The sequence below is a fragment of the Tasmannia lanceolata genome, unplaced genomic scaffold (genome assembly GCF_043159265.1).
Source record: "Tasmannia lanceolata isolate RefF3 unplaced genomic scaffold, GAP_Taslan_0.1 ptg000007l, whole genome shotgun sequence".
Taxonomy (NCBI): domain Eukaryota; kingdom Viridiplantae; phylum Streptophyta; class Magnoliopsida; order Canellales; family Winteraceae; genus Tasmannia; species Tasmannia lanceolata.
The window spans coordinates 18,055,855-18,178,376 of NW_027518684.1; the positions used below are offsets into that span (position 1 = coordinate 18,055,855).

The 122,522-nt window shown below is 39.8% G+C and overlaps 11 protein-coding genes across 13 annotated transcripts; 7 read left to right on the forward strand and 4 right to left on the reverse strand.

The window, feature by feature from the left end:
- Window positions 1-331: 331 nt before the first annotated feature.
- Window positions 332-3,527, reverse strand: LOC143882159 (Major facilitator superfamily protein). Its single transcript, XM_077385604.1, has 2 exons — window positions 3,101-3,527; window positions 332-2,414 (listed from the first exon to the last, which is right to left on the reverse strand). Exons 1-2 carry the CDS (start codon window positions 3,303-3,305, stop codon window positions 1,036-1,038), a joined length of 1,584 nt encoding a protein of 527 aa, XP_077241719.1. The 5' UTR covers window positions 3,306-3,527; the 3' UTR covers window positions 332-1,035.
- A 4,950-nt stretch (window positions 3,528-8,477) lies between these two features.
- Window positions 8,478-12,215, forward strand: LOC143882158 (protein STABILIZED1-like). The gene has a single exon (XM_077385601.1). The coding sequence runs from the start codon at window positions 8,780-8,782 to the stop codon at window positions 11,870-11,872; it is 3,093 nt and encodes a 1,030-aa protein (XP_077241716.1). The 5' UTR covers window positions 8,478-8,779; the 3' UTR covers window positions 11,873-12,215.
- A 6,082-nt stretch (window positions 12,216-18,297) lies between these two features.
- LOC143882160 (epoxide hydrolase 2-like) lies at window positions 18,298-21,284 on the forward strand. Its single transcript, XM_077385605.1, has 5 exons — window positions 18,298-18,477; window positions 18,553-18,767; window positions 19,409-19,579; window positions 20,353-20,588; window positions 20,728-21,284. The coding sequence occupies exons 1-5, from the start codon at window positions 18,408-18,410 to the stop codon at window positions 20,972-20,974; spliced, it is 939 nt and encodes a 312-aa protein (XP_077241720.1). The 5' UTR covers window positions 18,298-18,407; the 3' UTR covers window positions 20,975-21,284.
- Window positions 21,285-26,929: 5,645 nt separating this feature from the next.
- On the forward strand, window positions 26,930-32,452 carry LOC143882161 (epoxide hydrolase 2-like). Of its 2 annotated transcripts, XM_077385606.1 has the most exons (5): window positions 26,930-27,087; window positions 27,193-27,407; window positions 29,346-29,516; window positions 31,012-31,247; window positions 31,813-32,452. In XM_077385606.1, exons 1-5 carry the CDS (start codon window positions 27,018-27,020, stop codon window positions 32,057-32,059), a joined length of 939 nt encoding a protein of 312 aa, XP_077241721.1. In that variant the 5' UTR covers window positions 26,930-27,017; the 3' UTR covers window positions 32,060-32,452. The 2 variants fall into 2 exon arrangements, with proteins under 2 accessions (XP_077241721.1, XP_077241722.1); XM_077385607.1 differs by lacking the exon at window positions 29,346-29,516.
- A 6,115-nt stretch (window positions 32,453-38,567) lies between these two features.
- Window positions 38,568-41,798, forward strand: LOC143881104 (epoxide hydrolase 2-like). The gene is made up of 5 exons (XM_077384100.1): window positions 38,568-38,720; window positions 38,805-39,019; window positions 39,504-39,674; window positions 40,496-40,731; window positions 41,249-41,798. Exons 1-5 carry the CDS (start codon window positions 38,651-38,653, stop codon window positions 41,493-41,495), a joined length of 939 nt encoding a protein of 312 aa, XP_077240215.1. The 5' UTR covers window positions 38,568-38,650; the 3' UTR covers window positions 41,496-41,798.
- A 7,739-nt stretch (window positions 41,799-49,537) lies between these two features.
- Window positions 49,538-58,636, forward strand: LOC143881106 (epoxide hydrolase 2-like). The gene is made up of 5 exons (XM_077384102.1): window positions 49,538-49,748; window positions 49,830-50,044; window positions 56,747-56,917; window positions 57,697-57,932; window positions 58,151-58,636. Exons 1-5 carry the CDS (start codon window positions 49,679-49,681, stop codon window positions 58,395-58,397), a joined length of 939 nt encoding a protein of 312 aa, XP_077240217.1. The 5' UTR covers window positions 49,538-49,678; the 3' UTR covers window positions 58,398-58,636.
- On the forward strand, window positions 50,069-53,288 carry LOC143881105 (uncharacterized). Its single transcript, XM_077384101.1, has 2 exons — window positions 50,069-50,402; window positions 50,532-53,288. The coding sequence occupies exon 2, from the start codon at window positions 50,879-50,881 to the stop codon at window positions 52,349-52,351; it is 1,473 nt and encodes a 490-aa protein (XP_077240216.1). The 5' UTR covers window positions 50,069-50,402; window positions 50,532-50,878; the 3' UTR covers window positions 52,352-53,288.
- A 4,087-nt stretch (window positions 58,637-62,723) lies between the features above and the next one.
- LOC143881107 (uncharacterized) lies at window positions 62,724-64,344 on the reverse strand. The gene has a single exon (XM_077384103.1). It carries the CDS (start codon window positions 64,177-64,179, stop codon window positions 62,881-62,883), a length of 1,299 nt encoding a protein of 432 aa, XP_077240218.1. The 5' UTR covers window positions 64,180-64,344; the 3' UTR covers window positions 62,724-62,880.
- A 2,910-nt stretch (window positions 64,345-67,254) lies between these two features.
- Window positions 67,255-72,542, reverse strand: ABCI7 (non-intrinsic ABC protein 6). Its single transcript, XM_077385608.1, has 3 exons — window positions 71,636-72,542; window positions 70,726-70,985; window positions 67,255-67,819 (listed from the first exon to the last, which is right to left on the reverse strand). The coding sequence occupies exons 1-3, from the start codon at window positions 72,482-72,484 to the stop codon at window positions 67,501-67,503; spliced, it is 1,428 nt and encodes a 475-aa protein (XP_077241723.1). The 5' UTR covers window positions 72,485-72,542; the 3' UTR covers window positions 67,255-67,500.
- Window positions 72,543-74,960: 2,418 nt separating this feature from the next.
- Window positions 74,961-88,993, reverse strand: LOC143882163 (wings apart-like protein 2). The gene is made up of 13 exons (XM_077385609.1): window positions 88,282-88,993; window positions 82,669-82,768; window positions 81,134-81,473; window positions 80,580-80,692; window positions 80,120-80,248; window positions 79,913-80,006; window positions 79,747-79,797; window positions 78,789-79,402; window positions 77,413-77,693; window positions 76,755-76,908; window positions 75,989-76,086; window positions 75,818-75,899; window positions 74,961-75,428 (listed from the first exon to the last, which is right to left on the reverse strand). The coding sequence occupies exons 1-13, from the start codon at window positions 88,764-88,766 to the stop codon at window positions 75,345-75,347; spliced, it is 2,625 nt and encodes an 874-aa protein (XP_077241724.1). The 5' UTR covers window positions 88,767-88,993; the 3' UTR covers window positions 74,961-75,344.
- Window positions 88,994-99,524: 10,531 nt separating this feature from the next.
- Window positions 99,525-120,600, forward strand: CPL1 (C-terminal domain phosphatase-like 1). Of its 2 annotated transcripts, none has more exons than XM_077385610.1 (17): window positions 99,525-100,462; window positions 102,073-102,549; window positions 102,911-103,121; window positions 103,371-103,528; window positions 103,612-103,682; window positions 103,843-103,948; window positions 104,034-104,117; window positions 104,324-104,911; window positions 104,993-105,056; window positions 107,288-107,421; window positions 107,518-107,571; window positions 112,114-112,210; window positions 114,423-114,646; window positions 114,754-114,840; window positions 115,821-115,886; window positions 119,323-119,396; window positions 119,747-120,600. In XM_077385610.1, the coding sequence occupies exons 1-17, from the start codon at window positions 100,208-100,210 to the stop codon at window positions 119,853-119,855; spliced, it is 2,859 nt and encodes a 952-aa protein (XP_077241725.1). In that variant the 5' UTR covers window positions 99,525-100,207; the 3' UTR covers window positions 119,856-120,600. The 2 variants fall into 2 exon arrangements, with proteins under 2 accessions (XP_077241725.1, XP_077241726.1); XM_077385611.1 differs by having other exon boundaries at window positions 107,294-107,421.
- The last annotated feature ends 1,922 nt before the right edge of the window (window positions 120,601-122,522 follow it).

Consider the following 122,522-nt stretch of genomic DNA (forward strand, 5'->3'; position numbering starts at 1 on the left):
ATTAGGAAGGCCCCATCATGGATGGGGTGCCTACCAAAAATCAGCTCCATTGGTTCACCATAGGGTGTCCATTTGTGGGGCCAAAAATAAACAGATACTGTTTGTCCACTATCTGCCCATTTTTTGGGCCCACAAATGGACACCCTAAGGTGATCCAATGGAGCTGATTTTTGGTGGACACCCTATCCATGAAAGAGCCCATCCAATGAATGCTTTGGATCCCACCAAAAAATGCCCCAACCCCCCCCCCCCCCCCCCCCCCCCGTTTCGGTGCTCGAGCGCTGAAACCCTTTTCTCTTGCTGCTATAGTCTGTTGTCTTAATTCCTACAATTAACACAGTAACATGTGCTTTCTCAATAGTATAATTTAAGATACAGATTCAAAACGAGAAAAAAAATGCATAACACTTTTTGCATGACTGAAAACTAGGGTGGTGATTTAAAGATTAAACACTACAGGTGAACAAAAACCTAAGAAGACACACAAATGAAGTTGAAGTGCATTGAAAGCTTGCTGGCGATAGTTGCAGTTTGTCGACTTCATCATGCGCCAATCTAAATTCACATTTTGTTATGCTTAGGAGCAAGGGAATTCTCAAATGGATGTTTCTTCTTCCAATAAGTCTGTGAGGCATCACACGAAAACTAGTTCAGCTTGCTCATTTCTATTTGCCTGTAGAAAGTGTATTATAAATTCAGATCTTTTAAATTTCTCAACTTCATAGATATTAGGCTCTGAATAAGGTCAGTTACACTGCTGAAGAGTAACTTATAGATTATCCCCCTTCATGAGTTGCAGGGGTATAAAATGCAATCAATTCTATTGTTTTTTCTGTCCTATAACCCATACACATGGCAGCATTCTCCTACACAGCTGAAACTAGGTGGCACTTTCATTGGAGAGGTGAGGACTTCAAACACATGGAAAGGTGCATTCCCTTGACCAGGTCTTGCACTAACACAATGAAAAACCAGGAGATGACAGAGCTACAAAACCTTTGACTGAAATTTGGAGTCGTCAAACCAGCAAAAAGTTTATTCTCTTTGCACTAGATGCTCCACGTCCCCGAGTTCCAATTCTTCTTTTAGCCATCCTCTTTCATTTTGGAATAGCAACTCTATCTGCTCCAGCGACTTTCCTTTCGTTTCTGGAACAAAAAAGTACACAAAAAACACAGAGAGGGCTGAAAGAACAGCAAAGATGAAGAAGGTTCCTGCCACGGAAATGGCACGACATAAGGAAAGGAAGGACATGGCAACCAAGCCACTGCAAACTCGATTTCCCACTGCTCCAAGAGATGATGCCTGAGCACGCAGCCTCAGAGGGAAGATCTCAGCCGTCAAGACCCAGCAAACAGGGCCAATGCCCACCGAAAAGAATGCAACATTCCCACACACTGTCAAAATTGCAAGTCCAATCCCAACTTCTCTTGATCCCACTCCATGTCCGATGAAAAATAGAGCAAGGGCCAATCCAAATAAACAAGTAGTCATCCCAATTGTGCTCACGTACAGCAGTGGCTTTCTCCCCACTTTGTCAATCAGTAAAATCGCAACTAGGATAAAAATAGTCTTCGTAAAGCCAACAGCAACGGTCGCGCCAAGACGTGCGTTCTTACCCTGGATCCCTGCGTCTTTGAAGATCATTGGGCTGTAATACACAGTAGCATCAATTCCGGTGATCTGTTGGAAGCATTGGATCCCAAACCCTGTTATCAGCATTCGGCGTAGCATTGGAGAAGGCCTTAATAATTCAAACCATACAGCTTTCTCTTCATGTTTCTTCTCTGGATTTGCAGTCCCCGCAGCTTCCTGTATCTCAGCTAGTCTCGCTTCCACCTCTGACTCATTCTCGTTTATTTTTAACAGCACAGATCTTGCTTCTTCAACTCGATTTTGCACCACTAACCACCTTGGGGACTCTGGGATGATGAATAGAGCAATCCCAATGAAGACTGATGGAAGAATTCCCACAGCAAGCATTACCCTCCAGCTTATATGTACTGAAAGTCCCGAGAACATGTAGTTTGAGATATAACCAAGAAGGATCCCTATATTTATGAAAATCTCTGGAAAGGAGGTGAGTGCTCCTCTGGAAACTGATGGTGATATCTCAGCAATGTATACTGGCGCAATCATAACTCCGAAGCCAATCCCTACCCCGGCCAAAAGTCTGCCAACCATCAATACCGTGAACGATGGTGCAAAAGCCATTATACCGGCACCAATTTGAAAAACTATGGCAGCAAAACCCATGGTCCATTTCCTACCAATGGCATCTGAGGTTCTTCCACCTGCTAAACTACCCAAAAGTGAAACAATGCTCAAACATCCAACGAGAACTTCTACTTGTACCTCTGTTATCTGGAGATCCTCCTGAATAAAAAGGATCGCTCCGCTCATAACACCTACATCTGCAGATTAAATGTCAAGCTTCAGATTGGAGATTCAGATTCTAAGGACCGATTAACTCACAAATTATTCAGTATAACAAGAGAGTATGGAGACTGACTAGAATTACAAAGCTGTTGTTCCCAATTTTCCCCAATTGGGTATTCCTCATTAACTAATACCATTGGCAGCTTATTCAGATCTCACATCTATAGCCATATTTGATGTAAAAAAGCATGAAAGATAACATTTGATGTAACCCCATTGACAAATCACTAAAGATCTTGCATTTCTAGAGAACGGGGAAAGCGTTGATGTTGTAATGGAAGATGAGTTGTGTTGAACATCAAGCAGAAACAGATTACAAACAGAGTTACTTGGCATTTCCCCAAATGAGTAATTCCCATTAGCGAAATACCACCGAGATAATGCATCAGGATGCCCATTTCAACACTCGATCGACAAAAATCCAACCATATACAAAAATATAAGTAACAAATATGGTCTTGAGAAAGGATAAGAAAAAGGGAAAAGCTGTTCAAGTGTAATACTGAATCTAGAAGAAGAATAACATGATGGGTTTTTAAACAGAAGATCTTTTATTTTGTGTATTTAGAGATATTTTGATTTAACAGGGGTTTTTCAAAGGTGTGGTTTACAAAAGTAACAGATGAGAGACTAGAAAAGATAAAAAGGAAAGAGAGAATACCATAGCCAAGAAGGACAGAATTAAGAGAAGCAAATATGGCACAGGCAAACACATATTTGTTGCTACTATTCTGTTGATGTTGTTGGGTTTCTTCTCCTTGTGTGAGTTCCATATCCATTTTCTGGTATTTCCCTTTGCCTCCCAAAGGAAATTTAGGAAACCCATTTCCATTCCCATCCTCATTCCCTTGATCAGCCAATCCCATCTCACAAAGACAATAAGAAAGGAATTTTTCTGGGCCTTCTCAGCTTTAGAATTCAGAGAAGAAAAGAGGGTGTTTTTCCAGATCTGAAGGAAGAACATAAGAGGGGCATAAGACTTTGTGTAATATGTTATATGACTCGGTATCAAGTAGGCCTTTTCTGGGAAGCAACGGAGGTACAATGATTTTTATTTTTTATTTTTTTTTATGGGTTATGGTACTATGATTTTGACCTCCCTCTTTCCTTTTTATGCTAAACAAGCGTTTTCAGGGAATTTTAATGGAGAAGTTAAATTGGTTTTGTTTTGTCTGACCAATTTCCAGATTTGGAGAGGGGATTTTGAGATTAGAAATGGGTTTTTCTCTTGCTTATTTTTTGAGTGGTTCAATCCTCCTTTTGCTTAGGAAAGCATTTTATTGGCCGTTGGGTTAGTCAATTTCTATTTATTAGCTGTCGGCTGAGGAAATTCAGGGAAAAGGAAGCCTTGAATCACATGCTAATTTCTAAACTTGCTATTTTATTACAGAGATTTTATAGGGTGCCTGAGCGTGATTTTCTCTTTTATTACATGGAAACAAAATTGGGGTTTTTGCAAAAGAAGTCTTTTACTTTGCTTTATTTGCAAAAAGAGTCATCCAGTTTGACAATTTGTAAGCTACTTTACATTTGAGGGAATTTTGCAAATCAGGTCATCCCATCAATCTGTGACCAAAATACCCACATTATATTTGTTTTACTGACTGAAAAAGACCAAAATGTCCTTATACAATACACGTGAAAAAAGACAAAAAATTACCTTGTAAAAAAGATGAAAGACCCATGGAATATCATTTCTATACTGCTATGTTTCTTATACATGGGTGTAAAAAAAATGGCCCCACCCCATCAAAACATGAGGCAAAATTATGTGCTCCACCCGATGCATGTCATTGAATTGAGTTGGTTGGAACCATGGTATTAAATTTCGACCGAAATTTCGGATTTCGGTGGAGACCGACACCGAAATGGCCTTTCCCTGGAACGGTCATTTATTTCGGCCGAAATTTTGTTTTTGCCCGAAATTTAAACCAAAAAACCTTTTTTTTATTATTTTAATATTTTACAGAAATTTAATATTAAATGAAATACCCTTTTCTTTGTGGTACCGGATTTCAGCCGAAATTTTGAAATTCCAGGGGTCCGAAACCTGACATTTTAAACCATGGTTGGAACCACCCTATTAAAACATCACTAGGCATTATGGGCATTTTAGTCTTTTATAAGGTAATTTTCATCTTTTCACACATAAGGACATTTTGGTCTTTTGTCAGTCAAGAAAAAATCTACCATGGGTAATTTGGTCACAAATTGATGGTGTGACCTGATTTGCAAAATTCTCTCGAAAGTGATTCTACTTGCAAATTTTCAAACTATAAGACTGTTTTTACAAATAGAGCAAAGCAGAGGACTTCTTTCGCAAAAAATCTAATAAAATATTAGCAAGATCTTAAGATGGACTTGCCACTAGGAGTGATGAATTTGATTGAATCTTTGTCTTCATCTGATTCAACATGATCTCTGCCTTTGGCCTCCCATGTAGTTGCTTTATGTCCTAGAAATCAGTTTTGTCAGACATTCCTTGCCATTTGATCTCTGGCCAACATATGGATGATTAAAGCAACAATCCAGATTAAATGGGGAAAAAATTTAGATGCTCAGGATTGTTTGATTGGAGTAAGTTCTCAGGTTCTAACACCTCTCATTGTGTGTTTCTTTGGAGGAGTGATGCTAATGCGATTGTTTGATTGGAGTAAGTTCTCAGGTTCTAACACCTCTCATTGTGTGTTTCTTTGGAGGAGTGATGCTAATGCTCTGTGGACGTGGACTCCATTGTGTGTTTCTTTGGAGTGATGCTAACGCTATGTGGACGTGGATTCAATCTCAAACAATCGAGATACAAGGATTTTATAATCAAGCTGGATTTTATAATCCTGAATATAGATTTTTTATATGGTGCCCGACCGTCAAGTCCCTTGTGGGCGCTACCACCCTCGATCAGCAGACCACTTTTTTAAGAGGCTGGTGTTGGATCAAACATCAAGGGTGGTACCGCCCACAAGGGACTTCACAGTTGGGCACCATATAATTTCTCCTTGAAAATATACAATCCATGTTTTAGCTTATAAAATCTAGGTTTGACATTAGTTGATTATAAAATCATTGTAACCAAACCTACCATAATCCTCTTAAGAACCAAGGTTTAAAATTTCGGTTTCGGTACCAGTTTCGGACCGTGAAATTTTGAAATTTCGGTCGAAATCTGGTACTTGACCCGAAACTAATATTTTATTAAATATTAAATTTCGGCCAAAATTTCGGTAATTTCGGTCTAAATTTCGGTAATTTCGGTCGAAATTTCGGTGAAATATTAAATTAATATTAAAAAACATATTTTTTGGGTCAAATTTTGGAAAAACTGAAATTTTGGAAAATTTCGGCTGAAATAAATGACCGTTTCGGTTTTGATGCATTTCGGTGTCGGTCTCCACCGAAATCGAATTTCGGATTTCGGTCGAAATTTAAAACCATGTTTAGAACTACCTCTTATAATACTCACAAAACCCAAAGTCCAATAACAAGCTCAAACTATTACAATATTTCTTATAACTCCCACCCCTACCTTTCTTATTTCTTATAGGAGTGCAACTTGAGTTGGGTTTTACCTAACCCGCATCGACGCGGCCTGAAAATAACATGGATCGGGTTTAGAAATTTTGGGTCTTGGGTAGGGTCGGGTTTTAGATTGAAAAACTCGACTCAATCTTGGATAGGGCTAGGGGTGAGTATTCGGTTTAAACCAAACCGAATTAACCGAATTGAGCAAACCGAAATTTTTTCGGTTACTTAAATTTCCAAACTGAAACCGAATCGATTTGGTGATGAACCGAATCGAACAGCACCGATTTGGTGATTTCGGTTGTTCGGTTTTTGCGGTTCAAACCGAACAGTGAGTTCTACGCGAGTCCAAACTTTTCAAAAAAAAAAAAGAGGGCATGAATTAATGGCTTGCAACTGTCTTGGACAAAAATTGTGGTGAGAATAAATTAATGAGGTTGTAGTGATGAAATAAGTGGGTACTTCCGACAAGTAAAGAGAGTGATGTGATGTGAGAGGGTAAAAAAAATCAAATAAAGCGTGATTGATGATAAAGTAACATATAGCCCTTTTTGTCTTTCACCTATCGAGAAGCCTCTCTATTGCTTCTCTTGCTGAAATTTGGTAAAACAATAAAAAAAAACCTTGAAGGAGACAACAGCCATCCTCCCCATTCGGTTTTTCGGTCCTAACCGAATTATTATAACAAAAACTGACACCGAAACCGAAAACCGAAATTTATTACAAATAGAAACCAAACCGAAATACCATTTAACCGAACCGAAATAACCGACTGAATTCGGTTCAGTCGGATATTTTGGTTTTAACCGATTAATGCACACCCCTAGGTAGGGCCAGGTTTAAATAAAGGGATTTGCTAGCATCCGTCACAAAAGGCATTTCGCAGATGGTCTAATGCATGTCAGAGCAGCCACAGAGGCTTACTTTTCAGCAGATTTTGTCTTCATTCACGAGGTGGCTGCTGTCAGATGCAACAGACCATCCGCGAAATCCCTTCTGTGACGGACGCTAGCAAATCCCTTAAAGAAAAAAAAAACTCAAAACCTAAAACCCGACCCGACTCATATGGGTGTACTTTAACTTTCTTGAATATCTCTTGAATAACATAGCAAATTATCTCTTGAATAACATAGGGAAACAATCCACAGGGTCTTCCTTGGCATGTTTGTTTACAAATGAAAAACTAATGGAAAAGATTGATGAAATGAACATCAGCATGAAGGCAATCATGTTGGCAATACCAGAGGCAGAACAAATCTACCTTCTAGAGAAAGAGACGACCAAGAAATAAGATGGATTAGAGCAAAGAACTAGCAATGTTCATGTGTAAAAATTGTAAACAACTTTTTGTGGAAAAAAAATGCTCTTATATTTGATGTTTGTCTTAAAAAAAACCATATCAAATTATTTTTCCAATATATTGATATAATTGTTTTCATTAAGGTGGTCATATTTATGATGTGAAAATATAGTTTCCTTAAATTTACACGCTTGATGACATAAATTTAGAGAATTTTGGTGTCAAAATTTGTTTTCTTGTTACGATCTTTAAAAGTAGTCACTATCCAACACTATAAAATAGAAAGCCGACCCACCCCGAGAAACTATCTTGGGTGGAGTCAGGTATATGAATCTTGGGTTTTCACAAAAAATAAAAAATAAAAAATAAAAATAAAATTAGACCCAACCTGACACAATATTATATATCAGCGAGGGTAGGGTTTTGGAAAGCCCGCCCCGCCCCACCCGAGTTGCAGCCCTACTTCTTATATATCACATTCTATGAGTTTTTATATGGTGGCCGGCCGTCAACCACCAAGGGCAGAGAGAGAAAAAACTCTCCCCCTTATTTTTGATCCACGTCAAACCAACTTTTTTTACTTTCCCCTTGATATTTTCTCTCTCCACCCTTTATATGTAAAGGGCGGCCACCATATAATTTCTCCACATTCTATCTGCGCAGCTCCTCAAAAAGCTCAAAAAGTGAGCTGCTGTTGGATCAAATATGAAGGGCGGTACCCATACAGTATTGTTGGAAGCCCTTGCACCATATAAAATCTCATCTAAACTATGACTTAATAGCATATCTAAACTACTTTAATGACTTATCGATAAATAGTTATAAAAATAGCCATTGCAGGATCTAACGTCCAATGAGGCATCGTAAGAGCGTAGGAGTGCATGAATGCTTGTGATTTGGATAGTTAATTTAGTGGGGCCATGTCCAAATAATCAGAGAGGCCTATGGGCATTATTGTAGTCCAATATTTTTCAAATAGTACTGTGGACCCACTTCATAGGATGATCCAAACTGTTCATGTGTCGGGCCATCAAATGAACGGTTTGGATCATCCTAGAAAGTGGGGATCAATTACTATGGAAGCGATTTGTGGTCTCCCACCGGATCAACGGATCCGATCACATATTCACACGTGGGCCCCGGGAAAATTTATTTTCCGTGAAACCCACGCAAACCCACCGCTTCTCTCTCTCTCTCTCTCTCTCTCTCTCTCTCTCTCTCTCTATATCTCTTCCTCTTCCTGGACATGAGATTTTCACCCCCTCTGCAATACTCATTCGCCCCCCTTATGTCTCCTCCTCCTCCTACAACTTTTCTTTATGGACGAGAGAAGCTTAGCCATTGAAGGCCGTAGACAATTGCTTTTTCATTATACAGGAATGAATTCCACGTGAAGGTGTTCATTTGAATCTCGTTTTTTTCTGAGAAATGAGGTAAGAGGGATTCCCAAAACTCTTTCATCTCCCTTGCTTTATACAATTAGGCATACAAAGAGCTCCATCATCATCATCATCAATCATCATGGTTTTTGTAAAATTGTTTGACAACGAAACCCTAGTTCTAAACCTAAACCCTAATTCTACTTCTCTCCAAACCCTAAAACTCGCCATTCAAGAGAAATCAGGTGTCCCCGTCACGATCCAACGCCTATTCCTGTCATCAAGACGCTTGATCGATGACTATGATTCCATTTCAATCTCCAATTTTGGAATCGGCTCTTATTCAACCCTAACTCTCCATTTCCCCCTATTAGGCGGAATGCAAGCCCCAGTCCCTCCAAAACCCCGACTTGAATTCCTCAACACCAAACCCCCTCCCAACTATGTCGCGGGTCTCGGCCGAGGTGCCACCGGTTTCACCACCCGGTCCGATATCGGGCCCGCGAGAGCAGCCCCTGATCTCCCCGACCGCTCTTCCACCACTATTGGCGGTGGTGGTGCGGGCCCCACCAGCATTGGTCGGGGCAGGGGCAAAGGTTCTGGTGGTCGTGAAGACGAGGAGGAAGAAGAAGCGGAAGATAAGGGGTATGATGAGAACCAGAAGTTTGATGAGTTTGAAGGGAATGATGTTGGTCTCTTTGCTTCTGCGGAGTATGATGAGGATGATAGGGAAGCTGATGCTGTCTGGGAGAGCATTGATAAGCGGATGGATTTGAGGAGGAAGGACCGGAGAGAGGCGAGATTGAAGCAAGAGATTGAGAAGTACCGGGCATCGAATCCGAAGATTACAGAACAGTTTGCGGATCTGAAGCGTAAGCTTTATACTCTTTCGGCACAGGAATGGGATAGTATTCCAGAGATAGGGGACTATTCGTTGAGGAACAAGAAGAAGCGGTTTGAGAGCTTTGTGCCAGTGCCGGATACGTTGTTGGAGAAGGCTCGGCAAGAGCAGGAGCATGTGACTGCACTGGATCCGAAGAGTCGGGCTGCTGGCGGGACTGAGACACCATGGGCTCAGACGCCGGTTACGGATTTGACTGCGGTTGGGGAAGGGAGAGGAACTGTTCTATCTTTGAAGTTGGATAGATTATCAGACTCTGTATCAGGGTTGACGGTGGTCGATCCTAAGGGGTATCTCACCGACCTTAAGAGCATGAAGATCACGAGTGATGCGGAGATTTCAGATATCAAGAAGGCGAGACTGTTGCTCAAATCGGTCACCCAGACTAACCCAAAACACCCACCAGGTTGGCTTGCAGCTGCGAGGCTGGAGGAAGTCGCGGGGAAGATCCAAGCATCGAGGCAGTTGATACAGAAAGGGTGTGAGGAGTGCCCAAAGAACGAGGATGTGTGGTTGGAGGCGTGTCGGCTTGCTAGCCCTGATGAAGCTAAGGGTGTGATAGCCAAGGGGGTGAAGGCGATCCCGAATTCAGTGAAGCTGTGGATGCAAGCTGCGAAGCTGGAGCATGATGACGGGAACAAGAGCCGTGTATTGAGGAAAGGACTCGAGCACATCCCTGATTCTGTTAGACTATGGAAGGCTGTCGTGGAACTCGCCAATGAGGAGGATGCAAGGCTTTTGCTTCAGAGGGCTGTGGAATGTTGCCCTTTGCATGTTGAGCTGTGGCTCGCGCTTGCGAGGTTAGAAACATATGATCAAGCGAAGAAGGTTTTGAACAAGGCGAGGGAGAAGCTTCAGAAGGAGCCAGCTATTTGGATTACAGCTGCGAAGCTTGAAGAGGCTAATGGTAATACAGCTACTGTTGCAAAGATTATTGATAGGGCTATTCGATCTCTGCAGAGAGAAGGGTTAGAGATTGATAGAGAAGCTTGGATGAAGGAGGCAGAGGCTGCCGAACGAGCTGGATCAGTCGTGACATGTCAAGCTATAATACATCACACAATTGGCATTGGTGTGGAGGACGAAGATCGAAAGAGGACGTGGGTTGCAGATGCAGAGGAATGCAAGAAGAGAGGGTCCATTGATACCGCTCGAGCCATTTATGCTCACGCACTAACTGTATTCCTCACCAAGAAGAGTATATGGCTCAAGGCAGCTCAGCTTGAGAAGAGCCATGGCACGAGGGAGTCTCTCGATGCTCTGCTCCGGAAAGCTGTTACTTACCGTCCAGAAGCCGAGGTGTTGTGGTTGATGGGTGCCAAAGAAAAGTGGCTTGCTGGAGATGTCCCTGCTGCTCGAGCAATTCTACAGGAAGCATATGCTGCAATTCCTAATTCTGAGGAAATTTGGCTTGCTGCATTCAAACTTGAATTCGAGAACCATGAGCCCAAGAGAGCAAGGATGCTTCTCGCGAAAGCCAGAGAAAGAGGAGGCACAGAGAGGGTGTGGATGAAATCTGTCATTGTCGAGAGAGAGCTAGGGGATGTTTCAGAAGAGAGAAGACTCCTTGAGGAGGGACTAAAACTATTCCCCTCATTTTTCAAATTGTGGCTGATGCTTGGCCAGCTAGAGGACCGCCTGGGACACTTGGAGCAAGCTAAAGAAGCTTATGAATCAGGTCTGAAGCATTGCCCTGGTTGCATTCCCCTATGGCTATCACTTGCGAATCTAGAGGAGAAGACAAGTGGGCTGAGTAAAGCTCGAGCAGTTCTCACCATCGCCAGGAAGAGAAATGCTCGGAACCCGGAACTCTGGCTTGCCGCGGTTCGAGCCGAATCCAGGCATGGAAACAAGAAGGAAGCTGATATCTTGATGGCAAAGGCATTGCAGGAGTGCCCGACGAGTGGGATTCTGTGGGCAGCGTCAATTGAGATGGTTCCACGTTCTGAACGTAAAATCAAGAGCAGGGATGCGCTCAAGCGATGCGGCCACGACGCTCATGTCATTGCGGCTGTGGCAAAGCTTTTCTGGCACGACCGGAAGGTGGATAAGGCAAGGATTTGGTTTAACAGGGCTGTGACTCTTGCTCCAGACGTTGGAGATTTCTGGGCTCTGTATTACAAATTTGAACTCCAGCATGGGAGTGAGGATCAGCAGAAGGATGTCCTGAAGAGATGTGTTGCTGCTGAGCCAAAGCATGGTGAGAGGTGGACAGCAATTTCTAAGGCAGTAGAGAATTCTCACCAGCCAGTAGAAGCCATTTTAAAGAAAGCTGTTGTTGCTTTGGGGAAGGAAGAGAGTGCTGCTATTGTTGCTCAGAGCAACAAACCATAAAACTTTCCTTTTTGAATGCATGTTCGGCTCTCATAGGCTCTACCCTCCAATGGAGGATCAATTATACTATTTTGCAATTAAAGAAACTGGAGTTACTGAAACTCTTCCCTCATAATACATGTTTCTGACATGTTTATCAACAGTTTTTTCATCTCTTTCCTGTCATTGCATATCCCTTCCTGTAATTTTGTATCATCAACAGTTGGATTTGAGTGTGTTAATCCCATTCATATACAGAATGTGATTAAAATAATCCGCAGTTGATGTCAAAAAGATTGATATATGGCTTGCAGAAGTTTGTTCTGTAATCATTCCAAAAAAAAAGAAAAGAAGTTTGTTCTGATGTTGCTTTCTCTTCTAGCTAGAAGTCAACTTGAACCCTCAACTGTTTTTCATGGTATGCCTCCTTTTGTAATGTGCCTTTTTTTTCGTTTGAGAAGTAACAAATTTTCATTAATCAAAACAGAAGTACATAGCAGGGGACCAATAGTCCGACGTACACTGTTTTGGAGGTTAGAGGAAAATAATCCGATAACCCTAGAAGCAAAATCTTCGTAAGCTTTGTCTTGAATTTCATCAACCTAATCCATTACAACCCAATCTTTTTCAAAGCTCCCAAACTTAGGATATATCCGGACCCCCAAAAGACCCAACAGTATCTACAGTTACTTACTACCATTCCTTCTTCTATGAACATTTTCTTGGATCTCTCATAAGAAAGCCAACCTTGTTAGAATATGTGAGAACTCACCAATAAGTTAGATTAGGCAACTATGGTTTGATTAGGTAGAATAAAATCACATCTTCCAAGATTTGATTTGGATTAATTGGAAAAGATTATGTAGGCAGGCTAGATTAGGTATTGAGATTATCTTCTCATATCTTGTCAAATCTCTTTCCATAAATCTTGTGATACTAGTTTCTATGTTTATCCTCTTAAGTGTTCTATATAAACACTCATTAAGCTTGATTGTAAGATAAGCAAAGATTAGTGGAAATCTTTAATATTTTTACATGGTATCAAAGCCTACGATCTTAGAGTGACCACAAGACAAATAGCTGCTCTTTCCGGCGGACGGCCAATCTAGCCGTCCACCCGGCTACATTCTCTTTCTCAAATTAACACCACTAGTAGTACCTTCCTTACCAACTTCATTAGTTTCAATCTCCTTGCATCCTTAGCATAATTCCTTAGCATTCTTGTTCAATCTCCTTGCATTCTTTTCCCATCTAATTTTCAAAACTTTCTTGGTTGCCTTCAATAACCCCTCATCTGCTTGTCGCTTTCTCTTGTGCCAGTTACACGGTCTCCTTATTTTGCTGTCAACACCTTCACAAAAAAAAAAAAAAAAGGGATTTGCATTTTCAAAACACATATTTGATATTTGCACACTTTTTTCCAATGTCTAATTTTTCGTCGATAATTGTTGCCACCATTCCTAGCCGCTATTTGTCGCTTTCTCTTCTATTTCTTTCCTCTCGTTCTTTATATTTTTGTCTTTCACCTATTTCGGTTGAGGTACATCTTTATGGTGCGTGCCTGAAATAGGAGCTCTACTCAGTTGAGGGGCCTCTCTCCTTGAGGTTCGTGCTTGAGAGAGCAATTTCTCTCTTTCATAAGGATCGGTATCTCAAGCTGACCAGTGAAGTCTGCCCACTGAGGCTTTCTTTTGCCCATAGAGGCCATTTCTTACCCATTCCGACATTCGTCCATTGTGACGCATTTCTTGCCCATTTCGGCATTGGTCCATTGTGACTCATTTTCAGAAGGTTCGATATTCTAATCGGCCTAATGACTCACCCATTCAGGCTTGAGTCCAATCGAGTTCATTGACGCTCTTCGCGGCTCACCTTTTAATGCTACACATTCTTCAACAACAGGCGGCCATCATCTTCAACACTATTGGCAACATACATCAAGCAGACATCAAACGTGACAACATGCAACAAAATTGGCAAATTTTTACTTTTTTTTTTGGATATTCATTGTAATCAAACGTATATCGATTTTCAATCCATATACGTTTGAGGGGGGGCATGTTAGAATATGTGAGATCTCACCAATAAGTTAGATTAGGCAACTATGGTTTGATTAGGTAGAATAAAATCACATCTTCCAAGATTTGATTTGGATTAATTGGGAAAGATTATGTAGGTAGGCTAGATTAGGTATTGAGATTATCTTCTCATATCTTGTCAAATCTCTTTCCATAAATCTTGTGATACTAGTTTCTATGTTTATCCTCCTGAGTGTTCTATATAACACTCATTAGGCTTGATTGTAAGATAAGCAAAGATTAGTGGAAATCCTCAATATTTTACAAACCTCAACTTCTAATTCCTCCTCTTTAGAAAAGAAAACAATGGCAAAATCAGGGAGAGGTACCTCTTCCATCAGGTTCGATTTGACAGCAATAAGCTCCTCTAACGTCCTAATATACAAAAGTTGATCAGCCTCCCAACTGAAACGATGCAACCTTTTCTCTTCCTCCAATCGGTTATTAAAGAAGGATAGTTTGTAAACTGGTATATAAATCTCCTTAACGTTATGAGTGCCAGTTAAGGGGAATAGCTCCTCAACATTTTGCATGAAGTCCTCCTTGAACGATCCCATTGTCTTTTGATGATGTGTTTGACAATCTCTCCAGGGGAAGGTGATTCAATAGATGCTTTGATTTCATCATACCTCAAGACTTTAACTACTTGTAGGTAATCTATCCAAATTGAACAATCTATTGTCTCCGTTCTTCTTCGTTTAAAGGTCCGAACTTCCGGGGGGGATAAATGCACTTGGATTCATTTTACTAATCTCTACAGGTGTGGCTTCCTTTCCTCTTCTTGAAGATGACCAAAAGACTACTCTTGATGGGAATGGAACCGCCCATAACTTCCAATAGGGTCCCACACTTTATATATGAACGTGTGGAGCCAGTATGTTATCATAGTAACCTTTTGTCTTTCTCTCAAAGATAATTATGAGGAGTCTCACTATCGAGAATACCGCCGCCTTCCTTTTATTGCATGTGGACGACGAGGAGCCAGATGGCACTTTGTCAAGAAGGTACTTAATTCCGCTCAAAGAATACGCTTCCCCTAACAAGATCTAGAAACTGCTAATTCTTTCTAATGTCTTCCCCAGAACGCTCCAATTTCAAAAATCTCCTCAGACCCACAAGCTTAAAACAAAGTAGAATTGAGACCTCTCCTCCAGATTTATGTCCCAAAACTTGCTGCAAAATTTTGCACTTCTTGATCATTTCACGATTCGTATTTGTAGTCTGGGTTTATGTTCTAAGGTGTTCCTCATGAGGGATCCAGTCGCTTTTTTGTGCTTTCACTCAACAAATTAGCCAAAATTCGACGACGCACTTTTTTCCTGCAGGGCTGGCCCACATGGCCAACGGAACCATCAATATGGGGTGGTATAGGTATCTTCGGTATAGATACATCTTTCGCCAACAGAGGTGACAATGAAGATTTTGAAAATGACAGGTCTACTCCAACAGAGGATTTGCTTTTTCTGTAACTTTGGGAAACCCGATCTGATTAGACCGATGAGTTTGAAATTTGAATTCTAAGTTTGCCCTGAGATAGCCCCCCGAGGCAATCACACTAGGGCGATCCAGATGGATTCAGGACGACCCACAACCACCGGACTGACCTGAGATCCCACCTCCGGTTCGTGAATCATTAGACTGCTCAGAAGAAGAATGGCTCTTCCTCCGCTGACCTAAGGTGTGGGCCCGAAGGGAGTTGGAAGTTGCCAACGACTATTTGAAAAGGACCGGGAACGGTTCCATAGGAGGAACCACTGGTAGAGAAGAGATCATGGGGGGATCCTTGAGACTAGATTTCGAAGGTGGTCTTTGATTGAGAGGCGAAGAAGCCTGAATTTCTACACCTATTTTGAAACAAGAATTATGGACAAAAGGTTTAATCAAATGCCAATCCGATGATAGGACAAGTGCCAAAGCATAGGTCATACACTGACCATGATTTCCTTCCATCCTTACATCTAGGACCTTTCCAAAAAACCTTCCCAAGGCCTCTACCGTTGAAGTTGCCCAAGCGTGGAGGGGGATCCCGATGTAATTAACCCAGAACGTTCTTTCCTCTTGAATATAGTCTGGGCTCCACGCAGACAGAGATAGAAGGAAGGTGCTGTGAGCCTTTTCTTCCATCTTCAAGATTCTGGACGCCATATCCTTACCGTCAAACATAAAGAGAATCTCATTTGGACCAAGAATGCCCCGATTCCATATATCAACAAGATTCAAATTCTTCCATCTAATTCTGCTGACCAGACAAGATTTTAAACATTGCCTACAAACTTCCACTTCCTTTCCAGATATACGTGAAGTTGGGATTTCGTCGTCCAAACCGGCTAAGATATCCCCAGAATCTGGCCAAAACCCCTCAAACCCCTCATATGATTTGGGACTATGATCTACTGACGATGGAGACCACCTTGATCTACCTTGTGCTTTCCGTAACTACAGTGCCGACAATTTCCTCTTCATTTTAAATTATGGTAGCCGTACTTAGAGCAGAACCAATATCCCCCTCTGACCTCGACCATTTTTTGGCCCAACCTATGAATGTCTAGTTTCAAATGAGCAAATCTCACCCAGAACTTCTAGCCAGAGGAACGTAGGCCCCACCCCAAGAACAAATCTTGACACTCTCCATGTAAGAAGAATTAGAAGTCAGAAGTTAAGATTCAATGAGCTTTTCTATAGTTAATATTGAGGTAATTATTGACTATTTAGGTTTAGAGAAATGTCCATTTTAATCATATCGGCTAGTTTTGTCATCATTATCACAAAAAAACTAAAGGTGATCAGCCAATGAAGAGACTGACAAATTAGCTAAAGAGGGGGCCGAAAGATAAAGAGATTGTGCTAATCCCAGTGGATCAAGCAGTGGCGATGAGGGAAATTTAAGGGGCTGGCCACACTTCTAGAGGGGGCGGAAGGATAAAGAGATGGTGCTAATCCCAGTGGATCAAGCAGTGGCGATGAGGGAAATTTAAGGGGCTGGCCACACTTCTAGCTGCCCATCTAAGTAGCATTGACTATCGACTGGCGGGCTGGGTTTTTTTATTCTCAGGGAGCTTGTAGTTACTGCTATTTCAATGGGACTCCTTGTACCCATTATCTAGCCCTCCTCGCAACGGTGGGAGCCTCATGCACTGAGCCACCCTTTTTTTTTCCTATGTATTGTGATTTTTAACAATTAAATAAAGGGATTTTATTAGGGACCATCGCTGTTGCACGTAGGAGCAGCTACCTAAGATGAATTAAATGAATAGGACCAAATCTGCTGAAAAGTGAGAATGTGTGGCTGCTCTCACATGCAACAGCCAGCTGTGAAATGCCTTTATGCGACGGTGGTCCCTAGTAAATACCTTAAATAAAACTGTTTCCTTTCAAAAAAAAAAAATCTAAGGCAAAGAAAAACATTAAAGGAGGTGAATTTTTCATCAAGCAGTGAACCATTCTTACAGAAACCGTTATCCATTTCGTAGGAAGGGGGGATATCATTTCTAAAGGTGATCAGATCACCCAACTAAGAATGCCATTCCAAAAAAGGAAAAAAAATCACAAAAACTAAGGGTCCGTTTGGATACGCGAATTTTAGAATCCAGGTTTTTAGTTTGAAAACAGTGTAAAATAGGGTCCATGATCAAGCTGCCGCCACTGTCCTGCCGGCATTTCTTGGATTTTAAGTAAGAAAACCAGGTTTTAGAAATCTCTCTTGCATCCTGAGATTTCTAAAACCTGGAAAAATGGGAGGTTCTGCTACTCTCTTGTTGTTAGAAACAAGGGCAAGAAGTCAAAAACGATGGCTGGTCCGCTTCTTCTAAAATCCCTGCTGTTTGGATACGCGGATTTTAGAATCCATGTTTTTAGTTTGAAAACGGTGTAAAAGAGGGTTCATGATCAAACTGTTGCTTCAGTCTTGGCAGCGTTTCTTGGATTTTAAGTAAGAAAACCAAATTTTAGAAATCTAATCTCTCCAACATCCTGAGATATCTAAAACCTGAAAATATGGGAAGATCTGCTACTCTCATCCTGAAGGAAAGAAGGGTGAGAAGTAAAAGATGAGTCAAAACCCGCTTCTTCTCTTGTCTCTTACCCACAATTTTGAAGAAACCAGGGATTTTAAAATCCACGTATCCAAACGGCCAAAGGTTTTGCAAGTCCTTTTATTCTTAAGACAGATACTTCAAAAGAGCTGTCATTAGACTTGCTATACCCTCTGTTCACGCCATCCTCTGTCATTTGGATAAAGTTGCCAGAACAAAATTGGGGAACAGTAAATTTCCGAGTGAAACAAAACACATGAAGACAAAAGAGCACCTTTCCATCTGTTCATCGCACACCCACCCAAATTAAAAGTTCATTGCATTTACCTACCTGTCTCTCACACACTTACCGACACTTACCGAAAGCAAAACCACCTCTGGAATTTATTTTCTCCCTCACAGAAGAGTACCCTCATCTCCTCTCGATTGACATACAGAGGGACGAAAATGGAAGAGATACAACACACCCATCTAGATATAAGAGGACTTAAGCTTCATGTAGCTGAGATTGGAAAGGGTACTCATTTTAATCTTATTCTTCTTCTCTCTCTACCAATCTGTTCTAGCTTTACTGATTTCCTCTTTTGAGCAGGTCCAGTTGTGGTGGTTTTCTTGCATGGATTTCCTGAGATATGGTATTCTTGGCGATACCAGATGATAGCAGTAGCCAATGCTGGATTCCGAGCTATCGCCCCCGATTTTAGAGGCTATGGACTCTCCCAAGAGCCCCCTGAACCAGAGAAAGCATCCTTGATGGACCTTGTCCATGATCTTCTCTCCATTCTTGATTCCTTAGCCATTCCAAAGGTAATCACAACACCCCCTCTTTACCTCTTTCCTTATTATTCAAGGAACTATGATGAATTACCTGTTTACAAGGTTTAGTTAATTTAAAGAATAAAAGGACAACATCTTCACTTCCTGTCATTTTCTATTTTCTTTCTCTTACTAATAGTTGATACTAGATAAGTAGAGAAAAATATGATTGGGTTATAACAGAGAAATTAAAATGAGGGGTTTATGCTTTGTAGACAATTTGGTTGAGGTGTCTTGTGAAACAACCAATTACTCCAGAAGCTTAAGCTGTTGGAGATGGCGTTATTTAATCTTTTATACTTTAATTCTCCCCATTACATGTGGAGTTTTTAATTTCAAGGAGTTTTGCTCCAATACCATGTGAAACAACCAATTACTCCAAAAGGTTAAGCTGTTGGAGATGGCGTTATTTGATCTTTTTATACTTTAAAACGTCTCTAATTTTCTTTAACATATTTCTTCCTTAATCGTCAACTCCAAAATTAAAACTGCAGAGTGTTGGCTTGATTGAATCAAATGACTTAATGTTCTTTTGGTTATGCTAAATTAATTGCAACTAACATTTGAATTCTTTTGACACATGATGATGATGATGATGATGATGATGATGATGATGATGATGGGCAAGGAAGGCTTTTCTTATAGGGAAGGATTTTGGGGTTTTCCCCGCTTACCAGTTCGCCCTCCACCATCCAGAAAGGGTCTCGGGAGTCATAACATTAGGCGTGCCCTTCATGGTTCCAGGCCCTGATACATTCCCTCATCATCTTTACCCTGAAGGCTTTTACATTTTGAGGTGGCGGGTAATCTAGTTTTTCTTTCTTTTACCACTTAGATGCATCATATAATGTACAAATACTGTACAAGAATAGCAGGTGTATCTGTTATAGCTAACCCAACTCATTTCGTTCTCTTCCAATTATTTCACAAGCATCAAGTGATTCTACTGGAGCAACCAATCCAAAAAAAAAAAAGTTATACTGGAGCACTTGGCAATTCCTATGTTTTTGTTAACAATAAATTGAAGCTAGATGAGGCCTTGTTGGTGTTACCAAGTGGTAGTCCCCCAGTTAGAAGTGAGTTATTGAACCCTTTCAGGACATCCTTACCCAGTGGTTCTATGGTATATTTTACGATAATGCTATGAAGTAAACCTTTCCCATGAGTTCAAGCTTAAAAAGTTGAACCCAGGGGTTGTGTAATCTTCAACATACTTATCAAAAGTTCAAAAACAAAGGATAGAAGTTGATTCTACAAAATTCAAGGGATAGTTTCTAGACACCCACTTATAATCAAGCATTTAAAAAGAAATGGAAGAGATGAAGACTTGCCAAGAGTCTTCGCTGTCCTTACTACATTGATACTTTCGTAATTTAATTTAATCTCATACATGTAAGAGATTTGCACCATAATTAATTAAAATAAGGCATTTTGGGTGAAGCTGGTGTTGAAGCCGACATCGAAGACAATAAAATACATTTAAGAGTTCCAACAGCGAAGACAATAAAATAATTATTTAAGCTCTTGCCTCTTTTGTTCCCATATAAATCAGATGTTGGTATGTCTATGTTTTCAGGAGCCCGGAAGAGCTGAAGCCGATTTCGGACGCTTCGATGTCAAGACAGTAGTGCGGAACATCTACATTCTCTTTTCTGGAAGTGAAGTTCCAGTAGCTGGGAAGGATCAGGAGATCATGGACTTGGTAGACCCATCCACTCCTTTACCCAACTGGTTCACTGATGAAGATCTAACAGCCTATGCTACTTTATATGAGAATTCTGGATTCCGCTTACCGTTGCAGGTTCCATATAGGTAAGTTTGCCCATACCATATCTGAGATGCCACTCCCTTAGTGAACTGCTTTTGGAACTGCACAGTCAATTTTATATATTCTGCTCGAGAGAGAGCTCTATTACACAATGTAGTAACATAGCTTGTGGGCTTGTCATAGGTCTCTGAGGGAAGCATCAAGTATAACTGATCCAAAGGTCCAAGTTCCTGCATTGCTGGTCATGGGCGAGAAGGATTATGTCTTCAAATTCGTAGGCATGGAAGAGTACATAAAGAGCGGAAAGGTTAAAGAATATGTCCCAGAGTTGGAGATCGTATACCTGCCTGAAGGATCTCATTTTGTTCAGGAACAGTTCCCAGACCAGGTGAACCAGCTCATCATCACCTTTCTCAATAAAAATATATGATCTTGTCCTCTACTAAGTGACCCAAGCATCCCATCCTTATGTATGTTTGAGATGATGGGATGCATGAGGTTGTCATCCAATGGCAGTTCTCTATGCATCTCTAAACAGGTCCTATGCTACGCAGACACTAATCTCATACTAGTAGACATCTTTTGATTGCATATATATAATCAATGGACAAGAATAATTTCCATCCATGTTATCGTCATCTAGTGCTTTGAAGTTAAATTTCCACTGCTGAATGGAGATGAAATGGAATTGCAGGTGACATAATTACATAATCAGACTTCCTTTCTTTCCCATTGTCTAATTCGTCTGTAGTGGATGCTCTTACATAGCTCATTACAGTACAAAAATGCTATTGAATATTATAATTACAGGAATGTATCCAGCAAAAGTTTGCTGTGAATAGGTCTCATCACCATCCGAACGAAACCAATCAGTGATGAAATATTGGACCCATCACCTTCTAAAAAGCAAATGGGCCCTCCATTAAATATGTTTTGTACTCAATCTATGTGAGTGCTCTTTCCATGGCCCTTGAGATGAGGAGTGATGGGATAATCTGGAATCGCCATCCTACATGTGGAAGTGGTGAAATCCATTTGGGATTTGTGTCTAAAGAACCATACAGACTTCCTCACAATAATAGTTTGTTGTTTATACAGCTCAAATCCAAAGGTTTCCAAATAGTGATGATTACACATAAATGACCGAAAAAATAGATCACATATAGCTAAGATTTTTCTTTACATTTATCTTTTTTAAAGATAACAAGTTTTATTAAATGGCATAACCAGATTACATCAACGGGGGCAAGGTGGCCCCATATGTAAACAGGGCTCACATCCATTCTCTGTGGATGTTGAATTACAAACTCAGCCCTAACCCAGAGACGATCACATTGTAAACCTGTTACGTAGTGTTTTTCTTCATCTTTCCAGGGCCAGAAGTCCGCGGATCATACATACAGCAACAACTTTGTGGCTCACCTTTGGGAATTCTTCTACATCCTGCACAGTCCTTTAATTTCGCACCTCTCTTGCAGACCGGAATGTTATTCGGGTCTGACCCACCTGATTTAAAGCCTTGCAGTCTCCCTATTTTTTTTTATCAAAACTAACAGCTCCTGGATCTCTTGGGTAGCAAACAGTGAGGTTTCTCTCCCAGTTGTTCTTCCTTCACCTGTCCCTCTTCGTCTTGGAATGAGTTAATGATCTCTACGCCTTGCTTTTCCACCCCTTATCTAGTCAATTTATGTGCTTGTTCATTTGCAGATCTTCTCTTATGATGGAGTTGTGGTCCAATTTTGCAAACAAGATCTCTGATTTCTGCAATTTTAATGGCTATCCTCCAAGGACCATTTGCTTTGTTTATTGCACATGCCAATACATTAGGTAAATCTCTCTACAATTAAAGGCCCGACACCCACATTTGCTTACCATATTAAAACCCTAAGGAATGCTTATGCGTCTGTCTCGTTTGAATAACACACTCCTGCTGCACCTCACTCTACCATTTGAGTCCCGTAGGATACCACCAATTCCGGCACAACCTGGATTGCCTTGGCGCACCCATCAAAGTTTACTTTCAGCCATCCGATAGGAGAGGGTTGAACTTTGATCTTTATTTTCTTTTCACCCATTACTACTTGCCACTGTTAACACGGTGTCCACCCAAGCTAGGATTTGTCATCGCAGCAACCTATCATTAGTCCTGACTTGACAAAATGGGGTGTCTACTGCCACATTCTAAGCAGTTGTAGTTTGGTGTACTCTTCTCATTTTTTCTCCACGTGAGAAGACCAATCTTCTCATTTCCTCTCCACATGAGAAGACCAATCTTGATATCTACCAAGGTTTTACCCCAACTCTTTCAGCCTAAAGTCTTTTAGTTTGATTGCCCCTTCCTCCTTCGGTGTAGGAGTAATAAATGTGGTGTTTGATTCCTTGCTCAGCTGGCCCCTCATATGGAATTCTTCTATGAAAGCAAATATCTCCTCCAATATGACCCAATACGTATCGGTAGAAAGCCATTCAGAATCCATCTGCGCCTAACGCTTTGTCTATTTTCATAGAGAACACCGCCTCACGTATTTCCTCCTCAATAAAAGCCCTCTCCGACGATATCCCTTGCTTTGAAGACATCTCCTTAAACACCAACATGTCATGTTTTGGCTGCTGATCATATTCCTTAGAATAAAGATTGGCAAAATATTGAATAATCATGTTTTTTATGCTATCTTTGTCCTCAATTAGTTCCTCTTCTTTTTTTTTTAAAAAAAAATAACGGGATTTTATACTCTGTGTTTTGCCAAAATGTTTGTTGTTTCGTTAGGCGATCTTCTCGTGTGTTGGATTAGCAATCCGAATGAGTTCCCTAATTTCAGCAGCACAACGACCTTTTGTTTACTTGGATGCCCATTCTATTATGTTGGTTGAGTCACCCTCATCAGGAGAGGATGAATCCGAGCTTCAACATACCATTTGATGCCCCATAGTAAGGCCTTTGCTTCAGCTTCATTTGATTCACATAACCTAGCTGGTCCAGGGTATGACATTATTGTTCTTCTATTTGAGTCGTGAATGATTCCACCAATCCCTGCTAGCCTCGGCTTGCCTCTGCCACTTCCATCAAAATTCATTTTGAACCACTGGTTTAGAGGCAGCTGCCATTTTGGAGAGACCTTTGATTTTGGTCTATTTTCTTGTGCTATCGCTTGTCATTCCCTCAAAATGTCTCCCACTTGATAGCTTGGTCCTTCCCTATCCTTTTATCCCCAAGAGATTATATCAATTTTAACATGTAGAAGGATCCTTCCCAACTCTTTTTCTTGTCCTTGAATATGCAGTTGTTCCTTTCCTCCAAATATGCCATGTGAGGGCATAAGGGATTACCTTCCAAAGAGATTGCCCGTTTTCTCCAAACGGGCCTGCACACCAATTTGAAAAGATCTTACTAACCGACCTTTGAAGCACCCATGATAGGCTGAAGGAATTTATCAAAGCCTGCCACAAACGATAGGAAAAGGGGCATTCCACCATGATGTGATCCAGTATCTTTTCATGCTTTCTGCATAAAACACACTCGCTTACAGTGTAAAATATTCTTCTTTTGGGCCGGTTATAGGTGTTGATCTTCCACATAACCATAGTCCAAGTGAAAGCTATAATTCTTGGAGATGCTAAGGATTACCAAATCTTTTCATGCCGACTAGCTGTCCCATTGCTTGCATTCAACCTGTAAAAGAAGGAACACACGGAAATAGTCCTTGAGAGTGAGAGGTCCTGACTCTCTCATAAAAAAAGGTAGGGGGACCAGTAGAAGGACTGAATGGACTCTAGAAGGGATGCGAAGCTACTGATTTCCTCATCTTTTAGGTTGCGTCTAAGTCAGGCATCCCAAATCCAAAATGCCCTACCATCTCCTCTCCTATATAAGGAATCAGACACTTGCTTCTCTATTGATCGCTAGGATGAATAGGTTTGGGAAAGCATGACACAGACATGACTCTCCTAACCAAGGGTCTACCCAAAATCTCATACCCACCTTTTCCCATCCTATATCTAACAAGGGTGGTGGATGGTGTGGGAGGGTGCTTGTTAAGAAAGGAGCAACAAAACGTCTCCACCCCGAAAAAATGAGAACTAAACTTTCTTGGAAAATAAAGTAACTGGTCTCCCCAAGTTTTTTATTTTCCTTATTTTTTTGGTGAAAAATCTATTCCAGGATTCCAAAATCCACGAAACCTTGGATTTCTCATTGCTTAGGAAAAGTATTTTTCAAGAAAAGAAAATACTTAGCTCCAAACATGCCCCCATAAGGAATGCAGGTAGAGGAATGAAATTGCTGCCTACTCAAATATTATTACCATCTAATTTGTCTTCCTCACAATGGGCTCCCACAAAACAGCCAATCAAACCTTGTAAATCACTAAATCAGTAATGTCAATATAAGTTGGTTATCAATTCCTCAGGGTGATCAACCTATTTACCAGCTAGAGCCATGAGAGTGGGAGTTGAGGGTCTCACGATAGCTATCTAAAATTGAGTTCGAAGTCTCCAGCCCCTACATAAGAAACAAGTCATTTAGGAAGCTCAAACGATCATTTAAGACTGCTGTATTGTGTTGCATGAAATTAACAATTTTCTTATATCAGTGTTCAAGATCTCAGCAAGAAGACATGAAGCCGTTCATGATAAAACTGAGTCAATTTAGGTAGGTAAGGGTGCCTTTGGCAATAAAAGGGCGGCCCAGTGCACGAGGCTCCCGCCATTGCGGAGTCTGGGGAGGGCTAGATGTACGCAGCCTTACCCCTGCTCTGCAGAGAGGCTGTTTCCGTGACTCAAACCCGTGACCAAGTCAAAAAGGGCGGCCCAGTGCATGAGTCTCCCGCCATTAAGGGTGCCTTTGGCAATGATTCTTAATAAATGATAATTGAATAACTAAGCAGCTAATACAAACCATCTAGTTTAATGTAAGACATTAAAGGCCCGTGATAAAAAATAGCATAACCTCTATGAATTGCAAGTATGCAATTTAATATGCAAGTCTCACTCCATGGTAGTGCAATGCATCTAGGGTCTGTAGGATCATGTAGTGACCCGAGTAGAACTCACCCTTAAAAGCTAGCCGTTAAGGGGAGGATGCCCATTCCCTTATAACTCATCCACATCCTTTTCATTTTACCGATGTGGGATCCTTTGCTTTTGCGTGGAACCCCCAACTGGTCCATTTGGATTGGATGCATGCACAGTAGAAGTAGAAGTAGAATGAGAAGGAAAGTAAAATGACATCATTTTTAGTAGAAACAAGCTGCGAAGATAAATTTGCACCCGGTGTAGGATAATTTACACCCCTCTTAAAGGAGGGTATGTGGCAGACTTTAACACTTTTTAACGCCAATACAAGTTAAACGGGTGCAAATTTATCACTGCCTAAAAACATAGTAGAAGAAAGATAGAGACGAAAGTGAAAATGGGGGACGATTTGGTCACTTTCACAATGTTTTTGTGTTTCATGGGTATTCAAGTCCTCTTCCTTGTCTTTTTGTGGACGTGTCATGTCCCTTATTTTTTGCTAGAAATCCCCAATATTATTTACTTGAGCTTTGCTCTTCTTTTGGGAGGAAACTCAGTAGGCTATTATTTGGAAAATTCCTCACGGACAAATAAAGTTCAAATGAACATAGCATGACCACGGGGTGTAAACGAGCCGAGCCGAGCCGAGCTTGGCCAGGCTCGGCTCGGCTCGGCTCGTTAAGCTCAAAAGCTCGGCTCGGTCAGGCTCGTGAGCCTTACCGAGCTCAGGTTATATTACGTTCACACCCCTCATCTTCCCTGGACAGTCCTACTAGTGTAATTTGACTACTTTTTTTACACTATGGGGGGTGGTCCTAGTAACAAATGAGGTTCCAAAAATGAAGTGACATATTTTGCCCCCTCCCCTTTCACTCCCTAGACAACCCTTTTAATGTATAAATTAATATATAATATATATATTTAAATATATTAAATTCTTAACGAGCCGAGCCGAGCTGAGTCTGGCCTAAATTAGGCTCGGCTCGTTAAGCTTAACGGGCCTAAAGATTCGAGCCAAGCTTTTTTCGAGCCGAGCTCGACGAGCCTCCGAGCCGGCCAAAATTGACACCCTTACTCTAGCACAATGGTCAAGGTTGGTGGCTCGATCCATTCTTACCTACCAAAAAAAAAAGAAAAAAGTATATGGTCCCTTTGTGTGTGTGTGTGGTGGGGTGGCATGCATTCATTTGTTTTTATACGTCGAGATCGCCAAAAAGTCTTTTCCATATGATTATCTTAACCCTCCAAATGATCTAAAGATTTGAAACCGTTGATCTACAGGTCTTTAACCCACAGATAAACCAATCGCTATTAGTCAACCAAAACACACGAAGACAAAAGAGCATCTATCTCGTACACAAACGAAAAACAAGAGAGCATTTAACTATGTGTCTCACTCCCACACATAAACCAAAATCAATACCACCTGTGAAATTTCTTCCCTCCCTCTCAGAAGACGGAAAATGGAAGAGATACAACACACCCATCTAGATATAAGAGGGCTTAAGCTTCATGTAGCTGAGATCGGAAAGGGTGCTCATTTTTTATCTTATTCTTCTCTCTCTCTCTCTCTCTCTCTCTCTCTCTCTCTCTCTCTACAAATCCTATTTAGCTTTACTTATTTTCTCTTTTGAGCAGGTCCCATTGTGGTGGTATTCTTGCATGGATTTCCTGAGATATGGTATTCTTGGAGATACCAAATGATGGCAGTAGCCAATGCTGGATTCCGAGCTATTGCCTTCGATTTCAGAGGCTATGGTCTCTCCCAAGAGCCCCCTGAACCTGAGAAAGCATCCTTCATGGACCTTGTCCATGACCTTCTTGCCATTCTTGATTCCTTAGCCATTCCAAAGGTAATCACTACACCTCTTTCCTTATTCTTCAAGGAACTATGATGAATTACCTGTTTAGAAAGTTTAATAAAACAACAATGTTCAGTATCTAATTATGGAAGATTTAAAGAAAAAAACTGTCATTTCCCATTTGGCTACTGATATTTGCAATGCCATGTTTTGATAATTGCACTAACTCATGTTTTAGAGATTTTGGATATTCAAAATCTTTGGTTTTCTAGTCAAAATTAGTATTTTGGAAAATGTTTTCTGAGTGTTTTGGAAAAAGTTACTTTTGTAAGGGATGTAGAAGTATAGTGGGAAAAATAGTCCCAGATCGGATGTGACAAGAGAAGGAGATGGGTTTCTATAGCATTACCGACTGCTTCTCTTGTTTGCTTTATATAGGGTTAGCCATGGGGTTGCAACGCACCGCATCGTGCACATGCGACGTAGGCAGTAGGGCTTTAATGATGCATCGTCGCAAGGAGCAATTGGAGCACTTAAATTTTCCCAGATTAGATCTTGACCGTTGGATCTAGATCGATATTGATCGGTCAAGTAGATAGACAAATGCTTAGCCGTGGGTTGCACCGTGAGCACACGCGCGGCGTGGGCAATAGGACGCTTTATTGACGCATCGTCGTAAGGAGCAATTGGAGCACTTAATTTTTTTCAGATTAGATCTGGACCGTTGGATCTAGATCGAGATTGATCAGTCGAGTGGATAGACCGAATGGTTCGATTGGGTTTTGCTTTGTGTTCGGGCCGAACGGTCGGCCCAGCTGGCCCAGTGCGTTCCAACGGCTAGTGTGGCGCCGGGTGCAATCTGGTTCGTCAGATTGCGTGGTGATCGAGTGTGATGAGGACCGTTGGATTGCTTCCCATCATCCCAACAATCAAGAGCCCAAAGGGTGCAACCAGCATCGTAGATGATTAATCTAGCGGTTGCGAGGTTGGAGAGAGGTTTTACTCAAGCCAACAGTCACTCTAGGATCAATCCAAACCGTTGAATAGCAAATGGGCGCAATCTAATGGGTAAAAGTCGAACCATTTAGGAAAGGTCCCTTGTAGAGGTGGTTTTCACTGTGAAAAGTCACAAGAGGCTCTATAAATAGAGCAGATTCCTGTCACTCAAAGATAGAAACAAATTTGCAACTTTGTAGTCCATTTCTGACAGATTCAATACACACTTCTACTTTCCTTCAAATCCCCAAGTCTTTTTACATATTGTTTTATTCTTTTTAGTGTTCTAGATATTGTTAATCTGCAGAAACAGTATCCGAAAATTTCTCTAAGGTTTGACATTTCTGAAGGGCATTTCGGGTTTGACTCCACTTGTGCGACGCATCGTCAAACATTAGTAGGATTTTCCTATTAGGCTTCATTGTATCTTGGAGGCATTTCGTGGATCCCCTTTTCACACTTTTGGTGGAGGCGAAATTTGTCTAAAGGAAAGTGATATCACGCCTTGAAGCAACTCTATTTCTGTTTACTCATTATCATCAGAACCCTCATTTTTTTAACAACTAATCTTGTCCTTTATTATTTAAACAGCTGTCAAAAGCACTCAGACGCCAATTTAGAAAGAAAAGACAGGCTGAGTTTGTGAAGTTGTTAAAACATGGTAGTGCCAATATCAGTAGCCTTCCATTTTCTTTCTCTTGATACTAGTTATGTATAAGTAGCAAGACAAGAAGAGAAAAATCCGGGTGAATTTATAGCAGAGAAATGAAAATGAGGGGTTTATGCTTTGGAGGCAATTTCTTCCTAACTAATTTTCCTTAACTAATTTATTCCACTCCAAAATTAAAACTGCAGTGTTGGCTTGATTGAATCCAATGACTCAATGTTCTTTTGGTTCTGCTAAATTAATTGCAACTAACATTTAATTCTTTTGACACGTGATGATGATTACGACGATGACGATGACGATTTTGATGATGATGGGGAAGGAAGGCTTTTCTTGTAGGGAAGGATTTTGGGGTTGTACCCGCATACCATTTCGCCCTCCTCCATCCAGAAAGGGTCTCTGGAGTCATAACATTAGGCCTGCCCTTCATGCTTCTAGGCCCCGATTCATTCCCTCCTGATCTTTACCCTGAAGGCTTTTACATTTTGAGGTGGAAGGTAATCTAATTTTTCTTTCTTTTACCCCTTCTTTTTAAAGTGGACTCTGTAAATAAACTCTACTCTATGACCATGGTAGAAATGTACGCGATCTGCAAGAAGAAATTAAACCACATAGCTGCACATAACGTCAGTTCAATTCAAAAATACTACACAAAAATAACGAGTGAATTTGTTATAGCTAACTCAGCTCAGTTCATTCATCCAATTATATTTTACAGGCATCAACTGTTACGAACCTGCTTCGGTTTGTAATGGATTTGATCTTCTCAGAGGGAAGATAAGCATCTTGACCCACTTCAGGGAAGGGTTGTTCCTCCTTTCTGTGCAAAAACACAAATTTGGGAATAAATTTCTTCATTCCTCAAGAAATGGTCGTTTTGGAATGATTCAAACGTTGACCCACGGATGGCTCGAAGTGAAGATCTTTTCTATGGTGTTTGATAGTGCGAGATGAACGGCGTCTAGGCTTTTTTGCCGTTTCTTCTAGCTGAATTTTTTCTCTCTTCTTCTTTTGTCCTCTTTTTCTGTTTCGTCGTGCACGCCTTTTCAATCGTTGTCCCAATTTTGTTCAAGCCTTCCACAAACCGTTGATGTCCTTCCATCATTTCCAAAATGAGTGCTTTGATCTTCCCAAGATCTCAAAGTATGGATTCCCAAACTCTGAAGGTGTAGCCATGGCGCAAGATCGACGGCTCTGATACCACTTGTTACGAACCTGATTCGGTTCGTAACGGATTTGATCTTCTCAGAGGGAAGATCAGCCTCTTCTCCCACTTCGAGGGAAGGGTCGTTCCTCCTTTCTGTGCAAAAACACAAATTTGAGGATAAATTTCTTCATTCCTCAAGAAAGGCTACGTACAAGTTATTTGTAGAAAATCCATAATCTAGATAATCCTTATCTTTAAGACTCCTACACATCACAAACAACTACAAAGAAAATCCTACCAACTAATGAATCTAAACTAATTTATTCCCGCCCAAGTGGGACCCATAGAGTCATGTAACAGTGACTCTATTGGAGAAACAATTAAAAAATTTAAAAAAAAAAATAATTCTAGTGGAGCTCTTGGCAATTTCTCTGTCTTTGTTAACAATGAATGAGGATAGATAAGGCCTTGTTGGCTTTACAAGTGGGTCATTGATCCCTTTCAGAGAAGCCTTACCTAGTGATTCTATGGTATACTTTACCATAATGCTATGAAGTTAAACCTTTCCCATGAGTTCAAGTTTACAAACTTGAACCCAGCTGTTGTGTAATCTTCACACATCAAAAGTTGAAAACCAAAGTAAAGAAGCAGATATTACAAAATTCATGGGTTGTAGTCTACGCACCCACATATAATCAAGCATTTAAAAAGGAAATGCAAGAGATGAAAACTTAACCAGAGTTTTCATTGCCTTTGCTGCGTTGATATTTTAGTCATTTAATCTCTTAGACATTTAAGAGATTTGTTCCCATTTAAATCAGATGCTGCTATGCTTATTTTTCCAGGAGCCCAGAAGAGCTGAAGCCGATTTCGAACGCTTTGATGTCAGGACAGTAGTGCGAAACGTCTACATTCTCTTTTCTAGAAGTGAAATTCCAGTAGCGGGGAAAGATCAGGAGATCATGGACTTGGTAGACCCATCCATTCCATTACCCCACTGGTTCACTGATGAAGATCTAACAGCCTATGCTACTTTATATGAGAAGTCTGGTTTCCGCTTTCCGTTGCAGGTGCCATATAGGTAAGTATGCCTACAGAGCCTTAAACCTGTATCTGAGATTTTTTTTTTTTTTTTTTGAAAGATAACAGAAATTTTACTAGCCCTATTATCGTATTACATCACAGGGACAAGGTGTCCCATTGGTGTAACCGTGTAACTACCATTACATCATCCCTTGAATACATCTCCTTCCCATCCCAAGAGACCCAAGGTGATAATTTATCCTATCCCAGATAGACAGCCAGCACTGAAGATGTAACCACCTGCTGCGGTGCTGCCCCTTCGATCTCCCCTCAACTCCATTTCCGGATCCTCCTGAAGAATGACCCTCTCTTCTCTTTCCACACCTTCCTTTGCTAATTTATCAGCTTCTTCATTCGCGGATGGGCGCTTATGTTGAAATATTGGGGAAATAGATGTAACTAGATCCTTAAACCTATATCTGAGATGCCACACCCTGTTTTAGTGAACTTTTTTGGATACTTGGACCGTACAGATTATCTCAAGGAAGTGTGATTTTCTATATTCTGATTGAGAGAGCTCTATTATACAATGTAGTAACACATCTTTTGTGGTTTTCTCACAGGGCGTGGATGGGGGCACCAAGTATAACAGATCCAAAGGTCCAAGTTCCTGCATTGCTGGTCATGGGCGAGAAAGATTATGTCCTTAAATTCCTAGGCATGGAAGACTACATAAGGAGCGGAAAGGTTAAAGACTATGTCCCAGATTTGGAAATCGTGTTCCTGCCTGAAGGATCTCATTTTGTTCAGGAACAGTTACCAGACCAGGTGAACCAGCTCATCATTACCTTTCTCAATAAGCATACATGATCATGGCCTCCACTTAAGATAGTGAGCCCAGCATCCCATCCTTATGTATGTTTGGGATGCATAGGGTTGTCATCCAATGGCAGATCTCTTTGCAGCTCCGAAGATGTTTATGGAATTTCAGGTACTATGCGATACAGACACTAACATCATGCTATTACACATGTTTTTAGACAGATTTTGATGGCATAAAAGACCAAACGGACAAGAATAATTGCCAACTATGTTATCTTCATTTAGTGTTCTGAAGTTAAATTTAGACTACTGCAGGGTGATGAAATGGAATTGTGGGTAACATATTAACATAATCAAACCTGTTCGTTTCCCATTGTCTAATTGCCTGGAGTGGGTGCTCTTAAGTAGATTATTACAATACAAAGATGCTATTGAATATTATTAGTACAGAAATGTATACAGCCAAAGGTCGCTGTGCATGGGTCTCGTCACCATCCGACCGAAGCCAGTCAGTGAACAGCAAATGGGCCCTCCATTTCATATTTTGTACTCAATCTATGTGAGTGCTCTTTCCATTGGCCTTGAGATAAGAATTTATGGGATAATCCAAAATCGCAATCCCCATTTGGGATTTGTGTGGAAAGGACCATACAGACTTCCTTGCAAGAACAATAGTTTGTTGTTTATACGGCTCAAATCCAAAGGTTTCCAAATAGTGACGATTACACCTACATGGCAGAAAAAATAGATCAGATTACATCAACGATAACAACTTTTATAGCTATAGCTAAAAAAATTCTTTACATTTTTTTTAAAGATAACAACTTTTATTAAATGCCATAATCAGATTACATCAACGAGGACAAGGTCCTCAATTGTTAATGGGGCTCACATCCATTCCCTGTGTATGCACCAACTACAAACTCTCCCCAACCAAGAGAAGATCCCATTGTAAACCTGTTAAGTAGTGTTTTTCTTCATCTTTCCAGGGCAGAAGTTCACCGATCATATATAAAGCGGTAACTTTCTTGCTGACCTTTGGGCTTTCTTCTATTCCTGTGAGAAATAATAAAATATTCAATAATGTAGCCGTTCTAAGCCAAAAGAGACATGAGAAATAATAAAATATTCAATAACTTAGTCGTTCTAAGCCAAAAGAGACATGAGAAATAATAAAATATTCAATAACGTCACCGTTCTCAACCAAAAGAGATGTGTAAATAATAAAATACTCAATAACATAGCCATTCTCAGCCAAAAGAGAAGTGAGAAATAATAAAGTATTACTTTAAAGATAATGATTGATATTGGGTTTTGAATTTGTGAGGAAAGGCAACATACGAGGTCTCTGATCATGTCAGAAGGTATTGGGGTCTTTTTTCTACCCATTTTTGAAGAATCACCCGTGTTTGATGATTGTTTTAAAAAGTATATAAAATCCGTAATTTCTCGAAACTACAACCCACATTCCGTACTTTTCTCCCTTTTTTTCCTATCAAAATTAACAGCTCTTGCAGCTCTTGGGCAAACAGTGAGGTCTATCTCGCAGTTGTTCTTCCTACTCCTATCCCTCTTCATCTTGGAATGAGTTATTGATATCTACTATTGTGGGTCCAACCCATGGGTGGGATGTGAGTGGCCCCACATCCCACCCACTTATTTGTATCCTATTAGAATAGGAAACATAGTCTCCTAATTCAAACAAAAAAGGGAAGTGGGGGAGAGAAAGTCATGGGTGGCGATGACGTTTTAGTTAAAAATGTTAAAAAGTGAAAAACATTAGAAAGAAAAAAAAAGGGAAAGAAAGAGGGAGAGGAGAAGAAGAAGTAGAAAACTAGGGTTTTATTGGTGGCTCTTTTAGAGGGTTTTGTGTGGGATCAAAGCCAAGGATTTGGAACGTTTCTTCTTAGAGATTTTCACCACGTCATTAGATCCTCTCATCGCATGGAGACTTCGCGAGGATTTGGGTTTCTTCGACTTGAAGATCGAAGTGGGTAATTTTTTGTGAGAAAGTGGGTTTTGTTATTCGCAACGAGGTAACTCTTGAATCTCTCTTATTTCTTGTAGTTACTCAAGTTTTGGATGAAAACTTCAGAGAAAGACGTTGTATTACTTATTCTAATTAGTGGATATTTCGTCGGATTCGCCCCATGGTTTTTCCCTCTTTGTTGGAGGGTTTTCCACGTAAATCTTTATGTTCTTTTGTGTGATTGCTCTCTTGATTGTTTGGTTCTTTAAATCCATATATTTATTTGCTTGTTAATTAAAGTGGGTTTTCTTTGGCGAAAAACCCAACAAGTCGTATCAAAGTTGTGGTTGTTTGGAAGCATAGGTGTTTGTATGGATTGAGATGGAGAGTTCTATGGGAACCATGGTCAAGCTTACAGGATCAAATTGGGATGATTTGGAAACCAAAGATGGAGGATATCCTTTAATGCAAGTATTTTTATGAACCCATTGAAGGTGAAAAAGCCAAGCTGACTAGCATGTCTGATAGAGATTGACAAAATTTGAATACAAAGGCTATCAGACATATTAGGCAATGGTTGGATGATAGTGTTTTCCACCATGTGTCTAATGAAACATCTGCACATTCTCTTTGGAAGAAGTTAGAGTCTTTATGAGAGAAAGACTACTGGGAACAAAGCTTTCCTGATTAGAAAGCTTGTGAACCTGAAGTTCAAAGAAGGTGGTTTGATTACAGAGCATCTGAATGAAGTTCAGAGCATAGTGAACCAGTTGTCTTCGATGAAGATGGTGCTAGATGATGAGTTGCAGGCATTGTTACTTTTGAGTTCGTTACCTGACAGTTGGGAAACTTTTGTGGTTTCACTTAGTAATTATGCTCCAGATGGTGTACTTAGTATGGGCCAAGTTACTAGTAGCTTGCTTAATGAAGAGACTAGAAGGAAATCAACAAGTACAGACCATGCACAAGCTCTTGTCACAGAGAACATGGGTAGAAGTAAAAGCAGAGGGCCACAAAATCATAACAAATCCAAAGAAATGTTGAATTCAAGAGAGAAGAAAAAGTGTTTCCACTGTGGCAAAGAGGGCCATATAAGGAAGTATTATTGGGTTTACAAAACAGAACAAAAAGAAGGTAAAAATCAAAGAAAGGATAATGATAAAGACACTACGGCTACAGTGTCTGATGAAGAAGTGATAACACTCTCTTTTGGAGAATAAGAGTGTTTACATGTTGCAGATCAGGGTATATAGTGAGTTGTTGATACAGGTTCTTCTTACCACGCTACTGCCAACAGGGAGTTCTTCACTTCATATAAAGCAGGAGACTTTGGTATGGTGAAGATGAGCAATACTAGTCTCTCAAAGATTGTGAGAATCGGTGATGTGTGCATAGAAACCAGTGTTTGGTGCACATTGACTTTGAGGGAAGTGCGACATGTTCCTGATATGCTCTTTAATCTGATTTCTGGGATAGCCATGGTTAGGCAAGGTTATGAAAGCTACTTTGGTAAGGGAACATGGAAGCTTACCAAAGGTTCACTCCTTGTTGCAGAGGGGAGGACTTGTCGCACACTATACAAGACTTATGCAAAGATGTGCAAGGATATGATAAATGTTACTAAAGACAGTTCTTCTAGCTTGTAACATAAGAGGCTTGCTCACATGAGTGAGAAAGAGTTGCAGATTTTGGCAAAGAAGGCACTTATTCCATTCGTCAAAGGTACGCATCTTGACCCATGTGATCATTATTTATTTGGTAAATAACATAGGGTCTCTTTTGTTACGTCATCAGAAAGAAATTTTGATATTTTAGACATGGTCTTTTCTTATATGTGTGGTCCCTTTGAGATGGAATCCCTTGGTGGCAATCGGTATTTTGTTACTTTTATTGATGATGCATCGAGGAAAGTGTGGGTTTATTTTTTGAAAACAAAAGACGATGTGTTCCAATGTCTTTAGAGATTTCATGTCATGATAGAAAGATAGACAGGAAAACCTTTGAAGTGCCTCTGTACTGTAACGGGAGAGAGTATATATCAAACGAGTTTAAAGGTTATTGTTCTAAACATGGTATAAGACACGAAAAGACAGGTCTTGGTAATGGAGTGGCAGAGAAGATGAACCGCACTATTAGTGAGACAGTCAAATGCATGGTGAAGATGGCTAAGTTGCCAAAGTCATTTTGGGGTGATCCAGTATCTTTTCCTGCTTTCTGCATAAAACACACTTGCTTACAATGTAAAATATTCTTCTTTTGGGCCGGTTATAGGTGTTGATCATCCACATAACCGTAGTCCAAGTGAAAGCTATAATACTTGGAGATGCTAAGGGTTACCAAATCTTTTCATGCCGACTAGCCGTCTCATTGCTTGCATTCAAACTGTAAAAGAAGGAACTGACATAAATAGTCCTTGAGGGTGAGGGGCCCAGACTCTCTCATCAGAAAAGTAGGGGGACCAATAGAAGACTGAATGGACTCTAGAAGGGATGAGAAGCTACTGATTTCCTCATCTTTTAGGTTGCGCCTAAATCTGGCATCCCAAATCCAAAATACCCTACCATCTGCTATCCTTGATTCCCACCCTACCATCTGCTATCCTAGATAGGGAATCAGACACTCTCACTTCTCTATTGATCGCTAGGATGAATAGAGCTAGGATGAGTAGGTTTTGGAAAGCATGACACAAACATGACTCTCCTAACCAAGGGTCATCCCAAATCCAAAATACCCTACCATCTCAAATCCTCAGGGTGATCAACCGATTTACCAGGTAGAGCCATGAGACTCCTGGGGGAGAGGAGGGTCTCAAGATAGCTATCTAAAATTGAGTTCGAAGTCTCAAGCCCCTACGTAAGAAACAAGTCATTTAGGAAGCTCAAACGATCATTCAAGACTGCTGTATTGTGTTGCATGTGATTGACAATTTTCTCATATCAGTGTTCAAGATCCCAGCAAGAACATACGAAGCCGTTCATGATAAATTAGAGTCAATTTAGGTAGATAAGGGTGCCTTTGGCTATGATTCTTAATAAATGATAATAGAATAACTAAGCAACTAATACAAACTATCTAGCTTAATGTAACACCTTAATGACCCATGAGAAAAAAGAGCATAACCTATATGAGTTGCAAGTATGCTATTTAATACGTGCGTCTCACTCCATGGGAGTGCAATGCATCTAAGGGGGGTCTCTAGGGTCCTGTAGGGACCCAAGTAGAACTCACCCTAAAAGCAAGCCGTTAAGGGGAGGGTGCCCATTCCATTATAACCAAGGTTTTAAATTTTGGTTTCGGCTATAATTTCGGTCCTCACCGAAACCGAAATTTCAGCCGAAATCCTGAAATTTCGGTCAAAACATATCGAAATCCCATATTTTTCTCCCAAAATTTCGGTAATTTTGGCAAGGAATAAAAAATTAATAATTTATCAAATATTTCGCCGAAATTTTCTAAATTTTGCCCAATTTCGGTTTCAAAACGTTTCCATTTAATTTCGTTCCAAAATTTCAGATTTCGGCCGAAATTTAAAACCTTGATTATAACCCATCCACATCCTTTTCATTTTACCGATGTGGGATCCTTTGCTTCCTTTGCTTTTGTGTGGAACCCCCAACAGGTCCATTTGGATTGGATGCATGCACAGTTGAAGTAGAATGAGAAGGAAGGTAAAATGACATCATTTTTAGTAAAAACTCGCACCCCTAATAAAAGAGGGTATGTGGCAGACTTTATGCTTGATACACGATAAAGGGGTGCGAATTATCCTAGAGGGGGGGGCGAATTTATTATTGCCCGAAAACAAAGTATAAGAAAGATAAAGAAGAAAGTGAAAATGAGGACGATTTGGTCACTTTCACAATGTTTTTGTGTTTCATGGGTATTCAAGTCCTCTTCCTTGTCTTTTTGTGGACGTATCATGTCCCTGATTTTTTGCTAGAAATCCCCAATCCCATTTACTTGAGCTTTGCTCTTCTTGTGGGAGGAAACTCAGTAGGCTATTATTTGGAAAATTCCTCGCTGACAATTAAAGTCCAAGTGAACACAGCATGACCACCAAATTTCTGTAAGAAGGGCGAGGAAAAACTCGCACCCCCTCTAGGATAATTCGCAACCCTTGAGGGTATGCAGCATACTTTTAATGTTTTTTACCGTTTAATGTGGTGCGAGTTATCCTATAGGGTGTGCGAATTTATCACTGCCCTGTAAGAAAGGGAAAATGATGTGACCGGTATTGAGCCTCTAGCACAATGGTCAAGGTTGGTGGTTCAATCCATTCTTACCTACCAAAAAAACAAGGGATGTGGTCTCTTTGGGGGGGGGGGGGGGGGGGGGGGCCACATCCATTTGTTTTCATACGTCGAGATCGAATTTGGGTGATCAAAACCATTCATTTGATGGGCCATGCCCAAAAGTCTTTTCCATAGGATGATCCTGACCCTCCAAATGATCTAAAGATTTGAAACCGTTGATTTACTGGTCTTTAACCCTGGATAATAGTAAGTTAGTAACAGATAAGCCAATCGCTTCAAGTCAAACAAAACACATGAAGACAAAAAAGCACCTATCTCGTAAACATACAAAAAAGCAAGAGAGCATTTATTATCTATGTGTCTCTCTACCACACATAACAAAATCAACACCACCTCTCAGAACTCAGTAGACGGAAAATGGAAGAGATACAACACACCCATCTAGATATAAGAGGGCTTAAGCTTCATGTAGCTGAGATCGGAAAGGGTGCTCATTTTTAATCTTATCTTATTCTTCTCTCTCTCTCTCTACAAATCCTCTTTAGCTTTACTTATTTTCTCTTTTGAGCAGGTCCCATTGTGGTGGTATTCTTGCATGGATTTCCTGAGATATGGTATTCTTGGAGATACCAGATGATGGCAGTAGCCAATGCTGGATTCCGAGCTATTGCCTTCGATTTCAGAGGCTATGGTCTCTCCCAAGAGCCCCCTGAACCTGAGAAAGCATCCTTCATGGACCTTGTCCATGACCTTCTTGCCATTCTTGATTCCTTAGCCATTCCAAAGGTAATCACTACACCTCTTTCCTTATTCTTCAAGGAAACTATGATGAGTTACCTGTTTAGAAAGTTTAATTAAACAACAATATTCAGTATCTAATTATGGAAGATTTAAAGAAAAAAAAAACTGTCATTTTCCATTTGGCTACTGATATTTGCAATGCCATGTTTTGATAATTGTAGTAACTCATCTTGTCTTTTATTATTTAAACAGCTGTCAAAAGCACTCAGATGCCAATTTAGAAAAAAAAAAGACAAGCTGAATTTGTGAAATTGTTAAAAGATGGTAGTGCCAATATCAGTAGCCTTCCATTTTCTTTCTCTTTTCCACTCCAAAACTAAAACTGCAGAGTGTTGGCTTGATTGAATCCAATGACTCAATGTTCTTTTGGTTCTGCTAAATTAATTGCAACTAACATTTGAATTCTTTTGACACATCATGATGATGATGACGACGACGATGACGATTTTGATGATGATGGGCAAGGAAGGCTTTTCTTGTAGGGAAGGATTTTGGGGTTGTACCCGCGTACCAGTTCGCCCTCCTCCATCCAGAAAGGGTCTCTGGAGTCATAACATTAGGCCTGCCCTTCATGCTTCTAGGACCTGATTTATTCCCTCGTCATCTTTACCCTGAAGGCTTTTACATTTTGAGGTGGAAGGTAATCTTATTTTTCTTTCTTTTACCCCTTCTTTTTAAAGTGGACTCTGGAGATAAACTCTACTCTATGACCATTGTAGAAATGTATGCAATCTTCAAGAAGAAATTAAACCACATAGCTGCACATAACGTCAGTTCAATTCAAAAATACTATACAAGAATAGCGGGTGAATTTGTTATAGCTAACCCAACTCAGCTCATTCATCCAACTATATTTCACAGGCATCAAGTGATTCTATTGGAGCAACAATTCAACTCAACTCATAAAAAAAATATTAAAAAAATTCTACTTGAGCTCTTGGCAATTTCTAAGTGTTTGTTAACAATGAATGAGGATTAGATAAGGCCTTGCTGGCTTTACAAGTGGGTTATCTATCCCTTTCAGGGCAGCCTTACCTAGTAATACTATGGTATACTTTACCATAGTGTTATGAAGTTAAACCTTTCCCATGAGTTAAGGTTTACAAAGTTGAACCTGGCTGTTGTGTAATCTTCACACATCAAAAGTTAAAACCAATGTAAAGGAGTAGATTTGACAAAATTCTTGGGTTGTAGTTTCTAGTTTCTACACACCCACATATAATCAAGCATTTAAAAAGGAAATGCAAGAGATGAAAACTTGCCAAGAGTTTTCATTGCCTTTGCTACATTGATACTTTGGTAATTTAATCTCTTAGACATTTAAGAGATTTGCACCACAATTAATACAATAAGGCGTTTTGGGTGAAGCACACCTAACATCAAAGACAGTAAAAGCATTATTTAAGCTCTTGCCCCTTTTTCTCCCATGTAAATCAGATGCTGGCATGCTTTTTTTTTCAGGAGCCCGGAAGAGCTGAAGCCGATTTCAAACGCTTTGATGTCAGGACAGTAGTGCGAAATGTCTATATTCTCTTTTCTGGAAGTGAAATTCCAGTAGCGGGGAACGATCAGGAGATCATGGACTTGGTAGACCCATCCACTCCATTGCCCCACTGGTTCACTGATGAAGATCTAACAGCCTATGCTACTTTGTATGAGAAATCTGGTTTCCGCTTTCCGTTGCAGGTGCCATATAGGTAAGTATGCTTACAGAGCTTTAAACCTGTATCTGAGATTATTTTTTGAAAGGTAACAGAAATTTTATTAACACTATAATCGTATTACATCACAAGGACAAAGTGTCCCATTGGTGTAACTGCCATTACATCATCCCTTGAATAGAACTCCTTCCCATCCGAAGAGACCCAAGGTGATAATTTATCCTATCCCAGCACTGAAGACGTAACCATCCGTTGCCCCTTCGATCTTCCCTCAACTCCATTTCCGGATCCTCCTGAAGAATGACCATCTCTTCTCTTTCCAAACCTTCCTTTGCTAATTTATCAGCTTCTTCACTAGAGGACGGGCGCTTATGTTGAAATTTTGGGGAAATAGATGTAACTAGGTCCCTAAACCTATTTCTGAGATGCCACACCCTGTCTTAGTGAACTGCTTTTGGATACTTGGACTGTACAGAATATCTCGAGGAAGTTTAATTTTCTATATTCTGCTCAAGAGAACTCTAGTAACACAGCTTTTGTGGGTTTCTCATAGGGCGTCGATGGGGGCACCAAGTATGACAGATCCAAAGGTCCAAGTTCCCGCATTACTGGTCATGGGCGAGAAGGATTATGCCCTTAAATTCCTAGGCATGGAAGACTACATAAAGAGCGGAAAGGTTAAAGACTATGTCCCGGATTTGGAAATCGTATTCCTGCCTGAAGGATCTCATTTCGTTCAGGAACAGTTGCCGGACCAGGTGAACCAGCTCATCATCACCTTTCTCAATAAACATGCATGATCATGTCCTCCACTGAAGATAAGTGAGCTCAGCATCCCATCCGTATGTTTGTTTGAGATGCATAGATTTGTCATCCAATGGCATATCACTTTGCAGCTCCAAAGATGTTTATGGACTTTCAGGTCCTATGCTACACAGACTCTAATCTCATGCTATTACACATGTTTTTAGACATATTTCAATCAAACAAGAATAATTGCCTACTATGTTATCCTCATATAGTGTTTTGAAGTTAATTTTAGACTACTGAAGGGTGATGAAATAGAATTGTGGGTTACATATTAACATAATCAGACTTCTTCATTTCCCATTGTCTAATTCGTCTGGAGTGGATGCTCTTATATAGATTATTACAATACAAAGATGCTATTGAATATTATAATTACATGAATGTTTGTAGCCAAAGGTCACTGTGCATGGGTCTCATCTTCACTATCCGACCAAAACCAGTCAGTGAACAACAAATGGGCCCTCCATTTCATATTTTGTACTCAATCTATGTGAGTGCTCTTTCCATTGGCCTTGAGTAAAGGATTTATGGGATAATCCGGAGTCGCAATCCTACATGTAGAAGTGGTGAAATCCATTTGGGATTTATGTGGAAAGGACCATACAGACTTCCTTGCAAGAACAATAGTTTGTTGTTTATACATCTCAAATCCAAAGGTTTCCAATTAGTGACGATTACACCTGCATGACCAAAAAAATAGATCTCCTATAGCTAAAAAATTTCCTTACATTTTTTTTAGAGATAACAACTTTTATTAAATGCCATAATCAGATTACATCAAGGGGGACAAGGTGGCCCTCAAATGTAAACGGAGCTCACATCCATTCCCTGTGTATGCCCCAATTACAAACTCTCCCCCAACCTAGAGACGATCCCATTGTAAACCTGTTAAGTAGTGTTTTTCTTCATCTTTTCAGGGCCAGAAGTTCGCCAATCATATATAAAGCAGCAACTTTCCGGCTGACCTTTGGGCTTTCTTCTAATCCTGTACAGTTCCTTAATTTCTCACTTCTCTCGCAGACCTGAATGTTATTTGGGTCTGACCCACCTGCATTTAAAGCCCTCCAGTCTCCCTTTTTTTCTATCAAAATTAACAGCTCTTGCAGCTCTTGGGCAGCAAACAGTGAGGTCTATCTTCCAGTTCTTCTTCCTTCTCCTATCCCTCTTCATCTTGGAATGAGTTATTGATCTCTACATCTTCCTTTTTCACCCCTTTAGCCAATTTATCAGCGTGTTCGTTTGCAGATCTTCTATTGATGGAGTTGTGGCCCAATTTTGCAAACAAAATTTCTGATTTCTGCAATTTTATTGGCCATCTTCAGAGGACCATTTGCTTTGCTTATTGCCTATGCCAATACATTAGATGAATCTCCTTATACAATTAAAGATCCAAGACCCGCATTTGCTTACCATCTTAAAATCCAAAGGAGTACTTTCGCTTCTGCCTCATTTGAACCACATACTCCCGCTGCTCCTGAGAATGACATCATCAGTCTTACCATTCGAGTCCCATAAGACACCTCCAGTTCCAGCCCGACCTGGATTGCCTTTGACACTCCCATCAAAGTTTAGTTTCAGCCTTCCAATAGGAGGAAGCAACCATTTGGGTTGAACTTTGATCTTCATTTTCTTTTCACCCATTACTACATGCCACATTCTAAGCACCTTTCTTAAGTTGTAGTTTGGCGTACTCTTGTCATTTCTTCTCCGCATGAGAAAATCAATCTTGATATCTACCAAGATCTTACCACGTACTCTTTTGGCCTAAAGTCTTAGTTTGATCGGCCCATCTTCGGTATGCGATTGATAAATGTGGTGTTTGATTCCATGCTCAACTGTCCCGTCATATGGAATTCCTCTATCAAAGCAAGTATCCCCTTCTTGAATGTGTCACAATATCTCTGGTAGAAAGCCATAGAGAATCCATTTGAGCGTAGCGCTCTCTTTTTTTTCATACAGAAAACCATGTCATTTACTTCCTCCACTTTAAAAGCCCTCTCCAACTATCTCCCTTGCTCTGAAGATATCTCCTGAAACACTAACTCATTGAGTTTTGGCCGCCAATCATATTCCTTAGAATAGAGATTCGCAAAATATTGAATAATCATTTTTATGCTCTCTCTCTCTCTCTCTCTCTCTCTCTCTCTCTCTCTCTCAGTTCCTCTTCTTTTAGTCCGCACAATTTATTGCATAAATTCTTCTTCTTGCATTTGCCATCCGATAAATTAATTTTGAATTATTATCCACCTCCTTGGGCCAAATGAAACGTGATTTTAGTCCCCAAACTGTATGCTCTCTCTATCCTCAATCAGTTCCTCTTCCTTTAGTCCGCCAATTTATTGCATTAAGTCTTCTTCTTGCATTTGCCATCCGATAAATGAATTTTGAATTATTATCCACCTCCTTGGGCCAAATGACACGCAATTTTAGGCCCCAAACTGTTTTCATCTCTTTGCAGAATCTCCTCAAGTTCCGCCTTATGTACAGTTTCCTTATGCTTTTCCTCCATCTGTATAGTGTCATCCTATTCCTGTCAATGAGTTCATTTGCTTTTCGCATCTCCTCTTTCTTGATTTTTTGCTCTCTTTCAAACTTTTTTTGCCATTCTTTTATCTTGCAATTCATTGCTTTCGACTATCTACAATGATGCTTTCATTCCACCATGCTTTAATCTTCTAGTCAAAACCTGTACTCACATAACGACATATCCATCTTGATAGGCCTCACCTCACCCTCATTGTCTTTTAATTCTAACATGAGCGGGCAGTGATCGAAGATTGGCCGGGGTAAGGCTCTTTGTATAATGAGGTGAAAGCACCTGTACTTTTTTTATACATGTATTCTGTCAAGCCGGTAGAGAATAAGGTTCTTCTGATTATTAGTCTGTGAACTTGGACTTATAACTATAGATAGTTAAAACACTGCCCCCCACCACTTGGTCCTTCTTCATTGTTTATTTCATTACTACTTCAAGGGTAGCCCTTTGGTCTAACTCAAGAGGGTCTTCTTCGCCCATGCTTTCAGTTAGCCTCTTCTCTCCAACTAAGTTAGTAGATTCCATGTCTGATTCATCGTCTCTAAACATGTTGAGGGAAGGATAATTTTCAGCATGCTAACCCCGCTGCTCCCTGACCTTCCAGGTCTTCCCTTTTCTCCTTCCTCTACCCTGTCGCTGATGAAGGATTGCAACAACTTCCTTGCTGTCCAAGTTTCTGCACATGTTTAACATATGTCTTTGACAGTTGCCACAACTGCTTTGCTGCACGTTTTGTTCTCCATGTATTCACTTAATACAATCTTTACTAGTCTCATTAGCAGTTACTACAACTGCTTGTTGCAATCCTTAATCAGTCGCCACTACTTTCAGTGCTGAGAGATCATCGCCTCCTGCAGTGGTTTCTTGCCAATGTCTTCTCGGTGCCTGCTGCCATGCGTACAACAGTACCACTTCCACTTCTTCCTCAGACAAATTCTAGGGATCAGCCCCCCTTCATTTATCTCAATTAATGTTTCATTGTTTTAAATTGGCACTGCCCATAGTTTTCCAAATCTTTAGTAGATGAAATTGGGTTCAACAGGAAGTTAACTAGTTCATTAACATGATCACAGTGCAATAACTATGAAACTATTGCTAAGAAACTTCGGTTATTGCTGCAAGATCATATATAATGACATCATAGTCCATACCAACTTAAATCCTGAATGGCAGTGCAATTCTCCAGCTTTGATTGTGTTAAATATTTTGGAGAAATTGAAAGCTCAGGTGTGTTAAATTTGCTGTTTTGGCCAACCGCTGGAAGAAATGTGATATTTTACCAATGTGGATTATTTGGTTATTGGAAACCTGATAACCAAACAGGGGTTTCTCAGAGCATCTGACTGTTATCTGAGAAAAAATGTCAGATTTCCTAGAAGGGCTTTGCTGCTCATGGCATATAGATAGTCACAAAGAGGTTGAATGGGTATTTCTTAGTTTCTTACACTAAGCGGTTGAAGAACCCATTCTCCAAATATATGATTCCATGAGAGGGAGGGACAGTCTCTCGGTTTTGTGTCGAGAGTTTTGTCACCGTAAATCTCTAGTTTCTGCTGAAAATGAATAGGACATGGGGTGCATAATTTGAGGCGGGCGCTTTCAGCTGGAAGTGAAAATGTGGAAAGACAGTCTGAGAAGAGAAAGAAACTTTCCTTTTTTCATTGTAAGTCGAAAATACGTAAAGGGAGGTGGTGGCGTGTGAAAGAGACGGAAAATTAGGAAGACTAACGCAGAAAAGGGGTAATTTTTGAGGAAGTTGGAGAAGGGATGGTTTTTGTATAAAAGGATTTTGCGAACCTATGAGGTGATTCGAAGGTGATGTAGACTAGGATGAGAGAAGAAGAAGAAGAAGAAGAAGAAGAAGAAGAAGAGAGAGAGAGAGAGAGAGAGAGAGAGAGAGAGAGAGAGAGAGAGAGAGAGAGAATACAAGTAGAAGAAGAAGAGGAGAACTTGGGGGAGGAAGAAGCACTCAAATATGTAATCAACTCGATTAATCATCCAAAAGTCCATAAAAGACTAAAATATCCTAAGAAACAATAAAGACTTGAGTATTTCTAATAAAACCAAAGTATCTCTAAAATATCCCTACGAACATTAAAATAACCCTAAGAACAATTAAAAAAGTGATCCCTATGGAGGCCCCTGAGTGAGACCCCGCCTATAATAAGTTTGCAACGGACGTCTACAATCCATACGATCCCCATCAACTCCCCCTGCGGAAAAGAACTCTTCTCCGGAGAGTGAAGAGTGTGGCACTGCTGTAAGATGTCGGGGTTCAAACAGCAAAGGTCCTTCTCTGTAATCTAAGTAGTGTCAGAATCTGGTCGAAGACACTACTTGACAAAATAGCGCTAATATCTACCATGGTGTGAACGATCTCATCGGCAAGTATAACATCAATTTGGTCTACAGGACGCACGTTGCGAGCTTATTCTAGGTGGGGGGGGCATTCAAGGAGCCTCATAGGGATCTTTTATTATTTGTAGGGATCTTTTTATTATTTGTAGGGAATTTGCTAGGGACTATGGCAGGAGGCATTTCGCAGATGGTCTGTCTCATGTCAGACCATCCACAGAGGCTCACTTTTCAGCTGATGTTGTCATCATTCATGAGGTGGCTGGTCTGACATGTGACAGACCATCTGTGAAATGCCTTCTGCGATGGCCCCTTGCAAATCACTTTTATTATTGTTCGTGGGGATATTTTAGGGATTGCTTGGTATTATTAGGATTATTTTAGCCTTTATTGCTTAGGATGTTTTAGTCTTTTATGGATTTTTGGATGCCTATTTATAGGCCAATCTACAAACTTTTTGTTTAACTTTTGATGATCAATTGAGATTGTTACTTGAGTTCTCTTTACCTTGCAGATTTCTTTCTTTCTTCTACTTCTTCTCCTTCCTCTCTTCTTCATCTTCCCCTTCCTCTCTTCTTCTTCTTATCTTCTCTTCCTAGCCTACATCAGAATGTCTTTGGAAAAGGCGGAAGAGACTAATGAAGAAGCAAAGTCAAAAGCAAGAAGGTATAAATATGGTCGTGCTGATATCTGTAGCATTCCAATTTTCTCAAATTCATCGACATAAAAAATAAAAAAGAGGAATGATAGACTGAAGGGCGCCCTTGCAAAAACCAGCTACAAGGGCGCCCCCATTGGTCAAAGCCAGCACAGTGCATTTATAAACTGCACAGAAATGTATGAATATGGCCCTGACAAATGAAACAATAAATGCACTTTTTTTTTAAAAAGGGCCATTAGGAGAGCCCTTGTAGCTGGTTTTTTACAAGGGCACCCTTCAGTCTATCATTCCTCTAAAAATAAATGCACATGTGTAGGAAACTATTAAAATGCCAAAAGAGGGTCATTTACTAGTGAATATTTTAGTTAAGGTGAAAATATTTGAGATGAACTACGCTCGGGAGGGGATGAACTGCCACCTCTCTCCCAAGTGCAACCAATCATTTTAAAAAAAAATCTAGAAGCATCCCTATAATATAACCTTTTTTTTTAGTAACTACTCGCCCTTTTTTCAGTAACTACTCACCCTACAATCACCTCAAGATGAAAGAATGTGCGCACAAGACCCCTCTTCATATCTAGAGAGACCCCTCGTTCACTCCCTAAAAACCTTGTTTTCTGAACCCTTTGCCACTTTCATAAAACCCTACAACAAAATTCCTGAATTACATCTGGATTTCATTTGTTTAACTCTTCATTTGGTTAAGGTTGTGCTCTTCAACCTTGAGGTGGGAGGTTCAATCTTGCTTAAGACCAAAAGTGGTGGAAATATCATAAATCAAGAAAAAACAAAAATAAAGGGTTCTTCTATCAGTTCCCAACTTCACATATCATTTTCCACAGAAATAGGAAAAAAAAAGATTAACTAATTCCAATTTTTCTTTATGGGTAAGCTGGGGTTTGGCGGGGACGCCTACCGGTTTATTTGATAAGGGAAAGATGATACAATAAAAGGCACGAAAGCCAGCCTAACTCAGAACATGAGAGAGAGGGAGAACCAAGGCCCTGCACATATGAGTGGCAAACACTAAGCCTAAGAGATCTAAACGCCCCAATACTTGTGAGTTACATTATCAACTAATTTGGTAGGTGTATGTTGGGCTCTTTGTGAGCGTCTTGGCCCAATTTTTTTTGGGAACTTCCTACCATGATTTAGTTGATTCCTCAAGTTCTTGATTCTCTTCTTCACTTTCTTCTTGCTCACTGGGATCAGGTGGATTAGATTACATTCATCTGCCCAAGATACTTTCTTTTTCCGAGCTTCTTTGGGGCCTTTGGTATTTGTTGGACCGTCTTCCTTTTTTTAGGAGGATTCCCATGAGAAGGACACCTCTTCGGGGTTGGAGTAGTCCTCTGATTCATTGTATTTCTCACTCTCTATTCCTTCCTCTTCGGGTATAGCATAGGTGTCCTCTTCTTTGTTGACATTCGGACTAACATTTTCTTCAGCTTCGGGCCGGATGTTCCATTATGTGTTGAGTCGTTTCAAAGATGAAAAACGAAAAAAGAAGAATTGGCCAAAAATGGGATCCTATCGGCAAAAATTGATTATAATATGCATAAAGTCGTTTCAAATTGCCAAAAGATGAGGGCACTTCAACAAATGATTGATCTTTGTGATTTGATCCGAATTGACATGATTTTATGTTAATTTTTGCCAATTTGACGCCTCTGCCAATTGTTTTTTCCTTCTTCTTCCTTTTCTTTTTTTCATTTTTTCTAGTGTCTTTCTATTTTTTCAATGCTTTAATTTTTTAAAAAGTGACAAAGACATCCCCTCTAATTTCGTTTTGTTTAAGGTTTGCCTCCTCAGCTGAAGGTTCGTCCATAGATTGAAGGGTTAGGATGATCCGATGGAGCTGATTTTTTGGGCACACCCTATCTATGTCAGGACCTATCAAATGAACGCTTTGGATCATCCAAATAATGTGGGCCCATACCCGAATCCAAACACTACAAAACACTTTGGATTCGGGTATGGGCCCACATTATTTGGATGATCCAAAGCGTTCATTTGATGGGTCCTGACATAGATAAGGTGTGCCCAAAAAATCAGCTCCATCGGATCATCCTAACCCTTCAATCTATGGACGAACCTTCAGCTGAGGGGGCAAACCTTAAACAAAACGAAACTAGAGGGGATGTTTTTGTCACTTTTTAAACTATAAGGGTTGAAGTGGATGTGTCAGAAACTAGAGGGGGTGTAAATGTAATTATCCCTTCTTTCTTTTTGTCAAGTCTTCTTTATTAATGACACCCTGCCTGGGTGAGAGGAGTTGAAACAACAGCCATGTGTAATTTCATACTCAAAATGTAATAAATTCGTACTTTGTCTTAAATAAATGAAAAAAAAAAAAAAAGTAGTCGCACTTGTCAGACAAAATTACAAAACACAAGAAGACAAAAGGGCATCTGTCTCTCATTTTTAGGTATAAATATTTTTTTTTTTTAAAAGCATCTTGCCACTGGTTATACATAACACACCACGAAGACAAAAAGAGCATCTCTCTCTCATAAGTCAGAACACACCACCAACACTAAAAGAGCATCTCTCTCTCTCTTCAAATACTTGAAAAGCACCTCCTCTTCAGCTAGTACAACATTTGACCCTCCCAGACGAAAATGGAAGAGATACAACACAACCATCTGGATATAAGAGGACTCAAGCTTCATGTAGCTGAGATTGGAAAGGGTACTCTTTTTAATCTTCTTCTTCTCCCTCTACCAATCTGTTTTGACTTATGTTTTTCTCTTCTTCTTTCCACTTGAGCAGGTCCCATTGTGGCAGTTTTCTTGCATGGATTTCCTGAGATATGGTATTCTTGGAGATACCAGATGATAGCAGTAGCCAATGCTGGATTCCGAGCTATCGCCCTCGATTTCAGAGGTTATGGTCTCTCCCAACAGCCTCCTGAACCAGAGAAAGCATCCTTCATGGACCTTGTCCTTGACCTCCTTGCCATTCTTGATTCCTTAGCCATTCCAAAGGTAATCACTACACCCTGGCCTCTTCGTCCTTGCTCTTTTAAGTCTTCACCTTATTGTAAAATTGTTGAAGCATAAATGATTAAATACCAACATCTCTATCATATTTAAGCTTGTGGAGTAATTGGTTGTTTCACATGGTATTAGAGCTGATGGGGTATAAAAACAACAGCCTATTAACTGTCGACACGTGGCCCAAGGATGGCCCACCGCAGACCCCGCGTCAGCAGGGGTAGTTTGGTAATTACAACAGAGTAGGTGAGCTTGAATCTATCGCTGGCCGACACCTGTCCTGGAGTAATAACTCCTCAACTACCCCCGTTTTCCCTCTATAAAAGGGCTTCCAAAGCTCATAAACAGGGTAATAACTTCTCACCCACCACTCTTAAACTCGCTCTGCACTCCTGCTCATACTGACTTAAGTGTCGAAGGGCCTGTCAGGAGTAACACTCCGGGTTGGTCATTCTAACCTCGTTTGCTCTTTATGCAGGGCTCAGCTACTCAGCTCCCTCACCTCGGTTTCTCGGGCCCCCCCAGCTCGGCTCTTGCGTCACTGTCATATCTGTTACCGATTTTAGGCCTAACAGATTGGCGCCATCCGTGGGACCCCGAACTAAAAGCTGTTCAAATCCCTTACAAACAAAAATGGCAGGACGGAAGAGTGCCCGGGTACCGACTGCACGGGCTACTCGAGTCACGCTACCGCGCAGGACTCGTAGTGAGCGAATCGCCTCACAGGTGGTGGCTCCTTCTGCTACGGCAGAACTAAGTCCGGCTCGTTCAGACCACCTCAATCCTACCCCTACTACGGATCAAGTTTAAGCTCTTTTTCAGCAGATGACCGCTCTCGTCGGTCAGTACCAGCAGCTGATCCAAGCGCCTCCCCAACCCCTTCCAGAAGCTTCACGACCTGTCCAGGAAAGGTCAAATATCCACAAGGGAGAGTCAGCGCGCCATGGTGAGAACCGAACTCACCACTCCACGAGACAAGTCCAGCACTCCAGAGCCCGGCACGCCCACACTGAACCTCACCACTGCCGGAGATCGCGGTCCCGCTCTGCACGAAAGCATCGAGCCCAAGAGGACCGCGCGCCGCAGGAAAAACTCCGGCCTCATCGTAGGAGTCCGGAAAACCAGTCCGGATCCGCGGCGAGCCAATCCGTGGAGAGAAACAGGTCACTGGACCGACCAAACCGTAGAGCTGATCCGATGCTACGGAGGATGGAAGAGATGGACCACCGATTAGAAGAGCTGGCAAAGGATCAGAACCGGGCCGCTTCCAGGGCGTTCTCAAGCAGAACGCCATTCACCGACGACGTCATGGGTACCCCAGCACCCAGAGGATTTAAAATGCCAACAATCCCACAGTATGACAGGACCTCTGACCCTGTGGACCACTTGGAGACGTTCAGAACAATGATGCTCCTCCACGGCGCGTTAGACGGCTTCCTCTGCAGAGCATTCCCGACCACACTGACTGGTGCGGCCAGGGACTGGTACTCAAGGATCAGACCGAACTCCATCAGCAACTTCGATGACTTCGGGGAAGATCTGGTCCGCCACTTCATGAGCAGCCGTAGGCCAGGGAAAACAACAGCATCCTTGATGGCCTTGCGGCAGGAAGATAATGAACCTCTGAAAGCCTTCGTCAGCCGCTTCAACAGGGAGGCACTCCAAGTGCCAAATCTAGATCCCTCAGCCGCTACAGAAGCGCTCCTCGCAGGTGCTAGATCTAACGATTTTCGCGGAGCAGTAGCCCGCCGGAACCCGCACTCACTAGCAGATCTAATGGCCGGGGCAGAGGAATATATATCAGTAGAAGAGACGTTGGCGGCCCTGGACTCAAATCGGAGGAGAATCTCTGAAGACAAGAACCCTACTAAACAGCGTAGGGATGACAAGGCCGTCAGAAGAGAAAAGTCCCCCCAGAGGAGGGAGGAGAACTTTACCCCTCTCAACACCTCCAGGAGAAGCATACTGGCCGCAATCGAGGGAGAAGAATTCGTAAGATGGCCAACCAGAATGATCTCCAAGGGAAATAAGAGAGACCAATCAAAGTACTGTCGGTTCCACAGGGACCACGGTCACGACACGGACGAATGCTGGCAGCTCAAGGAAGAAATCGAGATGTTGATTGGCCGGGGCTACTTGAAAAGGTATGTCCGAAGTGACGACCGCAGACCGGAGCGCAGAGAGAAGAGTCCTCAGGGCCGCAGCCCTCGACGGTCGCATCCACCCCCTGCGAAGAACCAATCTCCTTTATCCAGTCCACAACCAGAGGCACACAATTCCCGGCAAGGGGAGTCATAGGCACAATTATGGGCGGACCAGCCGCTGGGGGCACGTCGTCTGCTGCTCGAAAAGCATATGCACGTCGAGTCAACACCGTGCACACATGCAGCAAGAAGATGAGGACGGAGAATGAGATCTCCTTTTCAGATGCGGATCTCGACAACCTGATACTGCCACACGACGACGCACTGGTCATAACCATGCTCGTCGCAAACTGGGAGTTGAAGAAAATCCTGGTCGACAATGGGAGTTCGGCCGATATTTTGTACTATCATGCTTTCGAGAGAATGATGATAGGTGACGACCGCTTAAGGCCAATGAACTCCGATCTGTTCGGTTTCTCGGGGGAAGTCGTGAAAATGGAAGGGCAGATTGAACTCCCAGTCCTCGTCGGAGAGCCGCCCTGCCAAGTTTTCGCCATGGTCAACTTCCAGGTAGTGAGGGCCACTTCGGTCTATAACGCTATCTTGGGACGACCCGGGCAGAACTTAATCCGCGCAGTCGCTTCAGCGTATCACCAGAAAATGAAGTTCATAACGCCAAATGGCGTGGGTGAGGTCAGAGGAGATCAACCACAGTCCAGGGAGTGCTATGCCATGGTACTCAAAAGGCAAAGATGCATCGGAATCCTTGCCGATTGAACTACTTGATCTGAGAGAAGAAGCACAGGTGACTGAACCCGCCGAAGACCTCAGAAAATACTATCAGTAGTAGACCACCCGGCGTGGAAGTGACTTTGTAAATATCTGTTGAATGTGAATGACAAGCTCTTTTGCAAATCTCTCCGTACTCATTACTTGGAAACCCAGTTCGCTAAAACTTGGGTACTCATCAAATTGGAAACCTATTTCACTAAAACTAGGGTACTCACTGCTTGGTTCGCCACGGCTCGTCTCCGCAAAGACCGGGAGCGCACTCCTGGTCCGGAACCAGTCCGGATGCAAAAACCAAAGCTCCTCGGAAACCCAGTTCGCTAAAACTTGGGTACTCATCAAATTGGAAATCCAATTCACTAAAACTAGGGTACTCGACACTTGGTTCGCCAAGGCTCGTCTCCGCAAAGACCGGGAGCGTACTCCTGGTCCAGAACCAGTCCGGATGCAAAAACCAAAGCTCCTCGGAAACCCAGTTCGCTAAAACTTGGGTACTCATCAAATTGGAAATCCAGTTCACTAAAACTAGGGTACTCGACGCTTGATTCGTCACGGCTCGTCTCCGCAAAGACCGGGAGCGCACTCCTGGTCCAAAACCAGTCCGGATGCAAAAACCAAAGCTCCTCGGAAACCCAATTCACTAAAACTTGGGTACTCATCAAATTGGAAACCCAGTTCACTAAAACTAGGGTACTCGACGCTTGGTTCGCCATGGCTCTTCTCCGCAAAGACCGGGAGCGCACTCCTGGTCCGGAACCAGTCCGGATGCGAAAACCAAAGCTCCTCGGAAACCCAGTTCGCTAAAACTTGGGTACTCATCAAATTCGAAACCCAGTTCACTAAAACTAGGGTACTCGACGCTTGGTTTGCCACGGCTCGTCTCCGCAAAGACCGGGAGCGCACTCCTGGTCCGGAACCAGTCCGGATGTAAAAACCAAAGCTCCTTGGAAACCCAGTTCGTTAAAACTTGGGTACTCATCAAATTGGAAACCCAGTTCACTAAAACTAGGGTACTCGACGCTTGGGTTGCCACGGCTCGTCTCCGCAAAGACCGGGAGCCACTCCTGGTCCGGAACCAGTCCGGATGCAAAAACCAAAGCTCCTCGGAAACCCAGTTCGCTAAAACTTGGGTACTCATCAAATTGGAAACCCAGTTCACTAAAACTAGGGTACTCGACGCTTGGTTCGCCACGGCTCGTCTCCGCAAAGACCGGGAGCGCACTCCTGGTCCAGAACCAGTCCGGATGCAAAAACCAAAGCTCCTCGGAAACCCAGTTCGCTATAACTTGGGAACTCGCCGCTTGGAAACCCAGTTCGCTAAAACTCGGGTACTTGCTGTTTGGTTCGCCACGGCTCGTCTCCAACAAGACCGGGAGCGCACTCTTAGTCAGGAACGGGCCCGGGCAGAAAACCAAACCCTTGCAAAAACCCAAGTTCAATAAAACTTGGTCATCCTAAGCCGTTCAGAGCATCTCCAGCCGGACTGAATATGACGCATCTCGCTAGACGACAAAAATCAGTCCGGCCCAAGCCGGACTGACTCCCAGGCCGGACTGACAAATTCCAGACTGATTCTCAAGCCGGACTGCAAATTCCGGACTGACAAATTCTGAACTGGGTATAACGCAAAGCGCTACATGACAAAATCAGTTCATCTCAAGCCAAACTGGATATAGCGCAAAGCGCTACAGGACAAAATTCAGTTCATCTCAAGCCAACCAGGACTCGGTGTGATTCGCTACAAGACAAAATTCAATTTCGTCTTTTAGCAGATTGCGCTATATTAAGTTCATCTCAAGCCGAACTGGATATAGCGCAAAGAGCTACAGGACAAAATTCAGGTCATCTCAAGCCGAACTGACGGCTCGGCCGGACTGACGGCTTGGCCACACTGCTCTTCGAGGCCGGACTGACGGCTTGGCCGCACTGAATATGACGCGTCCGCTAGACGACAAAAATCAGTCCGGCCCAAGCTGGACTGGATATGACGCGCCTCGCTAGACGACAAAAATGACTCCCAGGCCGGACTGACAAATTCCGGACTGATTCTCAAGCCGGACTGACAAATTCGGGACTGACTCCCAGGCCGGACTGACAAATTCCGGACTGATTCCCAGGCCGGACTGACAAATTTCCGGACTGATTCCCAGGCCGGACTGACAAATTTTCGGACTGATTCTTAGGCCGGACAGACTCCCACCAATCAGAGATATAACTCACCACACTTCCCCAAGTCATCATAATGACTTGGAGAACTGGGGGGCAACTGATGGGGTATAAAAACAGCAGCCTATTAGCTGTCGACACGTGGCCCAAGGATGGCCCACCGCAGACCCTCCGTCAGCAGGGGTAGTTTGGTAATTACAGCAGAGTAGGTGAGCTCGAACCTATCGCTGGCCGACACCTGTCCTGGAGTAATAACTCCTCAACTACCCCCGTTTCCCTCTATAAAAGGGCTTCCAAAGCTCATAAACAGGGTAATAACTTCTCACCCACCACTCTTAAACTCGCTCTGCACTCCTGCTCATACTGACTTGAGTGTCGAAGGGCCTATCCGGAGTAACACTCCGGGTTGGTCATTCTGACCTCGTTTGCTCTTTACGCAGGGCTCAACTACTCAGCTCCCTCACCTCGGTTTCTCGGGCCCCCCAGCTCGGCTCTTACGTCACTATCATATCTGTTACCGATTTTAGGCCTAACAAGAGCTATTGCCTCACATCTGGTGGTCCTGGTTCAAAACCCAACAACTCCTTTATATTTAAAATGCCACACCCAACAACTCCTCGATATTAAAAATTCACGTGTATGGCCAACCCAAAAGATTGTAAGGCCAACCCTAAAAAAGAGAGGCCACACGTGAGGGGAGTTGCAAAGTATAAAAGATTAGAGGTTTTGCTAACAAGTGCCCTAAGGGCACTGGTTAAGCATCATTCAATTGCCTCTGGGCTCTTGAATTTACACATACTTTTTTAACTCTCAAAACATGTGTATAAGTTAAAAAGTATGTGAAAATGCAAGATCCCAAGGGCAATTAAATGATGCTTAACTAGTGCCCTACTAGTGCAAAACCCAAGGATTAAATAACACCATCCCTAACAGCTTAAGCTTCTGGAGTAATTGGTTGTTTCACAAAAGGTTACTATGATGAATTACCAGTTTAGAAAGTTTGAATAAGTACAAATTGAAGTATCTAGCTATAAAGATTTAAAGGAAAAATAAAAGAACAAAAATTCCTTTAGCTCCTAGTCAGTTTCCATTATTCTATCTTAATAATAGTTAATTATATGAGAAAAGTGTTCCTGCGCTGTAGCGCAGGGAGCTTCCCTGCGCACTTTAGTGGTTTATAAAGCCTCCCATTCGTTAGTTTTGTGGGTCCACAAGAAGTGACGAATGGGAGGCTTTATAAACCACTTAAGCGCAGAGCTCCCTGCGCTACAGCGTAGGAACACTTTTCTCTAATTATATATAGCAAGACAAGTGTAGAAAAATTAATGATGGGTGGGTTCATAGCAGAGAAATAAAAATGAAGTGTTTATGTTTTGAAAACAATTTAATGTAAGCAACTTAAGTTTTCTTAACAAATCTCTTCCTAATTTGCCTACTCCAAATTTAAAAATGCAGTGTTGGATTGATCATATCGAATTGCTCAATAGACTTTTGATTTTGCTAAAGTAAATCCAATTGACCATTGAATTGTTATGACAATGATGATGATCATGCTGCTGCTGCTGATGATGATAATGATGATGGGCACGCCAAGGCTTTTCTTATAGGGAAGGATTTTGGAGTTCGACCTGCATATCAATTCGCCCTCCTCCATCCAGAAAGGGTGTCCGGCGTCATAACATTAGGTGTGCCATTTGTGCCTCCAGGCCCCAATTCATTCCATCGCCGTGGCCTCCCCGAAGGCTTCTACGTCATGAGGTGGCAGGTAATCAAGTTTTTCTTTCTTTTCTTCCTTTGTCAAGTACAGTTTTACAGTGAATGAGGTACTATGAATACACTATGACCATTGTTGGACAGACTGAGATATACAAGAAGAAAATTAAACCACTTGGCTGCAAGTAACAATTGGAAAATATCATAAAAGAAAACTAGGTGAATCTGTGTTGAGCAGATTCCACCACACTATAGCAAAACCAGGTCATTCTTTCAGCCAAGTAGATTTCACAAGCATCAAATGCTTTGACTGGAAAGACTATTCAAAAAAGAAAAAACAAAAGTGCTTCTCCTGGAGAACTAGGCAATTATTAAGTTACTGTAACAATGAAGATTCATAGATAACGCCTTGTTGGAATTACCAAGTAGTAGTGCGCCAGTTACAAGTGGGTTATCAATTCCTTTCAGGACAGCTTTACCCAGTGGTTCTGTGGTCTATTTTACCAAGATGTTATGAAGTTAAATGTTTCTCGTGAGTTTGAATATGAAATTGAATTCAGGATTTTAATCTTCACGCAATCATCTCAAAAATTCAAAAATAATTCAGAAAAGAAGTTGATTTACAAAACCATGGGTTCTAGTTTCTACTTTCTAGACATGCTCTTAAAATCAAGCATTTAAAAAGAAATGATGGAGATGAACAGAGCCGTCATTGTCTTTTGCTAAATTTGTTATTTGGTAATTTAACCTCTAGGCATTTTGGTGCTCGACTTTTTTGCTCCTGTAAATTTACTCCCATGAAAATCATATGCTGGTTTGCTTATTTTGCAGGAGCCTGGAAGAGCTGAAGCCGATTTTGGGCGCTTCGATATCAAGACAGTAGTGCGAAAGATCTACATTCTCTTTTCTGGAAGTGAACTTCAAATAGCTGGGAAGGATCAGGAGATAATGGACTTGGTAGACCCATCCACTCCTTTACCCCACTGGTTCACTGAGGAGGATCTTACAGCCTATGCAGCTTTATTTGAGAAATCTGGATTCCGTTTACCTTTGCAAGTGCCATATAGGTAAATAAGCCTACGAAGCTTTAAACTAGTTCTCTTTTGTAGCCTCCCTCCCTCTGTTTCTGATAAAATTAGCTTTTTGACACTCTTTTTGCTAAATGGTTAGTAAACTGGTTTTGGTAGGGAACAAAAGATCTTGAGGAAATGTATTTCTTGATATTTCGCTTGAGGAGAGCTCTATTCCCCAATGTAGTAACACAGTTTTTTTGGGTTTCTCATAGGTCGACAATGGAGACATTAAGTGTAACAGATCCAAAGGTCCAAGTTCCTGCATTGCTGGTCATGGGTGGGAAGGATTATATTCTCAAATTCCCCGGCATGGAAGACTACGTAAAAAGTACAAAGCTTAAAGAGTATGTCCCAGATTTGGAAATCACATTCCTGCCTGAGGGAACTCATTTTGTTCAGGAACAGTTCCCAGACCAGGTGAACCAGCTCATAATTGACTTTCTCAACAAGCATACATGATCATGTACCTGAGTGCAGATAAGTGACCCAAGCATCCCAGCCTTTCGTATGTATGCATGGGTTGGTCATCCAATGGAATGTGGAGCTCCACTGAAGTTTATAGAATTTCAGGTCCTGTGCTATACCATTTTAGAGCATAATAAGAGATGACCCTCTATGTTATCCTCAGCTAGTGGTTTGTAGTTAAATTTCAGACTTGTTTCTTTATCGTTGTCTGATTCGTATGGATGCTTTTATAACTATGCAAATATACTATTTAACATTACAATCCTACAACAAAAGGTCGTTCATGGATCTCATTCATCCAACCAAACTAGACAGTGGTGAGATTTGGAGCCCATCCCTGCTAAAAACTCAAAGCAGATGGTCCCTACATTTCTTCTGTTCTGTACTCATCTATGGGAGGGCTCTGTCCAAGGACCTTAAGATAAGGATGGATGGGATAATGTGCAGTTTCCATCTTATGTACAGAAGTGGTGAAATCCATTTGGGTTAAGTATGTGTGAGTTTGCACGTTGCGATGCATTAGGACATGAATATATGAACATATTATGAGCATGATGGTGTGGGATGTCACCGAGGGAGAGAGAGAGAGCATAATATAAAAGCACTCAATCCACCGTAATCGGATGTCATAAAAAGCTTAGTAAACTGCAGCACTGCAGAACCTGTGTTGGATGCCAAGGTCACCTATAAAGAGTCAATGAGTCTACAATTTTTTATTTTTTATTTATTTTTTTGAGAATCAATGTCTATGCTGTTTTTTTTTTTTGGAAAAGAGACGTCCCTACAGACCCATGTACAAAGAAACAAAAAGACTAACATATAGGATAACAATTAGTAATGGTTAAAACATCATGATCAATGCCTTAGCCAAAACATCTGCTTCTTCATTTTCCGCTCATAAATAGTGATTAGATAAAGGATTTATCATTTCCAGAAGATCATATACAATAAACCCCATATCAGTTTGAATTATGAAGATGTCAAAAACACAAGATTTGTTGAATTAGCTGTTTTAGCCAACTGTTCATGGGAAGAAGAAGAGAAATCTCATATTTTATGCATACCTGGATTATTTGGTCATTGAAAATCTGATAATCAAATAGAGGTTCCTTAAAGTATGCGCCGATTGGCTGAGAAAGAATGTCAGGTTTCCTGAAAGGGATTTCCTTCAAAGTTCTTATTTGGTTTGCCAGGAAAGAAAGTCAGGTTCTCCAAATTCTGGCCCCTCAAGGCATATATTGTGACGGGTATCCACCTATATGAATTTGGAGTGTCAAACTATAGAAGTGAAACTCCAAATATTTCTGATGTTCGAAAGCCTAAACTATGGGAAGTTTTTTTTTTTGAAAGGTAACAAAAATTTATTAATAAGAAGCTATGTACAAACAGGGACAAGAGGTCCCCAAAAAAAGAAAATTACACCCCTACAAAAGAAGAAAGGACCCGAGCTACAGGGAGATTAACACCCTCCTTGGCTAAAGAATCTGCCAAGTCATTAGCCGATCTCCGCCTATGCTCGAATCGGGGATTGATCTCACTGATGAGGTCACGGCTCTCATCAAGAACACTCTGATGTGGGTTCAAGTTAAAATATGGGAAGTTAAAATCTATTAATATATACAACTTCTAATGGTGAGTTAGGTGAAACCCTCTGGTCTGGGTTCAATTGCTAGGTAGAAAAAAAACAGTTCAAAGCTAAAAATTCTTTCCCAATTTACCACTGATGAGGCCCAGACTTGCAGAGCAGACCTCAAAACAAGGCTTACCACAAAACTAAAGTTTGCAGAACCAGCTTCAGAATTAGAATAAATGGTCACTTAAAGATTTTGTAAAACCGTATGAAATATATTAGCTGTCACTCCCATGGAAACCATGGCGGAGGGAGGACTCACACAGCCACCTGAACTCGGCAAACTTTGCACCTCATGCCACAACTGGAAAAACTTTCATTGCTCTTTTCTGTCTCCTTGTAATGTCAACAACACTCTAAATTATCACTGGACGGCGACTACCGGGATAGCTCTCATCTGCAAAACCTACTCAATTACCTTGCTGTTGTCCAGGTTCTCTACCAGAAGGGCTGCATGTACGGCAATCATACAGTAACTTCCCTTGGACTAGTTGCAGAAGTATAGCTACTTACATTGTCTCTCATAAAGGCCCCATTCCTCGTGTTTCCCCAGGAAGGCGAAAAGGTTTGCAAAACAAAGCCTAATAGAAGACAATGAGCATGTTAACTGTCAGCATCCAACACTAATCAACATATACCATCATTGCTGAGTCATGATCCCTCGTTACAATGCCCATCAAAAACACAAAGGGAGGGGCTCTCCATGAGGGACTCAAGCAAAGAAACATCTGGAAAAACATCTGGGCTATACGTAAACTGGATCAATGCAATAGAAGAGATGTCCAGGAGGGAGTAAACTGGATCAATGCAATAGAAGAGAACCCTCCCCAGCCCAAACTAGTTGATTGTTTAACAAATATTTCACCAAGGATCCCCTCAAAATAATTCTTGACATTTTTAAAGGTAATTATCACAAGCAGAATGGATACAAAAGAAGAAGAAAATAGAACCAGTGATTGCAGCTTGCTCAAGGCATTGAGGGGCCATCCTATGAGGTTCTTTCCTTATCTGTATGCTTATCTGGGTTCTGTAGAAGAGGCTAGCTTTCCAGCAAAAACTAATATGGTGATCAATCATCAATTTTGAAAGAACCTACCACTGACTAAGTGATGAACAAAACCAAAACTCCAAAACACCTCACAACCAAACAAGAATTATTACGTAAATCAACTCCAGGGGGAGCTGTTATTTTCTGATGGCCGTTGTCTCGCTGCTGCACTCACTGTGAACGTTGCTATTTTTATTATGTTTTTCATTACGTATTCACCACACCAGCTTGAGGAGGAGTGTTTTATTAAGCTGGTTGTGTGTATTAGATTATTGCCTTTTGTTGTATGGGTATTTTAGTTGTTTGTTGTAGTTTTCTTTGTAACAAGTTGGAGTTCCATAGTATATACACTCCAGCTTGAGAGGGATTGTTGAAGAGTGTGGAAGGGTAATTTAGTCATTACTTATATTGTGAGGGGTATTGTAGTCTTTGTACCATGTTGCCCTACTTTGGGCCTATATGTACATCATATTTATGGGAGGACTCTTTAGTGGAGACTCTCCATCCTCTCTATTCCCCTTCTTCTTCCTCTCTTACCTTATCCTCATTTCTAACAGAGACAACAAACACATGGTGATGTTCAGGGAGGAAATCATGAACACTCAATCCAAAGGACGTCTAAGATCAGCAAGCAAAGGTTAATCTGTCTCGCTTAAACTAGCCAAAGGTTTTGTTCCATAATGGGGGATAGATAAGGCCACTTGCCAAGTATCTCCCAAATAAAGAAGCTAATCAAGCATTGGGACTATGTCACAGAATATCAGTGGGTGGATTTCAATAGGCAAACTCTAAAGGATGAGCGCCATGAATAACAAAGACATGGTCAATCTGTTGGGGTATGATTATCACGTCAAAGGACCCAAAATTTCAATAAATAGACTGAAAAGCAAACCCAAATTACTCACTAAGAACATCATTTCAAAAAAAAATTACTCACTAGGAACAGAAACAGTCCACACTCCACAGCAGAAGGATTGTAGAGCCGCATAACAAGGGTCTGTGGATGGAAAAGTCAGAAACTAAATGCCAGTTTCTTGCCCCAGCAAAGGATATGTGCACATACAAATATAGAATTAGTAAACATCAGTTCAATAGTATCAAACAGAAAGAAAGGGTGACTAGGTCAAGAATAGAAATACTCGTGTTCAGACATTGCAAGCACCAGTCGTCTTAAGTAACAAATGTTAGCAATGTAATTGGGGAAAATCCCCTGGTGTAGAACAGAGATCGAAATAAAGATGCAAAAGATTGCTAGGCTGAAGGTGTTACTGTTTTCAGCTTCATCTGATCAAGCTTTTATTATAAAAGCAAGTCAGTTTCAGATTGCACCCAATTCTTTTTCAGCAAATCTTAAACAGAGGCAGCCTAACTTTCACCCTTCAGATTAGGGCCAGTGGAGGAGATTTGAACGTTTTCTTACACTGAAAGCAGAGAAGCTCTCTAACATGATTCTGAACTAGCTCTAAACCTTAAAAGCTTACTTTTGATTTGTTCAAAAGAAACTTTAAAAATCCACAGGATAGTTTCATAATCTTGCCCAACTTTCATCTGATATGAATCCTGCCTTCTTAGAACAGATATATAAAATTCAGAACAGATATATAAAATTGAAATAAGAGAACTCGAAAGTACACAGAAGAAGGCAGAAAAATAAAAAAGAGTTTCTTTTTACTATATTTTTCATCGCGGAATGGACTGAGATGATCCATTAGCGTAGACTACATAGATAGATATATTGGAGAAGGAGGTGATTCATTACCTTCTCCGCCTTACTTCTTACAGAACAGATGTATATGAAATTATGAATCACATATAATACAGCAATCTGACATTATATGACGAATAACGCTCCCTTCTTCGGCTTTGAGGTTTCGACTCTGTCTGTTCCACAGGTGAACTGCAAAGCTCTGTTTGCGAATCTGCCCCAGCTTTGCTATCGCCCATTTCGAATGCCCACCATCCCTAGGCCCATGAAAGAGGCTCTGTATCCTATTCCAATCCACAGGATAAAATGCCAATGGCGGATACACAGTGAAATTAAAACCAGGTTTCCCAGCCACCCTTGAGACAACCCTCGAAACAAGATAGGGACCATTGTACCCCCACTTGTTTCCATTGAATGTCAGCGCGAATTCCTTGATGAATTTGTAAAGGAGAGGATGCTTCTTATCAAATACCATTACTGCATTATTTAATCGACTCCATTTTCCAGTCTCAACATCGATAGTCTGAGCTCCAATGGCATTCCTCAAACTAGAGAAGTTCTTCATGACTATAACATCAGTATCAAGATAAATACCTCCAAATTTATATAAGACTGCAAGCCTGATCAAATTGGAGAGGTTCTGACCCAAAGAAACCTCCCCAGGATTGATATCCCCATTCTTCAGCCTTTCAAACCACAATTCTGCATAGGTATTCTTAAAAATATAGTCAAAATCAGGAGACAATGCTGCTACTCGAAAACCCCGTGACGAGAAGCGTCTTAACAAACGTAAACCTCTCTTTGAGTCCATTGAACTTGAGATTATAAGCAGACAAGCATGTGGGTGTGATTTGAAAATGCTCTCTATTGCAAATAACTCCCTCTGACCAAATAATTCCAATGAAGAAATCCATGTCATAAAGAAACAAACCTCACATGCTGAACTAGACCCAGTAAAGAACTCCTTTGCCCTTGCTGAAAACCGCCTAGAATGCGCTGTTTGCTGCAGAAATTTGAACATGGGTCTGTTTTTCCTCAACCATTTTGGCCTTTGAATTGAAGACATATTGAATGGGGGTAAAAGGGGTTGTGATTTTTGCACAAGTTGTTGCAACTCTTGATGGGTTTTTTGTTTAAAGGGTGAGGTTTCTTCCTTGACTGCATACATAAGTGTAGAAGATGAAAGAGAAGAAGACATGGGTGTTGTTTCTTTGAGTGAGAAAAGGTCAGTTTTAGAAGGGAAAGGGAGGCGTAAACAGAATATTCGAAGGCCATTGCAAGCAAGAAGAAAGAGGAGGAAAAGGGCGAAAAGAGAGGTGGGGAAGAAGAAGAAGAGTGCAAAAGATTTCTTTATGTTTCGTAGATTGGGGAGAAGAAGGGATCTATTATCCATGGCACCAATTTATTTTGTCTGTTTCATTCTCTTACTTTGAAAAAGGACGAGAGGAGTTACAGAAAAGAGATTCAAAAGCATTGTTAATGGCAGACGCGGCAAAAATCAAAAAATAACTATCTTTACTTTTCCACTTCCATTTGAGGATGAAAAACCCTACCCATTTCCAAAGTCCACTTTACTCTCACTTTCCTTCTTTATTTATAATAAAGACGTTTTGTTTTATTTGTTTGTTTTGTCCCTTTTAAACACATGAAAGAGAGACATTAAAAGTTAAAACCAAGGTATGTGATTTATAAATGGGCGGTGACAGGTTCACCCCCTTCTAGGATGAATTCACCCTGTATTTTTCAAAATGGAATGTATTGTGCCCCAAAAAATGGAATGTACAGCCCACACCATAGGATGATCCGAACCATCCATTTGATAGACCACAATGTAGGTTGTGCCCCAAAATATCATTTCCACAGGATGATCCAAACCCTCTGATCTAAAGAGGGACTCACGGTATGGAACCTTATATAGATCGGATGGTTGGGATCATCCTATGGAAATGATTTTTGGGACACAACCTATTTACGTTGTGGCTCATCAAATGGGCGGTTTGGATCATCCTATGTGAGAGTTGTACAGTCCATTTTGAAAAATACAAGGTGAATTTACTACTGCCCTTTATAAATTTAGCACTAAACCCCACATTGTGGTTTAAATTTGTTGGGAAATGATATTTTCACCCCTTTTGTATTTTCCTTAAAACTAATGTGGGTGGAATTATCACTATTGTAAATTCTCTAGCATGCTCAATTGTGAAATTTCCACCCCCTTCTTAAAATACACGAGTGGGTCCCAAAACAAACGGAAGAGGGCTTAGGTAAGTGATACACTGATACGTGAGTAAGAAGTGGTTGAAGAGCGTGGAAAATGGCGTGGTTAAACCCTCTAAGCAACGTTTTGTCTGTATTTTTAAACTAATCTCAACAAGACAGTTTCCACACGATTTAGTTGTGCAATAGTGAATAGTCCATTCCTTTCATTTTCCTAAGTGCGGTAATAATTTATCTTCTGACCATAGAAATAACCACCATACTGAGTGTCCACCAAAGTTTGGAAACTTGCCGTTTCATGGCTTGAACTTAGCATGTTGCCCAAGTTCATTGGATGGGAAGGCAAGAATAGCAAGAGTTCTTCTAGGGAAGAAGCCGTGATGGAATCATTTTGCACCTCTAAATTGGAGTCCCCACTCATGCCAGATATTTTCAAAATAATGGGTATTTGGAAACTGCTTCTTCTAAAAAAGTATAGCTTTTATTTTGAAAAAGGTGTTTCGAAGTAGGAGTGTTGTAGGAACCAAACTTTGTTAGTTAGAAAAAGTGGAGGGGTTACTATACTAATCTCTTCTACTTTTCTCTCTTGCTTTGTAGCGCTAGTGAGTGATGGAAATGGTGGAAACTTGGGACGGTGCAATGCACTGTCCGTGCAACATGTTGGAAATATTTTTCTTTATGACATAGGGTATCCCCACCCCATTTTAGGGCAGGACTAATCTCGATGGATGCACGCAATCACCACCCGTAAACATGGGTGAATATTGCCTTAAGAAAAGCTACGAGTATGGCAGCTTGAAGCAAATCTGATTTTCTTTTTCCCATCATCAATGAAGTACCTCTCCCCGCACTTGACCTTTGCATCCAAGGTTGAAAACAAGATTGAGCGTTTTTTAAGCTCAAATAAAAGAAAGAGAATAACCTTGGGAAAGTTAGCCTTATTTCAATAATACAATTTTTTTTTAAAATGGCTAAGATCGTGGTTACATATTTTGTCAGAGCACCTGAGCGCATGCCATGGAATTTAGTGATGTTTCATTAGGGTGCAACTCGGGACAGGTTCGGTTGGCGACCAGTTGCTCCAAAAGCTTAAGCTGTTGGAGAAGGCAATGTTTAATCTTTTATAATTTACACTCCCCCTCACCTGTGGCCCCTCTTTCTAGGGTTGGCATACACGTGGCACAAGTAGCCCCTCTTTTGGGTTTGGCCATTGCAGGTGGATTTTTGCTATCAAGGAGGTTTGAACTAAGGGCCTTTGGCTCTAATTTGTACAAGGATAGCCATAGTTGGAAAGAAGGGACTTTACTGCTCGTACTCGCAGGACCCAAAATGGCACCATATGAAACCACGAATATGTGAAACGACCAAAAGTTTAAGTTGTTGGAGAAGGCATTATTTAATCTTTTATACTTTACAAAGGTTGGGTTGAGGCCAACCATATCCCAACCAGATGTAAGCAGTCCCTCAACACTAACTTGAGACTAAGGTCGAGGTCAAGGGTCAACCCTATGCCAACCTTATGCCAACCCACCCCTAAATTTCTCAACCCTACCCATCTAACTTCTCATTTTCTCATGTTCTGAGGTGGGATTCTTTCACGGTGCCCTTCTACAGTCACTTTCAAAAACACCCATTTTCCAAACTAAAACCTTTTATTTTCAAAAAAAAACTTTTAAAACCCATTTTATTTTGAAAATCTCCAACAGAAGGGAACACCAATATGTCAAAGGACGGGGAGGGGAAGGCAATAATAAATTACAATTTAATGGACAATTGTTATAGACTCAAGCAAGAAATTATTTTGCTATAAGATATGGAAAAAAACAGAGAGAAAAAACAGCATGCTCTAGAAGAATCTTGATAGAGAAAAGATGCCAACCCAATTTGATCAAAGCTTACAGATTCACTGCCGCCCAACAATAACATTAGACATTAAACTAATCTTTCGTAACAAGTAAAAAAATGCTAATAAAAGTAGAGTTGTCACGAAGACAAGTCTTTATGTACCTTTTTTCTTCCTTTTTAATGTGAGAGACTTTGAGATTTAACTAGAGAACCCAATGCAAGATTTGGAAAATGGTAAAAATTAAGTAGAGGGGCTGTTATACGCCTTCCTAAATACATTTATTGGGGCCCACTTTTACCTCGTGCATGTGATCAGATCCGTTGATCCAAATGACAACAGATCCAACATTCCTACCAGAGCAGATGAATGGACCATATCATCAGATGGTTGTGCCACTCCACTAAATTTCCCAACAATATCATATAATTCTCATTTTTTTCATTATGTTCAACACATACATCAGATTGTGGTATCACTCAACTAATTGTTACAACAGATAATTGGGTTTGAAGGGAGGGAATGTGAAAACTTACTGGTGGAGAGCATCTTGTAGTTGGATAACAATACTCCCATAATAACCAGGATTGAGCTGCGATTCTGATAAGATTACAAAAACCCAGAATGATGCTGGTGAGAGGTGATCAGATTCATTCACTGTAATAAGACTCCTTTATCTGCTAGCAATCCTTTAACATAATTCTCCACCCTTTTACGAAGTGGGGCATATGGCAAACGCTCCATCACTTCAGCCCCAAATGAGAATACAAGAGCATTCCTTGCTGTTTGTAAGTCAATGCCACGTGCCTGGAAATAGAAGAGCTGGTCTTCTTCGAGGTCACTTATGGCAGCTCCATGGGAGCACTTTACGTCATCGGCGATGATTTGGAGATTGGGTTTTAGATTGACAGTTGCACTGGGTGCCATAAGGAGGGTCCTGGTCAGTTGTCCGGCATCGGTTTGCTGGGCATATCTGTGGAACATGACAAGCAATAGAGTTATTTTCCATGGCCCCATGGCCCAACAGTATTAAACTTTGCAACTAGATAAGTTGCCTACAACTTTAGATTCTGGATGTGGCAAACCAGCAAGGCGATGCATAGGGCAGCAGCAATAGAAAATAGAGAATCATCCATGTCAGGACTTCAAACATCTTCAGATTCTGAAGTGGGAGTGATGCCTTACCTAGCAGCATTCATTTAATTGCATCTTCTAATTCAAACTACCAGCAATCGTTGGGGGATTCTTATACAAGAAAAAATCACCACAAAAAAATTCAAATTGTGACTTATAATTCCGAATATGACAACCTAAAACAAGAACGAACTTCGCATTAAATTATTGGTCTCTCTTGCAGGTCTTTTGATAATGTAGTTCAACGCAATGGTTGAATCATAAATGTGTAGAGCAAGCTGCCAATATGTTGTATTAGAATTTTCAGTATTAAAAAAATAAAAATGTCGATAAATTCAGTTTTTCGGTACTTAGTTGTCACTTTTCACATCAACGGAGTTTTAAGTAAAAAATGGAAAATGCAAAAGAAGTTAGGAAAATTGGACCAAATCAAATGATATTGGCAATAGGTCGTAAAATTTTAAAATACGTAGATGTGAGAAACAAGGGTACTCGTTGAAAAATAAATAGAATGTGAGAAAATGTTGGTATTGACTGCGAATTGTAATAGTGAACCAAAACTTCATTATTTTTTGAAACATATTCTCGTGTACCAGGTTTATCCAGAATTCTTCAACAGAACACCTTATCAATAGTCATAGCCCATAAAATGATATCACAGATTGTCAGAACCCCCTCCCTCGAGGTGGAAATGATAAAAAACTAAGAGTCCCTGCCCACTTCATTGTGGGCCAAGTCAGCGTCTTAATTGGATGAACAAAACATAAGCTGAAATGAGACATAATGCCCCTCCAACATCAAGGATCTCCTCCATCAAATCTGCAAATATCCACAGATACCCCTTTCCATCTACAACCATGTAACCCATCAGATACCATCAAGAGTCCCCCTCACCCACAAGCAAATCAAAGAGGGAAGGGTCAATCAAGAGAATTCTATTCTTTATTCCAAGAACCTCCACCTCATTGGAGTCCGCAATCCCAGTGAAACCAAAAAATGACCACCTATCAAGACTTTCTGCATTCCTAAGGACTCTCCCAATACCCATACCAATACCCACAGAACATGGGCTCCCAAGGCTTAAATCATCGAATTTCACCATGAGAAAACCAAATACTCTGTGGTGAATGTAACATCTATCATAGTTTGCGAAGACTCAAGCCTTGCAAGTTCACAGTTTGCCAGTGAAATTAACAAAGAAAAAGAGGTAGCCTGATTAGTTCACCAGACCAATTTGCAGGGCTTTGGACGGAATATGTTACTATGCGGCTTTGGATGGAATATGTTACTATGCTCCTTACCCTACTGCATTTGTAGGAGGGTTTTCAAGCATAAGCTTAAAATGGAAGAAAAACGCCTAATGGTCTCCCATGGTAGGTTTTCTTGCTATTCCTATTTCCTAGTAGGACTTTGGATTTTGGTTAGACGTCAATTTACTACTTTGGAAGACGTGTAGAAGGAAGCCTTTCCTACTAAAAGTTCTAAAGAAGAGTTTGTGTAAACCTCCCTAGCATCTATGATGAGCTCTCTCTGCTTTGGTTTAATGAATCACTTGCTCAAATAAATAAATAAAGGTTGTCTCAAGATTTTTTTCTTTTAATACTTGAAGTGAATTATATCAAAAGGAGAGAAACAAACATGTCCCACTCAAGAACCCAAGCCTAAGCTCAAACTAGAAGAGAAAAATGTGAAACCTACGTAAGTGCAACAAAAGGCCTACCAAAGATGCTTAACTTCCAAAAACAATCCTAAAATCATCATGAAGCCCATCAAGAGAAATTCCTTGTGTCAAGCTCTTAATACATGGTTTCTAGAAAAGCAATAAATCAGCCATGATTTTACGATATTGCTAGTGAAAAATGTCCGGCATACAAGATTCGGGCGGACGTGCTGACTTTTACTGGATGAGATCTTACCTACCACCATTTCCAGGCAACTAGAACCTATTGTTGACTGTTGAGTTATCGATACCCCTTGGACTTCGATACCTTTACTGGCTTTGTTACCGAGACTACCTTCCCTAAGATAGGTGATTTGATGGGCCCTAGTGTTACCATTAATCTGATTCTTAGATTGTATTCAGGCTTTACATGCTTTGCTGCTCTTATCTACACATATATTGCTATCTTTTGGTGTGACTGTATTGCAGACATGTTTGGACAGATCCAGGTTCTTTTGATGACTTTTTCTTAAAAGCTTAACTTCAAAGTGAAAACCCTGAGAAGAAAAAACCAAAAACAAAAATAATAATAATAAGAGGAAATGGTTTGTGAGCATCTGCTCAGATAGCTTATCTGAGCATGGGTTTCTAAAACAAGGGTGGGCCCACATTTTGGGGGTGATCCTAAGCATTCATTTGGAAGGCCCCATCATGGATGGGGTGTGTACCAAAAATCATCTCCATTAGATCATCTTAGGGTGTCCATTTGTGGAGGGAAAATGGACGGATACTGTTTGTCCACAAATCTGCCCATTTTTCCCCTCCACAAATGGATACCCTAAGATGATCCAATGGAGCTGATTTTTGGTACACACCCCATCCATGATGGGTCCTTCCAAATGAATGCTTAGGATCACCCCCTCCCCCCAAAATGTGGGCCCACCTTTGTTTTAAAAATCCATGCTCAGATAAGTTATCTGCGCAGCTGCTCACAAACCATTTCTTCTAATAATAATAATAATAATAAAATAATAATAATAATAATAATAACTTGTAGAATGCACTTGTGAAGCTTGGGAAAATACCTATTGACCTTAATGTTCCCATCAAATACAGCTTTCCCCGATGAATGAGAAACGATGCACTTGTGAAGCTGTCGTGAATATCCTCTGGGATGGTCCAAGACTAATCTGCTGTGCAAATCTTGTGTTTGGCTACTCCCAGAGAAGTGAAATGCTGAGATATCTGTCACCGTGTCAGGGCCCAATTGCTGAATATGGAGATTATGCCTGCTCAATTTCCCCCCTGTGCTTGTCTCTACGAGCTCGTAAGTACTACTAGACCCCTGCAAAATATAGCATAATGTTATCACAAAATCAAAAACTAAATCCAAAAATAATTAGAAATGATCAATAACTAGCGGAAATGGCTCATTAATTTGATAGTGATGAATAATTAGCAATGTCGACTCAAAGATTAAGATGTGCCTTTTCAAGAGGAGCTGCATGAGTATTAATTCTTGAAACAGCTAGATATTTGCAAGATGTGGTTGCATCAGAATGATATCCAACATCATCATGAGATGTTCTTCAAACTTCCCAATATGAGGAAAGCTCACACACTACTTTTTTCTAATATTGCATTAGGCAAGGATACAAAAGATCAACATTCATAAGGGAATATGGATGTGCCAAAATTATAATGCTAGATAGAGTCATGGACTTATGATCATGGAAATTTGATTTATATGTCAAAGAATAATTGAGGAACTAGAAAAATGGACTACATGACAGAGAAAAAGGAGAGTTTGACAAAGTACTCATTTGTTCAATACCATTAGATAAACCAAAATCAATCTTTACTCCTTCAAATTTATTGTATCGAATTAAGTATCCAAAAAGGTATCACATTCATGCGAGTAGGGCTTAGATAATGAAAAGTGTTTCTACAGATGGAATGATCAACCAATGTCTACTAAGGTAAATTCAAATTCACCTGCCGAGCATGCGTCCACTTGATATGAGCAGCATTCTCATCTTGCCTCTGAATATAAGAATGATGAACCTTACCACCTTCTTCAATCAAAATCTCCATAACCGAATTCGCCCAATAACATTTCCCCTCATCACAACCCAAATACTCCTCAATTATCCCAATCTCCCCTCCCTTCTCCACCAAAACCATCAATCTAGGGTTCGATACAGGTATCCGAATCGAAGCATCATCGCTCGATTCACGAGAAAGGAACCTCAAATGCAATGGCATCTCAATCCTGCAACCCGCAGGAACAAAAACAACAGTAACATCAGGAGCCCCAATTCCATTCAAATCCCAAAATAAATCACCATCTGAGAATTGAGAAACAGAATCTAAAACCCTTTTAACTAGGGTTTCAGGAGCTTCAGAAATGCTACCGACAAAGACGCCCTCCGGCAAGCCGGAGAGTTGAGAAAAGGCGATGTGACCATCGACGATGAGAAGGTTGGGGAATTGGGTATCGGAGATATTGGGAAAGGGGGTGGTGGGTGGGATTGAAATGGGGTGGATTTGGGAATTTTTGAGGAATGAAAAATTTGTGAAACGGAAGGGTTCTTGTTTTCTAGAAGGCCAGGGTTTGGAGAGGAGGGATTGGGAAGAGGTGTTTCTGAGATTTTGTAGAGGAGGAGAGGGTGATGAAGGGAGAGAGTCTTCCAGACGTTCTGCGAGTTGTAAGACGAATGGGTCTGAGAGGGATGAGTAATGGGTTGGAGAGGGTCGAACCCTGGTTTGGGTTTTGGGTTTTGAGAGAGAGGGTGGGGTTAGGTTGAGGAAACTAAATGGAGAGGAGAAAGGGGAAGAAGCCATTTCTGCTGTGAAGAAACTCTCAGCTCGCCTTGGATGCAGGAAATGTTTTGTGAAGAAAAAATAATAATTCCGTGGAAAATGAGTTCAGCAACTCGTTTTCCATGATATTTTAAAAAAAATTAATAATAATAAAGGTTTTGCTAGGGACCATGGCAGAAGGCATTTCGCAGATTGTCTGTCCAAATAGCAAGGTAAATAGCAAGGTTTTAAATTTCGATCGAAATCTGAAATTTCGGACCAAAACTTCGGTCGAGAACGAAATCCAAATTGGGTTAAATCGAAACATTACAAAATTTCTATAGATCATTTTCCGAAGGATAAGGATTTCGCTGAAATTGGCGTCACTTTTCAGCAGATTTTGTCATCATTCACGAGGTGGCTGGTTTTACGTGCGACAAACCATCTGTGAAATGCTTTCTGCAATGGTCGCTAGCAAATCCCTTTGACAAAAATTGCAGAAAAGTGAGACTCTATGGCTGGACCATGGTTTTAAATTTCGACTGAAATCCGGAATTTCGGATTTATGTGGAAACTGACACCAAAACCACCAAAAACCGAAACGGTCATTTATTTCGGCCGAAATTTAACCTAAAAATCTGTTTTTTTTTTATATTAATTTAATATTTCACAAAAATTTCGGTCGAAATTTCAAAATTTCAAGGTTTGAAAACTGGTACCGAAACCGAAATTTTAAACCTTGGGCTGGACTAACATCCGACAAACCATCTCCGAAATGCCTTTTGAAGTCCCCAGCAAATTCCTTCGACAAAAGCTGCTGAAAAGTGAGCCTTTATGGCTGGTCTGACATGCAACAAATCATCTGGGAAATGCCTTTTGCCATGGTTCGTAGCAAATCCCTAATCATAATCTCCTCAATTTTCTATCAAAGTGCGCACTTTGATACAAGGATTTTATAATTTAAGATTGCAAAATCTTGGACTTTACAAGCTAAAACCTAGATTGTACATTGGGGGGCTCTCTTTATATATGGTGACGTCCATCGAGAGATCAAAGAGTTAAAATCCTATGGAGATTATTTTATGAGAAAGCCATATTTACATTGGGCCTGACAAAACGAACGGTTTGGATCTTTTAAAAAGATGGGCCCAAGTGAATTTTTCAAAAAAAAAAAAATGTACTTTATATGGTTTCAGTATGTAAGTAATATGTATTTTCTTTAAAATACGGCCCACCCTGATCTAAACCATTCAATTGTTATGCCCACCAAGGGATGATGCTTCACAACCTCTAAAGTCTAAATGGTCAACCGGGTTGAAGAGGTGGGGGATAAATACTGGTGGGAGACAAATTTATCAGTACTCGTGGGCTACTAAGTTATAATTGCTCTAGGGGTGCAACTCGGGTCGGGTTGCGTCGGGTTGAGGCCAACCAGACCCAACCCAAGGAACCCATTTTTCCAACCCAACCAGAGTTCCAACCCGGCAGGGTTCAACCCGGCCCAACCTGAGGAACAATTTCCTCAACTTGACTCAACCCAACCTGACCCGATTTCCATATTCAATTGTGTTTAGACCATCTAAATATGTTGGCCCCACTTGTACTTCTGCTGCCAGTATTTTTCCTCATAAAATATGCACAGATGTCATATAACTCATCTAATTAAGACACTAATAAAAGTCAGAAATGAAGGGTCAATGATATAGTGATGTACTAGTTTCTAGTTAAGACACTAACGCATAAATGTAGAAAGTCATAAAATGGTCGATAGCGTTATAAATTCAGGTTGGGTTGCCCGACCCCAACCTGACCCAACCGGATTTTCAATAGGGTTATAAATTCCCAACCCGCAAGCCAACCCAACACGAAAAAATCCAACCCAGTCCGTCCAAAAATCGGGTTGAACCCGACCCGAGTTGTACCACTAAATTGGTCCCGCTTAATTGCATGATCCTAGAACTTTAAGCAAACAAGACTCATTTTGGCCTTATTTTTACCATATAAAGATGGACTCACAGATGCTGTTGTCTTCATTCACGAGATGGCTGGTCTGTCAAAATGCATGCCTTTTGCGATGGACCCTAGCAAAGCCCTTTTTGTATTTAACACAAGGACTGATAACCTGGCGACCCTGTTTTGATAATCGCCCTGTTATCAAACATGGTTTTACAGATATCGACGGTGGATAGTAAACCTATCCAAGCATAACATAAGCGACTTGTTATCTCTTGGAAATCCCTGAATAAGATGTTCCTAGGATCGACTGTCCTGTTTGGATAGTTCTTGAATAAATGCCTGTGAGTGGCTCTTTTTGGTTCCTTTTTTTCCCTTGATTGTAGGGGATGATGAGAAATCAAACAAAATCACCTAATTCAAATACCAAAACGAAGGTCAAGGGTATAGAATTAATATGTTACAAACACATTCAGAGATGACAGCTAAACTGAAATCCTACTTTAGGTGTTTTAACTAAACAGCTTAACAAACACAAAGTTCAGAGTTTCGAGTAAAGGTGAAAGAGAAACAAAGAAAAAATATCATGATTCATAACTTGTGCTTCACTTTAAGAGTGTTCAAAGCATATGATGTAAATTTAAGAACCAAAAGTATTACAATCAGGTGAACAATTGAAATTCCTATATTTGCTAGAAACATGATACATTCATGATACATTCGCGTACAGCTGCAAAAAACAGCCTACACTGCAATTGTGAGACAGAGCTGAAAAATAATGTAGAGCAGAATCAAATCAAAATACAATATAGCTTGTGGTCAGTACAGCGTCAAAGTACCAGTCCATAGCCATCAGATTACATTCCTTTGTGGGGCACCAGGTCAAGGGAAGCGATGAAGTAGAAGGTTGAGCAAGAGATTGGGAGAGCTGTACAGAATCTCTGAGCTCTTAAGGCCCTCTACATGATTCAATTACCTCGCTGACAGTCGCATGGGTTTCGGGCGATATCATGTTCAAGGTTAGATGAAATGCCTAAAAATTGAAACATCGTTAAAATCGACGGAAAACAAAATAAATGTAGTGAATTGAATCATGAAATAGATGACTTTCAATGGTCTCTGGTGCATAGTTTTAAATTTCGGCTGAAATGTTTCGCTTTCGGTCATGTAATCGGTTTTTTTCAAAATTTCAGCAAAATTTCGTTCTGCCAAAATTATTGGTGGAAAAAAAAATTAAAAAGAACGAAATTTTTTTCAAGGTTTTATACGATTTCAGCCAAAATTTCCGCCAAAGAAATATTTCGGTTTCGAAACCTTGCTCTGGTGCAGTGTGAGACATCCAAAAGATAGCACTAACAAAATCTGCAACACTAAAATCATTTTAACTTCGATTTCTTTCCAATTACAAATACAAGAACCTACCACAAATCTCTCCAATACGGGAACAAGAACTTCCAAGTTACAACCGGGTAGGCATCCAGCAATGGCTTCACGCACATTCAAACTGTTGGCAGCAAGTCATTGACCAGGAATATTCGTGTAAGATGGAATCAAAGAGAAATTACATTGGGGAATGGTAGGTATGAGACGCACCTTTCCGTCGAGAGGAATGCAAGAAGCAGTGCTGAATAAGCCTCAATAATCATCTTTTCGGCTTCTCGCTCTCCTTGCAACAAAGCAGCTTCATCATTCTGTTCAAACAGGGCAGCAGATTTAAAACAGACAAAATGGGCACCTGAAGAAAAGTTAGAAAATCAAAAGAACTTAGAAAGTGCGACCAATTTCACCAGGTCTCTTTTTTTCCATTCTGGCTGGTAGACCCATGATGAAGGTACCATCCATATCAAGATGGCAGCCATCAAATCAAGCTACAGGCTCAGCCCCAGAGAATTTTTCAAAACCTTTCTCTTCAGTTCAGACATATACATTTAAACAATAACTTCACAAGGTGATTTTTGTTTCTTTTGTACAAAAGCTGTGCTTAACATTTATTTTCTACCGAGTCTTCATAATTTCTCAAAATCTCCCAGGTACTTGTCTGTATTTTCCACTAAGCTTGGGGCATTATAATATTTATATATTTAAATACGCAAGTATAGACTATAGTCTAACTTGGTTATGTAAGACAATCTATATTGCTATCAAACACCAGCACAGGTGTACACGGCCCGGCTTATAGCATTGAATTCATCTATATGCTATTAATCTCATAACACTTCAACAGAACTTAAGAGAAAAAGTAACGATGGATGGATTTTTGAATCTAATGTCGTGGAAGAGTGGTAGCATATCAATTCAAAGTGCAAACTTCACAAGCAGCATGAAACTGAAATTTACAGTCCTCAACTAAGTTACTTACACATGGCAACAGTTTTCCTTCTTCAGCTGCCTCACCAGCACCTTGATTGGCCAAAAAGATGGAACACAATAATGGAACTACATCCCGGCGACTTTCCGTTTCTTCTGATCCTCTCGAACTAGGTAAAGGAACACTGGCTGTGGCAAGCCGTGACCTGCACAAGAACTTCAAATATTGTAATTGTTACTGAAGAGACGATTAGATATATTCATTCACATGTAAAGACCCAGCTGCGTGTGACTCTCTGCATCACTTGGTATCCAGTATAGGAACCCCAGATAACCTCCGCAGGGGAAAAAAGACGCGAGAACCATTCCATTTGCATCTCAGGGCCAAAGGCTTGGTATGTGTTCTCGTTAATCAGAGAATTCATCGGCAGTATCCAAGTTTTATTCATATTCTATGAGGAGCATGAAGCAGCGCAATTCTTTTCCTTTTATAGAAAATTAAAAAGCTTTAAGTGGTGTCGACATAAGAAAATACTCTAACTGTACAGAGCCCAGTTATATTGACAAGTAAACCAAGATAAACTCTTGGCAACGTGACAAAAATTGAATAATCCAAATATGTCAATCAGATGGTGAGGGAGGGAACAAGTTACCCTGCAATGAGAGCTTTCAAGAAAGAATAAATAAAACGTAATGACCAGTGAAATAACCTGTTTTGATCGTCCTTCTCCACCAAATTCACAAGCAAGCCCAAAATGGCAACCAGAAAATCTAATTCCCAGTCACTGAGATGTTTGCTGCTCTGATGATCAAGATCAATAACTTTGAGCTTAGAGAATGAGATATTCTCTTTCATTTGGCTGTCTGAAGAAACGTGTGATTCGAACAATGGGAAGTGACCAATTATCAAGGCAGCCATAGTATCCAGTCCCCCACAAGCAGCAATTTTCTGACAGCCTACAGGATTGTCATTTGTTAAGTTCATCAGAACCTGCCAAGGAGTAAAAATAAAGTTTCAAATGTTGGGTTCATGCTCTGTCATGAAATTCTGAATCGAGTAAACATTTGATCCAAACAAGCATAAAGACAGCAGTGAGACAGATCTGGAACGATATGTGAATGAACGCTTCTAGTATTAAGGCAGTGTGTAAGCGCTTCTAGTTATACTAACAGTTGAGCAATGATTCTTCTTCTGCTCTCATTCATGTGAGCAATAATGGCAAATTAAAAGTAAATGGTTACCACTCTAACTTTTGGCTCACCTAACATAATAGCCTAAGAACTACAAGCAGTTTTCAGTGCGAGTTCTCAAACGTCAAAATCAAGACACCTTCAAAAAATAAAAAACAGATGCTCAATGTAATACAGGGTGCTTCAACAGACTTCCAGATGCATCATAAAAGCCTTTTCATGACACATCAAAATAAATAAATAAAAAAGACTGTCCTTTGTTTTTTGAATGGCTAGACTGTCCTCCTTTTGCAACAATAAACCATCGAGGTTGTCAGGAATAGTCATGGAAATGTCTGGGCAGAACAACGTGTTGGTTAAAAATGCTCATGCCACTAGAAACTCATACAGATGCTCTGCTATAATAGGGACCTAGAGGGCGGTTGGTAGGGAATAAAGTATAATAATTTCATATAAGTGATCTTCAATTTGATACTAATAGTTTATATGCACACAAATAAAATAAAATAAAATTATTTTAGCCAGGATTGAAACACAAAAATAATAGTCAACTAAAGAGTTTCAATCATTATTGTAAGCAGTCTGAAACTTTGTAGGGAATAAAGTATAATAATTTCATATAAGTGATCTTCAATTTGATACTAATAGTTTATATGCACACAAATGATAATAAAGAATTCTTATTTCGTCCTTAACACCTCTCACGAGAACTATAGTTTACTTACCATGATCCAGTAAGAAAGTCGCTTATCTAACCACACTACTGTAGCTCACAAGTTGTTTTATCAGGATGTCCCAATATACGTATGTGTGTGTGTGTCTATGTATAAACAAAATAAAGTACAAAATACTGAATACTGGTAAGTATGCTAGAAAGTTGTAGCGAATGAGATACCTTGACTGCAGTTAGAAGGCAGTCCCCAAGAAGGTTGGAAGCTTCTTCTTCTTCTTCAACTACAGATGAAGAAGAGTTTTCACATGTGTGTCGATTTTCTCCATTAGTTAATGTGTTGTTGGTTGTTACCAGCTGGAGTTCCCACCCATTCTCCAATTGTTTACCTCTTGCCTTGCTTTGATGAGTTCTAGATGCTGGTTTTTTCATCTTTAACAACTCCCACTTTGAAGGTTCTAACTCATCTTCATCAAATGCAAATGGATCTTGGCTATCCTCCAGACTTTCACTTTTAATGTCTCTAGGCACACGATGCCTCTTACCCAGGCCAAAAGAATCCATCTTTGACTTGTTAGAATACATGGACACTCCTCCATTTGAAACCGTTAATGTTGCTTTGCATGAAATTGGTGCAGGAGAATTGTCTTCCTTCGTTATTGAATAAACATCAGAACGAGATGCAGTAGTAGCTTCAGAACCAGATACAGATAACTCTGACTGGGAAGTAGACAAACTGTGAAGTTTAATAGATGCTTTGAAGCCATTTGATTGAGAAAGCCTCTCCGTGCTGCAACATCTTCCAGAAGAATTGGTAGCTAAAATCCCATACCCATCACCTGAAAGTTATTACAAAGTGAATATATCACTGGATGTCCACAAATACACCTTAAAATTTTCTGAAAATGATTAATGAACGGAAACAATATATCACCTGATACTGAATAATCAAAAATGTTTTCAAAATGCAATTTACAGCTTTGAAAGATGGATGACCTTGCTTTACAATTTTATGTCATTTAAAATGAAAAATTCCACAAAAGCTCAAGATTCTTTATAGATTGTGGAATGAATAACATGCAAACAACTGCTGAGTTTCAACATATATCAATACAATTCAGAAAGAGAAACAATATATCACCTGATACTGTAAGATAAAAAATGTTTCCAAAATGCAATTTACCTGAAGCTTCGCTATTGGATATGGCAGAAGAATCTTGAATCAAAGAAAGACCTACAAAGCAATGCCAGTCATTATCAGTTACAGTAGCAAACCATATTGCAAAGATGATTTCATGTACAGCAACACCAAACCAATATGAAAGCTAATATTTGCAGTACTCACTCACCTGAGAGGATTTTGATGGCACTTATAATAAGTCCAACGAAAGACGAGGACGATCCGTCACAAACAGATTGCACATTCATCCCAAGCAAATGGTTCTATAGTGGAAATAAAAGAAAGGTTAAAAAGAAATCTGTGAAAAGCAATAAGCACTTCAGTTTTAGACCAAAGAAACTAGAAGTTCAATAAGCCAAAACAATGTCACTTGTACCTGATTATCCTTACTTAAAAACGTTGCATTCTCCATGATCTTCAAGCATTTTAAGAGAAGTGCCACAGTTTGTGAAGCTACATCATCTTTTAACTCCCGAAATGGAGGTACACTGTGTTTTAGCCATCCCTGCAAATAAATGTATATGTAACTATATCCATGATTTATCAGAAAACAATGCCATTCTAAACAGTTCACTACAAATAATCGATATTGCACTTCATTTGTTGAAAACAAAGTTCGAAGCACTTCATGGAATAACAATATTGAAGGCAGGTGATGGCCTACAACTTGACCACCATGTCTAAATTGCATCGCCAAGCTCCTTTACGATCCAAATTAGTTTACCATAATTACATATATAAATTAGATATTTATGACAATCTTTGAATAAACACCTCAAGCAACTTTAATTGCAACAATCAGCTGTGTAATGAAATCAAATACAACACAAGCTCACCTCCATAATCGAATGGCAACTTGCAGCAAGATCAAAGATAGCATCAAGCCCTCCAAGTTCTCTTAATCTTTCCTTAAAATTTCCCCCAACCCGTCTCACTGTACCAGACGTGTCTGAAAGTCCAATAGGGAAATAAGTGACATCAATCAGCAAAGCAAAAAAGAAATATTATCTTTTTTAAGGGAATAAAAAGGCATTTGTAGGATACAAAAAAGTAACTGATTTAAGTAGCTCATCAACCAATAGTATTTGTGAACAAATATCTGGCTGAAGTGTTGTCTACAATTTGATACTGATTTAAGTAGCTCATCCACCAATAATGTTTGTGAACAAATATCTAGTACAAGTGGTGTCTACAATTTGACTCTAGAGCATAAAAGAATGCTACCACCATTTGGAAAAGTAAGCACATGGATAACCTGAACTAATATAAATGAGATTAATAATAACTTGCACGGTTGGACAGCCAAGATTAATCCCCCACAATGGTTGATATTCAAGTTATTTTAGTCAAAGCAACAAAATATTATAAAGGAATGTGTTTCAAGTTTTACCCTCAAGAGAAACAGCAGATAAGCATGCTTTCTCCATTGTCAACAAAGTTATCCATTTTGAGTTCAACTCTGGCCTTCGCATTCCATCATCAACTCCATTGCCAGGTCTTATCTCTTTGCAACTTAAAAGGATCTCTAGAACTTTGGAAATGATAGAAGTGGAGCTAGAATCCAATCTGTTGGTAATATTTCTAGATACACACGGATCCCTATTCACTGACAGAAGCTTACATCCTATGCTTGGCGCTTTGTCCACGAGAGTATCAGGCATGGGAGGATTCAATAACTTAATAAGAAAATGAATACAAGAAGGTGAATCCAGCAGATGTTCATCTTGACCCTGAAATAAAGTTTCAAAAATGTCAAGGAGTTTATCATAATAAAAAATTAGTGCCTAAACAATGTCGATCATTTAGTGTAATGTACAAACTTTAAACTATTGCGTTAAAAAAAGAGAAGAAAACAAACAAACTATAAAGTATCAACAGATCATATTCCTGTTTAAAAAATTGGCTTCCTAAAACAGCATCGCCATGAAACCAGTATATGAACTAATATGCCACCTACCATATCCAGCCACAAGATCAAAAAACACACAAAAAAAATATAGCGTTAACGGTCAAGAAGGAAAGAAGCATATAAATTTTAAGTTTTTAGGAAAATTAAGAATAGAACACCAACTATTGATCCAACGCAACATCCATTACTACCCATGAAGGCTAATTGGCTTGTTAACTTCATAAGTAACCAACTATACTGTTTAATCTACAGAAAATTTAGAGTAAATAGACAATAAATGCCTGCATGAACAATAGAAGTGAGATTGCCAATAATGTTATAATTGGAAAATCATTGGACGTTTTAGGAAGTACAGCGGCACAAAAGGACAAAAATTGAAGCATCATTGAAGGTGGAAGGTAAAACCGCGAAGATATATGCAAAGACCACTCAAAGAACAATACTGAAGTCCAGCTCTCAAATTTCTTAGTTATACGGATATGCATTTAGAAACTTAATGGCCATGATACTTCTCAAAGTTGGTATTCTTAAAAATAGTATAAACTATAATGAATATAAGGTGATCCAAAGTGAAAAAAGATGGGCAGCAAGACTATACTATGTATTCCACAGCCATTTTCCATCAGTAACCATCAAGTCAAAGGATAGGGTCAGTACAGAGGTTGAACACTTTTACTTTAAATTCATTGCAAAACAACATTTCTAATTTGAATTTAAAATAAGAATAATTGAAGAATATCAAAGAATGCTTTGCATTCCAAGTGACCAAGAGAAAAGGAACGAGGAAAAGCAAAATAAAGAAGAAAACAAAAATGGAACTGTAGGCTCAGTACAGAGGTTGAACTTTTTTAATTTAAATTCATTCCAAAACAACATTTTTAATTTGAATTTAAAATAAGAATAATTGAAGGGTCATCATTGCAGACATACCAATTTCACTGCACAAAAACATAAACATAGACAGAACCTCATGCTAGAAGGAACATTTCCCCTAGTAGATTTTCAAAAAAACTTACATCGCTTGCCAAAACATAGAAAAGAGCTGAAGCAGCAAGAGTGCTGGAGGGATCATCAAAGCTGAGACCCAGAATAGCATCAATCACTTTTTTCGCCATCCTGAAATGATACATAAAAAGTTATAACATGTGTGGGAGTAAGCCCTTCTAATAAAAAAATGATAACAATACTTGAAGGAAAATAATGAACTCTCTTGCTTAGACTAATGATTCTAAGGTAGAACATTCCAGACATATGGTGAATAGGTGCTTTATAGGATTTATTTCAATCCCAATTGGATGACACTGATTCCTGAAGAGATGTTTTGATTACGCATGAAAAATAGTACAAGATAAGGTCACTACAACCGCGTAGAAATTCAAAATACACAAATATGTAGTTAACATAATCTGAGTCACATATCAGTATAAATCATGCAAATAAGCACATGAATGCAGATGAGTAATAAGATTAAACAAAGGGCGGTGATATTTTGAGCCCCCCCAACCCGCCGTACGCATTTGCCCTCCTTTTAAAGTGATTTGACGTCAAAAAGCGTTAAAGTTGCCCACTTTTCACGTTATAAGGGGGGCGAATGCGTACTGCAGAGGGGGTGAAAATATCATCTCCTAAACAAAAATATAGACCATGTTTGCATTAACAAAATGATGCAATACATGAATAATACCGTAAATGACGATAATATTGGCTACTTGGGCTACAATGTGCCTACAAAAAAGCCCAGGCTCCTTATGGAGTAGAAGCAATGCGGGTATAATACAGAGCCCATAAAAGAAGAGGCATCATCTTCAACAGATGCCCCTGAATGAAAATACGTGGAAAAAAAAAGATATGCACCCTGCAAACTCTGAAGTTCACATCAATTTGAGAAACATTCATTTTTGTAAATTGAGGGTGAACAATCCCAGGAGTACGAAGTAGGCAGTTAAGTAAACAATCCTGAAAAGGACCAATTCGAAAACTGCAATAGTTTCTCTGAGAAAATTTAGTCAGTGTATACTATCCTACAAAGAAGGACAGACCTTGAACCAGCAAAATCTCAGGAGTTACATGAGATTTTAATGCAGCTACAAAGGAAAAAAAAAGAACGAGGGAATTTTCAGCAGAAATACCTCAGAAAAATGAAAACAAAGTAGAACAGTGCTATACCCTTTGTGCAGCCACGAAGAAAAAAAACAGAAACTAACATCCCAAAAGGCAAAAATAGAGGAATTCAATTAACAGAGCCATAAACCCCATCCCATCCATAAACTTCAGAGGCTTCTCGTTTATGATTTTTCCACAATAAAATAACCTACTCCAGGAGAAAATTTGTAGTCTTCAAAGATAATGTTCAATAAATTTACCTTCCACAATATTTTCTCAAAACAAAAAATGCGTCCAGCTTTGAACACTCAATATTTATATAAAGAGATAGGAGCTAGTAAAATTAACATCGGATACAATCCACCATTGCATATTCTGCATCATTAGTTTCTTGATTTCCATGGAAAGCTTCTTTGCCATTTCTTCAATACGTTCATCAAATTCCTCATCTTCAATATGTTCCTCACCAATATATCCATCCTCAGATTCCTTCTTTTCAAAATTTCATTCTTCAAAATCATCATTTTCATTGTTGTCATCATTGAAGTTTTCTGGCAAGCCCTCCTAATCATAAAATCACCATAATCCCCATTGTAATTCAGATCATTTTCTTGCAAATATTCTTGACTTCCTTGATCTTCGGTCTGAAAATTGTTACACCCATATATGTGTATATTCAAAGCCCTTGTAATCTCAATCGAGGACTTGAAAATTTTGGCTATCCTCTTCTAATGGATGTTCACACGAAGCTTAATTTAGAAGTAGGTTTTTTGCTTCGTTTTTGCAATCAATGATGGCACCATTGCCATAAATCCATATTTCTCATTTTTCCAAACAAAGTTTTCAACCATCAACCAGAAATGTTAAAGATGATGAGTTATAGGCAGAATTCCCTGCTCAATTTAGTGAAAAAGTGGAAAAATTATTTTTTCCGACATAGTTCTATTAAGTTGCACCTTCAACAATCTTGGAGGCTTCGATTTGGTGAGATCCCAAATTTATCCCAGACCAACGATAGAAACCCGCGAAGAAGACAGGCTTCACAAAGCCCTGATACCAATTTGATGCAGTCTCAGTATAAAATAAAAATAAGAAAATCTCTAATAGAAATATCTAAGAAAATTAAAATAAATTAAAGTAGAACAGTACTATAACTGCTCATCTAGAAAGAAGAAACAAAACAGAAAATAAAACCTTAATAATAGAGAAATTTAACTTCCATGACAATTCAATAACAATAATGTTGCTAGTAAGCCTACCTTTTTGGCTTTTTCAAGCATGATACATCGTGTACATTAAGACCCTATAGACAAGAGTCAAGACTCCTAATTACAAACACCTTTTGGCTAGTTTCTCAGCCCAATAACACTTCCTAAACTCAAACCTGGAACCTAAAAAAGCCTAGTTGCAACAACTTGCTAATTAAGAGGATAAAAAAAACTCCTGTACTTGACCTTTCTAAAATCACTAAAACATCAAAAAAAATCCCAAAATTAATGAAAATAAAAAAACCAACTCTAATTTGGATTTCCTTATATATTGAAAGTTTGTAGGAACTTGCAAGCCCACTAGATTTGCATCAAATGCCAAGCCCAATTTTGTCCATATCTAATACCTAGATTTGGAACACAAGCCTAACAGGAACATGAAATCACTCTGGATTTTGTTGATTGCCAACATGATGATTCTTCTTTTGAAAAAATCTAAGTCACATTATTTATTGCACTCAATATTGGGTTTCTACCAAGCGTTATGATCGCGGCTTCAGGATGTAGTCACATTTAGCATGTGCATGCCCTAACAGAGACCTTTGGTGATGTTTCCATAATACAGTTCAAACTTCAAAGAGTAACTTTGGGACACCATGGAAAATGCATCCAGTGCAAAAGATAACTGTGCAGACACGTTATGTATCCCATCGATATAATGCCTATCCATGCATCAAACAAACATTGTAATGCCCACCCTAATTTTGACAATCATCAAACACCCAGATTTGGAACACGAGCCTTGTTACAGAGACATGTTATGAGGCTGTTTGGTTTACGGATAGTATAGCGGCCAGGATAGGGATCTCATCTACCCCGGCTCCTGCTGCCCCCAAAATGGGGGTTAATGAAACTATAGCTTTGAAGTGGCACTTATGCATGTTTTTCAGGGTTAAGAAGGAAAACGGTGGGCATGCGATCCTCAATCGATTTAACTATGCAAGTGCAACCAAACAGCAGATAAAGAGGGAGCCAGAATCTTTAATATTTTGACTCCCGATCCGAGAACCAAACAGCCTCTGTGTACCCCTTCAATCTACATCCTATATATGCCACCAGCAAAACATATACTCCCAGGTCATGGGATCCTCACTCGATTTAACTATGAAACCAAACAGCAGATAAAGTGGGATCCAGAATCCCTAATATTCTGACTCCGCTATCTGCGAACCAAACAGACTCTTTATCCCATCAATCTGCGTCCTATACTCCTATAGATACTCCCACATCATGTGGTTATCACTCGATTTAACTATTGAACCAAACAGAAGATAGAGCGGGATCTCTAATACTCTGACTCCGCTATCCGCGAACCAAACAGCCTCTCTTTATCCCATCAATCGGTGTCCTGTCTATGCCTCCAACAAAAGATATACTTCCAGGGCTTTCTAGAACTATGATTCTTGCCCCATTCTTGGATGGGGCACATGTACGTCTTCAATTTCTCTACAATCTCAATGAATAAAGAACTCTACTGATATAAAACTTTCATCCAAAATGCAGCTTTCAAATTACTCTCTTCATTGCCATTATAACTCAAGAATCACAATGGATGCGCATTATAACTTTGGAAATCATCTCACAACTAAATTTAGGAGAAAAGGCTTCTTATAGAGACTGGCCAGGTGAGTATCACTACCACCTAGCAATGGGTATAATCCCAAGGATTTCAACACCCCTGATGATTTGAGTCAGGTGACTCTTCAATCTCAATACTAGCTTAGCGAAAGGATACAATAATAGTCCGTATAGCCCTTGCCAAGCAAGTGTTGTTGTTACTATGTTTCCGTAGTTATGTCTGATCATGTTAATAAACTAAACAATGCATGGATCTTAATTCATAGCTGCCATGTTCACTGTAACACCTTACAAACTACTAACCTATGTTGCATGAGTACAGATACGAGTGCCATAAATCTGAAACGGATACTTAGTGTCGGATTCGGCTAACCTCAGAGAAAAAAAAAAGGATTCATAGATTCACTAATATATTTTAATCAATTCTAATTTTATTTCTTTTGCATGATAAAATGGTTATAATGTGTAATATATTAGGAATTTCAATAGGATAAGTAAATCTAATGTTTTATTTCCACATAAAAAACTTACTATTAAAATAAATAAAACTTAAAACATGTGATGATTGTACATTTGTTGTAGTAATATATACAAAAAAAAAATAGATAATATAGATCTAAAAGCGTCACAGTAAATCCTAACGCATTAGAATCCAACATGTGTCCGACATCAAGAACATGCGAATCCTCCTCAAATTGCTAAATATAATGAAATAAGAAACATAATTCCTTTGTTGAATAATCGGGAAATGTATTGGGAATCGATTCATGTTATACTGATACGAAATATAGTATGACATGAGAGAACTAAGTCATCGACCTAAACTGATCATTCCTTTACTTGAAAACATTGATGCATAATAATCTAAATTAAATTATAAACTTAGGGGCCGTTTGGATACGTGGATTTTAGAATCCGGGATTTCTTAAAAATTGTAGCTAAGAGACAAGAGAAGATGCGGACAAGCCCTCGTTTTTTACTTCTCGCCCTTCTTTCCGTCAGCAAGAGAGTAGCAGATCCTCGCATATTTCCAGGTTTTAGATATCTTAGGATGCAAGAGAGATTTTTAAAACTTGAATTTCTCACTTAAAATCCAAGAAACGCTGTCAAGACAGCATACATCAGCTTGATCTTGAACCCTCTTTTACACTGTTTTCAAACTAAAAACCTGGATTCTAAAATCCGTGTATCCAAACGGCTTAATGATTTAGATATATTCCGTTCTTTGATCTAATCATCTCATACTTTTGAAACTCGCTTGCGCTATTGTCAACTCATCCTAGTTGAATATATTTTAACTTGGCCAAGTCCATGTTTTGCACCACAAAATCAATCAAAACTCCTTTACCTCTCGAGTTATGATCATGTCAACTAATTAGCCAGTTTAGACCCATTTTCTTTTTCTTTTTCTTTTTTTGGAAAAACCAAGATATATTGATAATAGAAAGGAGACAAAAGCTAGAGCAAGAACACTAAAACCCAAAATAAAACGATTACAAGTGACGCATCTAATACCAAAACTTCAAACTTGTGCAAGAAACACAAAAATTAGCTAAAACCTAAGCCCTCTCATTTCCTTCCCCTATAACAATGAGGGTAACAAAACATCATTTACCTCTAAAGATAATGCCCCAAACAGATAATTAAACAACATAACATGCATGTAATCAATACCCTTACCCTTGAGTTCTAAGAAGCCTCCGCTGCTGTGGCGTCATACAAATCGACAATAACGACAAAAGACTCGCACGACGGATCCGAGAGGGCTGACCTAATCGGAGCCCATCCAACGCGAAATTCACCTCATCAACATGCTCCATCATCTCTCCAAATTCCTGTGCTTCCATCAAAGTTGAAGTCTCCCCTTTTGAAATCGACGAATTAGGGTTCGTATATGAATTAGGGTTCGTGGAATTACGGTTCCTGTATTCTTGGTTTCTTGATTTCTTGGAATTGGGGCGAGGAGGCAGAATAGAGAAGGAATCGCATAAATCCGAATCCAGAGACCAAGAAGATGAATCTTGGGATGAAAAAGGGAGGCCATAGATTTCTTGAGAGCTCTCTTGAGATAAAGATTCTTGTAAAGTTTCTTCGCCATTGAAGACTGAATCGGAGTAACTTCGTGTAATGCCGCGATTCCTACGGCCGTAGGTTCGAACGATCATCTTCTCAGTTTTGTCTTTATCTTTCAAGATATCGAGGATTTCATTCGGGCTAATAGGAAAAAAAAAATTTTGGGGAAATGGTTTTTTAGGGTTTAGAATTTAGGGTTGGATGGAATCTTGTTGAAAGAGATGATTTTGGGAGCTCCGATTCAGGAAGAAGACCTGAATATCGGAGCTTCTTGGGGGTTTCTCCTCTTTGTTTCTTGGATTTTGAGTTTTTTGAAGGTTAGGTTACGTTTATTTTTAAATTTCGTGCGTTTATTTATCAGAGGGATGAGGACCAGATTAAGGGTATTTTAGTCATTTTAGTTGTAATGGGTTAACTTTAAGTTTAAGTAGGTATTAAACGTTAATAATGATAAATCTATGAAGGCTAGTTTCGTACATTGTGATATGGTTCAACATCCACCCTGCGAAAATCATTCATATAAGCTGCCACTCAAAGGGCCCACCTTGCACTCACTTTGATAGAATATCATAAGGGCCATGATTTTTTCACTCCCCTGTAGGATTATACACCCCCTTTTAAACGCCAAAAAGTGTTAAGTCTGCCACAATTCACTGTAAAAGGGGGGCGCATAATCCTACAGGGGCGAAAAAAATCATATCCCATATCGTAATTGTTTGATAGATAGTTGTCTTACAAATTCTCTCCACCTAAAATTTGTTTCACGTACAATTTGCATTCAAAGAGACTAATAATAAAGAGTTTTTTTTTTTATTATTTGATGGCAAGTTGTTTGGGTACTTCGACGAGAGTAGAAAGACAGTCTCGTCTTGATGAATGAAAATGATCGTGATTTAGTGTACACGTGGCATAGGTGATTACCGTTTATTTGATACGGCCCCAACGGACTTGCTGGTTGTTCCGTTCTTATGCAAAATAGATATATGATCCAGAGGTTTGAGACATGTGAAAAAGGATTATCTGATGAGGTGGGATCAAATGTGTTGGAAACTTCCCTTACTTCCCACCACTGGTGGGAGGTGATTCAGGGCTTGATTTCGTTCAGTGCGGAACGTCGTCGAGCAATCGGTTTGGAACCGGGCTTCATTGTATCTTGGAGGCGAGTTCGTGGTCTCATTTGCACACTACTGGTAGGGGCGTATATCATCTTAAGGAGAGCGTTTACGTGCCTTGAAGCATCTTCCCATCTTCTTATCTTCTTCTCAACCACTTCACAGTTTTTCTCCAACAATCTTAAGACGATATTTTTTTGTTTTGAGATCTTCATGGCGCAGTCAATGAAGCAAATGACGCAAGATTTTGTCAAGTTGGAACGATTCAACAAGGGAAACTTCAAAAGATGGCAAAAGAAAGTACATTTCATTCTCACCACTCTCAAAGTGGTATATGTACTGACTTCACCCAAACCGGCAGAAGTTGAAAACGAGACGCTTGCCCAAGCCCGTAGAAGGAGGAAGTGGGAACAGGACAATTATCTGTGCAAATGACACATCCTCAATGCTATGACGGATAAACTGTTTGACATTTATCATAGCATGGGTTCGGCGGGACAACTTTGGACGGCTTTGGAGACGAAATACCTATCGGAAAATGCTGGCGCCAAAAAGTTTGTAGTAAGTCATTTTTTTTTATTTCAAGATGACTGATGATAAGTTGGTAGTGGATCAAGTCCATGAGATCCAACATATCATTAGTCAAGTTCACTAACAAGGGGTGAACCTTGATGACACTGTCATTATACCTTTTATCATTGACAAACTACCACCATCTTGGAAAGACGTTAGAAAAAGTCTTAAACATAAAAAGAGGAAATGACGCTCGAAGATTTAATTCAAACCCTCCAAGTTGAGGAAGAATCAAGGCTTCGAGACAATAAAGATGATATAGCAAATCAGTCCTCTAAAGTCCATATGGTGGAAGTTACCAATGTAACAAATTCAAACCCCCTTACTAAACCTTGGAAAGGCAATCGGAAGAGGAAGTGTCAAAATGGCAAGGGTTCTGATAAGAACAAGAAGCGCAAAGGCGCTTATTTCCAGTATGGCAAAATGAGTCACTACAAAAATGACTGTCGATCTAAAAAGTCGAATGATCAAGGAAACAAAGATGAAAACAAAGAAAAGTTTGTTGCCATGATATCCGAGGTTAATTTCCTCGAAGGAGAAGATGCTTGGTGGATAAATTCGGACACTACCAAACATGTTTGCAAAGACAAAAGCGCTTTCTTAACTTATGCTCCAGTCAAAGACGGAAATGTTCTCTACATGGGAAACTCCTCAATTGCAGAAGTCAAGGGAAAAGGCAAAGTGGAACTTGAATTCACTTCTGGAAAGATCCTAACTCTTACTGATGTATACCATGTCCCATATGTTAAGAAGAATCTAGTTTCTGATAGCTTTCTTAATAAGAATGGCTTTAAACTTGTATTTGAATCTAACAAGTTTGTATTATCCAGGGGTGAGACATTTGTAGAAAAGGATTATATGTATGAGGGCATGTTCAAGATGAATATTAATAAAGTTAATGTTTCTGTTTACATGCTTGACTCTATTTCTTTATGGCATAATAGATTAGGACATATAAATATTAGGAAAATGCATGATATGTAAAGTTAGAACTAATTCATAAATCTGATGAAAATTTGGTAGATAAATGTAAGATATTCATGCAAACTAAGATAACTACTAAACCATTTCCTATTGTAGAAAGATCTACTACTTTATTGTAGTTGATACATAGTGATGTATGTGATTTACATGGTACTCCAACAAGAGGAGGCAAAAAATATTTTGTAACATTCATTGATGATTTTTCAAAATATTGTTATGTATATCTATTAGGACATAAAGATGAAGTCTTAGATAAGTTTAAGACTTAAAAGACAGAAGTAGAAAACCAATGTGAAATCAAGATAGAATGTATTAGATCTGATAGAGGAGGGGAATACAAATTTCCTGAATTTTGTGAAAATGTGGGAATAATACATGAGTTTTTTGCCCCTTACACACCACAACAAAATGGTGTTGCGGAAAGAAAGAATAGGACTATTATGGAAATGGTTAATTCCATGCTAGTCAATACTGGTTTAAATAAGGAATTTTGGGGTGAAGCCTTACTAACGGCTTGTCACATCCTAAATAGAATTCCTAATAAGAAAACCCATGTAACCCCCTATGAACTTTGGAAAAAGAGAAAATCAAACTTAAGCTACCTTAAAGTTTGGGGTTGTAGAGCCATTGTTCAAGTACCCAAACCTAAGAAAAGAAAGTTAGGTAAAAGGGGCATTGAATGCATATTCCTTGGATATGCAAATCATAGTAAAGCATGTAGGTTCTTAGTTATAGAACCTAATGACTTTTTAGAAATGAATACCATTATTGAGTCTAGGGATGCCACCTTCTGTGAAAACAAGTTCTCATCCATTCCTAGATTAATGGATTCAAACTCACCTATAGAGTCTTCATTAGAGCCTCAAGAGGAAATAAATGAGGTACCTAATGAAATCAGGAGAAGTAAAAGAGATAGAAAAGAAAAATCATATGGTCCTGATTTTGTAGTCTTTCTTGTAGAATGATCAAGAGATAAGGTCTCTACTTCTACTATAATAGATCTAAAAGTAGAACCTGATCCAAAAACCTTGAAGAAGCCATTAAATCTCAAGATGCTGCTTTTTGGAAAGAGGCCATCAATGATGAAATGGATTCAATCATGGGTAATAAAACCTGAAAATTAGTTGACTTACCACCTGGGTCTAAACCCATAGGTTGTAAGTGGATCTTCAAAATGAAGATGAAAGTAGATGGAACCATAGAAAAGTTTAAGGCAAGATTGGTTGCCAAAGGCTTTACACAAAAAGCCTGAATAGATTACTTTGATACATATGCCCCAGTTGCTAGGATCTCCACCATTAGAGTCATAATTGCTCTTGCATCCATATATAAGTTTCACATTCACCAAATTGATGTTAAAACAGCATTCTTAAATGGTGAACTTGATGAATAAGTATTTATGGATCAACCTGAAGGTTTTGTTATACCTGGTCAGGAGCGTAAAGTATGTAAGTTAGTTAAGTCTTTATATGAGCTTAAACAAGCGCCTAAATAGTGGCATGTGAGATTTGACAAGGTTCTACTGTCAAATGGTTTTAAGATACATGAATCTGACAAATGTGTATAAAGTAAGTATAAAGGTGGAAAATGTGTCATCATATGTTTATATGTAGATGGCATGTTAATCTTTGGTAGTGATATGGATAGTGTCACAAGGACCAAAGAGTTTCTGTCATTGAATTTTGATATGAAAGACATGGGTGTTGCAGATGTGATTCTAGATATTAGAATAATAAGAAAAGATAGTAACCTTATTCTTACCCAATCACATTATATTGAAAAAGTACTTAGGAAATTTGATCACTTTGATTGCACACCAGTTTCTACACATTTTTATTCAATTTTAAGATTATATCCTAATACTGGAAGGTCTATATCTCAATTAAAGTATGCTAGTGTCATAGGTAGTTTAATGTATGCTATGACATGTACTAGACCTGACATAGCATTCGCAGTTGGAAAGCTAAGTAGATTTACTAACAATCCCACTAATGTTCATTGGAATGTTATAAATAGGATATTAAAGTATCTTAAAGGCACTATAGACTACGGATTGTCATATAGTGGGTATCCTGTAGTGTTAGAATGATTTATAGATGCCAATTGGTTAACTGAGCGTGTTGATCATTTATCAACGAGTAGGTGGATATTCACTCTTGGTGGGAGAGTTATCTCCTGGTCTTCGAAGAAGCAAACATGCATAACTACTTCCACCATGGAAGCTGAGTTTATTGCATTGGCCTCATGTTGTAAAGATGCGTAGTGGCTGAGGAATTTGCTAATAGAAATTTCTATTTGGCCTAAACCTATGCCATCGATATATGTGCATTGTGATAGTCAGGCCACACTATCAAGGACATATAACCATGTGTACAATGGTAAGTCCAGGCATATTGGACTTAGGCAGTTACTTACTGATGGAGTAGTAACTATAAATTATATGAGATCAAGCCAGAACTTGGCTGATCCATTAACAAAAGATCTTGCAAGAGATATGGTGTTAAAGACATCAATAGGGATGGGTCTAAAGCCAATAACCTATGATGACCAATGATGGAAACTCAACTCAACGCTTGAAGAAACATCAAGTCTTGAGTTCAATGTGCCCAAGTACATCGTATGGAGTGATTGCAAGCATTGTACATTATATAAATGCCATCCCAAGAAAAGTGCTTGTTACCTGTAATGTGTAACGGAGGAGGTTGAGCATTTGGGCTCTTAATAGGCTTATAACCAGGTTGTTAGGGTGCTATAGTTACAGGGGCACTCGTAAGCCTACCTATGTGAGCGTGGAAGTGGTGCCGCTTCCTATGAGACTTGGCTAGTCTCTAGAGCACTTATGAAATCGAGATACAGACACATGGCCAATACATGTGTCGGCTTATAAGAATCACCTGAGGAGTAGAATTTCTTATGTGTGTAGCGTATCCGGTTGGCCATATAGAATAGCTAGTTCAAAGACACTTCTACTATGCAATTCTGGTCAACTTTGATATGTTCTCACTAAGTGAATGTTCAAATCGTAAGATAACTTTAGGCTTATAAAGCTTTACTCTTTTCTCTTCTTTATTATGGTGCACAACGGGTCTTAGCCATGGGTTGAACCGCAGGACAATGCAACGCACCGTTCGCACACGCGCGAGCGGTGTGGGCAATGGGCTATTGGGCGCATAGTGGCGCTTTATTGGCACTTTTTTAGGCGCACTTTGCACTTCGGACGCCGCATCGTAGCGAGGAGCGAGGAGCGATTGGAGCCTTTTATTTTTCCCGATTTGATCCGGACCGTTGGATCAAGATCGACTTGGATCGGTCAAGTGGGTAGACCAAATGGTTCTGTCAGGTTGGGCCTGAGTTCGGGCCCAACGGTTGGCCCAGCAGGCCTAAGGGCTCCAATGGATAGTGTGTGAGCGGGTGCGATCCGAACCGTCAAATCGTGGTGTAACAGCTAGTGGATGATGACCATTGGATTGTGTCTCTTCTATACAACGTCAAGTTCCTAAAGGGTGCAATCTGCACTGTGGATGGGAGATCTAGCGGTTACGAAGTTGGAAGGGTTTTTACATAAGCCAACTGTCACTCCAGGATTGATCTGAACCATAGAGTCACGATCTAACGGTCAGAATTCAAATCCGCTGAAAGGATGCGCAGAAAGGGTGTTTTCCAACGGAAAAAGGCACCACAAGCTCTCTAAAAAGAGTTGAAATTGTCCATTCTAACAGAATTCAGATTTCTACTTTGATATACCCAAAATTGTTATTTACAGCACAATTCTCTCTCTAATCCCCTACAAAGTTTCTGTTTTACTGTTTTAGAAGTTTTGTTCAAGTGTTCTGTTTTCTGCAGAAACAGACACTTGTGTCTCAAATACTTGCAAAATTCAAAGGTGATTCAGGGCTTGATTCCGTTCAGTGCAGAACGTCGTCAAGCAATCGGTTTGGAACGGGGCTTCATTGTATCTTGGAGGCGAGTTCGTGGTCCCCTTTGCACACTACTGGTGGGGGCGAATATCATCTTAAGGAGAGCGTTTACGCGCCTTGAAGCATCATCCTTATCTTCTTCTCAACCACTTCACAGTTTTTCTCCAACAAAAAGGGTGGCGGCAAGAGTATCTTGGGCATGAGGGCAAAGGAGAGGAGAGGAGAGGAGAGGAGAGAGGAGAGTGTTGGGTTCTCTGGACCCCACAACAGAGAGAAGAAGGGAGAGAGAGGAGAGAGGAGAGAGAGGGAGAGAAGTGGGTTCTTCTCAACTTTATTTTCCTTGGGTTTTCTTCTCGGGTTCCTCTCAGGGTATCTTTTTCGGGTTTTCTCTGGTCACTCTCTTGTATGGTCTTGGGTGAGAGAAGCTAGGAAAGGGTTGCAGGTATGTGGATTTGAGCTAATCTATTGCACTTCTTGTATATTGTTGTTTCTCATAGCGGAAGATCGTGTTTTTCGCCCGTGGATGTCGGCCTAGCCGAACCACGTAAAACTTATGGCTTGTGTTTGTTTTTACTTTTCCGTTAATTTGTGTACGATTGTATCAAATTTGGCCGACGGATTTTCTCAACAAGTGGTATCAGAGTTGTGGCGTGGTAACCATGGTATGGCCTTGAGGACAATGAAATTCTCTCAAGAAAGATCTTGATAACCTTGATGTTGCTCTGATAATAGTGAAATTCCCTCAAATAAGTTCTCGTAGTTCCTACATTGCTTCCACATGGACAGGCAAGATTGTCGACGTTGCTTCCTCGTGGAGAGGGAGATTGTTGGGGTTTCATGCAAAGGAAAGATTCCACATAGAAAATGCGAGGAGATGTGAATGGGTTTAAAAGGGCTTGGGCACCCTCCCCGTAACGACTAAATCTTAAGTGTGAGTTCTATCCGGGTCCCGACAAGTGGTATCAGAGCCGTGGTTGGAGTGATCATTAGCCAATTGGAGTGATCGTGGGTGATGTGATTGATCGGGGTCATAGTGATCGTCGGAGGATAGAAAGATAGTCTACAAATATTCTCGTTCGAGGTGGAGTGTTACACTGAGAAGTGTGGAGTAATCTGAAATGGCGATAAAATCAAGTTGTAAACAGTTTAACATTGACAAATTTGGTGGAAGGGGTAGCTTCGAGCTCGGCGCATTCTTTGAGAAAGATCCGAATTTCACCTTACTGCAGATGGGGGTAAAGGACATCCTAGTTCAACAAGGACTATCTATGGCGTTGAAGGGAAAGGATGAGAAGACGGAGAAGATGATGAAAGGTGAATGGGAAGACATGGAGTCGAAGACAGTCAGCATGATTCGATTGTATTTGGCAGATAACGCTATGTTTAAAACTATGGAAGAAGATGAAGCGCCTAAATTATGGGAGAAGTTGGAAGAGCTTTACATGTCAAAAAGTTTGGCCAACCGATTGCATCTGAAGCGACAATTGTACGGGCTGAAAATGTAGGAAGACATAAATCTTCTGGAACACATGACTGTGTTCAATGGGCTTATGGATCAACTCCGCAGGGTTGATGAAAAGTTGAAAGAAGAAGACAAGGCCCTTTTGCTTCTTACTTCACGTCCTCATTTGTACGGCAATCCGGTGACTATGTTATTATTCGATAAGGATACCGTGAATATGAAAGAAGTCACGAAAGCGCTCTTATCGAGTGAGACTGGGAGGAGGCCTAATCAAGATGCTGGTCAAGAGCACGTGTTTATTGTTCGTGGGGAGAATCAAAGAAGTAGGTCATCTCAAAGGGGATTAGGAAAAGGCGGGTCATGATCCAGGGTCAATGGAAAGGGCGTGTAATGTTCTTGTTACAATGAACACGGCCACATTAAGCGAGGTTGTCTGAAGTGAGCTGACCAGTCGGACAATGGTGTTACGAATATGGTGGTGGCCGTAAGGTATGAGCATATCGAAGAGGTTGGAGATGTTCTCAGACTCTCTACAGGTAATCACAATTCTCATGATGAGTGGATTCTAGGTTCAAGATGCTCTGTTCACGTATGCTCAAAGAGGGAATATTTTGATACGTTCCATAAGATATGGGCAGGTGTTGTGTCCTTGGGTGATGGGACTACTTGTGATGTCATGGGGGTTGAAACACCGAAGATCAAGATTTTGATGGAGTGGTTCGTACTTTGGGTGATGTGGCGTATGTCCTAAAGATGAGAAGGAATCTAATATCACTTGGCCGGCTGGATTCTAGGGGTGGCAGATTTTCAGGTGCAAGTGGAGCCATGAAAATCACGCTCGAATGTATAATTGTAGTGCAAGGAGAGGAAACCCGAAGAATCCTAAGAAAAACCCTTTCTCATTTCTCTCTGCCCTTTTGCGTAGCTGCAATGAGCATGCGAGAAAACCCTCTCATTTCAGCCCCCACAAAAGACAAATCAACAACTCCTTTTATATCATAGGTTTTTGCAACCTAAGAAAAAACTTTTTTTTATTTTTGGCCCAACAACTTTATATGATGGAGTAAAGTTGTTTAAAATTTTATAAAGATAAAATTCTCTACAAGCATTGAGTAACTTTCATAGTAAAATGAGATTTTACGGTGGAGTCCAATATAATGATTAATATCAATACCTTCCAGAGTAATGTAAAATCCTATCTAATATGAGATTTTATATGTTGCATGCATGTGATGTCCGATATTTTTCAAAAAGTAAAGTGGGGTCCGCTTCATAGGATGATCCCAACTCTCAGAGCTCAATTTTTTACCATTCATTTACTGGATCACAATGTAAATATAGGCTATACCCTGGGGATGATCCTAACTATCCGATCAATAGAGGTTTCTATAATGTGTACTCCCATTACAAATCCAAGGGTTAGGATCATCCTAGGGTACAATCTATTTACGTTGTGGCCCAACAAATGAATGATTTGGATAATCCCATGAAGTGGGCCCACTGTACTTTTTGATAAATATTGGACTTTGCATGCGCCGACATATAAAACTCCTATAATATAATGGGAAAATTGTTCGTGAGCTAGAGCTCCTATAAGCTTATATGAGCTAGAGTGCTCAAACACATGGGTCTCACATTTTTGTGGTGATCCGAACCATTCATTTGTAAGGCTCCATCATAGATAGGGTGTGTGCAAAAAATCAGGTCCATAGGATCATCCTAACCCCTCCACTTTACCCCTCCAAAAGTGGAGGGGTTAGGATGATCCTATGGACCTGATTTTTGGTACACACCCCTATCTATGTAAAGTCCTTCCAAATGAATGCTTTGGATCACCCCAAAAAATATGGGACCCATATTTTTTTGGCACTCTAGCTCATATCAGCTTATATGAGTTCAAGCTCCCAAACAGTTTTCCCATAATATAATGTGATTTGAATATATGCAAATAAAGGGCAATGGTATAAGCACGACCATAGTTTTACAATTGCACCAACCCATCTTGTCATTTATTATTTAATGAGCTGTGAAGGGTTATTAAATTTCCCAAAAAAGCTCCCTTACAAACAAACTAAAAGGGAAAAAACAAGGTGAGTTTGTGCAACTATTAAAGCACCGTTGTGCTGACATCATTTCCCATAAAGTAAAGAAGGGTGACTCTAGGCCCTTATTGTGCAGCAATTTGCACAATCAGCTATTGACATTATGGGTAAACTTAGAGTCCAATGTGCTGCAGTTGGTCCCACCATAATTGGATGTCTTTTGCAACCTCAAGAGTCAAGATCATGTAGATAGATTCACATGATCACACACGTGTGCAATGTGGGACTCAAAATCAGAGCATTGGGTCCCACAAAACATGAGTACTAAACTACTAACTGAGCAACTACTAAACATTAATACTAAAAGGCTAAAAGCATATATATTTTGGGTGATGATAAATTGACACCCCCTGTTGGATAATTCGCACCATTTTAAAGTTAAAGTGGTTCGAATTATCCTACAGGGGGTGCGAATTTATCATCGCCCTATTATTTTTCCAAGAATCACATTAACTCGCTCTCACATGGCTTTTATGTCTTTCATTCCTTAACCTAATTTGGTTATGGTTATTTATTTAGTTTTAGGGAAGTGATATAATATTCCTCTTTTCTTCCCCGGGCCACCCCCTTTAGTGTATTTACGACTTCTCTTCGGCTCTTCGTTACTTCGTAGACTAGATGAGGTGGTCAGGGAAGAAACTGGGTCCAATATATCATCTCACTAGTTTTAATATGTAGCTTAGTTTTGATACATGTACGATAAAGTTTGTAGGAGATCTGATCTTGAATCTTAGGGCAAATTTCGTTGGATTGGACTGTTGCTTTAGACCTTTCCTTTTCTCACACGAAGCTTGACTTTCTAGTTTCTAGGGTTTTTTTTTTTCGTTTCTCTACCCTTCTATCAAACCCTAATTCTCTGACTGGTCGAATACCAAACTTACGAACAACACCGTCTCTCTTGTTGCACAGATCATCATCTCAGACATTAAAATTTCGAACACAAGGCAAAATTTTCTCTTTGGTAATCGTTAAAAGTGCGTGAGATCGGCTTTAGATCCTCACCCACCTCATCAAAAAGCAAGATAGTCCAAAACCCAGATGAAAATGAGCACGAAAATTCCCATCTAAGAAACCCTCATCAATATTTTCTTGACTGAACCATTGAAGGGGAAAATCAGAAAATCAGGGCTATGATCTGATCTGTGAAGAGGGTTTTGATTTAAGACTAGAAATCTGTTCTGGGTTTCTGTTAAAAATGTTCTAATCGAGGTGAAAATCAGGGCCTTGATCTGATCTGTGAAGAGGGTTTTGATTTAAGACTAGAAATCTCATCTGGGTTTCTGTTAAAAATGTTCAAATCGAGGGGAAAATCAAGGTCATGATCTGATCTGTGAAGTGGGTTTTGATTTAAGACTAGAAATCTCATCTGGGTTTCTGTTAAAAATGTTCAAATCGGTAGTTTATCAAGGGAATTCCCTTTTGGGGGAGGTTGAAATATACCCCCAAAACCCTAAAATCGACATGTTGAACAAGGAAATTCGGATCTCTCATTTCTCCCCTCCAAGTGAGAGATGCCCACCATTGGCAGTCCTTCACACCATCACATCGTTCGGCGTTTGCTTCAAAATGGAGTCCAAGACACTGTCTCAAGAATCCCCCTTATTTGGTTTGCACACAGCTTGTCTCAGAGAGAACAAGGTACCCTGAAAATAACCAACTTCACACACAAAAAAAAAAGGACACTGAAGAAACCCTAGATTCAAATGACTTAAATGCCACAAATTCTTTGGACCACATGAACAACAACTTCAGAATCAGTAATCTCAATGAATTTTCAGTGGCACCCCCTGTGCTATTTTCTTGTGACTAAGATATCATCTGAACTGCTTCTACTCATACTAGAACTTTACTGAACCAATACCTTTTCATTTTTCAATTTAATCTCATAATTTTTATAATCCTCCTCAAAGTGGGTATGGTAGGCTGAAACTTCACATGTATATGCTGTGTAAATTTTGTATGAATTTATCTTAAATCCATGAAATATATTTCTTGATAATGTGTTTGTGGTTATGTTTTAGGGAAAAATATGTTCTGGCGATCTTCGTTCCCTTTTCTTTTAAGTTTATATGCATATTTAAAATGTATGTTCTCCGTTTAATGTGGACAAGCACAATTATTAGCCTTAAAGCCATGCTTTGATTCTTGATGGCAAAATGGGTACTGCAATTTCCTCAAGTCTATTTAGCATGGTTGGTTGAGAGAGGTATTCTGATACGATAAAAAAATTGTTTTTTCAATGTATGTTTAAAATTTTATTAGCATTAACTTCATGAAATATAAAATTTTTTGGGTTAAAATGGGTATAGAAGAACATCTAAATCTTAATGTATCACTATGGACAAGATAACTGGTACTATTCACTTACTTTGTGTAATATTGAGCTAAAACTGTTCACGTGTGATATCTTTTAAGCATAGCTTAAATTCATAGTCCTAGTCGGAATGGGCACATTGAGTTATTAGCATTAGAATCATCATTATTTGTGCTGATCATTGGTGGCAATAATAGCAATGGAAAGCCTCTTAGTTCTTTTTGCTATTGTTTAAAAGATACTTGTTACTTCATAAGGGACTCAAGTCAATTCATAAGCTTAGTTGAATGCGGGCATGAGCAATTATTAGCAGTAAGATCTCCATCAGAGTTGTGCTAATTTTTTTTTTTCTTTTCGGTGGCAACAATGGGTATTGATAAAGAGGTTGAGCCTTGGCGCAACAGTAAGGTTGCTCCAATGTGACCTGGTGGTCATAGGTTCGAGTCACGGAAACAGCCTCTCTGCAAAGCAGGGTAAGGTTGCGTACACCTAGCCCTCCCCAAACCCTGCAATGGCGGGAGCCTCGTGCTACGGTCCGCCCTTTAACAATGGGTATTGATAAATAATTGATAAAGAAAACTTATTGTTGTTTGAATTATGATCATTCAAAAAAAAACTTTGAATTATGATCTAAATGTAATTTGAAATATTGCCTTTGGTAGTCTGATTGAGATAAAAGCTGTTTTGGTGAGTTGATATTTCTTATTCTCTCTGCATTTATATTTTAAAGGGAATTGTTGTTGGCATCCATAAATATAGGCATTTGCCACCATGTCAATTTGTCTTATTTTGATTTTCTTTGACCTTTTACATTTAGGGCACTCTGATTGTTGTGTTTAGACATTGCAAAAGACTCTTATATTATTTCTTTCATTAAATCAGATGAATGTTGCAATTTTCTTACTAAGATTGTTGGTGTCTTCTGTGTTCACAGACAGCAGTCATGGCACTAGGAGAGGAGGAGCTGCATTTGGTGGCAATGTCCTCTAGGAAGAATCTTGAACAGTATTCATGTTTTTGGGGTTTTAACGTCATGCCAGGGTTGTATAATTCTTGTCTCATCATGTTGAACCTACGATGCCTTGGTATTGTGTTTGATCTTGATGAAACACTTGTAGTTGCCAATACAATGCGCTCATTTGAGGACCGAATTGATGCCTTACAACGAAAAATAAATAGCGAGGTAGATCCGCTGCGCATTTCTGGCATATTGGCTGAAATAAAACGTTATCAGGATGACAAAACCATCTTGAAGCAATACGCAGAAAGTGACCAGGTTGTTGAAAATGGGAAGGTGATCAAAGTTCAATCTGAGATCGTTCCACCTTTGTCTGACAATCAACAACCAATTGTTCGTCCACTCATAAGGTTACAAGACAGGAACATCATATTGACTCGCATCAATCCAGTGGTATGTATTTTTTGGCTCCAAAGTTTTCTTTCCATGCAAGATCTAGCATAATCAATTTGTTCTCCTGATCATGATCCGACAGATGTTATTTCATGTTTTGGACATTTAGTAATTTCTAGACAAAGGGATGCTCTTTTGTAGTCATGCAAGTGGAAGATCACATGTACTCACTAATTACTGTATCCATGAGCCGTTAGCATGTTGGTTTATCTGCTAAGTTAAATCATGTGGTTAATCTGTTTCATGCTTGACTTAATAAGGCGACGCCACTTTCACAAAGAAATCTTTATTTACATTTATTTTGTTTAGAGCAAGATAAGCACCCTTATTGAAATAATATGAGGCATTTTTGTCTCTGCAGATTCGAGACACTAGTGTTCTTGTAAGACTACGGCCTGCATGGGAGGATCTCAGGAGTTACCTAACTGCAAGAGGACGTAAACGTTTTGAGGTTTATGTTTGCACAATGGCAGAAAGAGATTATGCTCTTGAAATGTGGAGGCTTCTGGACCCAGAATCAAATTTGATCAACCCAAAAGAGCTACTGGACCGCATTGTGTGTGTCAAGTCTGGTAAGTTTTCATAGGCTTTTGGTGCTTGTTCATTGTGTGGTTGGTTTAAATTGTCATGTTTATTGGTGTTACTTGGCCTATCATATGTTGTCTCACGAACTCTTACACTTTGCAATTCCCATTTCCTTCTTATTGCTTGTAGCTAGTACATTCTCCTAATCAAATTTATTGGTGATATATGGAATGCACACTTCTAGAGCTCTTACATAATTATAGCCACGCTGATGCTAATTTATGGCATTTAAATAGGCTCAAAGAAGTCATTGTTCAATGTCTTTCAAGATGGAATGTGCCATCCCAAGATGGCATTGGTAATTGATGACCGTTTGAAAGTGTGGGAGGATAAAGATCAACTTCGAGTCCATGTTGTTCCTGCATTTGCCCCATACTATGCTCCTCAAGCGGAGGTATTGCAGACACCAGTGGTTGCATGTTCTTATCTTATTCATTCTCTAGTATGCTCTCCTTATTTTCGACTCTTTCCTTGTAGGCAAACAATGCCGTCCCAGTTCTCTGTGTTGCAAGAAATGTTGCATGCAATGTTAGAGGTGGCTTCTTCAAGTAAGAAATTTAAATCTTTTATCAATTCTCCAACTATCGACTTGAATGTTGCTGTTATCACCATTGAAAGTGATATTCTGGCGCATAAACTCTGCACCTTCTTGAGTGTGGGTTTTGGCATTCTTTTTACATGGCAATAACCAATTGTTACTATTGGCAGAGAATTTGATGACGGTCTTTTACAAAGGATTCCTGATGTACTCTATGAAGATGATATGATTGATTTCCCTTCTGCTCCTGATGTGAGCAACTACTTAGTTTCAGAGGTAAATCACGACTAAAGTCTGAGCCTTCTACTTTATTTTTCTTACGAGCTATCTTAATCACTTTTTTTTAATAATTACTGTTCAGGATGATGCCTCTGCTTCAAATGGAAACAAAGACCCACTTTGTTTTGAGGGCATGACTGATGCTGAGGTTGAGCGGAGATTGAAGGTTGGTTATTTTCTTGTTAATGTTGCATGTTGATTTATTTCTTCATCTTTCTTCACATTTTAAATCTAGAGACATCTTTTTTTTCTTATTGTTGTTACAATGTTAGATGTGCCTACTTGAAGTATATGACTATCAAGTTCTGCTGATATCTTATGGCAATTACTAATTTCATGATATATTTTGAGATTGAACTCTTCTTTGTTTAGGATGCAAATTGCAATGTCCAACATGTTCCTGCTTATTCTGCTGTCAATAACCTTGACCCGAGGCTTTCATCATCTCTCCAATCCATGGTGGCTCCCTCAATGATTACAATTTCACAGGAAACTTCTCAAGGTTCCATGGAGTTGCAAAATAAACAATACCCTCTGGCTGTTGCTTCAGTTAAGATATTGGGTCCTGCAGGTCCTTCAGAACCCACCTTGCAAGGTTCTCCTGCTAGAGAAGAGGGGGAGGTCCCTGAATCTGAATTAGATCCTGATACAAGGAGAAGGCTTCTCATATTGCAACATGGGCAAGACACGAGAGAACATATCTCAAATGATCCTCCATTTCCAGTGCGACCACCTCTACAAATCTCAGTGCCACCAGTGCAACCGCGTGGAAACTATTTTCCATTGGAGGAAGATATGAGCCCAAGAAAAATGATCAGAGCACCCAAGGAGTTTCCTTTAGAATCTGAACCTTCACATTTTGATAAGCACCGATCTCATCATCTGCCTTTCTATCGTGGCACGGAGAATTCAGTTCTTTCTGAAAGATCTATTCATGACAATCAAAGATTTCCGAAAGAGGTAAGTGGTGATTTAATTATGGTCTTTAAATTATTGTCGTTTAAATGAAGTGTAAATAGTATAAATTTGTGTCGTTTGCAGGTACATCATGGAGATGATCGGTTCCGACAAAACCATGCTTTCTCAAATTATCATGCATTCTCAGGTACTGTTGGGCACAAAAATAATTGCACATAGAAATTACATGCTTCTGTCTTTAATATGGCATTTGCACGATGTTTTTTGCTTCTCTCAGTGGTTCTTTTATTATTAATGAGAGGTTTGATGCAACCTGTTGCTGCTCGGATCTGACCTAGGTGCTCGGATGGGTCCCGCCCTCTCGGTCTAGCAGTGGCAAAAGGGTTGTCGGCTCGCCCTGGTGTCCTGCTGGTGTAGGCTAGGGCGAGAAGAAGAAGAAGAAGAAGAAGAAGAAGAAGAAGAGAAATTTAGAGAGAAATCTGTAATCAATTCAATTAATTGAAGAAGGAGAAGAAGAGAAATTTAGAGAGAAATCTGTAATCAATTCAATTAATCGAAGAAGAAGGAGAAGAAGAAGAGGAGAGAAATTTAGAGAGAAATCTGTAATCAATTCAATTAATCATCAAAAGTGAAATGGATCGTGACCAAGGCGCAAGTAGTAGGATCCGAAGAACACTCCGAATCCGATCCGACCAATAAGAGGTTTGAATGGATCGTGACTAAGACATAGGTGGATCCGATCGGCAATGAATCCGTTGACACCCCTAGGTGGGAAAAGGGGTGCTGTTGGGTTGAGAAAAAAGATGCAAGATGGTGTCCTAGGGTAAACAAAGACAGAGGAAGGGCTCGATATTAAGGGTGAAATTCGTAGGGGTTTCTGTTGCCAAAAAAAGAGGAAAAAAAGGGGAATTCGTATGGAGGTTTACAACTGAATTTCTGGGTCTTATGGGACTGGTTTCGGGTAATTTGGACTAGGTTTTGGGATTACAATGGGTGTGAATCGGCAAGGCTTCCTTGGCTCTCAGACTCCGGTGGTTCGGATCCTTCGCTCTGATACCAAACTGATGTAGGCTAGGGAGAGAAAAGGAGGAGGAGGAGGAGGAGAAGAAGAATAGAAAGAAATTTAGGGGAGAAATATGTAATCAATTCAATTAATCATCAAAAGTGAAATAAAATCTGCAATTTGCCCGATATATAGGCAAGAAACTATAATAAATAACTAAATTATACCTAACCCCTAACAAACTAAATAACCCTAATAATCTCAAATAAAACCCTAAAATACCCCTACAAAGAATAAAAATACCCAAAATATCCCTAAGAGGCCCCTGAGTGCGGCCCCACCATAATAAACCCGCAACGGACGTCGACAATCCCCATCACCTGCGCTCACATACAACCATCAGGAATGCCTGGAGTCAGAACTCCGGGGAAACCCTTCGACACTCAAAGTTAGACGAGGCAATAGATGAGAGCGGGAAACCCTTCGACACTCAAAGTTAGACGAGGCAATAGATGAGAGCTGAGCAAGGAAAGAAGAGTGCTCGGGAATCCGAGATGAGTTGTCGGTAGTGCGCACTTGGGTTGTGTGTCATTCAAGCATTACCTTTGGCTTGGAGTTTAGGGTTCCCTTTTATAGGCGGAGGTTCTGTTTCTCGAAGGCCTGCAATGGGACGACGTCATGATGACGGTGTGATCGCAAACTCGCAGGTATGGGTGCCAGTACAGTATGGGCACTGTACGGTTGGCTGGGAGCTGCATGCCAACGGAATGATGAGCGTTCCGTATCTCTGAAAACCCATTAGTATTCAGAAATAACAATATTATGCAATAAAACCCAGAGCCATGAATGATCAAACAAAGAAATTTTGTGGAACAAAATAGGCTGCTTGTGACTTGCCTTATTTCTGATTCTTCATTACATGACAAGGTTTCTAGATTTTATCATACTCCAATGCTTGGCTTTTTTATGTTTCACAAGAGCATTTTTTTTGTAAGTTTTCGTATTGTGTTGCAATATGTCGGTTCTCTATTTTTTTCATTTCCCTAGTCAAATGACAGAAGAATTTATCAAAACGAAGGGATTTAGGCCTTGAATTTTCCTCATGATGTGAATTTAAAATTTAATCCTCTCAAAGGCTGAAACAGAAGAGTTGGTGTGATGAGATTTTGGTGTGCATACGCTAAGGGGAAAGGCTCAACTCTGCCCATCTGATTGAGATTATGGAATCATGCCCATGTCATGTTTGGTGCAAGAACTCTGTCGCTATTGCTTCTTCTCCTTCTTCTTCTTCTTCTTCTTTTTTGAATTCTCACTACATTGGTGTTGACTTGACTGATTGATCCTTGATTATTTCATTAATTGCTATTTGGAATTCACATATGTTATCATTTTTAACTTAAAATTGCACTTTGAAGGTGAAGATATGCCTCTAGGTCGAACATCTTCCAGGAACAGAGATCTTCATTTTGAATCTATGCAAGTAAATGGACAGTATCCAGAAACGGTTGCTGGAGTTCTAAAAGAAATCGCGATGGAGTGTGGAACCAAGGTAGTTCAGATGATTTTGCTGAAACTGTCTAACTTATCCTTTTTCTTTCTTTTTTAAAGTTCTGATTATCCCTTTTCCATTTTTTTTTACTTGTAGGTGGAGTTCAGGCCAGCATTGGCTGCTACCACTGAATTGCAGTTTTCCGTTGAGGTAGTTTGTTTAAATTCTTTTTTTTCCCCGAAGTGATAACAATGATTAATCTATTCCAATAAGAAACAAAGGGTTACAAATAAGAGGGGGGTGAGCAGTCCCATACACCTACTACAAAACTCCTCCCAACTGAAGTAGAATTACAAAGCTAAAGGGGCAACTCATCCCCTACTAGAAGGCTCTCCCTTTCTACTCCTTCCCTAGCCAAAGTGTTCGCCATTTCATTTGTGGACCCTGGTTGATGGCAAAATGATAGGGATGACCTCCCACACAGGATCTCCAATATGGTAGCCACACACTTCTGAGCCCCACATGATTTTGTGCCCATGAGGAGATGTTGAGTCCCCTTCTATCAGTTAAAGTCCATTCATCAATGATGCGAAAACTCAAGGCTCGCTAAGCAGTGCTTTTCCTTCCACATCATTTCAGTCACATTCCTCCTGACAGACTGGAATACACCTTTGCCAGAAGTCCATGGTGGTCACGACCCAACTTTCCTCTTGAGCTTCATCAAAATTTAACTTTTATGTATTCAAGGGGGGTGGTTCCCATCAAGGTTTTAAAGATGATCATGACTTTTGACAAATATAAGAATTTATTAAGGAAAAGAAAATTACAAAGAAAAGTGAGTTGGTAATGTTGCCATTGCCTTGTTGATTCTTGCCCAATGTATTAGATCAATCTTGATTTCCACTAAATATGTGGCATCTTCCTTATATATACCCCATTGGATTGGCTATGATCTTCAATTTCTTGATCATCAGCATTTATCCTCACCAAAAAAAGAAATTTAACTCACCAAAAAAAGCATTGATCCCCACCACGGTATTTTTTGGTTAATCCTTTATCTCAATGCTAGTTCTAACAACCTAAATAATTTCTTTAGGTTATTGAGCTCCTCTTGATTATTTTTTTAGGTTGATTAATTTCTCAATCCATGATAATGACTTGTATCATTGCGAAGTTCTATATACTTTGTGCTTTGTTATTTTACTCTGTGAGGTTATCCATGTCCAATGTTGTAATATCTTTGATCCCATATGATGAGTGAAAGATATCTGTGTCGCAAACTGATGGTGTTTCCCTCAGGGATTTTTCTGGTGGTTCTTTTTATTTGTTGCTTTCCATATCTTTGATATAACTTGACTATTTTCTTCCGAAGTTGGACTCTATTGTTTTTCATGCTCTTTTTTATATGGCCTGTACTTAAACTCTTTATAATTTTTTCGGGGTACAAGGGTTTTTTGGGCATTTTTACTAACATGAACCTCTTCATATCTCATATTAAATCTTGTTGCTTGTTCAGGCTACTGCCATTGATATAAAATTTTCCATTTTCTTCTTAATACAAAATTTCTTAAAGTGTCCATGTGTTTTAGGGAGTGTTCATAGCGAGTAATCCTTTTTGTCCTTTTATCATTAACATGACCTTTGTTAGAAGGAAGAATATATATGATGGACTCTATGTATGATTCTCAGCTACCCTCAGCCCATATTAAACATTATGAGTCAAAAAGCCCCTCAACCTGCCATTCAACAAAAAGTCTCTCAAGCCAAAATAAACACGGTACTTTTGGAATCATGAACAACTAGGTAACTTGAATGAATTCATGCTACTTTATAGATTTCTTTTTTCTTTTTTCGAACAAGTGATTCATTAAAAATAAGTGGAAAAAAAAGACTAGGATTGATGGATCATATAGCGAGCTAGTGGAGGGAGCTATACGTGATTTGATGGAAAATCATATCATTGTTATGAGCAAGGTGCTGGGGATATCCTTTGCAGGATTAGAAATGGAGGCCAAGGAATCATTTTACAAAGTGGAAATCCGAGACAGCCGTATAAGAGATCCCGATGAGCCTGTTAGAAAGGATAGATTGAGGAGGCTAGTGAGGGAGTTGGTGAGGTTCTGATCTGTGTGAACTATGATGAGGGATCAGCCAGCAGAAAGGCTGGGAATTCTGGAGTCAGATCTAGTGGAAGCAGAAGTTTGGGGGTTGAATGCAATTAGAAGGTTATCTATGAAGGTCTTGAGTTGGAATGTGAGGGGCTTAGGCTCCCCTTAAAAGCTAGCTCATGTGAAGGAGATTTCAAGATTAACAACCGTCAAATTTCCAGTTGTCAAGAAACTAAGATAATGAGCTTTCTATAGTTCTTCTCTTGGGGAGTTGGGGTACAAGCCTAGCTTTTGTTTCGATGCCCTTGATTCTGCTAGAGCAACCAGTAGTATTTTGGTTGCCTGGGATAGATTGCAGCTTGTGTTGGAAGAAGAAGTGATTGGTTCTTATTCTGTCTCTATGCTGCTTAGGATGGTGATTGACAGATCCTTGTGGGTGTTCTCCGGGGCATTCTGTGGCTGATCATAGGAATTTGTGGGCTGAGCATGATGCAGTTAGAGGAAGATGGAAGCACCCTTGGTGTGTTGGCGGAGACTTCAATGTCACTAGATTTATCAATGAGCTGATTCGATGTGTTAGGATCTCGCCTCGCATGTCAGTCTTCTCTTATTTCATTGCTAGGACTGCCTCGGTTGATTTGCCATTGTTTGGAGCGCGGTACACGTTATCCAGAAATGAGAGTAGGAGCAAACTGGACCGTTTTCTGGTATGCCAGTCTTGGTTGAACTAATTCCCAAAAACTTGTCAGCTAATTCTTCCTAAGACGGTGCTTGATCATTGCCTTATCATTCATCATTGTACTTTATGCCTCAAGTCAGACGAATTCGTCATCCATATCTTTATTCATTGTAAGATGGTTAGTGCTATTTGGTCCTTCGGGTTGCAGTTGTTTGATTTTGTTTGGGTCGTTCCTCCTCTCATTGAGGACCTGTTTGAGGCGTGGTCTGGTGCTCCATGGCCTAGAAGGGGCCGCACTTTATGGAGCATAGACTTTTTGGTGTCTGTCTGGGTAATTTGAAAGGAAAGAAATAACCAGGTCTTCAAAGGGCTAGTTTATAGCTGCTATATCATGCAACAACAAATTCCTGCCTTGATAGTGCGGTAGACGAGAGTCCTCCCTTACTTCAGGTGTATTGTGGTAAATATCTTAATAAGATCTCGGGATCAAGTGAGTATGAGTAAGATCCCCTTGAGCAAAATCGTTTCTAAGTGGACGACCCCCCTGATTTTCTTACGCTTAACCTCAATAGGTCCATCTTGGGGAACCCTGTGCCGTCTGGTGTTGGGACCTTCGCGAGGCAGATGGTATTACCAGATGGGCCTATTCTGGCCCTTTGGGCCAGTAAGATGCCATAAATGTGGAATTGCAGGCTCTCATGGTCGGTATTCGACTAGTCAAGGTTTTTGAGTTAAACTGTCTTATTATTGAAGGAGACTCTTTAAAAATGATCTGTTGGATGAATAATGATGCGACTTACCCATGGAGATGTGTTAACGTGATTGAAGAGGTTCTTGTCTGGGTAATAGGGTACTCGATTAGCTTTCAGCATGTTTGGCAGTCCGCAAGAAACTGATCGTTTAGCTTTATCCTGTGTCGATAGTTCTGTTGTACAATTTTTCGATTATCTTCCTCGTTTAACCTTTTTTTTATTTTCATCTTCCTTTTTTGTTTGGCTTGTATCAGCCATCTTGGTCCTTGGACCTTTGCCACTTTTTTAATAATAAATCATTGTCATTCAAAAGAAAAAAAAATGAACAAAGAGCTACCTGTCTATTTTGCTACCCTCCACGTTAACTTGTCAATCTTACCACCCGCACACATTAACTTATCTATTTTCCTCATTCATCTATAAACTCTGAGAGAATCATCCCTCCCCCAAACTTCCATTGGGCTCAATAACCAAGTATAGGTAGGCTTTAACTACCTACGAAGAGCTAAAGCTTCTAGCTTAATAGAAGCCTTTATGTTTATGCATGTAGGACCTTAGCCTGCGAATCTAATCCTTCTGTCTATCCTAGCTGACCCTTGATTTCCGACAGAACACCCCATCAAAATTTAGTTGTAGATGTCCCTTGGAGCACACTTCCATATTGCCATAAACTTCTCCACCTTCTCTACCCTCTCCCCGCACTTGCCACTACTACCCAATTTCTTTGAATATCCTCACTTCATAAGCCTTTAAATTCATTCATACTAAAACTCACCATATAATTTTTTTAATATTTGTCCTTACTCTTAACTCCTTATTTTTTTGTTAAAACAGATGTTTAGATGAAACTGAACCTTATTAAGTCCAGTAAAAAAGTCATTTTGTTTTCCTTTTCAAGTACCTTTTAATCAATTGGGCTCTTCTTTTCAAGTATCTTTTAATCAATGGGGCTCTTCATTTCTCCACAACTAGGGATACTCTTTTATGTCATGTTCTCTGAATGAACATCAATTCTCACTATTCTTTCATATTTTCATGTCAATGGGTATATTGTGTAGTTAGATGCGTTGATTTAAATTCTATGCTGTAAGTCAACCTACCGATCCCATGATCAGTGCCATTTTTCTATTATGTTGATTACCATTTCACAATCTAGTTTAAGTTTGCATTATGTTACATTCTTCACTCAGTTTATATGGACTGTTCTTTGTAGGCATGGTTTTCTGGAGAAAAAATAGGTGAAGGAATTGGTAGAACAAGGAAGGAAGCCCAGCGTCAAGCTTCTGAGAACTCCCTTAGGGCTTTGGCTGGTAAGAAGCGACCTAGTTTTGCTATTATTTGTATGATGCTCTCATTTATATTAAAAACAAAGTCCTTATTTTGTTGTTTATGATTTCTGATTGTAAACTGAAAGCATCATGGTGATTGCTATATGACTCTATCCCTCATTACACACTGGTTTCTTGGTGACGCTAGTTGTGGCAATGTCACATTTTACACCTATGTGAAGGAAGAAGTTGACACCTACCTTTGTGGTTCTAAAAAATAATCACTTTTCTTCTCAAACTGGAAACATGAAGAATTAACCAATATTATTGGTCCATTGGGTTTCAGAGGATGTTCTGAAATCTTACTAAGAGCTCAGCCAACTCGACTCCATTTGTTTGGGTTGTACATGCCAAATTCAAACTTCAATAGAGATCAGGCAAATAAAGTAGCAAACTCTGAAATTCTCTTCTCTGTGACTTTTTTATCGACTTGATTGAATGACAGATGAAAATTTGGCAGTTTTTTAGTCAAATCAAAGTTTTTTGAGCATTGGTTTCAACGATCAATATAAGGTTTTGGAAACAAATTTATTATGATATCCAAAGCAACCAAGGGTATCTGCATTGATTTGTTACATGGATTTGTTTGAATGTCTGCACTTAAAGCTTAATTTATCATAATAAATTGCTTAGTGAATGTATTATCATTGTTTGAAAGGTGAGATGGGAGGAGCTGTATCATAGTCAAATAATTATAGGTTAATATGACAAAGATTGATTAGTTTCAAAAAAAAATATGACAAAGATTGACACATCAGCTTCAGAGATGTTATGTTCAATCCCTTTGAGATCCATAATTCACGCAAAATCACACCTGCTGGTCTCTCTATTATAATCCACAGATTTTAAGTTCAATCCCTTTGAGATCCATAATTCATGTCAAATCACACCTGCTGGTCTCTCTATTATAATCACAAATTTTCTTGAACTTTTTTTGACATGCCTAATTGACTGGGTATTATGCTGTTCTATTCTATATGATTTCTCTCACCATTCACTTTCATGAACCCCCATCTTCATCTAGGGCCTCAATCAACTATCTAATGTTACCGTGGTAGTTGGTAGCTCACTTACACACTCTATGTGGATGCTGATTTCCTTTTCTAAGTATTGTTGGGGCAATCTAGCCAATAAACTTATCCTGTGACTTTGTTATCCTGCATAAATGGGTTCCTTCGAAGTGCTCTACAAACAGGAGGGAGGGAGGTGTTTCTTCCAAATTTTGATGTGTTTGATGTCTCTGAAATAGCCTTACAAAATTCATCAAAGAGGCTAAACCAATCTGTTGTCTATACGATATAGGGATTCCTTGCAAAGCAATTGTGAAGCAAATGGAACCCCCTTTATAGGGGTAATACCAACCTTGCCTATATTACTACATATGCGAAAAGGGTGTTGAGAAGGCCAACCAGGTCCTTGAAATCCATGACCCATGACCGGATATTTTCTTCTTCTTCCCTATAAGACCATGACTTATTAAATCAGTGTAAGTTTGTGGAAGAAGAAAAGGGGAGAAGAATTTGAAAAATCAAAAAGCACATCCTGCATTCTCCACTCTCATACTAAATATCAAGAGCAGTTACAAATTACAATAATCTCATAAATGAATAAGCTACCCTTAATGACCAACACTTCCTACAACACTCTATAAGTTGGTGTATTTTCATCTTGTCCAAGATGTACTGCAATCATGTCCTTTCCACTATCATTTAAAAATTTCTGCCAGCTAATCTTCAAATTGCACATATGGGGCACTGATCTCCTTTGAAACACTTTATCCCTCACAAAATGATACTCTGCCGGTTGTCCTTATACGCAGAACGTGGTTATAGGAGTTGTAGTTGTCACCTTATTTGTTGCAGTGCATATCCATTGGGAATTGAACGTCATCTCCTGACTAAGCTTGCTTTATAGTCTATACTAATTCCTGTGCATTCTCGATAAATACTAGGAAAAAGATTCGGCTTTGGTCCTAGGAGGGGGTGTTATTTTCATGTGAAGTATGTCTATGGGTTTCTTTCCCTAATTAATTTATTAGGGAATTGACATTCATCACTTTCACTTGTTTAGTATTATTAAAAAACTTTTATCTTTCAAACTTTTTTGTCTTCAGCTGGGTTGATCTAGTTGCTTCTCATGGCCTCTATTATTGATTTTTGAATGATTCTTACCTCTATAGATATCCTTTCTGCAGATACATATCTATCACGCGTTTCACCTGATCCAGGAGATCTGAATAGACTTTCTCATGCAAAAGAAAATGGTTTCTTAAGCGACTCAAATTCTTTTGGATATCCTGGATTCCCTAGGGAGGAACCTTCGCCAATTGCAAGTGCATCAGAACAGTCCAGATTTCTGGACCAGAGGCTGGAGGGATCCAAGACATTAAATCATTCCGTTTCTGCCCTAAAAGAATTAGTGAGATATCTAGATATTTGATTCTTATGTTTGTTTTTTCTGGGTTCTTTTGTGGCTTAGCTTGAATATTGCTGCATATTGACGTTTCATGGATGCTGTTTTTCCAGTGCACAACGGAGGGTCTGAATCTACTTTTTCAACCTCAGTCTCCACTTTCAACCGGGTCAAGTCACAAAGGGGAAATATATGCAGAGGTTAGTATCTTATGGAATTCTGTCTTTATAACTATTTAAGTTTGACAATGAATGCCTTATTAATTGCTTCTTAAATGTTAAAAAACCGGAGCATTATTCAGAAGCCTCGCCGTGTTTACTCGATTCAATCGAAGTCCTGGGTTGAGTTAAAGGATAACTTGGCTTTTATAACCTAAGAAATTCACTTGGACTCTGTTTGGTTGCACGTAGTTGCACTGTAGAGTAGTCCTGAATTAGAACTAAAGTAGTCAACCTATGTAATAGCAATGAAATAGTCTCCTCGTAGAGTAGTGGTAAGTAGTAGTATTTGTTTGTCAACTGAAGTAGTATCCTAGTGGGAAGTGTCGTTATTAAAATAAGGGGACAATAGGGGTGTCATTACCAATATATATATATATATATATATATATATATATATATATATATATATATATATATATATATATATATATATATATATATATAGCAAAAAACACTTATTTTTTCAAGTTGTTTGGTGGGGTGGCAAAACATGGGCAGACAAGCGAGAGACGAGGCAAGTAGTCTCCAAGTAGTTTAAATCAAAACATGCAACCAAACACCACTAGTTGATGACGTGGATCCCAAAACCAACCAAGAAAGCTAGTCCAGAAATTGTGCAACCAAACAGACCCTCAAATACTTCAAAAACTCAAAAAATGACTATGAATGAGCTATCTATACATGTACCTGAAAATGCAATGAGTATTAAACCCGCAAAACACAATCCAAGTTTGCTTCAAGATTTTAAACATATTATAGATAGGTCTTCATTTGTGGGACACCTTGTCCCCTTGGCTGTAATTACTCTTTGGCCTTTAATAAATCATTACCTTCATAAAAAAAGATTTCAAGCATTGGTTTCTTCTACATTCCTGCCCTTATCTCACATGGTACAAAAATTTATTTGCTAATTTGATACTGTTGTACATTTGACTAAAACGTAATGTGCTATGTTTAAGGCTGAAGTATCAGGGCAGGTTTTAGGGAAGGGAATTGGGTCGACATGGGACGAAGCTAAGGTGCAGGTATTATGCTTTTCTATTGTACAATTTTCTAGCAGACACCATGATATATATTGGAATTTTTCACGGTAACATTCATTGTTCGTAGTCTTCTGTGCATTAATGTCTCCACACGGGATACATGCATTAACATGTATGTGCACTTGCCTTGCAGGAGTGCATGGGCTTGAATATGTTGTATTAATTATTTTCATTTGTTGACTGTTACTACATTTCATATGCATTTTTTAAATGGTAACTACATTTCATATGCATATTAATGTAGAAGATAAAACCCCAACCCTCAAGATTCAAGAAAACAATATGCAGCCGAAATTTTGTGAGCCACCGAACTGATTTCACAGCGGATTTTTTTTTTGCAACTCAAGACTGGTATATAACTCCAAAAATAATTCCAAGAGCCCTTAAAAATCAAGAATCAATAAGCTGCTGTAATTTTCGTCTAATTAAAACTGGTTCTTAGGATACTCAAAAGTCGTCTTGAACGACATGTAACTAAGACCAGAGAATGAAACTATAGAAAACTGGTTCCTAGAATACTCAAAAGTAAGTCCCTTTCCTTTGAGCATGGTATCCTCGTTCATTGCCGTCGGAAATGTAGAAACCTTCTGAAACAGCCCAAAGCATCCTTTATGTGGATCAACCTAACATTTTTTCCATTTTTAATGAAGGAATATGTGATCTTTTCACAGTCACGGATGTTCTTACGATTATATTGCCAAGGACTGTCCAATAGAATATGACACACGTCAAGTTGGGTGACGTCACACCAAACCATGTCTTTATAAACATTTTCAATTGAAAAGCTCATAAGAAATTAGATTTAACCGAGACTTTGACCCCACCTTTGATTCATGTGATGTCATATGGCCGAGTTTATCTCAGTTTTCAGCTTCTACTTATCCATCATTATATGCGGCACCAAATTCTTAATACTTCTACGATCAATGATAATAGTACAAAGCTTCTCACCCGTGGTACAAGTTGTGTGGAAAATACTGCTCCTTAACCAATCATTTGTCCTTGGGGCTCGAGGGGTTACCACGTCACGACAAATCACACAAACTGTCCCCACATGATCCTAATCAAATATTTTTTTTCATCGTTCTCGCCCTCACGATCTAGCTCATTTGTGATTCGTCCCCTCATATGGAATACTTTCATCATGGGGGCAATTTTCTCCATCAAGGCCAGTTCTATCCTCATCATCTGGTAGTTTTGCTAAGTTGGTCTAAGGATTGAATGTCCTAAGTGGACAATCAAATGACCTATGACTCGGTTCACCATATTTGAAACATTTGAAGTTGGTGTTTTGTAGTCATGGTTTTAAATTTCGACCGAAACATTTCGTTTCGATTTCGACTGCTACTGAAACGAAATTCACTTGGATTTGGAAAAAATGCCAGATTTTGCCCGAAATTTCGGGATTCCGCCCGAAATTTGGAGATTTCGTTAATGTTACTGTCAAAAAATGCAAAACATGCAACTTTTCTGATAAAAAGAAAAGTTTCTATTGAAGATATTTCGACAGAAACCCTGACAAAAATCAACTTCACTCATAGAAAGAAGAAGAAGAACATGATTCCTTTAAGACATTTCTAAATAAATGACAAAAAATAAAAATAAAAACCAGCGGTGAAGAATCTTACCTGGATTTCGGCTATATGATTTTATACCGAAATATGTGTGTGATTTTACAAAATTTCGGTTGAAATTTCTTATCGAAACCGAAATGTTTCTATTTCACCAAAGACTGTAACTGAAATTTAAAACCTTTTTGCGATTTGGGTTCTGGGTGCCCACAACCCTTGCTCATCTCACCTACAAATGGTCTATTGACAGTGCTCTTAAGAAAGAAAGTGAGGTTCAAACGACTGGTCACGGGGTCTCTAATAGTTGAACTAAAGGCTGTCAGTGCCCCAACGCTGAGATGATGGGCCATCTTCTTGGCCTTTAGTGCCAATCGGAAGGCATGGCAACATTGAGAAGAGTGTGAAGGGAGACCGTCTCATGGAGCTGAAAGTGCAACCCATTAATATATCGAGTGATCATTTGCTCTTCATCTTCAATTAAAGGATTGCGTGCTTTTAGGAGATGAAACTCTTCCATGTACTCCCTCACAGATCTAGCTCATTGGTTAAGGCTGAAAAGTAATTAGTAGAGCGTGGCCCTAAAGTCAGATGACAAGTAATGCTTTTCAGCTTTTCTTTCATCTTGGCCCAATTATCAATCTAGGCGTTTAGTTTCATGGTAGCAGATTTGGTTTTCTTATCCGCAGGGAGTTCCACTCTAAGAAGTGATCTACATTGTCTGTCCACTTTAGGAACTTACCAGGGTCGAGGTGACCCCTACATCAATTCAACCACCGTAGTCTTTTGACCTCTTAAGGCTCGCACTAGTCTATACTCAAAGCGATGCCTGGGCTCCTCATAGGGTTCTAATCCATTATCTAATTCTGACCCACTGTCAAAGAAGTCGTCTAACCCTGACACTCGAATACCCGCCTCGCCTGGCATAGGTGGATAAGCTGTGTGTGTGTTCATAGGGGTCATGGCGTTTCCGGTAGGCCCAAGCCCAATATGTTTGCTAATGTGGTTTAGGACGGTTCTAATCTCAGGATGACATGTCTGAGTACTCGTCTAACCCTGACCCACCCTCGAATACCCGCCTCGCCTGGCATAGGTGGATAGGCTGTGTGTGTGTTCATAGGGGTCATGGCGTTTCCGGTAGGCCCAAGCCCAATCTGTTTGCTAATGTGGTTTAGGACGGTTCTAATCTCAGGATGACATGTCTGAGTACTGGTCCAACAGGATTTCTCTCCTCTTGTACTTGCTCTGATACTTCACCTCTCTTGGTTGTGTACTTTGTCTCTTTCTTTGGATCTTCAACGCCTTTCAGAGCTTCATGGAGGATGAACTACACATCAATTTCCCATTAGTCTCTTATATACTTAGCATTCACCTAAATCAACTTGGTTTGACTGGGTTTCAATACCGAGTCCTATACCTGATTTTATAAAAAGTTGGTTAACCATCAATCCTGCTGGTTTTCTCTTCAATAGAAGTCAGTTAATTTTTTATTGACTCATCCAAATCAAACTAGCTGGTTGAAATCTGTCCATGGTTTTCAAGATTTTATATGTGCGTATAGCAAAACTATCCGCTCTGCTTGAGCTCACTCCAAATTGTTTTTTTATGGAGTTGGACTCCAATGAAGTGGTTTACAAAACTTCTTTTAATTTGATTTTATATAGTGTGATATCTTTATAAAAAAAAAACCTTTTTCTCAGTGGAGTATACACTTTCTATCTTTCTATTTTAAAAAAAGGCATAAATTTTCTAATATAGGTTCTTAGGTGTAGAGGCCCTTTGCACCTATTCAGGGAACTATTCAGGGAAAACTGAGTTTATCTCATTGAAATACTGGCTTGTTTATACAGGCTGCTGAAGAGGCCCTTTGCAATCTGAACTCCATTCTCAGTCAATGTACCGAAAAACACCTCGGTTCTCCAAGGTATGTAATTTCATCCATTGCAGCTAGCTTTCCATGGTTATTAATGCCTTTGTCAAACATTTGTAATTATTTAGTGCTGAGCAGACTAGAAGATGCAACAATTCTTTCATGTGGAATAATTAATGGTTGGCATCAGTATTTAATAACTTGCATCAGTTTCAGAGTTTGAAATTTGACTCAAGCAAGTCAATAAAAACGAATCTATCTTTTATAAAAACCTAAATAATTTTTCTATTCATTTTTTTTGCATAGCCAGATTATTGTTTTCCTATTCAATTTAGAATTTCTTGTTCATCTTTCTGGAATTCTTACCCATTCATTCTCTCCACTTGTCATTTCCAACGATTCAGGTCAATGCAAGGGATCTCAAATAAACGGTTGAAGTCCGAATTCCCCCGAATATTGCAGCGGACGCCCTCATCCATAAGATATTCCAAGAATGGTCCTCCTGTGCCTTAACACTTGACATCCACATCATTTTTTCAGTGTAGCGAGCACTAGGACATCTGTATCATAGCTCACAAAGGCTCAAGCCATTTGTCTACAAAAAGGAAAGTTCACAGCGGTTAGACGACAGGAGAAAAGGTTGAAGAATGGTTCTCTCGGAAAATTGCATTAGAGTTCTCTCTCTCTCTCTCTCTCTCTCTCTCTCTCTCTCATAGATTTGACTTGGATGATCCATAGATTTTGTCAAATGCATGGGAAGACCCCCCTCCCCCATGTAGGTGCCTTGGATGCCTTCAGTTTCTCTAGGCAGTACAAATCATTGTATAAATGCGCTCATCGTCGCCACATAAAGACTGCAATTCAGAACTATATGTTTCTAGGGATCATCACCATCTTTGGAAGTGGGAGAAGGTAGACAAGAGATTGAACTTTGCTATTTTGTCAAAATGGATGGCTTGTCGCTGTGTAAATGTGCTCAGAGATATCGAGAGAATCCGGCCACCAATCTACATTTCTTATCATAGAGGCATCCAGAGTCTGAGCTTATCTAAAAGACTCCATCTACCTGGTTTCCTCTTTATTTTACAACTTTCTGGAGAATTGAAGGAATGTGATTTATGGGGAGAAGTGGCTCTTGTAAACACAGTTGAAATACTGTGATATTGATAGATGAATTTTACCATTTATTGTAAGCCTTTTTGTCTATATGTCTTTTATACTTCTTTCTTATAGGAATGGTGAGCAGGCCCTGCCTCTATTTCTGATATATCAAGTAGCAGGAAATTCACCACTAAACCACCTATGGCATCCCAGATGATTTTTCTATAATCATCCTCTTCTGAAAAGGGAAAAATGAATATGGAGCTGTGCTCAGTTTCGGGTCTGTTGTTGATTTTGTAGGCCACCAGGGTTCAATCCTATTGCCATTGGCCCCACCTTGATGGGATGATCCTGCTCTTCGATCGCGACTTGAGCAGAAGATTTGAGTATTGATTTTTTGTGGGCCTTGATGTTAGTAAATAAAACATCAAGTTTTGGTGTAATGTAGTAAACAATGTGCTTTTGTAGAACATCATCCATGGCTTCCCAATTTCTTCCTATTGTTATAATAGTGTACTAGCTTCGGTGGGGCATCAATAATGCATCATTGCTTCGTTTTAATAAAATGAAGCATGACCACTATTAATGTATAAAAAACTAAGACAGTTGATCCAGGTTTTGGCTTGTACAATCCTAGGTTATAAAATCCATGTATCCAAACGACCCCTAAACTAGGCATGACGGATAAAGGGCCAGAGATCATCCAATCAGATCTTGAAAATGAGGGCAGACGTAAAAATGACTTTCTTTTGTGCATTTTTCATAAAGATAAGAAGTGATCTAGTGTTGTTGCGTTGGAGGCTATTCATTTTTTATTATTTTTAGAGAGAGGGAACCTAACCCTCACAAGAAGACAATATGTAGCATGAACATGATTCATGCAAAAAGTTTTTCGTAATAAAATTTGAGGAATGCTAGACTCACAGGCGCCCTTGCAAAAAATTGGTCAAATTCCACTAAAGCCATTTATGACCTTAATTTTAGGTAAGTGATATATCCGCCGCTTCTGATTAGTAGGGACACCCAACAGCAGCAGTGTATCAATGACTGTAGAGGGGCTGATGTATTCCACGTCTGAAGGATTCAATGGGGTTGATTGCCACGTACACTTGCCCTAGCTGTCCGAAGTAATCAAAAGGGGCGGATATATCGCTTCCCTAATTTTATGGGCCATCTTAAATGGGATTTGACTAATGAGGGTGCCCTTTGCTCCCTTTTTTTGCAAGGGCGCCTGTGAGTCTAGACTCCCTCCACAAATTTTATGCCTATTTTTAAGTGAAACAATGGGAGCAAAATTTGTTTTAAGCCCATTCTATGACTAAATTTTTACGAGGTAAAGAAAATTGTGACTGTCAAAATCAGCTTAAATTTATAAGGTCACCGCCTTAAACAAGAATTGTGAAAGATGTAATCTTAATTATTATTAAACTGGGGTCAGGTGTATCACATTGTGGTTGCCCACTAGTTAATCAAGGGATTTACGAGGCAATTTGGAATTGGAGGGAAAGCCATTTAACAGCTGACTGTTGCACGAGATAAAAGTCACCTCAGATGAATCAAATCAATAATGAGACAGTCTGGCTGTATGGCTGGCAACGGGGCGGGTCGGGGCCGGATGTTGGGGTCCCTACCCCTTCCCCTCTGCGGGGAATTTCCCTCCTCCCCTTCCCCTTCCCTCCCCACTGCGGGGATGGTGGGGAATCCCCCTCCCCTTCCCACGAGGAATATCTAATCCCCATCCCCTCCCCTTCCTCGCCCCGCATCCTTCGGGGACAGTCACTTTACTTTCTCACTTTACTTTGTTAAATGTTAGGTTTAAAACTAAAGATTTGGTAAGGACAATTACTTCAAGCATGTTGCGGCTTGACTGTTGCATGTGAGAGTAGCCACACAACCCACACAGGATAAGATTTTGTCTTATTCATTTTATTAACCTGGGGACAAAGGTGGTTGCTCTCAGATTCATTTAATTGATCGATAGTACCTAGCAGATCCCTAATTCCCAATCCCACTTGCCAAAAAGTATTGTACATGCCACACCATAGGAAGATCCAAACCGTTCATTTCATTGGCACACCA

What these genes read in the sequence shown, in the direction of transcription:
- LOC143882159 (XM_077385604.1), bottom strand. Translation starts at nt 3,305, where the DNA reads ATGGGATTGGCTGATCAAGGGAATGAGGATGGGAATGGAAATGGGTTT. An exon ending in TTCTGTCCTTCTTGGCTATG is followed by an intron (nt 2,415 to 3,100) that starts GTATTCTCTCTT and finishes TTTAATCTGCAG; the next exon opens with ATGTAGGTGTTATGAGCGGA.
- ABCI7 (XM_077385608.1), bottom strand. Translation starts at nt 72,484, where the DNA reads ATGGCTTCTTCCCCTTTCTCCTCTCCATTTAGTTTCCTCAACCTAACC. An exon ending in AGTGGACGCATGCTCGGCAG is followed by an intron (nt 70,986 to 71,635) that starts GTGAATTTGAAT and finishes TATATTTTGCAG; the next exon opens with GGGTCTAGTAGTACTTACGA. An exon ending in GGGAACATTAAGGTCAATAG is followed by an intron (nt 67,820 to 70,725) that starts GTATTTTCCCAA and finishes CATGTTCCACAG; the next exon opens with ATATGCCCAGCAAACCGATG.
- CPL1 (XM_077385610.1), top strand. Translation starts at nt 100,208, where the DNA reads ATGTTCAAATCGGTAGTTTATCAAGGGAATTCCCTTTTGGGGGAGGTT. An exon ending in AGGTTGAGCGGAGATTGAAG is followed by an intron (nt 104,118 to 104,323) that starts GTTGGTTATTTT and finishes TTCTTTGTTTAG; the next exon opens with GATGCAAATTGCAATGTCCA. An exon ending in AAACACCTCGGTTCTCCAAG is followed by an intron (nt 119,397 to 119,746) that starts GTATGTAATTTC and finishes CCAACGATTCAG; the next exon opens with GTCAATGCAAGGGATCTCAA.
- LOC143881106 (XM_077384102.1), top strand. Translation starts at nt 49,679, where the DNA reads ATGGAAGAGATACAACACAACCATCTGGATATAAGAGGACTCAAGCTT. An exon ending in TGTAGCTGAGATTGGAAAGG is followed by an intron (nt 49,749 to 49,829) that starts GTACTCTTTTTA and finishes CCACTTGAGCAG; the next exon opens with GTCCCATTGTGGCAGTTTTC. An exon ending in ATTCCTTAGCCATTCCAAAG is followed by an intron (nt 50,045 to 56,746) that starts GTAATCACTACA and finishes GGGCACGCCAAG; the next exon opens with GCTTTTCTTATAGGGAAGGA.
- LOC143882158 (XM_077385601.1), top strand. Translation starts at nt 8,780, where the DNA reads ATGGTTTTTGTAAAATTGTTTGACAACGAAACCCTAGTTCTAAACCTA.
- LOC143881105 (XM_077384101.1), top strand. Translation starts at nt 50,879, where the DNA reads ATGACCGCTCTCGTCGGTCAGTACCAGCAGCTGATCCAAGCGCCTCCC.
- LOC143882163 (XM_077385609.1), bottom strand. Translation starts at nt 88,766, where the DNA reads ATGATCGTTCGAACCTACGGCCGTAGGAATCGCGGCATTACACGAAGT. An exon ending in GAGAAGGACGATCAAAACAG is followed by an intron (nt 76,909 to 77,412) that starts GTTATTTCACTG and finishes GTTCTTGTGCAG; the next exon opens with GTCACGGCTTGCCACAGCCA. An exon ending in AAGGAAAACTGTTGCCATGT is followed by an intron (nt 76,087 to 76,754) that starts GTAAGTAACTTA and finishes CTGTTTGAACAG; the next exon opens with AATGATGAAGCTGCTTTGTT.
- LOC143881107 (XM_077384103.1), bottom strand. Translation starts at nt 64,179, where the DNA reads ATGGATAATAGATCCCTTCTTCTCCCCAATCTACGAAACATAAAGAAA.
- LOC143881104 (XM_077384100.1), top strand. Translation starts at nt 38,651, where the DNA reads ATGGAAGAGATACAACACACCCATCTAGATATAAGAGGGCTTAAGCTT. An exon ending in TTTACATTTTGAGGTGGAAG is followed by an intron (nt 39,675 to 40,495) that starts GTAATCTTATTT and finishes TTTTTTTTTCAG; the next exon opens with GAGCCCGGAAGAGCTGAAGC. An exon ending in CCGTTGCAGGTGCCATATAG is followed by an intron (nt 40,732 to 41,248) that starts GTAAGTATGCTT and finishes GGTTTCTCATAG; the next exon opens with GGCGTCGATGGGGGCACCAA.
- LOC143882161 (XM_077385606.1), top strand. Translation starts at nt 27,018, where the DNA reads ATGGAAGAGATACAACACACCCATCTAGATATAAGAGGGCTTAAGCTT. An exon ending in TGTAGCTGAGATCGGAAAGG is followed by an intron (nt 27,088 to 27,192) that starts GTGCTCATTTTT and finishes TCTTTTGAGCAG; the next exon opens with GTCCCATTGTGGTGGTATTC. An exon ending in TTTACATTTTGAGGTGGAAG is followed by an intron (nt 29,517 to 31,011) that starts GTAATCTAATTT and finishes TTATTTTTCCAG; the next exon opens with GAGCCCAGAAGAGCTGAAGC.
- LOC143882160 (XM_077385605.1), top strand. Translation starts at nt 18,408, where the DNA reads ATGGAAGAGATACAACACACCCATCTAGATATAAGAGGACTTAAGCTT. An exon ending in ATTCCTTAGCCATTCCAAAG is followed by an intron (nt 18,768 to 19,408) that starts GTAATCACAACA and finishes TGGGCAAGGAAG; the next exon opens with GCTTTTCTTATAGGGAAGGA. An exon ending in CCGTTGCAGGTTCCATATAG is followed by an intron (nt 20,589 to 20,727) that starts GTAAGTTTGCCC and finishes GGCTTGTCATAG; the next exon opens with GTCTCTGAGGGAAGCATCAA.